Source organism: Protopterus annectens, chromosome 12.part0 (genome assembly GCF_019279795.1).
Source record: "Protopterus annectens isolate FY-2018-M chromosome 12.part0, PAN1.0, whole genome shotgun sequence".
Classification (NCBI taxonomy): Eukaryota; Metazoa; Chordata; order Ceratodontiformes; family Protopteridae; genus Protopterus; species Protopterus annectens.
In genome coordinates this window covers 835397525-835541703 of record NC_056746.1, presented here as the reverse complement: position 1 = coordinate 835541703, position 144179 = coordinate 835397525, and the positions used below count along the sequence as shown (strand labels likewise).

Genomic DNA, 144179 nt, shown 5'->3' with positions numbered 1-144179 from the left:
CAGGATAAAAATAACTCTTTCCTTCTTAGAAGAGTAAACTCTTGTTTACATAAAATATTTCACAGTAATTCTGTCAAGGTTAGAAACAGCATAATAGCAAAAAGTGTAGTTTCCACATGGTTAAGTTTAAGAGAAGTCTACAAAGACGTCTTGGAGAAATAAAGAATAATAGACCTGAGAATTCTTTGGCCACACTTCCATCAAATGCATTCTGAGAATGGAAGCAATCATAAAGCAAGAAGTCTAAACAAGAAACTCCACTCCCTAGAAGTTCTCCTCACCCTAGAGAATGCTGATGTTTGTACAGTCACTGAGACATGTTTTAAAGCCACGGAGAGCACCCTGGCAGTGCAAGGCTATAATGGCTTCCACACATTTAGACCAGCTAAACAGGCAGGGAATAAAGGTTGAAGTGTTTCGATTTACAACAAAAATAAGTCTACCTCAAGGCTGGTCAAACAGGGCAATGCACTTGGGCATCTCCACATTGAGCTCACCAAAAGCAAAATCCCATACCACTTCCTTGCAAGTTATAGGTTCCTCTCAATGACTCATGGAACCCATACAATGTATTTAAGCTTACTGAAAACAATCATCATCCAACCCAATATCATAGTCATGGATGACTTTAATTACTCCACTAGTAACTGGAAATCATATACAACACCAATTATGTAGGCACAAAGATCCCTGGACTTTGTAAACACAAACTCCCTAGACCAGATTGTCAATACTCTGACCAGGTCACAAACATACTGGATCTGGTCCTCATTAATATGGGAGAGTGCTGCACACCCCCTAGTGTAATGTAATACCTGGTAATATCAGACTATAAAACAGTCTCTTTTGAAGTAAAAATAAAACCCGGAAACCTGGAATGTTCAGCAACTGCTTTAAGGGCAACTTCCTATAACCAAGTGATAACCTGGCAAAATATCAAGCCCCCCCACCAAACCCTGAGAACACCGCTGTCTACATGGAACTGTCCTCAGAAACCCTATAGAAGCATATTAATGGCTGCATACAGGGATCCCACCAGGGATAATTACAGAACTAACTCAAATAACCAGCCATCCTAGTGGAATCACAACACCAATAGGCTATACAACAGAAGGAGGAAAATCATGGCAAGCACCCATGAGCATGTAGCACCCATTAGGATAACAGCTCTCATAAAACTAAACAAACAACTAAGAGTACAAATAAAGTCTACTAAAGGCAAATTTGAAGCAAATTTGGTCTCCCAGGCCAAGGACAACCACAAAGCATTCTTTAGCTATGGCTGCAACCTGACAGGCTCTGCACAGTCGTATACAGACCTCATTGTTATTGGAGCCACCTATACTGAGTCAGAAGATATAACAAACCTACTGGTGGACAAATTCAGCTCTAATGGTAATAATGAAATCATTCTATGTTGTGCAACTTATAAACAAAGATGGCATTTAGGTCCAAGAAGGTCATTGTTCCACTGTATTTAGCATTCATCAGATCTATCATCGAGTACAATGCCCCCTTTGGTATGTACCTAACCAGGCACATTCAACAACTGGAATGTCCCCAGAGGTTCCTTCAGTAAAAGAATACAAAGTGTAAATAATGCAGCCTGTGCAGACTGTCTCAAAGCCCTATCTCTGTATTCTGTCTCCTGCAGGCTGTTGAGGTGGGATCTATGCTGACATACAAGGCATTGTCTAACCCCACTCTGATGGACGTTCTTCATATCTGCAAAGCAAACAGCACAGAATTACCTGTACTATAGACCTAAGCCTTGTCTGTCATATAAATAGGACCTGGAGATATAAGTATGTATCCCAGAAACTACCCATTCTCTGGAACAGACTCCTATCCAAGTGAAGCAGAGTTACTCCTTAATTTAATTCAAGTATAACTTGGACAATTGGATGGGGAACAGGAAATGTATTCCTGATTTGGCACCTATGTCTCTAATAGACACAGGCAGCCTATAAATGGTTTATCTCTCAGGCCCCTGCCCTGCTTGTAAATGTTTCACATCCCAAGCCCCTGCTTATACTTGCCAAGGGTACTAGAACTTGTCAGAGATTTGGGATGCATGGCTAGGCTTAAAAAGCCCCAGTGGTTGTTAGCCTAGTACACACCTATGAACCTATGGACACACCTATGAACCTGACATTATGATACTACAAGCATCAGGAGGCACTGTTTCACTTAAATACCTTTTTTGTATAAATAATGTATTTTTATTTTGAGACATAATATATTGAATCCTTATAGGCAGATACTGAATGTAAACAGAGGAAATTACTGCTAACTCTTTTGTTTTTATTTATCATTTATTATGTTTTTATTGGCTGTTTTAAATTATGGTTCATATTATATGACTGAACGCTAGAAATAGCAAATGATCTATCATCGAACCCAAATACACAAAACCACAAAATTTCAAAGGAACAGATTAGCGAATTGTTTCTCAGGGAAAAATTCGCTGATCCAAAAAAAAAAAAAAAAGAATGTACAGGCAACATAAAGTGGGGGGATTCTCACCCACACCCCCCAATGTGGGGGGGGGTTGCCCCCCACACCCCCTACCTTATATATACCAATTCCGAGATCGCACCACAGTGAAGAAAACAGCAAAGTCCAGAGAACAGCCCAGCAAATTTTTTCCACATCGTTAAGTTTAAGAGAAGTCTACAAAGACGTCTTGGAGAAATAAAGAATAATAGACCTGAGAATTCTTTGGCCATGGAAAAAATTCACTGATCCGTTCTTTCAATATTCTGTGGTTTCGTGCATTTGGGTTCGACAAATGAGCGTTCCCTATTTCTAGCATTCGTTCATGTAATAGGAACCCTTTACATTATGTGTGTTCAGTTTACTTTCATAATTTTAAACGTTTGTTGTGAGTACTTACATACTTGAAAAACATGGTCAAAAGTTATGATAGTGACCGAGAAAAAGAACGAACGAAAAAAATGCAGGCAATTCGATTTCGAATTGTCGACATTTTTCAAATACACCACCACATCTGGTGGCATACAACACACGTTTTGCAGGGGTGCAAGCCCCCCTGCACCCCCCACACCCCCTACAACTTATATATACAAACTCTGACATTGCTCTACAGGTGGGAAAGGGTACAATTCCCATAGTGTGATGTCCATCCAACATGCCTAACTCACAACAGTAAATGCACACTACCATTTGCTGTTATGCATTCGCATGTTTTTTTTTCTCACATACAAACCTGCGCAGACTTACTTTTGACTATCTGTTGTCGCACACTGCAGCTGCAACATTGTGATGGTACAGTATATGCTCTCTCTCTTTATCCTTTGAAGGTTTTGCTGAAGCACTATATAGTGTGTATTATGGCTAGCACAATGAATTTGTTATTGTTTGGTTAGAAACTTCTTATTTATTTTATTATTTTATTGAGAAAATGTAAGCTTTTTTACTCATGTATCTTTTTAAGGCTTTAGCTTTGTTGCAGTGTATAACCTTTGGCCCATGGTCTGTACTATACTGTTTTTCATTTAGATATACACTGCTACTAACTGTTTAACATGAAATATTGCACACATTGTTATTTGCTACCTCCACTGCCAAAAAATACTTCAGGTATTTTTAGATTTCAAACTACTTCATGATAGTAGACCTCTTTCTATGTGTTCATCATTTATTTCACATATGAGGGGTATTCAGAAAGAATGATAACGTGTTCACACCATGATAAATATCACAATAGAAACTGTATGACATAGCCCAATGGGGATTAAATATGTATGCATGCCAACATTGCACAGACCTGGTGGGCTGCATAATGAAGCCATGTGTATTCATGAAAATGGCAGTCTCCAGACAATGGAGTAGACCATGCTATGTAGATTATGTGACCCAGGGTCATCAGCATGCAAGTGGTGTGTATAATGCAATATGTGTTTGTGCACACAAGTGCAATAAAATGCCACATATCTGCAACATGGGCAATGCTGAGAGCTCATACAAATGCTACACAGCATAGTGTCAAATATACTTATTTTATAAATGGGAAGGAATAGGGGTAATGGGGGAAAGCAAGCAGAAGAATACATAGAAGGGAAAAGTGGCATGAGGTGGGGAAAGGTGGGTATTTTTTTGTGGAACAGGTGCCTTTTTTTTCCTTTATAGAAGAAGGTAAATTAGGAAGAAAGCAGGGGGCAATGAGGATACGTAGGAATGTATAGGGATGACAGCAGAGACAGACAGACACACAAAGCTATAGGACAGACAAAGCCTAAAAGGGGAAGTGGAGATACAGAAAGGGGACCCTCAGTAGAGAGTTATAGACTGACAGACACTCAGACAAAGGGTGGACAACCAGTGATAAGGAGGATTGGTCAACAAACAAGAAAGGGTGACTGACACCATGATGAAGGATATGTTGGGGTAAGGATTGCCTGCCAAGCAATCCCAGTGGGGAACCTGCAGAAGTCAGTCACTTATGTGGTTGACATTATGGGCAGGCTGTACTACTGGGAGCCCGATGGTCAGGGCCAGACAGCTGTGTAGCTCTGATAGTCACATGAGGATGCACTCCAAGATGCCAGTGCACATTTTGAGCTGCTGGTCCAACTCAGTCCTTTTGAGCCACTGCATCTCCTGCTGGTGACCCAGGAGGGATCCTCTGTGTACTCTCCAATGAGTGGAGTTACACCAACCACTGAAGAAGCTGTATCAGGGGCCATAAATCAGCCCTCCAGGTCACTTTCTACAGGATGACCTTTGTAAGCATGCAAAGAGATTGCTCTGGGGACTGTTGGGAACCTAGTAGTTGATATGGTGGCCAGAGCAGGTTGTGGTGGTCCCTGTGTTACCTCTTCCTGTTCCTTGGCTGATACTGCAGAGCAAAATTAACATAAATGGAAAGAAGCAAAGCAACAAAGAAACATAAGCAGAAGACGATGAGAAATAGAATAGGACACAAACAGCAATGACCAGTGTGATGTGGTACACTTTATTATAACAGGCCCCAGAGGAAGGAAAACTCAGAGCAATGTTTATATAAATGCTGTGGAAATGCCTATGTTAAGACAGGAAGTGACACTGGGGAATATGACTGACTGTCCCCCTGTCACCAGGAAATACTGGCACAAGTCATGGATGGTAACCAGTGTTTGCGTAATGGAAAACAATTCAAATAAGAAATAATCAAACTGAATAAATGAAATGCTCATCCCTAAGGAAAACAAGTGTATGTGAAATTACCATACACAATGTGGTAAACATAGAAACGTGGTACATGTTGGCATAGTACCACAAACAACATAACTAAAACTAATAACATGAATAGTTAATTGTTAACTAATTACTGATGCAATAGTCTAAATGGAAAACAAGTCACATTGCAGTGGTATGCAGCTTCATTATAGTTGTGTTACACATACTATTCCAGGAATAACTGCCACAGCGAAAGACAGTGGCATGGGAACAAATGCATTACAAAATGGCACCTCAACAAGAGTGATAAATACCTACGCAGTGTTAATCATAAACTTATGAGGCAATGCACAATGAAATGTTGAACTAATACAAATGATAAAAACAGTCTAAATGCAGTGGTACACCCAGGGTCACTACAGTTGGCTTGCAGATGGGAATGTTAGGAATAGCTGACACAGATAAGGGCAGTAACACAGTTTACAAATGCATTTAAAGCTATATAGAATTCCTACAAATAGTGAAGTATTATGCATTGGTTAGTTTCTAAAAACAATGCAAACTGGGCAGTGCTTTTTCAAGCAGATGAAGCAGAGATACAGGCCTGGCTGCAATAAACCCTGACACCTGCAGAGTCTAGCCTGTCTTCAATGGCAGCCACATTGATTTTGTATCGACATCTCCTCTGCTACAAACACAAAAAACACATTAAGCATAGCATAACCATGGACATCTGAAACAGGTTATACCTATACAGTAAGGAATGTTGTAACATGAAACAATATAGATTAAACCTTGCTGTAATAGTCTAGGTGTCTCTCCCTAACCTCTTCTTCTCATTGATGGAGAAAGTCTGTGGAGCACCTCCCTAGATCACTATATTCCTGCATGGATTGCTCACCAGAACAGGTGATGTCCATGACCATCCACCCACCATCATGATAAGTGAATGCCAGACATCAGCCTTATACAGGGGACCATGTAGCTGCCTCCTACTAGGCACTTATTATGCTTCATTTGTAACAAGTGAAGAAAGATTTTAGTCTCCCTGTTGCATTGTGCAGGCAGGAAGGGCTTGCAGTGACCTGATGACAGAAGATGTCCCCTTACTTCTGCAAGACATGTTCACTCCAAGCAGCTCTGCCTCTCCTCCCAGTGCATGGAAAGTGGTCTCTCTGGTCTCCAAAGGGGGGATTAGACCACCCAATATTCTCCCCAAGTGTGGACAACCTTCTTCACCCTCAGAGAAAGGCAAGAGGCCATTCCCCTTCACTCTTCTACCTTCTCTGTCTGTCTGCCTGCCCCCTCCAGTGCCAGGCTGCTAACTGAACCCCAGTAACATGTATCACAGTTGGGGTACTCCCTCTGCACCATGGAGCCAGGCTAATGCATTTTCTTATTGTCCTGATCTGGAGAATATATTGATATATTACCTCATTAGCACACTTAGCATGGTAGAAACCCTTAGTAGTCTAGTAAACAACATGGTTGTCATGTTACAGAAATGGAAATTGTTCAGCAACTAGAGGATACTGCAGAAAAATGAAATACAGGAAAAGCAGACAGGAGTACTGGTAGTGAACACTGCAGTACTAGGGCAACTTGTATGGGTGCTAAACCCAGCTGTCACACTATACTGATAGCTGTATACTAAAATTGCAATGACCCAGGGAGGGATAAGCAAGTCTGTGTTGTTGTGGGGTGGCCAACACAGTTAGGGCACAGAGAACTGGTAGGATATAGTGCAATGCTGAAGGGAAGCTGCATTTAAACAGCAAGTCCACAGGGAACAGGCAGAACAAGCACTGTTCTTGTTGTGGATGGAATAGCCCTTCATGCCACAGTGTCCAAGTCTGACAGGTTGTAGTCCTATAATTTGGATGTATAGATGGGAAACTACAAATTCACCCCTGGTTTAACACCCATGTCCTTCATGGATAGGGGCAAAAAGTAAACACCCCAACACATATTTATTCTGCCTGCATCAAGGTTACTCATACACAAAACACAAAGGCCAAAAAACTACCATGGAATGTAAGGCAAGGCTAATAAAGATTCTCACAGATCAATAGCCTAGAAATTAACTATGAAATCTTTGAATAACAACATCCAATTTTCAGCTGTCTTCAGCCTTTGAAAATCATAGGCCAGGACTGTTTGCCTGAATTTCTGAAAAATAAATGCCGAAAATGAAATAGCTCTATAGTTGCTTGCTTGTTACTATGTGGTCCTTTGTCTCCACATTTCTTCTGATATTTCTGTATCCATTACTTCTTGTCATTTCATTATTAATCTATTATTATTATTATTCCACTCTTTAGTAGTCTTTTATATACTCTGCTTATTAAAGTGCTATTACTAGCCTTTCTTGTTCTTGCTCTTGCTTCTATTAGTAATCATATTAAATATGTTTTTTTTTTCTTTTATATCTCTTTTTCATTTCACTGTCATGGTTTTCAGTATTGCAAGTAACCCTCCATATTTTATGATATCTCTTTCACTGGGTATATGCTCCCGTTGAAACTCTTGCCAACTCCAGTTCTCATTTGTTCCCAGTAGTATATATTTTTTCCTTTTCATACCATTTTATTAGGGTTGTGTCAATTGCAAATTTCTGTCTTCCCAACCCAATTAACTACAGTTTAAATTCCCATCCTACCAATTCCTTCTTTTTCATAAGATTTCACACAATATTATATTTCATCCTCAACTGTTTGTTACTCTGTTCTGTAGCTAGTACAAGTGACTATAAATTCAATTTCTTAGTCCTTTGAATATCCTCTTCTTGTTCCAACATCATCTTCCATCTAGCATTGTATCCCTTGTTCTGGAGGTAATATATCAGTCTTATTATGGTAGCTTTGAAAATCCAATTTCCCTGCTGTTCTCATCACTCCTTGCTGATATTATACCACTTCCTCTAAGATGTTTTAATTCCCTTGTATTCATTTTTGGTGGGATATAAACATTTCCTATCATTACTCTTTCCCCCTTCAGTAACATCATTTTAATATATATTTTCCTTTTCTACCTATCTTCTCTTCTATAGCAATGGCTGTCTCCCTCGCTATGAAAGTAACCAACCCTCTTATCTTTCCCTCCCAGGCCTCTGAGTAATATCCTTCTCTAAAATCTCTATTTATTAGTTACCCATGTTCCTGCTTTCCTTGATGCATTTCTTGTAACATTATTTCCTGTGTCTCAAATTGTCTAATATAGGTCAGAATTTTATTTACCTTTTCAATTCTCAGTGAGGCCATTTATGTTCTAGCTTAGAAGTCTTTACTATTTCTCTTGTACTCTTTTCTTGCCCCTCTTGATTTATCATGTGTCCTGATAGCTTTTCATAGGTTTCCCATTCTTCAAATATGCATTATTTTCTTGCTTTTTTCTCGTTTCTTGCAGTTTTTAAAACTCTACTAACTAATAATGATATTAACTTTGTAAAAATTTATTTTAACTATATACATACAATTCTGAGTTTCCCCCATTTCTGTTCTTCCTTCAACTTTTGTGAGCCAATGCTCATTTATGGCATCTCCTGTCCTCCTCTCTGTTGTGGTCTTATTCATTGCTGCCCCCTCTCTTCCACTTTTTTATTACCCTCCTTCCTCATTCTCCTTTGATCTGCTGTCTGTTTTTTTATTTCTGTCTCTGGTTCTTATTTTTAGGCTGGTACTCATCATCATCCATTTGTCCCTCCCCATTCATCTTCCATGCTTATTTCTCTCTTTAACTTCTCCGTTTTGTAATGATACTTTGTGTGTCAGGCCTGGCAAGCCGGTACGTAAAAATAAACTGCCAATCATTAGCGGACCGGAGTTCTGCTGTGGCGACCCCTAACCGGGAAAAGCTGAAAGACACAAACAAACAAACAAACTTTGTATTTCACTCTTTGTTATCTTACTCCTTATAATCTGCATTGTATCTTTTCTGCAGTGTAGTACTCCCCAAATTCTGCCTTCTTCTTCTCTTTGCATTTCCTCTGTAGCTAGGATACATTGTATTCTGCTCACCTTTATTACCTTTTCTTTAGGCTTATAATCTATCTTTTCTTCTGATGTGATAAATTTCCCTCCCTAGTCTCTGCTTTAATAATCCTCTCGCTTTCCAGGCAACATATTATGTTACTGGCTTCTTTCTTATTCGTCTATTTTTGACTGTCCCTCTTCCCCACCAAGCGCTACCCCCCTCCTGCTTCTGCTTTAGGGTTGCCCTCCTTTTGTACTTTGATGTCCTAGATCCAGTCTGATGGCCCTTAATGAGGGTCCATGTACCTTTGAGTTTTGCCTGTCTAAAACCATAATTATTCCCCCTATTAATCTCTGTCACTCTTCATTTGTCTATTTATATTTTTATGTAGGAAATAAAACTAGGGAGAGAGAAAGAAGGCCCACTTGGGTTACTTTATCTTATCCTTCTGCTACTTCTTCAATATTTTCAATATATTTTGAGTACATTTTACAAAGCTATATTTTATTAATAACTCTTTAAACAGCCTACTGTAATCTCTTCTCTCTTTAAAAATTAACCTGTTGCATTTTTTATCTAATGTATAAAAATAGACATACCTAAAAGGCCTTTTGTTTTGTCTAAATTGACATATTGTTTCTATTTGCATTTGCAGGGAAGATGAGTCAATGAGGTACTCGTCTCTTGTAGGAATGTCCCTGCACTACCTGGTGGATGGTAGATGAGGAGACACCTATAACTTGCTCCTATAACAAAACATGTTCAAAGGAGATGGTCACTCTAGTGTATTCTTTGATCAACCTAACCTTGTTGTCACTACGTAAAGCAACCCCACCCTGGACCCTACCCCTTTAAGGACAGTTTATGATCGTGGAGAGTAGGTCCCTGCCATCTGCTCTTGATGATTCAAAGGGATCCCGGGAACTAAAAGGAGACAAGAACAGCTACAGTTGCCCTCTGAAAGTGAAATCAAACCCCACCGTCCAATGCAGGTTTGCATCCTGGGAAAGCCTTCCCCATACCAGCCCCAATGGCCACCTCAATAAAAACACCTACACAGTTGAAGAACTTTCACTGGTAGTCTTGGCAGAATAAAAGGGTGTAAAATCAGTAACAGAAAATGGCTATAACAATAGCCATGATGAAAAATAATGTATTAAAACCTTCAAGGTTAAGAACCTAAACATGTTAAGCAATAATAAATATTAAAATCTAAGAACAAATTAAAATAAACTGTAATGCAACAGAAAATTATATATTTTAAAAAACAGTGAAAAAAGTAGTTAAAAAGCAGAGAAATGCGAAATACACATTGTAATATACCAAACACCTAAATCAAGCTATTTCAATCCCTAAAAATTAATTTTAAAAAAATGAAGCAGTCCCTGATAAAGAAAATTAAAACAAGTTACAGTTTGGTTAAACAACTTCTATGCAAGAGAATCTGGAGGGGTCAGATAACTTATGAGCCATAGCATTAGCTAGGGCTCAGCTAATAAAACAGCTCAAAAACCTTACCAAAAACAATAAGTGATAAACACATGTATGCCAGCATTAGCTAGAACCCACAATGAAATCTGAGTATTGAAAATCTACATACAATGCCCAAAGACATTGATTGAATCTCCAAATGGATATAGAAACTGGTGTAAAACCCAAGACACTAGAAATCCAAATAGTCAATTACTAAAACATTAATGAAAAACTTGCTGAGTGAGAGTTAACTCTGATTCTTCCACAAGAAAATCCGTGTTCAGACTGTATTATTTAAAAGCCTTGCAGTTCCCCTCACAAAAGATCAGCATCACGCTAATACCTCAGAGTTCACTCTACTCCACTTTCATCAGCCAGTACTGCTCAATAATCACCTTCTAGTGCAAAAAAATAGGCAGGCAACACTCCATATTACAATCGGCAAAGCAGTTTGAAATTGTTTTTGAAGCTACTGCAACTTTAAACTGTATTGCGGCACATGATACAAAGATGCTACTTAGTATTCATAGTTTCAAGACAGACTTGCTACAGCAGTTAATTAATGAGACATATCCTGATGTTTCTTGACAATCTGAGATTATTTTAAAATATTGTAGTTTAAACGTTTTAAATGGTACTTGAACCAAAACACAAAACAAGGCCATGTAACCTAAATTTTTACTGCTGATGTTTCTGATAGGCAGCCAACAGTGTCACCATCTTTCATCTTGCATTTTTCATTCTTGCTTCCTAGACAAACTGCACTCATGTATTCAGGATGGCCAGATCAGTGCTGGTATTGTTCACTCTGGATTATTAGATAGGCCTCATTTCACACTGCATGCCCAGGGGTCAGCAAATTATGGGAAGAAATAAATATGTGAATCCTTTCCACTCAGTCTAAAAACTCTTCAGTCATGACCTCAATCATGCCTCTCAATTGTCCAGAATTTCACAGAATGTCCAGATTTTTGCTTCATATTTTTGGTCTACTCCTCATAAAATGTGTAATTTTCTGACAAGTCATGAATGATTACATTCACTAAATAATAACAGACATATCAGTTTCAGACTTCATATCCTTCTGACAAAATGCATGCTAATAACATTAGTTGTTATTCTAGCTACAGTACTTTCTAAATTAATAAGATATGTTATTTTTGGTTTTGTTCAGAGTTCTTGCACTAAGAGGTTAAGAGTATTGTCCTAATTTCCATTCAAAAAAAGAAAAGAAAAGGCCAAATGCTCGTGACACTGCTCAGTTAAGTAACAGGTATAATTGTTAAGTCTTACTCAGCTATTTCAAATACAACTTTCAGAAGAAATCCCTTCTTATATCTGTCTTTTCCACCTTCCTCATCTTTGTCCTCTCCACAACACCCTTACTTCAATACCTAATTACCATAAGGATTGTTTATATTAACCTTATTGTAAATATTGTAAAAATTGCACTTTCAAATTATTTCATATTTACTTGTAAAAATCAATAGGCTGTATAAAATGAGGAAGAAAATCATGGCAAAAATTAGGAGGTGCAGCACCCAGCAATATAAAAGCACTCTCATCAAACTAAACAAACAACTCAGAAGAGAAATAAAGTCTACCAAAGCCAAATTTGAGGTAAGATTGGCCTCACAGGCCAAGGACAACCACAAAGCATTCTTTAGCTGTGACTGCAACCTCAAAGGCAATACACAATTGTGTGCAGAGCTCATTGAAAATGGAGCCACCTTTACTGAGCCAACAAACCTCCTAGCTGATAAATTCAGCTCCAACTTTACCCCTCTCTTCCCCTCAACCTTCTTACAGGAAATATCATCAAATATAACTCCCCCCTACTATCACTAGGGAATGCTCACCCTAAGACCAAGAACACTGCATCAATGGGTCCAGACAATATCCTAGGATGCCTTCTAAATAGCATTAAACATGACCTATCAGGGCACTGGAATTACTATTTAACTGTAGGCTCCAAACAGGCTTCATGCCTCATGAATGGAGAAAGGCAACAGTCATCCCTCTGCACAAAGGTGGGTCATCTACAGACCCTGAAAACTACAGACCCATAAGTCTCACTAGTCTTATATGTAAAGCCATGGAAGGAATTATCATGAAGATGATCAATAGAGATATAGTAAACCTCCAGACACTGGGCCCAACCCAGTTTGGTTTCATCAAGGGCAAATCATGCCTACTCAACCTGCTGGACTTCTTTGAGAAGGTCACCAAAATAATGGATGAGGGCAAAATCATTCACACTGCCTACCTTGACCTGACAAAAGCATTTGACAATATACCCCACTCAGGCATTGTTGACAAACTCAAGAGGTTAGGTACAAACCCGTATGCCACCAGGTGGATAGCTAACTGCCTCACAGACAGGACCTGAGAAGTTAGAATTGGGAAGTCCACCTCTACAAAGAGGGCAGTCACAAGTGGAGTCCCTCAGGGATCAGTTCTTGGCCGGTCCTTTTTGGCATTTACTTCTCAGATGTCAAGGTCAATGTCAGTGGTCTCTGGCTGACTAAATTTGCAGATGATTGCAAATTAGGAGCTGTCATTGAATCTCTCACTGAGACAAATGTTCTCCATGAGGGGCTGACACAGACAAACAACTGGTATCAGAGCCATAGACTAAAACTAAATGCCAGGAAATGCATAATAGTATCCTTTGGGAAGTCATCCATCCCTGGTAACTATCATATTGACAACACACCCTTTAGAGCTGACCCAGCAGTCAGGGACTGAGGGACACACATAGATAGTAATCTAGCCTTTGACCATCATGTGTCTACAGTGGGGAGGAAATCATTCTATGTTGTGCAACTTATAAACAAAGGTATGGCATCTAAGTCCAAGGAAGCCATTGTTCCACTGCATTCGGTATTCATCAGACCTATCATTGAGTACAATTCCCCCTTTGGTATGTACCTAACCAGGCATATCCAACAACTGGAATGTCCACTGAGGTTCCTCACTAAAAGAATACAGGGCATAAGTAAAATGTCCTATGCAGACCGCCTCAAGGCCCTATCCCTGTATTCTGTCTCCTACAGGCTTTTGAGGGGACATCTATGCCTAGCATACAGAGCATTGCCAGACTCCACTCTGATGGACCTCCTGCATATCCACAAAAACAAACAGCACCAGAATTACTGTTTCTAAAAAACTTAAACCTTGCCTGTGATATAAACAGGACCTGCTGTAGAGATAGGTATGTATCCCAGAGACTACCCAGTCTATTGAACAGGCTCCTCATCTATGTGAAGCAGAGTTCCTCCCTAACCCAATTCAAGTGCAACTTGGACAATTGGACGGGAAACTGGAAATTCATCCTTGGTTTGGCACCTATGTCTCTAATGGACACAGATAACCTGTAAATGGTTCATCTCCCAGGTCCATGCTTACACTTATCAAAGGTATCAGAAGTTGTAAGAGATTTGGGATGCATGGCTAGGCTTAAAAAGGCCCTTGTGGTTGTTAGCCTTTTAAACACCTATGAACCTATGAACCTATCTAGAGCCAAAGTTTACATCACAGTTCAAAAAAATAACTTCCTTAGTTACACCAACTTGCTCACCCAGTATTTCTGATAGAATAGTCTGCAGGGAAATTTTAAAGTCTGCTAACTCATTACACTCCCAAAAAAGATGTTCCCAATTACCTTTTCCTTCCCCATCACATCTCCAACATTTGCAATCTAACTGAGGAAAAATTCTTTGGAGTCTGCTTGGGACGTAAAAATACCAATGTAAATACTTTCAAGCAAAGATCCTAAATCTTCCCGATTTTGTTGCATATGTGGGAGTCATACATATATCCTACCATTGTTTCTTTGTGAATTGCTTATCCAATCTCTTTTTCCAATCTGTTTTATCTCCTCTGATTGATATCTATAGTTATCATACAATATTTTATATGCCCTACTAATTATCCCCTTTTAACAGCAGCTTTTGTTCTAGATTCTAACAAAATCCCTCACAGTGCTGGTCATTCACTTAAGATCGCCCTATTCCTTTCTCTTTGCCTATTCTCTGATTTCAGTATTTGATAGGGAAGGCAATTTCTAGCCTGCAGTCCAAAGGAATTATTGTCCACTTCCCATTCCATTACCTTTCCTTTTCTAATTATTTGCTGCCACTACCTTGGTTCCTTTGCCAGTTTCCTCCAGTAAATTCCAGCCCCCTCTTGCATATTCTCTGTACCCCTAATTGTAGTAATTCCTACTGTTAGAATCTCTTTTCCAATGCCCATGTTAGTTTAGTTCTTAGAACACTTTCTGCTGCTTTATGAAGATAATAATCTGTATGGTTATTGTTCATAGGTAGGTATTAGGTTATCTGCCCGAAGGCATTTATAAGCCTAGCCGGAATGTGTTGGCTTTCGCCGCTCCCTTAGACTAGTTCCCTGTGCCTCTGTCCAGCAGAGCCATTGAAATTATCCCTGGAGTAAACTTTCTGTTTCCCAACCACTCGTCAAGGTTTCTCTTGAAGAGGGTTAGCGAGGAGCTCTGCCTAATGTAGATTGGAATCTTGTTCCAGAGCATGGGAAGTATCTGGGACAGGAATCTATCCCTCCAGCATGTCCAATTTATTGTTGTGGTGAGGTTTAGATCCCTGGAGCGTGTGGCTCGAGGAGATATGGTTTTCTTTAGGTGGAGCAGGTCCATCAATTCTGGGTTGGACATGGCCTTGTATGTCAGGCAGAGATCACCTCTGAGTAGGCGGTATGCAACTGAGTACAGCTGGAGTTTCTTCAGTCAAGCTGCATAGGGCATCTGCTTGAGGCCAGTGATCCTCTTGGTGGGGAAGTTCTGTGGACTTTCCAGGTGTTGCAGGTGTCTTGTAAGGTACATCCCATATGGGGCATTGTACTCTATGATGGGTCTGATGAGTGATGCATAGAGGGGCCCAATGACCTCTTTCGATCTGGATGCAAACCCTTTTGTGATTAGGTGGGCCACATAGAAGGATTTTCTAACCACTTTGGCAATGTGATTATCAAAGGAGAGGTTACTATCTACTTGGGTCCCCAGATCCCTTATTATGTCTTCCGTATTTAGGGGGCTACCACCTATGTGGCAGTTTGTGGGTACTTTGTTTTTTCCAAAGGGGATGGCTATGCACTTTTTGGCATTTAGCTTGAGACCATGGTTTTGACACCAGGTATCTGTCTCAGTGAGACCCTTTTGGAGGATGTCTGTGTCAGCTGGAGAGTCAGTTATAGCCCCTAGTTTGCAGTCGTCTATGAACTTTATGAGCCATAGTCCTCCTGTGCTTGCCTGTACCTCTGAGAAGTATATACCAAACAGGAGGGGTCCTAGGACTGAGCCTTGGAGAATGCCACTTGTAACTGGTTTAGAGTCAGACCTAGCTCCTGCAACTCTTACCATGTGGGTTCTGTCCGTGAGCCAGTTGGCAACCCATCTCGTGATGTAGGGGTTTATATTCAGGCTGGTGAGCTTGTCTATAATACCTGAGTGGGGAATGGTGTCGAAGGCCTTTGCGAGGTCTAGGTAGGCTGTGTGGACCACCTTTCCCTCATCTATAGCCTTGGTAGCTGTCTCAAAGAAGTCCATCAGGTTTAGGAGGCATGATCTGCCCTTAACAAAGCCAAACTGGGTTGGGGCCAGTGTTTGGAGGTTTCCAATGTCTCTGTTAATGAGATCCATGATGATGCACTCCATAGCTTTGCAGACCAAGCTAGTCAGGCTTACAGGGTGATAGTTCCTGGGGTCCATTGTGGCTCCGCCTTTGTGGAGCGGAATAACCATTGCTGTGCGCCACTCTGTGGGCATGTAGCCTGTGGAGAGGCTGAGTTTAAACAGTGTGTTTAGGTAAGGGGTTAGTTCATCTTTGAGCTCATGTAGGATGCAGCCTGGGACACTGTCCCGTCCTGTTGATGCTGTGTTTTTGGCTTTGGAGAGGGCTGTTTTAACCTGAGTGTCTGTGATTTCAGGGGCACTACATTCTTCTGGTATAGTTATGGGCTCTTTTGGGGGTGAGAGGGGGGTGAAGTTTGCACTGAACTTGTCTGCCAGGATGTTGGCTAAATCAGTCGGTTCAGTGTATTTTGTGCCATTCTGCACTAACTCTGAGCAGATCTGAGTATTGCCACTTAGATTCTTGACATAGCTAAAGAATACCTTGTGGTTATCTTTGGAGTCCATGGCAATTTTTCTTTTGAAGGTAGCCTTGGATGATTTTATGAGGGAATGTAGTTTCTTGCTGATACTGATCAGGGATGTCTTCCCTTCTTGGGATTTTACTCTTTTCTGTACTAGTTTCCTCCTTCTATTGTATAGCTTGTTTATGGCAGGGGTCCACCAGACTGGTTTCCTTTTCTTGGAGGAGTGAGTCTTGGTTTTGCTTGGGATAGCATGATCCATGCATTCTTGTAGGTGCCCATAGAGTGCATTAGTAAAGGATTTTGCAGCTTGGATAGCGTTATCCTTTAGCATGGGGGCTTTGAAACTTTCCACCTCGGTCTTAAGTAACATGAAGTTTGCTTTTGAAAATTTTTTCACAATGGTTTCTTTGACTGGGGGTGGTGGCGAAATGTGGATATCCAGAGTGATTAGTTTATGGTCAGATCTAACCAGCGAGGGGTTGACCTCTGGTGTGGAACACCGGTCGCCCATGTTGGTGATGACCAGGTCCAATATGTTGTCACCTCTGGTGGGGGTGTTAACCAATTGATCCAGGGCATTTCAGTTTATAAATTCTAGGAAATGTTGGGCCAGGGAGTTTGTACTTGAGTAGTTCTTCCAGTTAATGTTTGGATAATTGAAATCACCCAATATCAGGGTGTTTGGTAGGACCTTTATGCTTCCCAGTGTTTCCAGGAATGCGGAGTAGGGGTCCTAGGACATGGTGGGTGATCTGTAGCAAGCTATAATTTGAATACCAGTTTTGCCCATTGTTGGTTGCATGTGGATGATCTCAGAAGCATTGTGCTGTGCCACTAACCTGGAGGTGTGGGTATCCTTGATGAATATGGATACTCCCCCAGCGTTTGTATTTTGGTTTGGGTTTTGTGGCCGAAATGTATGGTATGAGTTGTAGCCTGTTAGTGCTGGGGTGCTCTCTGGAGCCTTAAACCAGGTTTCTGTTACTGCACATATATCGATTTTCTCCATACTGAGGAGTGCCTCGAATGTGTGCATTCTGAGGTTTAGACTTCTGGCATTCAGCAGCATTACCCTGAGTTTTTTGTTACTTGTGCTATTTATGGCGGTGGGTTTGTCTTTTGAGCCTTGCCTAAAAAAGGCACTATGGAGGTGGCAAGAGCCTTGGCCAGTATTCAAAAGCCTAAGGGTGACAGGTGCAAGCCATCTCTAGCAGGGGTGTAGCTAGGATTTTCAAATTTGTACTGACAGCTCTCAAACTGCTACCCCCCTCCCCAGCCAAGCTACAGCCTTTCTCGTAATTCACGGTTCGCTCTTTTAGTGTCGATGAAGAGGCATTCGCTGTAATGCCTCTTCAGTAATCTAATATAAATTCACTCAAACTCGGTTCCCTGAATTGAAAATTAATCTGAAATGTCAGTTCTTTGAAAAATGCAGCATGGTAGTTGGGGTAGAGACTTTATGCTTTTGTTTTCTGTAACCAAGGTACAGGTTTTGAGCTTGAGTAAATTACTAACCACCTGCTACCACTAACTAGGATGTTTCATTCACACACACACCCCTACCTACATCTTAGTGCAAGAAATATGGACAAATTCTAAAATAAACAAGGACAGATATTAAATAATGTTCTCGTGAACTTAGAAAGTTGCTAGAATAACAGGATTTGTGCTAGTTTGAATTTTTCTAAAGGACATGAAGTCTGAAGCTCAAATGGCTGTCATTATTTAGCAACTTCAGCCTTCAATGATTTTCTAGAAAATCACAAAATTTATGAGGAGCAGACAAAAAATATGGGGCAAAAATCTGGACATTCTGCAAAATGTGGACAGTTGAGAGGTATGATACCTACCACACACACACACACACACACACACACACACAAAACCTCTCAACCTCTTACAGCAACAAACTCATAAATAAAACTGAGGCAAAGGCCCAAAAATAAGGACATTTTTTTAAATATTGCTCTTATAAACTTAGAAAAATAATAGAATAGTAGTAGGTCTTGCATCAATACGAATTTTCTGAAAGGTATGAAATCTGAAACTGAAATGTCTGCATTATTTTCTAACTTCAGTCTTTAACAATTTGCCACTAATTTGCCAGAAAACTGCAATTTTATGAAAAACGGACCAAAAATGTGATGCAAAAATATAAAATTGCCAGACAATACAGCTGGGAACCTGTCAAAGGAGGGACACCATTTTAATATGAGTACAGTTAACTTAGAGCAGCTGACAAAATTAGAGAATCTACATGCATTTCTGAAATAAAAGTAATGTATAACTGATCATTACAGTTATTTATAAAAGTAAAGTAAACCCTCTATGTTTTCTTCCAAAATTGCTATTTTGTGGAGGGATCATTAGGGGAAGAGCAACATTTTGAGCCAAAATCAGGGACAGTTGAGGTTTGGCTACGCCTAATTCTATAAAGCAATTTATTTGCATGTACCTCTCAACCTGTTAATGCAATAAATCTGGACAAGGCCAAATATATTGAGGGAACATATAAACAGTACTAAAATTGCTCTTGTATAAACTGGGACAGTTGATAGAACAGGTCTTATTTTAGCATGCATTTTTCTGAAGGTTATAAAATCTGAAACTAGTGTGTCATTATTTAGTGACTTAATTCCTAAATAATTTGCCAGAAAACCACAAATTGAGGAACAAACCAAAAATAAGAAGCAAAAATCTATTCATTCTTTGAAAATCTGGACAGTTGGGAGGTATAGTTCAGCTGGGGCTGTCTATGTTTGCCGCCCTTCCCCCTCACAAAACCATGGTCGAATGGAGCCTCCCCCTGCAGCCATTCCAATGATCTATTACTTTGCTATTTCACTCCATTTACCATAAACACTAATGTACATACTGATTTACTTCTATGATGATTTGAACTTCATTTGAAAGTTTTATTTTGCATTTTACAGCACAAACACTAAGACATCTGCTAAACAAACTTGGCATTAAAACTTCTCTGCCCTTGAAACTCACATTCATTGAAACAACATTAAAACCCACATTCAAAGAAAAATACATTTTACCCGTGGCAGATAAAAATTAATTCTGGGCTGCTTTTTAAATCATAGGCCCCTTGCATATGAAACATACATGTGCTCTTTGATACACCTTCCTATTGCTTTGAACATTTTTCCAGTAAACAATGAAACAAAACTGCCCAATTCAGAACATTTCCATCATAAAAGTCTAGTCAAACTTTTACAGTCCACCATTATCAGTAAATAATATGCACAATCTCTGAAGTAGTAAAAAAAGTCATCTAAATAATTCCACGTTAAATAAATCTAAGTAATGAAGAGGTTGCTGCTAGCAATCACCTTTATATTTCATGACTTCACCGAAAAATAAAGTGTCTGATGCCCCTGAGGAATAAATTGCCTAAATTACATTAATAATAAGCTAGTAATATTGCATTAGGAAATGGATGGCAAACTGATAACAGGCTCATAGTTAGTGTTTTAACTTTCAGTACAGCAGCATTCACCCCTTATGGGAGTAGAACCAACAACCTTCTGCATTAAAAGCAAGTACACAACATTTTGTGCTACTAGCAATGTGAGCCGATTTAGCATAATCAGCACTAAACTTCTCTTCCCCTGCAGCTCTCAGCTCCTTGTAAAATCTACGCAATACTCAACTACATCTCAACTTCGCAGCACAAGAAGTCTGGAAAAAGCCAAATTTATTGGGGTGGGTCAAAAGGGCAAAAAAACAGGAACACATTAAACATTGCTTGTATAATCTTGGAAAGATGCTAGAATAAAATGCTGTGTTACCATCATACATTTTACTGTCAAGGTCACTGTGCAAAATAGTCAGAACAACATACCACTATGCCAAATCACCTGCTTTGTGAAAGAGAGGAAGACTGAAACTTAAATGGCTATCATTTAATGAATTCAGTTCTCACCATAGCTGTCAACCTCTTAGCACAAAACACCTGGACAAACTCAGTAATGAGGGAATACAGCCCTCAAACATATTCAGTGAATTCAGTTCTTGCCATAGCTGTCAACCTTAGCACAAAAAACCTGTACAAAGCCAATAACAGGGTATTACAGTCCCAAAAATAAGGACAAATTTCAAATAGTCATAAACTTAAAAAAATTGCTATAAAAAAGGTTGTGTTAGTATATATTTATTGCTAGAACAAAAAGTTGTTTTACTATGTCACAAACACAGGGATAAGATGCAGACTCCACACAGAAGGCACCCCAGCCAAGAATCAAACCAGAAAACCTATAGCTGTGAGGCAACAATACTGCCACTGCACCATCAAATATGTAAGGAAGTAAGCATTCAGAAACCTGAAGTCTGAAATTTAAATGTCTGTCAATTTGTTAATCAGGACAGTCTGACTTGGAACAAAAAAAAACTATTTTCAGCAGAGGCCCAGGAAAAAATAATGCAGACATGTCTTTGTATAACATGGGAGGACACAAAAGCAAACCCACACAAACACATGGAGAAGATACAGACCCCCTATAGCTGTGAGGCATCAATGCTACGTTGCTACCACTGCACCATCAAATTTCAAACATTGCAATATTTAAAAAACACATATAAGATACATATATTGATCAGATCAAATATGAGGCAAAAATCTGCAATTTTTTTTAAAATGGTGGTGGATAGGGAATTCAGGTCTTTAACACCTGCATACAAGGTACAGGGTTCAAGCCTGAGTATTCCCTACCACACCATCATGAGTAATCACCAGTACATCCCACCTGGGGCACACACACACACACACACACACACACACACACACACACACACACACACACACACACACACTTTTCATATTACTCACCAACCCTCAGTTCTTCTAACTAATGTCCTTGACCCGCTTGTACATCCAAATGTAATACTTGCATCCCGCTCGTACATCCACATGCTTGAATCCAACCTTCAGTTCTCAATAAAGTCCTTGAAGGTGAAGCTGCTTCGATCTCGTGTACATAACGCTTGAATCGTCCCGCTTGCAAACGGCCGGAAATACATGCGCAGTGAGCTGCTGACGTCATCGTGCAGAAAAGCGCGAAAAAGTGAAGCTTTAAAAAGCTACCCCCTTCTAAATAATTTGTACTGAAATCAGTACAGTGCGTATGCCTCCCGACGTCCCTGTCTCTAGCAAAGCAGTGTGGCTTGTCGAGCATGTCATCCCAGGCTGACAGACAGTGGATCCCCTTTGAATGGCACCAGAAACTTAGCTAATTGTTGAAATTGATAATGTTTTCTCTATACCATGGTATCATTCTTGGTGAGGGCAGGATGCTACTCAGGGTCAGGGTCATACCAGCCTGGGCTACATGATCAGAGAGCTCCTCCATGCCTCTTTTCATGTAGTCCAGGGTGGTACGGCTCAGGTCATTCACACCAACATGGACAATGACAGAGTCATATTTGTACTTGTACTGGAATTACCTGATTGCTTGTCTTATGTGGTGGATCCTGGCACCCGACAGGCAACTAACAGGAACCTTCTCCTTGTTCAGCCTAGTGAGTGGGACGTCAGTGTGCCTGCCTATAGAGTCACCTATTACTAGTGTGTTGGGTATGTTATTTTGCCTTAAGGGCTGTGATTGTGTGGCACACTGGTTTTGTGAAGTATGTGTTTCATGGTTTGTGTTGGGGGGGTGGAGGTTGCTTGGATGTCTGCTTTGGAGGTCTCTGTTGCTTTTGCAGATTTTTATTTAGAGCCTCCGAGTATGTTTTTGTGTATTTATGTGTTTTTTTGCCATTGCTGGTTTCATAGGTCTATGTGAGACTGGTGGTGTGATGCAAGTAATTCCCTTCTCCTCTTGACTGCCTGGTCCAGTCTTGGGTTGAGAGAGCTTAGCCTCCAGTTTGGCTGTATAATTGCATCTTTTGCATGTATTAGTGTTTGGTGGAAGGAGGAGAGGGTTGTCTGTGTACATGAGGCAGTTTGTAACATTGCCTCAAAATGCCCAGATTCACCAGTTGGACTGGAGAGTACACCTGAAGCTGCCCTTTGGACATGCCTAGATAGGTACAATGAACTGTTTTACTGATTGGCTGGTAAGGCCGAATAGAGAGCCTTGTCCTTCTCTACAGTATAGGGGGGTTTAGTGCTAAGACTTATTAGTGCTTGCTATGAGTTTTGGGCAAGTGCAGGGATGAGAAGTGAATGATTTGAGTGCTTAAGTTGAAAGTTTGTCCAGTTCCAAGGGAAAAATTGGAGAGTAGACTTTGTGGAGCCAGGAATAGTTATTCCCTAGCTAACCGGCGCTGCCCAGCATGCAAAACCTTGCAAATGTGGGTTTTATAGCAGGAAAATGAAAGAGATATAAATTAGCCCAAAATGGCCAATAAACTACTAATTACTGGGCTGAAACTACTCCTCCAGGGACAGATAGGCTGCTCAAAGCTCCCTCTCTCACAGTGAACAGAAAAACTTCCTTCTATCCAAGTAAGGTATGGGTAAACACAGAAACTTGTAACACAGCCCCAAATTCAGCACTAACCTGCTACTGGTGTAAACTAGCTTAGAAAGGTGGGAAAACAAGTATATGTTTTTAGTTTTTTTTTTTTTTCAGAAAATAAAGCAGATACAATAAAAAAAAACTTTAAATGCACAGAAATGGCTATCACATTTGAGTGTGTAGCCTACAACAGTTAAACAGGTAATTTAAACACAGAAACAACTTTGTTAAAGTGCAGGCAGTAAAATAAGTACAATATGTAGCTGAAACAAGCTATTTAAATCACAGAAACTCTAGAAATTCGGCGTTTTAGGTGAAATTAGCTAAAGGCAGCAAGAAAACGTAATCACTCCAAAGTCTCTCTTTTGTCTCTCTGCTGCTGTAGAACTCTGCAGGGCACCAGGCAGGAGCTTGTTGAGCTATATACTAGCACAAAACCTTGCAAATGTGGGTTTTATAGCAGGGAAATGAAAGAGATAGAAATTAACCCAAAATGGCCAATAAACTACTAATTTCTGGGCTGAAACCACTCCTCCAGGGACAGATAGGCTGCTCAAAGCTCCCTCTCTCACAGTGAACAGAGAAACTTCCTTCTATCCAAGTAAGGTATGGGCAAATACAGAAACCTGTAACACAGCCCTGAATTCAGCACTAATCTGAAAACTGGACTAAACTAGCTTAAAAAGTCAGGAAAACAAGTATATATATATATCTTTTTTATTCTCCATAAGGATCTGCATTCCAAATCATCCTCGTCTCTGCTTGTTTCTTGAGCTTCCCCATGTTTTATAATCATCTCTTTCCACTTTGAATTATAGCTTTCTGTATGTGCTATGTACAGGAGCCTTAATGGTATAGCTCTGAAATACTCCTTCAAATCAGGTAATCCCAAACTACTTTGTTCTATTGGAAGGATCAACGTATCCCACTTGACTCTTGCCCTCTTCCCCTCCCAGACAAAATCCTTCAACTCTTTATTAATTTCTCCTCTTCTTGTTCTGAGAGACTCTCCCTATTCTGCAATACTTTAACCTTTGTCAGTCCATGTAAATAACTTTTATTATTTCTTAACTGTATCTCTTTTTCTTTAATTTCTGCACTATTTTTAAACCCTACTTTCATTTTATCCCACTTACTAACTATATTTTCTGAAGGAATTTCTATTTTCCCTAATAATTTCTGAATAATTTCCATGACTGATTCCTTAAATTCCTCACTGTTTAATAGATGCGTGGGGAAGCACCAGTGTTTCATTATTAGTTCATTATCCTGCATTTTTTATTTTAGTTGTTATTGGTGCTTGATCTTGGGTGGCCACGGTGGTGCAGTGGTTAGCATTGCTGCCTCACAGCAAGAGGTTCTCTGGTTCGATCCTCGGCTGGGGTGCCTTCTGTGCGGAGTCTGCATGTCCTCCTGTGGTGCGTGGTTTCCTCCAGGTGCTCCGGTTTCCTCCCACATCCCAAAGACATGCTGCAGGTGGATTGGACACTCTAAATTGGCCCTAGGTGTGTGTGTGAGTGTGCCTTCTGTGGAAGGTTGGGTGCCGGGCTGGCAACTCGACACCGTAAAACTCCACTGCCATTCAATGTGCGGACAAGGTGATCCGCTGTGGCGACCCCTAACTGGGAAAAGCCGAAAGAAGAAGAAGATTGGTGCTTGATCTTAAAATAATTATTGAATGCATATCAAAATTTTCAATTAAATGCACAAGCTCCTGTGAAATATAATTTCGGTCTAACCTAGCCCAGTTTTTGCACCTTGGGGAATAATATTTAAATTCTCTCCAAAGATCCTACTGCAGAATTCAATTCTGTCGTACAAAATATTTTCAGAAATTTCTTTAAAAATCTACCCTCTTCTGTTATATTTTCCTTTCTAGGCCCCCAGATACATCTTCACTGTGCAAATCAAATTTTAGTCCCCACCTATAAGTAATATTCCCTGCTGACAGCTGATTATGTCTACTTGAATTTTCTTAAGTTCCTCTGTAGCAGTTTAAGGTGGAATTTAAATACATGCCAGCATAATCCCCCCTCCCTTGCCAGTAACCCTTTACTGCTACACATCTAGCATTATTATTTTTTTCCTCTTCTATCATTATTGGGTCTCGCTTAGCAATTAATATAGGTACTCCCCTTTTCATTTATCCCAGGTATTCTGCTGAATATCCATCCTGAAATCCTATCTTTATCAAATTCACATGCTCAGTTATTTCCAATTGTGTTTCCTGTAGCACAGCTATTTGTACTCTACATTTTTAATATAGTTCACTACTCTTTATTTTTTTGTATAGACCTGTGAGAACATTCACATTTACAGATAATATGGAAAGTGTTGTCATTATGATAAGAAGTTATTACTCCCACCTGTTATATATAACAGCTTTTTTAAAAATGTCTAGTTTCAGCTTTTGTGTTAAAAGCATATACTAATGCTTGGCAGGTTGAGCTTTTATACATTTGGTTTTTGTCATGTCCATTTGAACCTGTGTCACTTCTTACAAGACTTTTTGTTTTAATGAAAACCATCAACCAAAAATGAAAACACACCCACTGAATACCACCATAACCAATTAGCTTAATACAAGCACAGAAAACTGTGTATATATTCAAATAATAAAGTTTAACCCTCTTAATAGGAACAATTGTACTAAATTGACAGCTACACCAACCGGCTTGAGCTCACTTATAGTAAAGGTTATTCATGCTGAGACACATGGTACAACCTGTACTTTTGCTTAGACTAAGTGCTGTCTGTTTTCATCTTATCTTTATTCCTCTCCCAGTTGGAGAAAACAACTTGAATGCTTTCAGAAAACATTATCTTCTAGCCATTGAAAGTAAAAAGTATTCTGTTTTATTTCCCTGATCATTTTGATTCCATAGAAACATAAGAACCAAATAAGCAGTTGCCCTCAGCTACAAATTGCACTTTGAACATTTATTTGCTAAAGGAAACATTTTATTACATTTAGTGTTATTTTATTTACTTTCTTCCCCATAAAACCTGTTGCTAGATCAAGTCAAGGGCCTTAATCCAGTCATTCCCCAATCAAAAATAAGAAAAGAGCATACCAGTTTTACTTATATCATGTTCTTTTGTCCAGGCATTAATTTTTTAAAACTATGGAAGAAAAAAGAAAGAAGGGGAAGAAGGTCACCTATTTACTTTAGTATCTCTGTTACACTGAAAAAGCTTTACTTTATAACATGCAGTATACATGTCATGTTTTATAAAAATACTGCTAAGAACAAAATCTGTTTTACTTACAGTTACCTCATTCCTTCCTCTTCCCCTCTCCTTAATGTTCCTCCAAACATTAATGGCATGAAGTAGGTCATATGCTTTGGAGTCCCTTACAAGTTTAATACAGTCAAAAAGTCTAATATTTCCAGGTTTTCTTGTTCTGCCATATTTCACAAATGTGATTGATGCTTTGTAATCTCACACTTATTTATTAATTTCCAAATTGCTGGTTTTCTTCTCATTGATCTCCATCTCCTGACTCCATCCCCTGGTTCATTTCCAATGTACTCATAATTCTTCTAGTCAACTCCTGTGCTTTTTTCTGTCTTTCAAGCATTTTCTTTTGGAACACTGGAAAAAGTTTTATGGCTTTATTATCAGAAGGATAAGAAGCAGAATCCTATTCTGTTTGATAGCTCGTGTTTTGTTTGACAAACTTTTGTACATTCTGCATCAAAAGTGACTTTGACCCTCCAGGAAAAAAATACTCTTAAGACAGCTGGAAACAGCAACTTGACTCTCACACCTGCTTCTCGACATTCCCTGATTGCTATAATAAATGTACTCCTTTTCTGTCTGCTTTACAGTGAGTAATCATTTTCCACAAACACTCCACCTTTCCCAAGTTTTAGTACTTTGCCTTTCTGCCACAGTTTTGTCAAAATCAATTTTTTTTGGTAGTAGGATGGCATTTTTACTATGTGAGGTCTTGGCTGCTTTCTCATAGCCAGGTTTGGAGTATACACACTATATGCCCTTTCAATTAACACCTCCTGCTGTGGAATACCAGTCCAGTTGTTTATTTGTTCTTTCATAAACTTAATACAGTCTCTTCCTTCCAGTTTGTCTAGTACAGCATAAAATCTCAGACTCTCCCTATGTGCTCCATCCTCTAATTCTACCAGTTTCAAAACATCTGTTCTTGAGCAGTCTTATACTCAGACAGACTTTTCTACATTTCAGCCTCTGATTTTTGCAGTTTTGTCATCTGATATGAATATCTGTTTAAAGCTTCTTCCATTTTTTCCAGCCTTTTATTATTTGAATTGACATACTTTTTCAGCATTTAATTAAAGTAAATTAGCTGTGAGCACATTTGATGTATCTTTTCCTCTAGATTACTGGAAGCCATGTCTTGCTCCAAAGCTGGAACTTGAACTGTTTTTTGTTGAACAGCTATCGGATTTTTTTCCCTAGTTAGTGCTTTCTCTTCACCTTTTGTGATTGATTTTCTTTCAGGTTCCATAAATTTCTTCTTTGCTGTCATCCAGGTAGTGCACGTGCTAGACAGTACCTGAAATTTACCCAAATGCACTAGCTCTCTTTTCTGAGTTTCTGTTTTCACACTGGGAGAGCTGAAATTAAGCTGTCACGCAATGTGCAGCCATCTTGGAAGTGCTCTAGAACCATTTTTGGTAGGGGGCTCTTGGGTTGGTTTGTTGAAGCGAACAGACATGGATCATGAAGCTCTAATGTTATTCAAATACACAACTATTCTGTCTTGCATGAACCAATCAATTCACCTCAACAGTAAGATAGATTCTTCATATTTTCATTCTAGGTAGCACCATGAGAGAACACCACAATGAATGATGATCCTGATGGTTGACCTCGACCTTGAGATCACACCCAGCTTAAAGACTCTTAAAAATGTATGCAGAGAAGATCATATCTCAGAAATACAGTTGTATCAAAAGAAAACATATGGAAAGAAATGATGCAGTTGCTATAGCCCTAGAAGAATGTGGTCTTAGTACATTTGGTAGGATTTTGCCATATTTCCCATAACAAAATATGATGCAGCCTAATCTCCACTAGATAACACAACTGTGGACACTTTTAGACCTTCTCAGCCTGTAGCAAAGTATACAAGAATATGTTGCTCTGTCAAGGTAAAACCTGATGGTGCGTCTCAACACAGTGTATTAAATATTATCTTCTGTTAGAGGAATGCAGAAAAACACTGGTAAATAAATGGACTGGTTAGGATTAATTTTCATGTCTACTTAGAGCATGAAAGAAGAACTAGTGAATATGTGGGGGCTTGGAAGAAACTGCTTGAAGTTCTCATATTCTTCTGGCTCATGTTACAGATGGCATCAGTTTTATCAGCTTTGGCTTCTGGTATAAAGGATGACAGTGTTAGTTTCCTCAACACAAGACTTGAATCTCAAGGATGAACTAGTTCCTTAAACAGTGGTTTAAAAGGAATGACCTCTTAAGAAGGTTTTAATTAAGTTTAAAGAAGCCTGTGGAGAAGAGTGATGATCCTGCTAAAATATGGAAATGTCTACTAAATATTCTTTGACAATGAAATAGTTAAGAGTCCTGATTGAAAATATCAGCCAAACAATACAACATTATCAGAATGGATGCTGAAAATTGGTTAAAACTTTTCTTAGTGGCCCAAAGTGAAATTTCATCAATCTACTCTTCTAAACGTTCCTTGTAGAGAGATTTTGAATGGCTGTTAGGATGTGAACCACTCTGGGAGAGTAAACAGGCTCCCTGGTCATTAGTGTAACTGAGAACCCACGTGGTTTGCTTGAGGGGTGTAGGTCCAGGTGAGTCTTGTAGGATTGGTGGGACAAAAAAGACCCTTACAAAGCCTGCAGAGAAACTATACATGTTTGGGAATATAAGAAGCATAAGAATTACTTTTGCCTCATATTGTTTGGCTTTATCTAGAAATTTCATTATAAATGGAGGAGGTGCATAAAGAAGACCTAAAGGCCACTGCTTTGTCCTGGGAATTAGGGAGCAATACCTGCTGCTTCATTTTGCATTTAGCATTGGTCACGAATGCAAAAAAGCCACAGCAAGCCTTTCCCCAGCAACAGAAGATGGAATGTGCCACTGTGGGACTAAGGCACCACTCACGTGACATCAGGAATCAATGATGAGCTTGTTCCCCAAGAGTTGTTTTGGTTGGGAATGTGCATTGCATTGCTATTTGAAAGCAGTATGTCAACCTTGCTCTTTCCCATAACTTTATATGATTCATAACTGGACATAAGGGGTAGAAATGCCCCCCACCCCCACCCCCACCTTACTTGTTGCTAGGCAGTGAATGGTAATTGCACCCTAAGAAAGGAAATGCTGAATAACTAGAAATGTAAGAAGGACCACCTAAAACTCCATTACACTGAAATGCATAGAGGCCTGGTCTTGTAACCATTTTGGTTGGACCATGGGTTCTAAAGAAAACTCCAGCACCCAAGAGCAGAGGCATCCACTGTGATTGACACACATGGGGATGGGAAGATAAAGGAATTGTCTTGACACAGAGTGGAAGAAGCTAGGTGACACTAAACTCGAGAGATTCATGTGGGGTGAGACATCAGATCCATGTTCTCAAACCACTGAACCTTGAGTGTACATTGGAGAACCCTCATCTAAAATCTGGCAAAAGGGAACAGGAAGATTGTTACTGCCATGAGACAGAAAACAACTGTCACTGTGTCCTGGCTGGGATACTGCTGGGGAGTTTAGGCACTTTCTTTTGCAAGTCTTCTTTTGGAGGACACTCAGAAGATGGGAAATGTTGGATTATAGTTTCAAAATTCTGTCTGCTTGAAGAATGGCATTACAAGGGAAGGTGTCCAGGTGGTAACCAATAAAGATGTGCACTTGAAATTACTCCATCAGTGACTTCACAGTGTTCACTGACATTCCCAAGGACTGGAACAGCTGGAATAGATAGCCCCTTACTTTCACCACTCTTATTTGAGCATCTAGGAGCCAGATATCCAGATAAGAAAATACTCTCATCTCTGTTAGCTTGAGATGCAACAGATCAAACATCTTCTGGTTGTGGTAAGACAAAATACGGGAGTTCTGACCTGGTTATGATTGGCACCAACCTGAATTGCAGGAATGTCTTGGAGGCCTTGGTTATCTTTATATGCACATAGGCATCTGGAAAGTGCAGCGAACACATCCAGTCATTCTTTTTTAAACAAGGAAGTACTGGCTGCAATGTGACCACCTGGAATCTTATCTTTTTGACATAAGATCTAAACCACTTAGCTTCAGGATGAGCCTGAGATCATTCATCTTCTTGTGAACTAAAAAGAATCTTGAATAGACTCCAGAGTCTCCCTGGTCTGATTGAACTTCTTCTACATCTCTTTTTATCAATAGATTTTTGTACCTCTAGACTGGTTGGTTGCTGCCATTTCACAAGATGGAATATCTGGGAAGTGCCCTAAAGCAGGTTTTGGTGGAAGAATGAATAGATCCATTTAGCTTCTGGATGCTATTTCCTTCATTCATTTATACTGCATGATGGTCTGTCATGCAGGAAAGTGTAGGGAGAGTCAGTCCTTAACTGCCTCCACAGGAGGATAGTCAAGCAATTCCTCAGGGACTGTGCAGCTGGCTCCCAGAAGGAAGGCTGCAAAAGATGCAGATTTTGCAGAGCACCAGTGCCTCTAATGTGGTGTCTATTGTAAGAATCTCTACAGCCATACTGGCTTCTGTCAGAGTACTGCTTAAAGGGGACCATTTGACTCTTTTAAACCAGAAGTTCTGCACACTTGTGATTGTGAGAAAAGGTTCTCTAAAGTGTGTTGAAGTTAATGCCAATAATTGTGAGTGTCTTTCTTTCCTGATCACTTTTTTGAAGATTCCCTTTTACTTTGACCCTAAATAAGGAGGAACCTCCTTCCATAAAGGGCATTAATGAATCACACCTTCAAGTTTTCTACAAAGTTGCACTGCCTCAGTCAGACATGGCAGTAAATAAAATTTCCAAATTCATCTGCAGAGACTGCTCCATCTACTGTATTGTGCAACAGTTGCATGGAGAGGTTATTGATATTCTCTAAGAATGCCACCTGGGACTCTGTTACTGCTACTGTTACTATGAGGAACTAGATACACATATCAAATTTCAGCAACACTAGTAACATTGGTACCATTTGTTTTTGCCTTGTCCTACTTAGGCTTAACACTGGCAGAAGAATCCAAAGGTAACAATCCCTTTACAATTAGCTTATTTTTCTTTCCCAAAAGGTCCTGGAGACAAATTTCTTACATATCCCATACTGTAGTTACTGTCTAGATTATCTACTCTGTTCACACATAAAGCATAAGTCATTGGTTTTCTGAGGGGGGAAATGGTTTCCACATTTAGTGCACTAGCTAAATCCTAAAACTTTATCTTTATCCATGTTAAACAACTATTTGAAGGCAAAAAAATCAGTTTAATTGCTATCAAGCCCAAGAATGATCACCTATTACTCAGAGGAAACACAGGTACCCAGTACCCCCAATCACCTCTGATGGTCCCAGAAACAGAGATACCCAGTATCCTCAATCACCTCTGATGGTCCCGGAAACACAGATACCCAGTACTCTCAATTACCTCTGTTGGCCCCACTTCTTCTGAAGTTGATCAGCAAATGTCAGAAGAATATCATCTGTGGATTACTTAAGCGTTCCTGGGTCAGGTCATGTTATGGATGTGGTATGCTGAGGCATGAATTTCAGTCTTAACCTTCAATTTAAGTAACTTCACCTCACTGGAAATTGAAATTTCTGCTTGTGCTATTCCAGGTCAGAAGAACTTTTATAAATCAAAGTTATGCACTCACTATAATGATAGGCCCATCTGTGTCAACCAATAGGACTGGAACCTCAAGTGTTCACTCAGATCAATATATAAAACTGTCTCCAACTAACAGCTCTTTGCCTTTATCTACAATACTCTTCTCCATATCTCAGATGTGCAATTCAAAAGTGAAGTATGATACAAAGCATCATAAGCAATAATAAAAAACAATAATAATAACTCCCTTTAGGTCGCATCGGCCAAAAGTCAGAAGGAAGAAGGGTTGGTATGTTGGCAAGGATGGACCTGCTCATCTCTCAACATAGGAAGTTCAGAAGGTGACTATCTGTCATATCTGGCATGAGGAGGCTCAGCCTCATCAGCCAGTAGGACAAAGTCTCAGTCTTATCCCACCAGGTGGTCATCATGGGAACATACCTTGGACAAGTATTGCTCCAAAAAAGACAAAGATCTAGAGATCACATACAGCTTATAATGTCTTACAAAAGTTTTCAGAGAAGTCCATGTAGCAGCTGTACAAATATCATTTAATGAATTATTTTTGGAAAATCAGCAAAAAAACAAAAAACACAATCCAGGGTAAAGTATCACCTCCCAAAAAGTAATGTCTATGTCCAAGATAAAAGAGGTAGATACACCAAGACAATCGAAGTCAACCACAATTGTATATCACAGCAATACGAATTTATTGAACAAAGTAAGCGCTTTCACGTCTACCAGGACGCTTCATCAGACTTAATAATGGTGTATCTACCTCTTATTTCTGGAAAATGACTAAAAAGTAGCTACTGCTCTGGTTGAATGTACTACAGGCAGTGCAAACAATTATTTGCTGCATTTGTATAGCACAGTGTAATAAGTCTGAAAGCTACTTGGTCAAAATAATCTTGCATACTCTGTCACCCAGTGACAGGGGAAAAAAAAGAAGGCAAATAATTGTGACTCTATTCTGATAGCTCTAATTCTGTCCACATAGTATCTAAATTGTATGTGGACATCTATGCAGTGTAGCAGGCATTCACCTTTGTTGGTACATCTGGAAATTAGTAAATTAATTTAAGATTTGTTTCCATACCTTCCTCAGGCATAAAGGAAGGTTAGCTCACAATGACACTGTATGATTGTGAAAGACAAAGTAAGGAGTTTTCACATACAAGACCTCCAATTCAGGAATTCTTTTAGCAGAAGTAACGGAAGTGTCTTCCCACAAGAGATGCTTTAATTAGCTTTAGTGGCATGTACAAAGGGATATAGTATCAACTTTTCAAGCAAGAAATACAAATCTCATGAAGGCCTGCAGTCTTTGAAGGGTGGCCATTTCTCGAAAGTACTCCTTAGAAAGGCCTTTCAAACTTGTAAAGATTCATGAAGTAAGGTATTGGAGCCCTGGTGAAAACTGAAAGTGCCAAAAACATGCACTTAAGTAGAAGAATAACTTATGACCTGTATCAAAGTTTTGAGAAAGATCATCTAAAATGGCAGACACAGCAGTTGTAAAGAGATAGATCTAACACTTGAGCAGCTCAGCTGGAATTCAAACAAGTCTAAATAAATAGTTAAAAGTATGAAAGCAAAGTTTTGTTTTTAGAAATAGTTTTTAAAGAAACATAGTCTTGTCCTATTTTTCTCAGATATCAGCATGATGAGTAGAAAAAGAGATTCTGAGAGAAAGCTGGGCCTCACTGCACAAAGGGTAAAGGGTAGCAGCTGTTAGTTTGGGAACATTTTAAATGGTAAACTGACTGAACGTCTATGGTTTCCAGTCCAGTTATTTGTTGGTGAGGATGGAAATTTTCATGCCACATCTCAAAATGAGAAATTTGCTTAAGGCTGGTGTAAGTTGCTTAATATATTCTCCCTCTAGTGTGTCCTAGTATAATTATGAGAAGATATTAGTAATTACCAAGTATTATTATTTCAATTTGCATAACATCTCCTGTACCTGCATCCCCAGTTGATTGTGCAGATAACCCTTTAGTGCTTTTCGTCTGTAACAAAGGGTTATCTGCACAGCCAACTGGGGATGCCTCATTCTTTCTGCACCTGCTACTTTTCTCTGCTAGTTCTCCCTCTGATCTCTATGTCCTACATGTCTACACTTTCTTATATGAAATTAACTTCCCCTTCAGGAGCCATGACTTTTTCATGGTAGGTTTTTCCTGACAGTGATCTGCAATACACCCCAGTTCTTTCCTTTCCATCTATTTTCCTTTTATTACTCTTGTATCACTGGTAGACTCACCTTTCAGTTGCAAGGTTTGAAAGGATTGGGGTTTAGTCTACCTGATAATGCATTTTCTGTTTCCTTTGCAACACACATTCAGTCAATCTGTTGATACCTAAACATTTTCCATCTTTTGATCAAAGCAGAATGGTATACAATAGCCAGGAAAATAACAGTAAAGAACATTTTTATCTGATACAAACTTATAGAAAATTAAAATTCTTAATAAAAACATAAGAAACATAAATTGTATCAGCTATGCATGCAAAAGCAAATGCAAATGCAAACTATAATAAATCACCAGAGCTTTAATTTATTCATTCCTTACCACGGTTAGCTCCACACAATTAGCTGTGTGGCATACAGGGATAAAGCTGTTAGTACAACCCATGTGTTTTGGCTTCAGTTAGCAGTCCCAGCACTGGAGGAGCTAATGATGGGAGAGATAGGAGTGAAGAGACTATGTACACATCCCTCTCATGGGAGGAGATTAAGGATGTGTGCTGGGTAGCCATGTTGTCCTTGTATAACAGAGAACATTGCGGAGTACATACCAGGCAGTGGAGGTATAGGACTGCAGAAGAGATGTTCTAATATGGAGGTGGGGCACAGTCTCATGTTTCCCACTGTACATCCCTAAGAGAGTAAAACTGTAGATAAGCATGGCACAACAGAAGTGAGATCTCCGTCATAAGGCCCGTATTCCAGTAAGCAAATCTGGACCTAGCAAAAAGGGGATAAAGCTTGATATATCTCCCATCCAAAGTATGATAGCCTGACCCTCTCCCCTAGTGGCCACAGAAGATGAATGGGGCCAATTGGGTGTCAGAGGAGGACAGCTGATGGTCAGCACAGGCCAGACCCCATAAACAGGCAATACCACCTACAGAGTTTACTGGGCAAGTAGAAAATGGAAGTACCCTGCCAGGTCATTCTTTTTTATTACAAATGTGCTACCTGCACATCAACAGACAATTTAGAGTTGCCAATTCACCTACTGCATGTCTTTGGGGTGTAGGGAAATACCAGAATAACCAGAGAAAGCCCATAACACCAAAAGGGCATACAGACTCCGCGCAGAAGAAACTCCAGCTAAAAATGGAACTGTAGAACTAGCTGAGAGGCAATAAAGCTACTCATTGCACATCTCAAAACTTTGAAGTTCAAGGGATCCCTGAAAATGTATTCCATCACTCTAATTGGCAAGTCACTTCAGTTAAGTCTCATTACCAATAAAACAATCCGAACATAAAAAAAAAAAAAAAAATCACACTCCACAACACAAAGTTCACTCCTAATGCTCAAAGTTTAAATCCAAGGATTAATAGATGTTCTACTATCCACTAAAAATTCAGATCCACAGGCAGTCAGATCCCAGTACAATCATGTGAGTTAAGTGACTCAACTGAGTAATGTAATTAACATACAATGAAAAAAGCAATAATTTGATAAACATAGCAGCAGAATGTGACAATAGGAGGTACTGCTATCTATGTCAGGAGAAGTGGGGAAGTGGATGTATAACATATGCCAGCACAGCTAGCTGGAATTTAATAAAGAATTATATGTCATTTGTATATCAAACTGATTTGTATAGATGCTTGTGTTTAAAAAAATGTATTTGTAAAGTTGCTTGTGTTAAAATGTATCAACAATGAGCCCTGCTGGAAAAAAAAATAAATGTACGTGCATTACTGTAACTGAATTAAATGTATATGTTTTAACAGGGGAAACTGGAAGGGAAGAGGTGACTCACATCCAGCAGCAACAAACTTTGAAAAATAGTTCAAATTAAATTAGGCCATAATGATTGTATCTTCCAGTTCTGGTTGCAGCAGAGACAAAATGTCTTGGAAACTAAGCATTAGGAAGCCTTATTTATTGTCTCTAGCAGGGAAATAATTGCTATTCTAGGAGGTTAGAGGTTTGAAATTGTTTTATGACTTCTATGAGGAGCAGCAGGTCTGAGCAAAGCTCTATCTGTGTGCATGGTAACACATAGGTGCTAAATCCTGACAGCTTCTAGCAATGGGGCATTGCATGGGAACCATAAGTCAGATGACCAGATGTATGTGATGTCATTCTGTACAGAAATAATTTTTTAATATTAGAGGAGACTGAAGTCTGAGGAGCAGTCTGGTCTTGGAACCTGACAAAGGAGGAAGACCACTCACACACTTCATCTTACCTTGTGCTAGTAAATGACCAGGGACTAGTACTCTTTAGATTAGTCACATATCAGAAATACCACATAACTAAAGACCAGATGACTGAGACAATAACACCAAAACTTCAAATAAACAAATATCGACATAGCCGAAAAGTTTCCCAGGGTAAGTAACCACTGGGCCAACAAGGGGAGATTTACCCTCTTCCCCAATGTAGTGCGATCCTGGAGTTGGTATATTTAGTTGGGGGGGTGGGGGCGCAGCCCCCCACTTGGGTAGGTTGCAGATGGTGCGGTATGTTCTCCATGAGTTTTTGGCCCAGTAGTTACCTACCCTGGGAAACTATTCGGCTATATGGACTTTCGTTTATATGAAGTTTTGGCATTCTCATCTCGGTCATCTGATCTTTGGTTATGTGGTATTTTGAGTATGTGAAGAAGACCCATATATATATATATATATATATATATATATATATATATATATATATATATATATATATATATATATATATATATATATATATATATATATATATATATATATATACACACACACACACACACACACACACACACATATATATGTATTAAGATGTCTATATATATGTGTGTGTGTGTGTGTGTGTGTGTGTGTGTATATATATATATATATATATATATATATATATATGGGTACATATCACAAGATCGACAACTTAAAATGTCGAAAGTTACTTCACCGACAATTCAAATAACCGACATCGCAAATCACGGACGTTTACCAGGTAAGGGATGTAAATTCGCTACTCATGCCTACCATGGTTGCATGACACTGCCACACTTACTAAACCATGGTAGGCATGAGTAGCGAATTTACATCCCTTACCTGGTAAACGTCCGTGATTTGCGATGTCGGTTATTTGAATTGTCGGTGAAGTAACTGTCGACATTTTAAGTTGTCAATCTTGTGATACATATATATATATATATATATATATATATATATATATATATACATATATATAAAACATAAATATGGTCATGGCTTGACTAAATGGATCCAGGAATGAAAAACCAAATAAACTTATGTAACACAATTGCATCCAATGATCCAACCAACTGACAGGGAAGCCAAAAATAAAAGTTGAAACAAAAGCTTTTATTCGGTGAACGCTTTTGTGGTGTCAAAGCACCACTTCTTCAGAATACACTTAATGTCATTGTGCTGTTTTTTACTGATCTGATAAAGCCTCACCTACTTATTGGTAGGCAGGTGAAAGTGCTTTAGACTCCTCAGTATTTTATTTCACTTACTTGCATCAGTTTTATTAGCAGCCATGAAGTGATTTTTTTTCTCACAGACAGTTTTTCCCTTTTCCTTTATATCAGCATAGTTACCCTAACATTCTCTTCCAGTAAATTTTTATAATGAATCTCTGCAGGTTAAGGGCACCTAGGCTATGGTACATTCCTTTCCTGAATAAATGTACCACTTCCTATAATTTAGCTTTAGCATTGAGACTGAGTCTCTTTTCAAAAAAAAGTCACACATATGTATTTACCCTTCTACTATAGTCTGAGCTTGTATTAGTTTTAGAACCTGCAACATCTGCTCAGTTTTGATATATATATATATAAATATAGGTAGTAGACCTATCTTCATATCATACCTAAATCCCCCTAGTACTATAATAACAACCTATGAATTAATCTATACTTACCTCAGTTATAAGCAGATTACACCTTTTGCCATTATCTGGAGCATACTGGGATAGCAGTCAGTCATATTTAATCCTGTTCGGTCCACTGTCATAGAATGCTGTAAGTTATCTTAGACCTAGTACATGCTGACCTCTTGTGTGGCTCTTGGCGCACTACTTATAAATGAAATATCCCTAGATATATTCATTCTTTCATGGAAAGATTGGGACATTACCTGACATAAAGGATACAAGGTAGATGGAGCCAGTCTCTGGAACAGTTAGACAGTTTTCAGTGTGATGCTGAATACCTGCAATATGTTTACAACAAAATAACACTTAAGGGTTATAACTTGTCTGGTTGTCATGCATTTGTTGGTACTTACTGCCCATATTTAATGTGACAAATGACATCCACTTATTGCATCACAGATAAACTGATGTACTACTGGATGTGCATAGCCAGTGACAGTGAGTGTATAAAGTGTCTGTATCAATTAGACATTAGCTACATAGCATGGGAATACAGTGCATAAACCTAACCTATTAGTTACCAACAGGAGTAGATATGCAAAACAGGGATGAAAGATGAAATCTATACTCCTTTAGCTTGTCCAAACACTTTATAGCACACATTTATGACTATAGCACATATTTATGACCCCAGCTTGAGTGACTTGGCAGAGAACCATTTGTTAAGGCATGTATAAATAATGCTTGTCATGTATACTGGAGTTAGTTCTGAAGAAGCTCTGTTAAGGGTGAAAGCACTCATCTATTTAATTTTTTTTCAGTAAAGAAGTATCAAGTTGTAAACAATTTATAAGTGCTTGGTTAGTCTGAAGTCTCAGATGTGATTGTTACAGTTCATGGTTCTTTTCTCTTGGTTTTAAGGAGGCTCATCCAACAACTCCATTGCTCAAGAAGTACTAGGTTTCCCTGTGAATTAAATTTTATTATACATACACATACAGATAGATAGAGATATACATTTTATGATTATATTATAATTGATTGAAATAAAAAATCATTAAAACATCTATGCTCAATGCCAACATTTAGGACAATCAAATTACCAAATCCCCAAAACATATATATATATATTTTTTTTTTTTTGCGGAAGTGCATTTTTGCTAAAATGCACTTTCGCAAAAGTGAGTTCACTGTAGTACGTTTCAATTTAACGAACTTTCGATGTTCAGACTAGGACCTATATATATATATTAAAAATAATAGTGTATGTACTCCTGTTTGCTAGTTAGATGCATACACTTCTGTCTGCTAGAATGTATGTAGGATAATATAGCCAGGTGCATACATTTCTGTTTGCTAAAATACATATATTAAAGGGTTAAACTGTTAGCTAGAAATTAAATAAAAATGGCATTCATCTGTAATGTAACATGAATGTTCAGGGTCTGATATAGCTTGAAGAAGAATGCTGATAAGAATAACTCCTTAAAAGAGGCATTCAGTTGAGTGTAACAGTATCTGGTACAAGCTTCAAGGAAAATTACAGATAAGGAATTCCTGAGATGCAGGTGCAAGTATGAAAAACTTCCTACTGGGTTGGAGGCAAGGACAAATTACTGAACTGTCATATAACTCACCTTGAAACAAAACACAAAGTATCTTAACAACAGACTGTATGACATCAGAAAATACCAAAGTATCAGACTGCAAATTCCAAATGTATTAAACAACAACATGCTGTTCTCATGAACAAGATCCAGATGGTACAGAAGAGCATATATAAAGGACATTAAAAGTGTATGATGTTAGATCTGATTTCTTGTTAGATCTGAGCACTGGAGATTATCATCTGTATTATAAAGGAAAACAAATCTGAAACAGTAAATGCTGTACACTGTACAGTATTGTACGTGTCGTCTGTTATATAGACAAGTTATTTCAATAGCACTGCGCAAAGTTTAAAAGGTTAATAGTCTGCAAAGTTTATGTGTACTAATCAGACTTTGTTTTTACAAGGCACTAAAGCAGCAACTAATCAGACTTTGGTTTCAGCACACAGAAGCTGCTTAGACTTTTATTGTTACTAGGCACCAACACAGAGCTGCATTTGGCAGCTTCAGTAAATAATAAGACTGAGACTGTCATTTTAAATAACTTTTCAATTTAAACGAGACTGATGTTGTTATTGTCTATGAAACATGGTTAAAGAATAATAACTGGAACCAGTTCTGTTGGAGTATTCTAAGAAAAAAATCAGGTGGAGGCGTTATGCTAGGAATTAAAGATTGTCACGAGACCTGTGATTATTATATGTTCAGTGATAACACCAATACTATTGATTGTGTAACTGTGACAATGAAGACAACCCTGGAACACATAATTGTTGGAAGGTATAGATTTCCAAAGTCAGGTGCTGATGACCTAGAGGAAGTCATACATTTCCTGCATGGAACACAGAAGGGAAGAATAATAGTGGCTGGGGACTGAAACAGATTGAAATAATATTGATTCAACAACATAATTAAGGAAATTATTTAAAGCAAATGTTCATGAGCAGTAATTGCTTCATATTGTAAAAAAGCGTACCAGAGAATGGAACATACTCTACATTGTTTGTGTTTCTAAACAAATTATGGTTACTTCACATCATGTTTTACCACTGTTCATGTGAAATGATTTTGGAATTATGTTGCTAGATAATTCTTCCAACCTGAAATCTAAACCAATACAGTGAAGATTAATAACAGATTATATGGAAGAAAACAGTTACTATGTAAATCTAATTGGAGTGGTGTGTTCAGTGGAAAACTGCAGATGAATGTGGATAGTTTTGAAAGAGAAATTGAATGCAAAAAATAATAATAGGAAATGTTATCGATATATAAGCTATATTAGGAGTAAAGACATACAAATTGGTAAATTATGCCTAGATTCTAAAATTTATTCTCAGACACAACAGATTATAGATATATATATTGTTTCACTTCATAATCTCGAATTACTGAAAGCTCGAAATTCAGTAACTCGAAACCATGAAGCTGAAAACCAGAATGCCGAAAGTGCATAAGAGCGAATGTGAATATGTCGAATCCACGCTTATGCATTTCCGGTACATCGTGTGTAGTGTTATGGTGCATGAAATGGCAGGTAAGTGAGTGTTTGTGTGTGTTTTTGTACATTGTGTGTGTGGGTAAGGGTAGGGAGATGTAAGTGTGAGTGTGAGTGTTGGATTTGTTGGTGTTTGTGTATGTGTGATGTGTATTTGTGCGCGAGCGAGTGGAAGATGGCATGGTGTGAGTTTTTTTTTATGTTATGTGTGACCTCAGAGTTGGTATATATAAGTAGGGGGGTGTGGGGGAGTGTAGGGTTGTGTGGTTTGTGTGCTGTAGGTGGAATGGTGTGTATGTTAAGTGGTGTATGGTGTGTGTATGTTCATGATTGTGTGATTCAGGATTGTGGTTTTGGTGTTGTGAATGGTTCAACTTCATAGTCTCGGGTTACTGAATTTCAAGCTTTCAGTAATCAGTAATTCGAGATTATGAAGTGAAACTATATATATATATATATATATATATATATATATATATATATATATATATATACAAAATCTTATGCAAAGCAGTTTGGCTCCACAAAGGAGTGATAAATTATCCTAGTGGCATTCAGGTAACCTCAGATGCTGAAATCAAATTAGCTTATATTGAAAGAGAACTATGCAAATTGGATCCAAACAAAGCTCAGGGAGGAGATGGAATTAGTAATAATGACTTGAGCACAATTCAGCATGAAATTGCAGTACCATTAAATCCGTTATTTACTACTTTGTACACACCCAGAGTCTTACAGACCTATAAGTGCATGTCATGTTGTGGAAAAATAATGGAGAGGGTTATATTGGATAAATTATTGTCAGAAATGGAAAGGGTGGGACTTGAAACCATATATAAGCTGCATATGTTGAAATCAGATCTATTAACACCTGTAATATGATGTTCTATAACAATATAATAGGAGATATGAATGAAGAAATGTGCTTGATGTAGTTTATATAGATTTAACTTCAGCACTTGATAGGGTCATACACAACACACTAATCAATAAATTAGAACAACTAGATATTGAAGCACTTTTGATAAGATGGATAGCTGCACAGCTTACAAACAGGATATGGCAAGTATCTTACAGCAATTGGACAGGTGAAATTCATGGTTATATAGTCAAGATGTTCCACAGGGCTCTATCCTAAGATCATACTTGTTTCAGGTTATATCTTTCAGCTCTGTCTTCTTCATTTGACATGTTCTACAGTCTGTATGCAGATGACTTGAAAATGGGTAAGCTGATTACATGTGATACAGCTAGGACATGTCTACAAAAGAAGTTGAGTGAATTGAACATTCGGTCGCAGGAGAATAATATGTTGATAAAGACATCAAAAACTAAGCATATGAGATTCTGATTCAGGATCAGGAATGCTAGTCACAGTCTTTGGTTGCCAGAAATACCACATTTTTTAAGTCCCTGCTTCACTGTTTGAGTTGAACATTTCACACATATTACTATGGTGCTATACATTATGATTGTTTCAAGACTATTTAATACCACATTGGTGTTATGTTTGTTTAGCATCTCATTATTTAATCATTGTTAGGCTACAGTTCTTTCTTTTGGTGACAGGTAAACCATTATTACCACTGCTTTCAAGTGCATTTTTAATTTCTCATTTCCTCTGTAGGTTGTCATAGCTAGTGATTAATGATTGTATGTTTTTCCTATTTACCTTGTAGCCAATTAGTTATTTTTAAAGCTGTGACAAGGGTTGGGTAAAAAGGATATCTGCCCCTGGAGCAAGCTGTATGGAGACATGATCAGCACTGCAGACTGCAGAAGTACAAATCAGTCCCTACTGCAAGCAGTATAGGCAATCGTTTAAGCAGCTATATTTGTTTTTGTCCTCAACTCTAAGAGAACTTTTTTCTTTTTAATCCTCAACTTCAAATGGGGGAGGGTGCTAAATGTGGACATCACCAAGGGCACCAGCAACTGACCTAGCTGCACCTGGATTATTAGTATTATTATTACCAGTGCTATAAAGAGCATTTACAAATTGCTCTAAAGGTGTTGTGGCTCCTTTATAAAGAGTCTATGTTCTTCCTATTTATCTGTTGTTCAATATATGGCACATAAATTATATTTTTAAAAATGCAAATCTTTAACTGATTTATGTTATGTTAGTTCTATTATTTTATAGCTAGGGCACTTTATGCCACTGCCATTGTTTGGCATCTCTAATAAGCACTGTTTAGCTGCTTTTAACTAGTGACAGATGAACTATTGTTATTACCAATATTTTAAAATGTATTTATTACTTTCACTATAGGTTATCCTGGCTAGAATACTATGCTCATCTTCTTTATCCACTGATATAATCTATTATTATTGCTAATGTGCCTTTTCACCAGCATTTAATACAAGCTAACAGAGGCACTAAATACAGTTCTGCTATAAAACACAGACTTCCTGAAAGCCGACGAGTCAAAAGGATGAAAAGAATGCCAGAAATATAGAAGGGCAAGCCCCCCTCACACCCACAACTTAAATATACCAAGTCCACAGTCACACCAACTTGAAAAAGGAAGAAATTTTCCCAAACGAGTAAACCATTGCTGGAGCAAACATAGAAATTTCACTGAAAGTGATTTTCTATGAGAAAATACAATCGGTGTTATGGCTTTTGTCATTTTTTTCTGCGTGCTACTGATGCTTGAGCAATTTCTTATTTTGTTCCTCACCACCACTGTCCTTCATTGTATCAGCTTAGCACCATGGTACTTGTTCATGCTGGATCTACCATCTGCTTCACCCCTTCCTCTGCATTTAAGCCAGTGTTGCTGTTGCTGGGGTTGGTCACAGAACTAAGCATCCAGATATCTGCACATCTGTGCATCTGCCCAGGAACAGTTTTTTTTTTTTGACTTGTGATGACTTACTCATTTCTCCTGCCTCCCTTGTGGAACTAATGATTAAGCCTGGGGGCAGATGTCCAATGGAGACATGCGGCATACCACCCCACCTCAACAGCAACTCAACCAAGTCTCCACCCTATTCCCTCTCTAGGCAGACCTACCAATGTGTCTTCCATAATCTCCAAAAAGTATAGACATGGTAGGCATCCACAGGTACACCCACCCACCCTGGGATGGTAATGCCTATCCCTCCCTGCTACTCCATCAGTTGCTTAAACTGCTAATCAAAGCTGTATAGTTTGGATAGTAGTCAGGGCTTTATCCCTGTATGCCACCGGAGTGGCTACAATCAAGCAATTTCACCTCAAGCAAATGTAGGGAGTCCGTAAAATACACTGTATGAAGCTTAGTTCTGCCCAACTAAAATGTTAGCATCTAATCTGCAGGAAGGTAAATCATTGCTATATACATTCAACAAGCTATGGGTGGCAGGTATGCAATTAAGCAGCTGAAACTGCACTGACACCTACTGGTTTAAAATAGCTATCATCTTCTTGCTCAAAATACATCAGAACCAGGTGTGCACTTAACTAATGTTTCATTTTATACCACTCCTTGCTATATTAGTTGATGAGTATTCTACTATATTTTGGATGGTTGCCTAAAAACATAGTTTAAAGTTATGTACAAAGAAACTATACCAACACATACATCTAATACTATTTTTAATGAATCTATTGTTTAATTAAATAAGTTAATTGGTTCATAGATAAGTACTGTTAACTGCCCTTGTGGGCAATTTTAAGCTTAGTCAATTTCCCTTGTTGTGCTCAAAATAACCTATCCCATTTGGTTACAGATTTGCCTTACCCATCCTATGCTCAATATTTATATATTATTCTTAATGAGGATAACTGAGATCATACCATAGATAATTTGAGGGGACCCATGCATGGTATAAAGCATATAGGAGTTGCCTCTATCTGTTTGTAGTACATGGTGCAGTTCTGGGGAAAATGTTCTGTTTTCCATCCATAGATCTAAGTTGCATTTGAATATTGACAGTGATGAACTTTATGTGGATGGGGAGTCTGTTGCACAGCAGCGGTAACCGAGATATACCTGTCCTTCCAAGCCATTCTGTTGATGTTACAGAAGAGGTTTAGATCCCTAGACCAAGCATTTCTGATGATATGACTTGCTGATGTGCAATAAATCCATCAGTAATGGTTCAGAGGATGCCTTATATGCCAGACACAGGTCACCTCTTAGCAGTCTGGATACAGAGTATAGTAAGAGGGTTTTGAGTCATTCCATGTAGGACATGTTGTTTAGGCCTTGTATCTTTTTAATAAGGCACCTCTACAGGCATTTCAGTTGTTGCATGTTTTTGGACAGATACATGCCAAAGGGGGCATTATATACAATGACCTAATGACGGCTGAGTAAAGGGGTGACATCCCTGGATTTAGACACAATCCCTTTGTTTATAAGCTGCACATTGCAGAAGGATTTCTTACAACAATGGACACATGTTGGTTAAAAGTTAGGTCACTGTCCACATGGGTTTCCCAAATCTTAAACAAGTGGGTCAACCCTTAGGGGCATATTGTCAATCTGGTAGTTCCTTGGGGTAGATGACTTCCCAAAGGATACAATAATCCATTTTTTTGGCATTTAGTTTCAGTCCATGATTTTGGCACCAGTTATTTATTTGAGACAAACCTTCTTGCATGATGGTTGTCATTTGGGGATTCAGTGAATGCACCTAGCTTGCAGTCATTTGCAAACTTAGTCAGAGTCCTTTGTTATTGGCTTTTAGTTCAGAAAAGTAGATGCCAAACAGTAGAGGTCCCAGCACAGAGCCCAGTTAACTCCACTGGTGACTGGTCTCTACTTCCTCTATCTTGATTAACTGTGTACTATCTGTGAACCAGTTGGCAATCTAACAGGTGACACAGGGGTTTATTCCCAGTTTATTTATGTTTTCTACTATGCCTGTGTAGGGAACCGTGTCAAAGGGTTTGGCCAGGTTGAGATATATGGTGTGTATTGTTTTTGCCTTCATAGCTGTCAAAGCAAATAGGATGCAGGTGTGTGCTTAAAAATTGTTCACTTTTTAAAAACTTCTTACTTTAATTGTTGCTGATCAGTCTGCTATATTTTTAAATAGTTGCTCAAGTGCATAAGTGACAAGTGTTGACTATTCAACTAGTCCAACGTCTAACCCTATCAATACTGTTCTAATATGCCTATCATCTTCCTATATAAATCTATGTATGTGTGATTAATATAACTGTTATCTTTCCATGTAAAGAGCTTCACATTTTTATAGGTTTCATCCAACCCTACCACTACTATTTTAATATGCCTATTATCTCCCTATATAAATAGATGTGCATATGATAGATGACATTTGACTATACTGCTGTTGTTTTAATAGACCTATTAAATTACTGCTTCAATAGCTTTGCTTACTTATAGCTGGCATTCAGCCCTAGCACTACTGTTTTAATATGACCTATTATCTTCCTGTATAAATAGATGCATTTGTGATAGGTGAAATCCAACCATAACACTACTATTTTTAATAGACCTATTATTTTCCTGTATAGACAGCGGCCCATATGTATAGGTAACAGCCAACCTACCACTACTGTTTTAATATGCATCTTACCTTCTCGTGTAAATAGCTACACTTGTACAAGTGATAGCCAGCCTACCACTGCAGTATTAATATACCTTTTGTCTTCCTGTATAAATAGCTGTACACATGTAAGCCAGACCAACTTTTAAAATTCTGAGTGTTATTTTGGCTCTGTAGCTGAAAAGAGGGTTATTTCATCTTGTAAACTACAAATATTCAGAATCGTAATGCTATGTTTTGATATATTAGTGATTGAACCATGTAAATGAAAAGTGTAGAATTTTCAACTGTGGAACTCTAAGCTGTCATGAAGTTCCTATTCTTGCAGAAGAAAACTCCAATGGAAATCCAAGAATGTATGATGCATACATTGAATAACAAGTGCTCTTTTACTCAACTGTGAAGAAGTGGTATGCAGACTTTCAGCATGGAGATTTCAAGATTGAAGATGCAGCAAGGTCTGGGGGGCCTCAAACAGTGTCAACTCCTGAAATTATTGACCATGACCTGACTTTGGCAGATCAGCGAATATCGGCTAAAACAATTGCTGAGGCACTACAGATATCCAGGAATGTGTTGGTTTATAAGGCATGAGCAGCTGGGTATGCAGAAGCTGTCAGCCAAGTGGGTGCCCAAATGTGTGAATGCCAATGAGAAAAATGTCGAGTGGACACTTCCAAGTTGATTTTGTGGTATTTTTATTGAGCAGGTGCCAACTTTTTGGAATGACTAGTTAATGTTGATGAAACATGGTTACACCACTATGATCCCAAGACAAAACAACAGTCCATGCAATGGCAGCACTCAAGTTCACCAAGGCCAAAGAAGTTCAAGACACAAAAGTCAGCAGGAAAGGTCATGACCACAGTGTTTTGGGATCAGGAATGTGTTGTAATGACTGACGATCTTCTGAGGGGGCCAAACAGTTAATGCAGAATACTACTGTAACATGCTGTGCCCATTAAAGGAGGCATTGAAAGAAAAAAGGAGAGGGAAACTGTGGAAAGGAGTTCTCTTTTTGCAAGACAATATACCTTTCACAAGGCTGGCAAAACAATGAATGTTTTGACGAAAATGGGGTTTGAGTGCATAGATCATCCACCCTACTCACCAGATGGTGCTCCATCTATTTCCTGTTTCCAAACCTTAAAAAGAGTTTGAAAGGGCAGTAGTTTTTGAGTGATTCAGAGATGATTGCAGTTGAGGAGCAGTACTTCAGTGATCAGACATCAGACTTTTTCTGGCAGGGTTACAGAAATTTCAGACATGATGTGCCAAGTGTGTTGAACTTCAGGGTGAATATTTTGAATAATTTGTATGTTAAATGGCTCCACATCATTCCTTTCTAGGTTGGGCTTAGAACTTTTCAGCACTCCCCTGTAGGGGACAGTCAACCTACCTCTGCTGTTTTAATAGACTTGATATTTTAGTGTAAAAAGAACTGCACAAATGTCTAGGTGACAGCCAGCCAACCATTGTAGTTTTAATAAACATAATATCTTCCTGTATATATAGCTGCACATGTGTATTGGTAACAGTCTGCTTATTTCTACTGTTTTAATATACATAATATCCTCCTGTATAACTAGCTGCACATGTGTATAGGTGGCATTCAGCCATACACTGCTTTCTCAAGTATTACCATCTTGTATAAATAGGTTCACCAGTGCATAGGTTGCATCTAACCTACCATTACTGTTTTAATATATCTATCATTTTCCTGTATAAATAGCTAAATAAGTATATAGGTGGCATCCAACCATACCACTGTTTTTGTAATGGCTTTACTTTCAAAGCTCGAAATACTGAAATGTCGAATTTCAATACCTCGAGATGAAAAAATTGAAAGTGAAAATCACAAACCATGGAAATTATCTCAGGGCAAGTAAACACTTGTCCATCATGAGGAGAAATTCCCTTTTCCCCACTGTAGTGTGATCCCGGAGTTGGTATATATAGTTAGGGGGGTGTGGGGGTTGTAGTCCCCCCACCTAGGTGGGTTTATGATGGTACGGTATGTAGTTTTGGGCAAGTGTTTACTTGCCCTGGGACAATTTCCATGGTTCGTGATTTTCACTTTCGATATTTTCGTCTCGAGATACTGAAATTTGACATTTCAGTATTTCGAGCTTTGAAAGTGAATCCGTTATAATGTACCTGTTATCTTACTGTATAACTGTTTATACAGAGAGATAATATACCTCTTATCTTCCTGTATAAATACTTGCAGACATGATAAGTGACACCCATCCCCACCACTGCTGTTTTAATATGCCTTCTTACATAAATAACTGCACAAGTGCATAGGTGGCAGGTGTGCACATAACATTATTTCACCCCTTCTTACGATATTAGTTGCTGGAGTTAACAGGTGACAGCTGGGTACTCAGCAATTATACTTAATTCCATTCACTTTTATTATAACAGATATTTTTCAACACCACAGTCTGTGTTACCATTGACTACACTGTAACATATACTACCTTAATAAGCATGTTAAAAATAAAGTTAACACCACAACATATTTATATGCAAAGCCTTACATCTACCTACTTGTCTTACTGTTACTTATCTCACTTTGTAAGGTCACTGACAATTGGCACTTAAGAGTAACAATAGTTTCAAAAAAACACACTGCTATACATACGGTAATGTAGGGTGCAATTATTGAAAGTAACTGGACTTCTGTTTGTCATTTTCAACTTGCACCAAATTGTATTGGCAGTCAATGATAAAATTTGACCCTTTTTAACAATACATCATTTGCAAGCAAGGAGCTTACCAGGGCCTTATTAACGTCTAACTATCTGAACACCTAACTTATTTAACAAACACTCCATGTAAAATAAAATCTTAACCTTTCTGGACTTTGTTGTACACTTGGAAGGGATGCAGGTGTCTTTCCATTGTTCCTTGATACATTCCTTTCTTGTCTTTTCTAACCTCCTCTGAGTTATTCTTAAAATTATCATGTAATATTTCACATGCCCTGCTAATTAACCCTTTTTAACAGCTGATTTGTTTTTGACAACAGAAATTCTACCATTGATGTTTTTTTCACATAACACTTTCCTATCTTGTAATCTTTGCCTGTATTCTGTTATTAGTCCCTGATATGGAAGGCAGTCTCTAACTTGCATATCAAACTTGTTTGGCCTTATCTTCTTCAGTCATCTTTCCCTCCCCTGGTTATTTGCTACAAATTCCTTGGTTCCTTTGCTAATTTTCTCCAGTAAATTCCAGCTCCCTCTTGCCTGTTTTCTGTAGTCCTACTTGTAGTCAACCCCAACTGGTAAAATCTCCTTTCTCTATTCCAATGCTGGCTTAGTTCTGAAAATAAATGAATATAGTGATGTTACTCATATTGATCACTGCTGTAGTAGCCTTAGCTATATGAGTTACAGCCTGCCAAGGATATACTGGCCAGACAATCATCAGTCAATTTGAGATGAGATGACTAAAAAGACAGGCTTAGACATCAAGTCTTTCAGTGCTTTCCCACCATTAAAGAGAGTCCTTCCCTAAGAAGGCTTTTGAGGAGCAACGGTCAGCATGTGTTGTTCCTTTGTTGGGCAGATAAATTCCCACTGGGGAAAAACCTTCCACATTTAAAACAAGTTTGTTTTCTTATACTTTCTTGTTCAGAAAAGTTATTTTAAGCTAGGACTTTGTGTTCTGAAGGACTATCATGAGACATAACTGTACTTTTAAAACTGGAGTATATTTTTTTCCTCTAAGTTTTACAATTTGTTGAAAGTAGTTGAAAACCATCTTTTTCCTGTGGGCAATTTGTGTTTATTTTACTTTTGGGAGCAGACAAAGAATTGTTAAGGGCTTTTTACTGTGTCTTTATCTTTTATTTTTTCTAAACACTTTACATTTTAGTGGTTCTTGCTGCTTGTTTTATTTGGGAAAGAGGCACCATTTTGGGCTTGACCAGGAAATAGACTGTCAGCCCCATGGTCAGTCTTTCTTCCAGCCACAACAAGAAAAAGTAAAGCTAACAGCCTTTGTCATCAAATCAGGCTAGCAATTTGCCTCAGTTGTAGGTGGGTGACTGCTGTGGCCATGGCACATTTCTCAGACCACTCATCTTTTACCCTTGATCCCTCTTGTGCAGCTTCTACAGCCACAGTGGACCGGGAGTTAGCCACATCCTCTGTGGCTGATGGCTTCCCCGTTTAGTCAGAATGTTGTTTCTATCCATAGGGAAGCTGCTACTGCTATTAATAACACTGACTGTCTCATTTTACATGTCAAAAAGAAACAGAAAACTTGATGTGCATCTACTCCTCCTCCTCAAACTTTCTTAGACAGGAGTAGTTTACTGGGTCTAGCGCAGGGTTTAATTCAGGCTATTGATTCTTCTTATAAGGTGCTTACTAGTAAAAGAAAGAGGGATACCTCTTTTTCTGACGAGGTTCGAGATTCTGAATCTGGACAGGAAGATGAAAGGACAGATGCAGGATTTTCTCAGTTGTCTGATTCAAATTCAGAGGAGAGATCAGTTTCTGAATCTCCCTGTGAAAATGGGTGTAGGGGTTCTCTCTCTCTCTCTTTCTCTGAGATTATTTCCTGAATATGCCAGTATTTTCAATGGGAGAACACTGAGGTTTCTTAGACCTTTAGAAAATACTATGATCTGTTACAGAAGGAATTTCCAGCATCCCCGTCCATTCCCTCAGTTTTGTTAGCACTAGAGGATATGTGTGTCACTGCCAGCAGTTTTCCTAATACTCAACTTGCTGTTCCTAAAAAGGCATATAGAATATATAAAGTTTCTCAGGCTTTTAAGGTTTTATACAGTCTTCTCAAACCTGACACAGCAGATATAGCTTTAGTTAATCCGGGTCTATATTAGAAGATCGAACTTTCAAAAGTTCGAGTCTTTGAAAGCTGGAACATTTCAACGGAGATCGTCGTAGGGAATATTTCCCTTTACTTCACTGTAGTGCGATCTCGGAGTTGGTATATTTAAGTAGCGGGGGTGTGGTTGGTTGAGGGGGGCTTGCCCCCCTGCTCAGAGAGTTCAGGTAGTTTTTTTTTTCTTTTTGTTATTTTTATTATATGTTCAATGTTTTAAAACTTCATTCATATGGTGTCGATCATATGAGTGTCGAAGTTTTAAAATTTCAAGCATATAATATAGACGGGTTCCTATTAGATGACCGAAGACATATTCTTTCAAATGCGTCTTGGTCGAACTTGAAAAGACTTAAAGGCAAAATGATGAAGCGGCATATAAGTGAATTCTTTCCCTGGGAAAGAAATCACTTGGCCGCATCCGTTACTTTGCCATTTTCGTCACTGTAGTGTGATCCTGGAGTTTCCCGTGGAAAAATATCGCTGTTCTAAGCGTACAAGTTTGCAAGCTTTCGTTTACATGGGGTTGATAAATCATCATTCACTTTTCTAAGCATTCCATGATTTAATATAGACCCATATAGACCCATTAATCCTACTGTTGCTAGTCATTTTGTTAATTCCAATCCTGCTCTTTCTGACTAGGCTGGGAAGATTAGTGATAAGTATGGGGAAAGGTGTAGGCTTATGCAACTATGATTTTCAGAATTCTGAATTGCTGAGCTCAGATGTTAAAGTTTATTCTGATTAATTGTGAAATTATGAGGAATGTTTTGTTTGCAGTTTCTTCTTATGATTAAAAATCTGTTTTAAATAATTTAGTTTCTTCCATTCTACAAGTCAGTACTCATTGTTTACAGAGTGTGTGTATGACTCAGTTGATACTTCTTTCAGGATGATAGCTACTGCTTTGAGGAGGTTAGCCTGACTGAGTCCTCATTACTTTCCAGATGATTTGAAAAATGAGATTTTAAATTCTCGAGATGATAGAGATCTTTTGGTTCTCCTGCTGCAGGGGTTATCAAGAAGTGTGATGAAAGGGGTAAGTTGATACAGGGAATCTCAAGGATTTTTCAGCCCTCTTTTTCAAAATTTTCTCTAAGGGATTCTCCAACTTCTCATGCAGTTTTGGCAAAATAAATAAATAAACAAACAGTTCATTATTCACTCATAAAGCAAATGTCAGAGTGGAAAAGTTCAAATAGTGGATAAGGAGGAGGAGAGGAAGAGAAGGAAGAGTAAGAAAAAGTATTTGTTAGACAAAATAATTAGAGTAGAGATGGGTGGCAGAAGAAAAAAAATGAGTAAAAGCGACATTACAAGTAAGAGAAATGAAACCAAGGAAAAGAAGAGATAGCCTGGACAGCAAGATTTGCAGCTGCAGACTGACAAGTGGATTGGTAGCAGGTGTCATAAAACTGGGTTTGGAGAAAAGTTTGGTGACATTGAACAAACAGATTTGTCCACATTAAACATGTATCATTGTTTTGTGTGTGTGTGTGGTGTAAAAGAACTAAAGCCAACCTTTGGGCTCCTAAAAACACAGGTGGATAACTTCACGGCACCCCATGCAAATGGAGAATAGTGGCATGACCACCAAATCATACACCAATGCACTATACGAACACGTATACAAATGCATGGATCTCGCCATACCCAATAGAACCAAGATGCTCTCCTCCAAGAAAAGGAAGACAATCTGGTGGTCCCCTGCCATAAACAAACTATACAACAGAAGGAAGAATAAGGTAAAGTCCCAAGACTGGAAAAACTCCCTTATCAGCCTCAACAGAAAGTTGAGATCCTTCATCAAATCCTTTAAAGCTAGCTATGAAAACAGAATTGCAGCAGATAGTAAAGAGAATCAGAAGGCAGACAACAATATGCATCACACTTCTACATTTTACCTTTACACTATACATCAAACTTCAAACACACTACCTATCCATTTTTCTCTTCTAAAGTCCATGAGCTGTACTTTTCAAACACTACCCTCCTATTTAATTTCAGAGTAATTCCCATCCTACCCCATCCTCTTCTCCCTCACCCCCCACACCCATCCAAATATACCATTCATCACCACCTATAGTCACCCTCTTTAACAAACTATATTAGACTCATACTAGACAGGCTCTCACTGTCTCTTTCCGGGGACATCCACCCCAACCCTGGCTCTACCAACGTCACACCCAACTCTCATATCCATCAACCACATTCCCCCACCCCCAATAATTTTCATTTTATTACAATCAATGCCCAAAGCCTTAGAAATAAAATTCCCATCCTCCATGATTGGCTGTTGCATAACCAACCTGACATTGTTGCCATCACAGAGACCTGGCTTAATTCTAATATAAAAAAGACTGAAATTCTCCCACCAGGCTACCAAATGCTACGCTCTGACAGACCCAGCAAAAAAGGTGGCAGAGTAGCTATACTCTACTCCTCTTCCTACACTGTTACTCCCTACACCAATCCCATTCCTAAATTTGCCAATTCTGAACTATGTATTGCCCTCCTTAAACTCAACAAACACAAATCCATATGTATTGCCACCCTCTATATTCCTCCAGGCAACAAGATCCCTATACTTGAAGACATGCCCTCCTGGTTTTCAACTAACATCAAAAACGAAACAGTTATTTTAGGTGATGTAAACATAAACTGGGCCAAGATAAACTCTGAATCCCCCTCCCTAAATATCAACCTCTACAACTACACCCAATTAATAAACTCTTCTGCCAGGCCAAACAAAGGTGAAACCACTGGTACCATCATTGACTGGATGTTAGTGTCTCATCCTAACTTTATGTCAGATACTGGCACCTTTTCTGACTCTCTCAGCAACCACCTGCCTGCATTTGCTGACCATCACTCCTCTCCCACTCAAAAGCTAAACCACTATGTACAATCTCGGAACCTCTCCAGTTTCAACCCACAAATATTCATATACTCCCTAAAAGTAACAGATTGGTCACCCTTCAAAACCTTGCCTCTCGACAATGCCATTGATTACTTCAATAAAACCTTCCTGAACCTTCTTAACAACCTTGCTCTACTAAAAACTAAAAGAGTTAAAATTTTATCCTCTCCTTGGTTAACCAAAGAGACTAAACAAATCATGCACCTAAGAGACAAAAAGTGGAAACTTTACCATAAAAATAAATTACTCCATGTCCTAACAGAAGTCAAACAACTCCACAACATTGCAAAAAAGCTAATAATCAGGGATCAAAAAATCATACTACAATAAACTTCAATCAGAAAACTTATCCAACCCAAGAAAAATTTGGGACTCTGTCTCCTCCCTTCTCCACCCAGGCAATAAGGATAATCCATCCCCTAACCTACACCTTACTGATCTAGAAAATGCCTCTAACTTCAATACCTTCTTCATAGAATCCATAGCTAAACTCACCACCAGCTTCTCTCACCACTCTCAACCTCCTCCCCCAACCAACCCCTCTACATCTCCATACAATCCGACCACCCCTTCTCCTACTTTTAGCTTCTCTCCTGTCTCTATAAGCAAAATAAAGAAGCTCCTCCTTCATCTCAAACCATGCTCCCCTGCCCCAGATAACCTACCCACAACTTTCCTCAAATTGTCTGCAGGCAGCATTGCCCATACCATCTCTATCTTAATAGACCGATCCATACTAGAATCATACACCCCCTCATTATGGAGACACACCTTTATCATTCCACTCCATAAAGGAGGCACAAACACTGACACTTCTAATTTTCAGCCCATAGTCATCCTATCCTCACTGTCAAAAATCATGGAGAAATGTATTCAATCCCAAATGATGTCCTATATGACCCAAAACAACCTACTAACCCCTACACAACATGGTTTCTGTCCTGGGCATAGTACCATCACTGCCCTCCTCTCCTTTCTAGACTCCATAAACCTTGCTCGCGACTATGGCAAAATAGTTTCTACTCTGTTCCTTGACCTCTCCAAAGCTTTTGATACCATTTCTCACCCCTTACTATTATCCCAACTCTCCTCTCTAACCCCCCCCCACCATCACCTGATTCACCAGCTACCTCTCTGAAAGACAGCAAGCCATCAAATGGAAAAACTCACTCTCTTCCTTTCTACACACACCTTCTGGAGTTCTCCAGGATTCCATCCTGGGCCCCCTCCTCTTTAACATCTTCATTAACAACTTCCACCAGTCTCTCTCCAATGTCACATTAATTCAATATGCTGGCCATTATTTGTACAGCAGACACTCCCTCTGACCTACTTCTCAAAATTCAATTAGCCCTCTCTAATACCGAATCATGGATGCATAGCAATCACCTCACCTTAAATGCCAATAAAACAAAGTTAATGATCTCCTCCTCCAAAAACACCAGTATAGACAGAAACTCATACAGTGACTGCTCAGAGTAACAGCTCCACAGAAATAGTATCACATACCAAACTGCTTGGTATCATAATTGATGAAAAACTAAAATTTGACATCCATATCCAAACTAATATAAAAAAACTCACCAAAATCTAGGTCTCCAGTATAGACACAATCACTACCTTACCCCCTCCACCAGACACACCCTTGTCTCATAGGTTCATAGGTTCATAGGTTCATACTAGGTTATCTGCCCTAGGGCATTTATAAGCCTAGCCAGAGTGTGTTTGGCTTTCGCCACCCATTTTAAATGAATTTTGCTATGCCCTTTTTCGAGGTTAGTATACAAAGTGATACCCGGGGTAAACCTACGATCTCCCATCCACTCATCAAGATTCCTCTTGAAGAGAGTCAATGAGGGACTCTGCCTAACCTGGACTGGGATTTTATTCCAGAGTGAAGGGAGCCTCTGGGTTATGAATCTGTCCCGCCAGCATGTCCTATTTATTTCAGTGCTGAGGTTCAAGTCTCTCGAGTGCATAGCTCGATGGGATTTGGATTTTCTGAGGTGCAGCATGTCCATTAATTCTGGGTTGGACATGGCTTTATACGTCAGGCACAGATCGCCTCTGAGCAGGCGGTATGCCACTGAGTAGAGCTGGAGTTTCTTTAACCGGGCAGCATATGGCATCTGTTTGAGCCCTTTGGTCCTCTTGGTGAGGTACTTTTGGGGTCTTTCCAGTTGCTGCAGGTGTCTGGTAAGGTACATCCCAAAAGGGGCATTGTACTCAATTATGGGCCTGATGAGGGATGAGTAAAGAGGCACGATGACCTCCCTGATCTAGATGTGAATCCCTTCATGATTAGGTGGGCTATATAAAATGTTTTTCTAGCCACTTTGGCCACGTGGTTGTCAAATGAGAGATTGCTATCAACTTGGGTCCACAGGTCCCTAATTACTTCTTCTGTACTTAATGGATTACCACCTATGTGGTAATTTGTGGGCACTTTGTTTTGCCAAAGGGATGACTATACACTTTTTGGCATTTAGCTTGAGGCCATGGCTCTGGCACCAGTTGTCTGTTTCTATGAGGCCCTTTTGGAGGATGCTTGTGTCAGCTGGAGAGTCGATTATGGTGCCCAGTTTGCAGTTATCTGCGAACTTGGTCAGCCACAGTCCTTCCGTGTTGGCCTGTACCTCCGAGAAATATATACCAAACAAGAGAGGTCCCAGGACCGAGCCTTGTGGGATGCCACTTGTAACTGATTTGGAGTCTGACATGGCTCCAGCAATTCTAACCATGTGGGTTCTGTCCTTGAGCCAGTTTGTAACCCATCTAGTGACATAGGGGTTTATATTTAAGCTGGTGAGCTTATCTATAATGCCCGAGTGGGGTATTGTATCGAAGGCTTTTGCGAGGTCCAGGTAGGCTGTGTGGACCACCTTCCCCTCGTCAATGGCCTTGGTGACTGTTTCAAAGAAATCAACCAGGTTTAAGAGGCAGGATCTGCCCTTAACAAAGCCGAACTGGGTAGGATCCAGTGTCTGTAGGTCCCCAATATCTTTATTTATGAGGTCCATGATGATCCTTTCCATAGTTTGGCAGACCAAGCTAGTCAGGCTTATGGGGCAATAGTTTCCAGGATCCATTGGGGCACCACCTTTGTGGAGAGGGACCACTGTTGCTGTACGCCACTCTTTGGGTACATATCCTGTAGTAAGGCTGAGATTGAACAGTAGTTTTATGTTTGGGTTTAGCTCTTCTTGGAGTTCATGTAGGACGCAGCCTCAGACACCGTCTGGTCCCACTGATGCTGTGTTTTTTGCTTTGGAGAGGGCAGCTCTTACCTGAGCATCTGAGATGTCAGGGAGGCAGCACTCTGCTTGGATAGATATTTGCCCTTTTGGTGGGGAGGGGGGGAGAAGTTTGCACTGAACCTGTCAGCTAGGATGTTGGCAATGTCTGTGGGTACGGTGTATTTTTTGTCATTTTGGACCAATTCTGAGCATATCTGGGAATTCCTGCCCAGGTTCCTAACATAACTAAAGAAATCCTTGTGATTATCCTTAGTGTCCTGTGCAATTTTTCTCTCGAAGCTGGCCTTAGATGATTTTATGAGTACCCATAGTTTTTTGCTAATACTGATCAGAGATGCCTTCCCTTTTTGGGATTTTGCTCTATCATGTAGTAGCTTCCTCCTTCTATTGTATAGTTTGTTTATGGCTGGGGTCCACCAGACAGGACGTCTGCCTTTGGAGGATTGGGTCTTGGTTTTATTTGGGATTGCATGATCCATGCATTCCTGAAGGTGTTCATAGAATGTGTTTATAAATGATTCTGTGGTCTGGGCCGTATTTTCCACAGCCCCGGGGGCTTTGAAGGATTCCACCTCGGTTTTGAGGAATGTGAAATTTGCTTTAGAGAAGTTTTTCACTGTGGTTTTCAGGGCAGGGGGTGGAGTCAGAATGTGAATATCCAGTGAGATTAGTTTATGGTCTTATCTTACCAGTGAGGGATACACTTGTGGTCTGGAGCATAGAGTCCCCATGTTGGTGATGATCAGGTCCAGTATGTTTTCCCCTCTTGTGGGAGTGGTAACAAGTTTTTCCATAGCATTTGAGTTTATAAATTCTAGGAACCTTTGGGCTACGGTGTTGGAGCTAGAGTAATGCTCCCAGTCTATGTTTGGGTACTTGAAGTCACCCAATATAATGGTGTTTGGAGAGACCTTCATATTTTCCAGTGTTCTCAGGAAGGCCGAGTGTGGTTCCTGGGTTTGGGAGGGTGGTCTGTAGCAGGCTATAAACTGGAAGGCAGTTTTACCCACTGTTAGTTGCACATGGATAGTCTCTGATGCTTTGTGCTGTGCCACCAACTTGGAGGTGTGGGTATCTTTGACGAATATTGATACTCCCCCTCCTTTTGTGGTTCGGTCCAAGTTTTGGGGCCGAAAAGCATGGTATGAGGTATAACCTGATAGTGCTGGGGTGCTCTCAGGAGTCTTGAACCAGGTTTCTGTTACTGCACAGATATCGATGTTCTCCATGCTAAGGAGAGTTTTGAGTGCGTGCATCTTGAGGTTTAGACTTCTGGCATTGAGTAGCATTACTCTTAGTTTCTTATCCCTTGTGATACCTATGGAGATGGGTTTGTCTTTTGAGCCTTGCCTAAAAAAGGCACTATGGGGTAGCAAGAGCATTTGCCAATATCCGAAAGCCCAGGGGTGACAGGTGCAAGCCGTCCCTAGCGAAGCATCGTGGCTTGTCGAGCATGTCATCCCAGGCTGACAGGCATTGGATCCCCTTTGAATGACGCCAATACTTAAGCCAATTGTTGAAATTGATCATCTTGTCTTCATATTGTGGCATCATTCTTGGTGAGGGTAAGATGCTGCTCGAGGTCAGGGTCATACCGGCCTGGGCTACATGCTCAGAGAGCTCCTCTATGTCTCTTTTCATGTAGTCCAGGGAGGTACGTCTCAGGTCATTCACACCAGCATGGACAATGACTGAGTCATATTTGTACTTGCCTTGGAGTGACCTGAGTGCTTGTGTTATGTGGCGGATCCTAGCGGCCGACAGACAGCTCTCCGTGACCTTCTCCTTGTACAGCCTGGTGAGCGGGACGTCAGTGTGCCTGATGGTAGAGTCACCTATTACAAGTGTATCAGGTGTGTTGTTTAGCCTTAAGGGCTGTGACAGTTCGGCACACTGGCTTTGTGAGCTATGTGTTGCACGTGTTTTGTTTTGGGGTAGCGGTTGCTTGGGTGTCTGGTTTGGAGGTCTCTGCTGCTTAGGCAGATTTTTATTTAGAGCCTCCGAGTATGTTTTTGTGTGTTTATGTGTTTGGTTTGCTGTCGTGGTAGGTCTATGTGAGACTGGAATTGTAGTGAGTGTGGTTTCCTTCTCCTCCTGACTGGTTTCACCAGTACTGAGTTGAGAGAGCTTAGCCTCCAGTATGGCTATATGGTTGCATCTCTCACATGTGTTGGAATTTGTTGGGAGGAGGAGAGAGTTGTCTGTGTACATGAGGTAGTTGTAACATTGCCTCAAGATTCCCAGATTCACCAGCTGGACCAGAGAGGAGATTGACAACTGACCTTTGGACATGCTAGAATAGTATTGGGAATTCCTTTATAATTGAAAAAAAGGGCCAATGGGGAACGAGGTACTCAAGGGAGTTTGTGAGGGTGTAGTGCTTTTAATTTTTTAGTGCTGACTTATATAATTGCTTTAGTGAGCAAGTGCCAGGTAACTTAAATGCAATGTGTTACAGGTAACTTAAATGCAAAAACGACAAACAGTAACTTTCTTTCAAGTGAAACAAGGAAATAAGTACAGTAAGCAATGCAGATATCACTAGGGATCCACAGAAGTGCTGAAAAGCCGCGTTTTAGGGGGAATTAGTGTTTCAGGAAAATAACAAGCAAACAAACAACAAGCATACAAACAAAGCTAGATTCAGCAGGCCTGGATCTAGTCTATGCTACAGCAAACAAGGTGTACCAATTTCAGTAAGAAACAGTTAAAATATGCAGGCACTATAAGCCTTTAACCAGAAATTCCCAGCTCAGAAGGGCAGAGTCCAGCCTCTCCTCCCACAAGAGTGCAGACCACAAACCTTCTTAATGTAAAATAACTGGCCTGAAGCCCAAGTGCTTAAACCAGAACTAATACACTTTTAGAATAACAGACACTGAGCCCTCAATCAGCAGTTCCCAACTTAGAAGGATGTAAGCTACCTGTCCTGCCACCACAGTGCAGGCCACAAACTTTCCCAATGTAAAACAACTGGTCTGAAGCCCAAGTGCTTAATCCAAAAGACTTAGAATGATAGCTACACTTTAATCAAGTTACTACCAAGCAGTAATAAATACAATTGAATACTTTAAAGAATGTCTGGATTAGTGCTCAAGTTATACAAACAAAGCTAGATTCAGCAGGCCTGGATCTAGTCTATGCTACAGCAAACAAGGTGTACCAATTTCAGTAAGAAGCAGTTCAAATATGCAGGCACTATAAGCCTTTAACCAGAAATTCCCAGCTCAGAAGGGCAGAGTCCAGCCTCTCCTCCCACAACAGTGCAGACCACGAACCCTTTTAATGTAAAATAACTGGCCTGAAGCCCAAGTTCTCTACTTACCTTCTTCGCTATCTTATGTACAGTGCCCCCCTATTCACTAATCTTCAGCTAGGCTTACAGGCCAAGTTGGAAGCCTGTTAAAATAAAATCTCCAAATTTGTCACCAACTCCAGAAACTCCACTGTCTCTCTCTCTCTCTCTCTCTCTCTCCACTCCCTGAAATGGCTTGAACCTCCTAACTACCTCAGACTCCTTAGACTTACTGCTCACAAGCTCATATTCAAACCTTCTAGTTATCCTTCTCGGTCCACCTCTTTAACCCCCTACATTCCCAACCGCTCTCTAAGATCAGAAAACCACAATCTTCTAAACATATATAAGCCTTGTCGACCCCCTGACCACCTACTATTATCCTGCTCCCTAGCTAAACTCTGGAATTCTCTCCCCTTCAAAATACTCAGAGCCACTCAAACTTCAAAACTCTTCTCAAATCTCACCTTCTTTCAAAGTGGGAATGTTCCTGTATCTCTACCACATAAACTCTAACACCATCTCCCATGCACTATATACCTCAACTTTCTATCACTGTGCTCTCTTATTATTTGCCTCTACTTCCTCTCCTACCCTATACCTCATAAACTTCCCCTAACCTACTCCCTTTCTCCATTATATACCACATTTTACCTCTCCCACCTCACCCTTCCCTCTGTCCCTCTCCTCATATTTCTAACTTAAAAAAAAAAATAAAATGAATAAATAAATAAATAAAGCTTGTTTTTTTTTATCTGTACATAAATGTTTTACTTGCATGTTTTTTTTCATCTGAAATGCCTGTACTTTTAATATGTTTGGACTACATGAATCTCACTTTTGTAAATCATTACCTAAGATTTGAAATGTTATGTCTTTGTTTAAACAAATTATATATTATCTCTGTATTTTTCACTGTTCTACTACTTTATTTTCTTTTATATAACTATTGTAAAATTGTCTATATCCTGTGGAGCTTTTCTCCCTTGGTCTCCACTGAAAATGTACTCTTCCAAGCCCAGTTGACTATCCCGGTCATCAAATGGTAATAAATAAATAAATAAGGCCTTCTATAGTTATGTGAAGAATCTCCATGGCAATACCCAGATTTGCTCTGAGCTACTGCACAATGGTACCTCCTATACCCAGCCAACAGATATTGCCAATATACTGGCTGACAGATTCAGTGCCAACTTTACCCCCCCCCCACCAAAGGACCAATCACAATACCAGCAGATTTGTCCGGCACCAGTATTACTGCTGCACAGGTTAAAACAGCACTGTCCAAGGCCAAGAATACAGCTTCTATGGGACCTGACAATATCCCTGGCTGTGTTCTACATGAACTACAGAGTGAACTGGCACCACACCTGTGTGCCCTGTTCAATCACAGCCTCACCTCAGGCTTTGTCCCCACCAAATGGCGCACTGCTACACTCATCCTCCACAAGGGAGGAGCGACTACAAACCCTGGGAACTATCGCCCAATTAGCCTGACGAGCCTGATATGCAAAGCTATGGAATGCATCATCATGGACCTAATAAACAAAGATATAGGGAATCTCCAAACTCTGGATCCCACACAGTTTGGTTTTGTGAAGGGTAGATCATGCCTGCTCAACCTGGTCAACTTCTTTGAGTCAGTCACCAGAGCTATGGATGAAGGCAAGGTGGTTCATACAGCCTACCTTGATCTGGCCAAGGCCTTTGATACCATTCCCCACTTGGGAATCATAGAAAAACTCACTAAGCTAGGCATCAACCCCTATATCACTAAGTGGGTTGCAAACTGGCTCACAGATAGAACCCACAGTGTGAAAGTAGCTGACTCCAAGTCAGACTGCTGACCAGTCATGGGTGGAGTCCCACAGGGTTCGGTCCTGGGTCTTATTCTGTTTGATATCTACTTCTCTGAAGTCCAGGCCAACATGAAGGGTCTCTGGCTGACAAAGTTCACAAACAACTGCAAGTAGTGGAGCTATTATTAACTCCCCAAGTGATGTTGACATTCTGCAGAAAGGCCTCACTGAAACCAACGACTGGTGTCAGAACCATGGCCTTACTCTCCATGCCAAAAAAATATGTTGTCATCCCCTTTGGGAAAAACTCTGTTCCCATGAATTACCACATTGATGGTAGTCCACTGAACACAGAAGGCATTATAAGACATCTGGGAACACAGGTTGACAGCAACCTCTCTTTTGACCTCCACACTGCCACTGTGGTCAGAAAGTCCTTCTATGTGGCACATCTCATTATTCTTATTACACATCTCAGGAAGAAAGAAATCATTGTCTCCCTCTACACTTCACTCATTAGGCCAATCATAGGTTCATAGATTCATAGGTGGGTACTAGGCTATCGGCCCTAGGGCCCATACAAGCCTAGCCATAACAATTCCCTGGATATTTCTTCCCACAATATTTACTTCCCTGGACCCCTGTCTAGTAGGGTGACTGACATGATCCCTGGGGTGAATTTCTTATCTCCCATCCAATCGTCAACGTTCCTTTTGAAGAGGGCCAATGAGGTGCTCTGCTTGACATATATGGCAGTCTATTCCAGAGTATGGGAAGTCTCTGAGTCAAGAACCTATCCCTCCAGCATGTTTTGTTCATTGTAATGACAAGTTTTAGATCCCTGGAGCATCTGGCTCTGAGGGATTGGGATTTCTTTAAGTGGATCATGTCCAACAGCTCAGGATTTGGCATGGCCTTGTATGTTAAGCAGAGATCACCTCTGAGTAGATGATATGCCACAGAGTATAGCTGGAGTTTTTTTAGATGGTCAGCATAAGGCATCTGCTTTAGGCTTATGATTCTTTTAGTGGGGTATTTCTGTGGCCTTTCCAGCTGTTGTAGATGTCTTGTGAGGTACATACCAAATGGGGCATTGTACTCTATAATGCGTCTAATGAGGGATGAGTACAGTGGGACAATGACCTCCTTTTTTCTGGATGAAAAGCCCTTAGTGATGAGGTGTGCCACATAGAAGGATTTCCTGACTGTTGTGGTGATGTGGTTATCGAAGGTGAGACCACTGTCCACCTGTGTCCCTAAGTTTCTCATCACACTTTCAGTATTTAGTGTACTGCCACCTATGTGGTAATTCATGGGTACATGGTTTTTCCCAAAGGGGATAATTATACATTTCTTGGCATTAAGCTTGAGCCCATGGCTCTGGCACCAAGCATCTGTTTCTGTAAGGCCCTTTTGTAGAATATCCACATAATTTGGGGATTCAATAATGGCTCCCAGTTTGCAGTCATCTGCGAACATTGTTAGCTAGAGTCCCTTAGTGTTGGCCTGTACTTCAGAGTAGTAGATGCCAAACAAGAACGGTCCCAGGACTGTACCCGGAGGTACTCCACTTGTCACTTGTCTGGAGCTGGATTTAGAGTCAGCTACTTTTACAGTCTGGGTTTTGTCAGTAAGCCAGTTGACAACCTATCGAGTGACATAGGGATTTATGCCCAGCTTAGTAAATGAATCTATGATTCCAGAGTGGGGGATGGTGTCAAAGGCCTTGGCGAGGTCCAGATAGGCTGTGTGGACCGCCTTATCCTCGTCCAAAGCTCTGGAGACTGATTTGAAAAAGTCAATCAGGTTCAGGAGACAAGATCGGCCCTTCATGAATCTAAACTGGGTGGGGTCCAGCGTGTGAAGGTTGCCAATGTCTTTGTTTATAAGTTCCATGATAATGAGTTCCATGGTCTTGCAGATCAGGCTCGTCTGACTGATGGGACGGTAGTTCCCGGGATCCAAGGTGGATCCCCCCTTGTGGAGTGGGATAAATGTAGCTGTGCGCCAGCCAGTGGGCATGTAGCCTGAGGTGAGGCTATGATTAAACATGACACTTAGGTTAGGTGCCAGTTCATTTTGTAGTTCATGTAGTGCACAGCCCGGGATGTCATCTGGCCCCATGGATGCTGTATTCTTAGCTTTGGAGAGTGCGGTTTCCACCTGTGTGGCCGTGATTACTGGAATTTGGCAATCTTTTGGTATTGAGATGGGCCATTTAGGAGGTGAGAGGGGGTGAAGTTGGCACTAAATCGATCTGCCAGGATATTGGCAATATCCTTGGGATCAGTATATTTAATGGCATTCTGTTGTAGCTCAGAGCAGATCTGAGCACTGCCATTTAGATTCCTGACATAACTATAGAATGCCTTGTGTTGTCTTTGGAATCATTGGCAATTTTATTTTCATAACTAGCTTTGGAGGATTTTATGAGGGATCTCAGCTTCTTACTGAGGCTGGTAAGGGAGTTTTTTGCATCCTGTTATTTTCCTCTTTTCTGCAACAGTTTCTTCCTTCTGTTGTATAGTTTTTTGATGGCAGGGGACCACCAGATTGGCTTCCTTTTTTTGGAGGAGAGCATCTTGGTTCTATTTGGGATGGCATGATTCATGCATGAGTGGATGTGCTCGTACAGTGCCTTAGTGTAGGATTCAGCAGTCAAACTTTCAGTTGCCGTCTGCATGGGTGTCATGAGGTTTGTCACTTCTGACTTGAGTAGCATGAAGTTGGCTTTGGAGAAGTTTTTTATGGAGATTTCCTTACTGGGGGTGGGGGTGGGATGTGGATGTCAAGGGTGATTTGCTTATGGTCAGACCTGACCAATGAGGGGGTGACCACTGGTGTGGAGCATCTATCTCCCATGTTGGTAATGACCAGGTCTAGGATATTGGAGCCCCTGGTGGGACAATAGATTAGGTGATCCAGGGTGTTGGAATTTATGAATTCCAACAACCGTTGGGAAAACGTGTTGGTACCCGAGTAGTTTTCCCAGTTAATGGCAGGGTAGTTGAAATCATTCAGTATTAGGGTGTTTGGTTGTATCTTAATATTTTCCAGTATGTTTAGAAAGGTGTAGTGAGAATCGAGTACAATGCCCCATTTGGCATGTACCTCACTAGACACCTGCAACAACTGGAAGTACCTCACAAAGAGGATCCTAGGCCTTAAACACTTGTCCTATATGGACAGATTCAACTATTCTGTGTCTCATATCGCCTACTTAGAGGCGGTCTCTGCATGACTTACAAAGCCATGTCTCACCCAGCTCTGTTAGAAATGCTACATCTAAAGAAATCGCAGTCCCTCTGCACCACACCCTCCAGAGACCTCAACCTCATTACCACAATCAACAGAACATGCTGGAGGAACAGGCTCATAACCCAGAGACTGCACATGCTATGGAATAGACTTCCCATACATGTCAAGCAGAGCACCTCACTGGCCTTCTTCAAGAGAAATATTGATGAATGGATGGGAAATAGAAAATTCACCCTGGGGATCACTCTAGTGGCTCTACTTGATAGAGGCACTGGGAACTAATGTCGGGTGGCACGATGCCAGGGTAATGCTATGGGCTAGGCTTGTAAAGGCTCCAGGGCCATTAGCCTAGTACACACCTAAGAACCTATAAAGCAAATCTGCAGTGATAACTGCTTGCTGCCCTGCTGAGGGGGACACTTGTGTAAGTGCAGTAGCCTGGCTCCAGTAGGAAGGGACAGCAGCATACCTCTCAACATCTTAGAATAAGAAATTTGGACAAGGCCATAAATAATGGGGGACATAGGCCCAAAAATAGGGACAATTTTTAAATATTGCTCTTACAAACTTAGAAAGTTGATAAACAGGTTTTGCATTAGTGTGAATTTTCTTAATGATATTAAGTCTGAAAATCAAATGCCTGTCATTATTTTCTGGCTTCATTGTTCAATGATTTGCCAGTGATTTGACAGAAAACTGCAATTTTATGAAAAACAGACAAAAACTGAGACAAAAAATCTGGACTTTCTGTTGACAGGTATGGATGGGAGTCCTGAACTAACATCCATCAATCGTTTTCATTTGCCAAAGCCATTACAGCAGTGTTTGCAGAGAGGTGGGAAAAGCCTTAAATTTGACTGGTATGTTGTGTGGGTGAGGGTAGCTGTGTTTATGGAAAGTGGAGGTGTGCCTTCGTAAGTGTGGTGTGAATGGTATGCATTATGAAATTCAGAGATTAAGAGTAAAATTGTGCTCAGTGTAGTCCCTAGCAATTTCATCATTGTTTGATTCAGACATAATACATTCCCCTGTGTTTGTCAGTACTATGTTTGAGTGCATTGTTTTGGAGTATGCTATCACTGCTACAGCTGCTGCTACTCTTTTAATACAAGTATCTGCTTTGGAAGTTTTCTCCACGAGTCTGTTGCTGAGAGGATGAGAGACATGCTACAGGTATACAACAAAGACAAACTACATAAAGCAATAGTAAGAGAAAGTACCAGGTCACATCAGAGGCTTGGGAGGTCATTATTAAGAAATTGAGAACTGTTGTAAACTTTATCATTAAATACAAGTTCAGGTTATGCTATAAGACAATAACTATGTAACGATAAACGTCAGTTTTTTTTTTTTATTCCTGGGATATGCTGTTCAGAAGTGAAGAGACATATGAGGGAACAGTTTTAGTGGCACACCAGGCTGTGATTTGTTTGATGTCTATTGTCATGCAAAGCTGACTAAATAGTTGAATCTACCCAAGCTGGAAATGTGAGACTGTAGCCCACTGAAGGAGGGGAGATGGGAGGAGTAACTTGGCCAGGAATTGAAACTTGCAAAACTGCTCCTTGTGAAAAGCCTTTTTTATCTCAGTAATTTGGTGACACTTTTGCAAGCTTCTTTCCGAGAATGTGTTGTACATCAGTAGGAACAACATTTGTAAAACTCACTGGAGACCAGTCAATGATACATGAGCTGCAGACTTTCAAACTTGGCAGTTTTTTTCAGGTGTTCTATTCTAAGTGAATGGAAGTCTAGTCTGACAACAAACGGTAGCACTATTTATTCTCACAATCTATGCATTATGGGACAGATTTAGCTTTCCAAAGGAATCACTATGTCTGCACCCATGAGGGAAGACAAGAGTAAAAACAAAATAAGATTAGGAATGAGTACTTATTTTGCTGCAGGCAGCTTTGGGAGGTGCAGTAAATCATGGCAAGATAAAAAATATATGTTTTTTTCATCATTTGCCCATAGTGGTCCTTTAATTTCTCAGACTAGCCAGCTTGTACTAAAAAAAAAAAAAAAAAACTAAAAAACTAAAATACTAGTTTCCCAAAGTAATGTAAAATATACAAAATGTCACACTGAAATCAAAAGCCATTAAATAGTTAAAATATGAATATATATATATATATATATATATATATATATATATATATATATATATACATATATATATATATACATATATATATATATATATATATATATATATATATATATATATATATATATAAAATTAAAAAGTGTAACAAGATAATGAAGCTTATTTAGAACCTTATTGGGTCTACCACCTCAAATAACAAATTTCACAAAATGAATTGTGCCTTTAACTTTAGGACACAATTAATGGATGTCACCATATTAAGCCTGGGGGGGAGTGGCATTAACTGTCAGCTGCCACCTCAGCTCCTTGTATTCCAGCTATAAATCAGTAGGGCCACCCCTAGGTCTACTTGATCAATAGCAATAAACTTGGAATAATGAAGGGGGTTGTTGTTAATATGTTTAACTAATGCATTCTTTTTGTCCCCCCACTGAATGTCATAAACATGTTGGTATATCCCTTCCTTAAATGGTCTTTTAGTTTTTCCAATATAAAAACTTTCACAGCATTGGCACTTTGCAACATAAACAATAGCCTTGCTATAACAATAAAATCTTTCTATTAACTTGTTGACCCCAAAGTTTTAAATAAATACTTCTTTCATTTCCAAAACATGTCTACATTGGGAACAGTGCCTACATTTAACTACGACACCCTTGGGATTCACTAATAATGGTCTTTCCACAAGGGTTTTAAAACAAACATTGTTCTTATATACAATCGTGGGTTTGGCCCCTACTTTACTAAAGTGCTCTTGTTCAACCCCAAAATGACTCCAGTTCTTGTTGATGATATTATGAATTCCATCAAAATGCATATAATAAGTCAAAACTAAGGCTTTTTGAAAGTCCCTTTTGTTATCAAGGGTACCTGAACTATTATGGTTCTGGGTAACAATAACCCTGTCATCAGAACACAGTAGGGGAGAAAAACGTCCAACTTGCCTTTTCCTCACAACCTCAGTAAATATGTTGTTTAAAAATAAATTCTGGATACCTCCTTCTTTCCAATATCACCCCTAGGATGGAACATTCATCTTATATGGTATCATCATTACTAACCATTCTGGCCAGTCACACACACTTTGGTGAAGGGGATGCCAACTATCAAAATGGAGCAATGAATTAAAATAAGTTGGTCTTCTATACAATGTGGACTCAAATTTTCTCCTGATTCTATCTTTAATTAAAGACACATTAGGTAGTTTACCCTGTCAACCTGTGTCTCTGTTGTAAACTTCAAAAAGAGATTACTGCAATTCAAAAAATGAAAAAAGTGGTCCTATCTGTCCCTAGTATCAATCCAAAAAATAATAATATTGTCAAAGAAACATCCATAAAGATATCAGCAATTAACAAATTCAGATGTAAGGACCTTATCATGTTCCCATTGTGCCAGTACAACATTAGCAAAAAATAAAACAGGGGCAGATATGAAAACTATAGCTACCCCTTTCTCTGTCTAAAATTCTGGTTCTCAAAGACCAGAGAGTTGTTCTCCAACACAACTTCCATTAGAGTCCATAAAGTAAGAATCTTAGTCTGGCCAAACCCAGAGTTAGTGCACAAAAAATCATAAAACAACTCAAGGCCTTTCTTGTGTGGAATGACTGAAAATAAGTTCTGGACATCAATGGTGACAAATAATAAATTGTCCATATATAAATCATTAGTAACTTTGGATAAAAAAATCCCAGGCATCCTTATAGAGATATTTATGCTCTAATAGTACCCCTTTCAAAGGAAAATCCATATATTTAGCAAAAGGAAAGGTTTTGGATGCCTTAGTATCAACAATTGGTCTCAATGGTGGGTCTAAATTATTTTTATGAATTTTGGGGATACCAAAAGTGGCGGGGGCCCTGAGATAAGGAACTTTGAGGAAGTCCAAATCATTCTGGTTATTATAAACCAACTCATCCAGTATCAAATCAATACTTTTATACTCTATATTCCATTTCACTAATAGAAACTTCCTCATAGGCATCAGTATAAAGTAAAACAAACATTTTATTGATGTAATCATTCACTCCCATAATCACCAGGCCCCGACCCTTATCATGTTCCATGACTTTTATTCTTCTATCTGAAGTAATTTCTTTCAACAAGTTCTGTTTTACCAAGCTAAGGTTGGGGGAACAAGGGCAAATAGGAGACAGCAATTTTTGGATGATATATTCACACATTTTATCAAACAAACTAATAATAGGGTACAATGGTGGATTAAATGTGCTGGGTCTTCTACAAGAAGTAAAACAATTCAAATTCAAATTATGTTCATTAAAAAAAGAACCCAAAGTTTAACTTTCTAGTATATAGTTTCAGTTGTACCAATACAGCATCCAATTTGGCAGGTTTGGCTGGTGGAAAAGTAAGGCCTTTCTCAAATAGATCAGCCCAACTAGTAGTAACATTCAATTCACTCAAATTATAAAAGTGATTAATGTGATCATTATTTTTAACTTTGAGGTTGAGATGTTATTTGGGTATATGCCATAGGAAATATAAGGAAGATCCACTATTCTTTGCCTTGTAAATTTTATCAGTATTTTCCTTTTTACTCTGCACTATACCCTAATACGTGCTGATATGTAGAGGCTAACTATCATTCATGTTAACCTGCTTTTATATATATATATATATATATATATATATATATATATATATTTGTTATTTTGTATTATTATCTTTTTGATTTTCATTATTATCTTTGTACTAAGTTTACTTAAATGTATGTATTAACTGTGGAGCCTTTCCCCCAGGTCTCCACTGATAAAGGACTCTGTCCCAGCTGGACCAACCCAGTCAACAAATGTCAAAAAAATAAATAAATACATACAGTAGAAATGAGATAGGAGTCACTTGTTTGATGACTTTTTCCTATAAGGTAATCCTTTAATAATCAATGTAGATTATTATCTGGTATGAGATAATTATTAGAATATATATTATGTTTAGAGTTTATAAAAATATTTCCTGAAAACTCTTTCCATCTAGCTTTATAAGTGTTATTGATCCAAAGATATATTTTTTTAATAATTGATGATAATGAATATAATTCTAGATCTGGTAGTCCTATCCCTCCTGCTGACCAGTCTCTCACATGATGGTTTAAAGCAATTCTTCGTTTATTGGAATACCAGAGAAATCTCAAAATTAAAGTGTTAAATTATTTAATACAATTTTTCCTGGGGGATAATATTAGTTATTATATAATATATAAGATTTTTGGTAAGATAATCATTTTGATTATAGATAACCTCTCTACCATTGTGAAGAACATTTTATTCCATTCATCTATTAGATTATTTATATTGTTTATACTGTTACTATAATTATAATTTATTATAGCTTTAATCTTTAGTCTGTTATAATTGTTTTAAATAATGCATTGTCTTCTCTATGACAATATAGTTAATGAATTTATTTTTGATTCTATTCTTATTTGTATTTATAGGTAGCATGTTTGTTTTGTCATCATTAAACGTTAAACCAGATTTTCTTTGAAATACATCCATTGCTAAGAAAACTGCAGATAGAGAATTATCCTTGTCATTTATTGTTGGTAGGATGTCATCAGCAAACAGCTGAATTTTAGAGTTTAAATTATAATTTATGTTAATACCTTTTATATCTATATTTGATCTGAGAAAATTAGCACATGGTTCCATAATTAGGGTAAAAAGCAGAAGTAAAAGAGAACATCCTTGTTTGTTTCCTTTCAAAATCTGTATAGAATCAGAAGTAAACATACCTATTTTACCATATACAAAGCAATCATTATAAAGAAAATGAATAAGATGTGTGAAGTTACTTGAGAAATTATATTCTCCTAAAACCAACAAAAGATAGTTCCAGTTTACTGAGTCAAAAGCACTATTAATGTCAAGACTCATTAATGTTAAATTCTTTTTTGTTTTATTTGCATAGTCAATTATTGTGATTATACTTTTAATATTATCATAAGTATTTCTGTTTAAGATCAAGCCAGTTTGATCTTTGTCAGTCATGGAGGGTAGAATATATTTTAGTTTATTAGCATGAATTGCCATGAACAATTTATAATCTACATTTAAAAGTGAAATTGGCCTGTATGAAGAGCATTCAGTAGGATCTTTGTCCGTTTTTAAAATTGGAAATATAAGGGTATATTTCCAGGAAGGAGGAATGTTAGCTAGGTCCTTGACTATAGAAAAAAAAACTTGTGTAGTATGTCTAGGGCTTCTTTGGATAACAGCTTATAAAGTTCAGATATAATCCCATCATTACCTGGTGCTTTATTATGTTTCAGCTTAGAAATTTCAGTTTGAAGTTCAGACATAGAGATCAGTTTGTCGATTAATTTCATTTGATCATCAGATGGCTTAGTTTTTATGTTTTTTAATAAATATTTTAAGTATTCCTTCTGGATCTATTAATATATTATTTTGACTGATTTTTATTATACTAATATTTGAATTCTTTAAGAATATCTTCTATTTCTGTTACTTTTCTTTTCTTCCTATGTGAGTGGAATTCTTTTATGCGATTGCACTTACTGAGTAATGGTGTTTTTGTGATTACACATAGATTTTGGGTTAATAGAGAAGTTAATCATCTTAAACTTCTCAAGGTTGATTTTAGTTTTATGGTTTAAGATTTCCAAGTATTTGTTGTTTAACTTATTAATCTCTTCTGTATTATTATTTTTATTGGTCTGATTTTATAATTTTAGCTTATCAAGTTTTTCTTGTATTTCATGTAATTCTTTGTCCCATTGTTTTTTTTTTATTCGACAACCAATTAGTGACTCTACCAAAAAGATATGCTATTTGTACATCCGATAAATAAATTTCTGAAGTATCTTCTTAATTTCTATAAAGGAAAGGAGTTCTTTAATAAAGAGTTGTGGTTTCTGAGGCCCATGTTGGGTGAGTTTCTTTGTCTAGCAGTTACCTCAAAGGATTAAGGCCATGACCCGTTAACAAGCTGCTTCTGGTGGTACAGAGTTTGATTCCCTCAGCCTTCATTTTCCTACTATATAACCGTGAAAAGTCAGTTTACAAGATAAAGCTTTGGGTCATCCAGGAAATTGGGCTAGGCTCCTTAATGACTACTGGACTGCATGCCAAGAAACAATCTATGAACCTAAAAACAGTGATTTATGATGAAACAACAGGGGAGTCTACAGAAACAGACAGTTTTCTAGTCATAGTTTGGAAGTTAGGAAGGAAGAGAGTGATAATAATTTGGAAGGTTTTGTTTCACAATATTTAAAAAGGGTGGGGTGTACAAACATCTTGGAGAAAGCTGTGGTGACTGTATTACAAAGGAGGATAAAGAGTCTTCAACCAATCTTTATACAGGCCCCTTTCAATTTTACACAATGATTATGTCAATACTAGCTAAGAGAGTGCCAAATGTGTTGCCAGAATTGATAGATATGGATCAATATAGTTTTGTGGAGAGGAAGCAAATATTTGACAGCATTAATAGAACAATGATGATCCAGAGGGAAACAGTGTAAGAAAATATAACTATTGTTAGTGGGTCTTTGTAAAGAGAAAGTATTTAGTAGAGTCAATTATTTGTTTTTCTGAGTAGGGCAATAGAAGCATTTGTGTTCCCTGATAGAATAATGGGGTTAATAAAGAGGATATATGAAAGATCAGAAGCAAGCGTTAAGGTGGGAGGGTTTTATCCTCTTCTGACAAACTGTGTTTGTACAGAGGAACCAGGCAAATTCAAGGATATAACCGGTATGGTAATCAAGAAAAGTTAACTTTGTTGGCTGATGATATTATTTTATACTTGATAAAATCTTGAAAAGGACATTTTGGTGTGGAACATTCTGAGACAGTTTCAAGATTTCTGGAATATAAAATAAATGAGGGCAGAAGAAAGGTGACAGCCCCAAGCAGAATTCAAAGGCTATTTCACTGGGTAGATAGCAAATGATGGAGATGTGACAGAAACAGAGAGGAAAATGGGAACATGATTTTGTTAAATGTAACAAATTAGCCAACTTTAAAAAAAATTCTCTACTGAGTACTTTATCAGAAATGCTGTGTGAGCAAATGAGCATAATTAAGGAAATGTTTCTTTTGGGTTGGGAAATAGGTTCTGAATTGCCTAGAAATATTAAGGCCTTGCTAAAATTAATGCTATTGGCTGTGAAAAAGTAAATACTAGACAATGGAAATCAAAATCTAAATCCACTGTAATTGAAATATTGAACACTATAAAGGAGATAAAAGATCTGGTAGTGGAATCGTTAGAGAATGGAAGGAACAAATTACATAAAAATTAAATGGAATGTATTGGGAAATATATGCAGAATGATGTTCTAGATGAGAAGCAAGGTTTAAAGGAAGGCAGGAACTGAGCAATTTATCTAATGTTGGAGGGAGAATGAAAATGATTAAAAAGAAAACTTATATGTATACTGCTAGACAATAACAATGGAATATTACTATGGTTTGTTTTCTATTACTGTATCTGTACTCATGTCATTATTTAATAAGAAAAGGAGACAGCGTCCAAAGCAGTGATTAATGTACTTAAGCTAGTGTTTGCAAAATATGGAATACTATAACAGCTGATGTCAGATGATGGCTCACAATGTGTGTGCCAAGGGTTTAGAAACTTTCCACGCTAACAGTTAGTAACAGTTGTCACTGTTATGTAATAATGGTTTAATAGCTTCACCATATTGCATAAATCCATAATATAATGGATAAAGTGAAAACAGGTGTCAAACTATAAAAAGAAACTAAGGAAATGTGATGTATCAGATTAAATGGACATTCATCTAGCACTGCTGGACATCAGAAACACCCCACATCATAGGACTGTTTGCTTCACAACTACTGATAAGAAGAAAGCTGAACTTAAAACTCCCAATATCTTTCTTATTGATAGTTCTAGAGAGCATAATGTAGGTATCAGTTCTTCTAAAGAAGATGCATCTGAAGTAGAAACAGTTCTATGACAGAACAGCCAAAAGGTTTTCATTATTAAGGAAAGGGAATGTTTAGAATTTTGGTCACATTTCAAAGATTCAAGCAACTATCGTTCATCTTCAGAGAAATTATATGTTGAAAAAACATGAGGAATCAAAGATACTTATTAAAGATCCCAGAACAAAAGTATTTTTCAGAGCATGAGCTTGTTAGATCCAACCAAACATGAGGAATCAAAGATACTTATTAAAGATCCCAGAACAAAAGTATTTTTCAGAGCATGAGCTTGTTAGATCCAACCAAGCTAGCCTTAGACAGCTCATAAGCTGTGTTAATTGTGCCACTGATGCAGTTCTCAGCAAACATGAGATCTGCAATTACAGATTCCACTACAAAATCAACTGACAAACAATTTATGGAAGCCTTACCTTTTACTTCAGATGCTGCTACTGAAATTGGTGTGACAGAAAATTAGGACACTTATCCAGAAACCACTCAGATGTCAGGACTCCAGATAGGGTTCATACATAAAGTCAAACAGCATTTTCAGTTGGTTCTAATATATATTAGTCTCATAACTCTTTAGTTAAACTGTAATACTACTTTTAAGAATCAGGTGATAGTGTACATAATATAAAGACTACACTGTGGATATATTCTTTTATAATTCAGCAGGGATGTTGCTAGAAGCAATATGTAATGTGCATCATATGACAAGGTGGGGTACAGCACTTGTGGGTAAAAAGCCCCAATGGAGCAACATTTCTCTGTTCATGTGCCTCATGTACACAGAGGCCTAAAAACTCCATCCTAATGTACTAACTGTTAACAAATCTGTTTTTTTTTCTTTCTTTTTTGCATGAGTGAAAATGGACTTTTAATTGGCATGATGATGACATTGAGCTGATTGTGGATGATGTTACCTATACTGAGAATGAAGATATGGATAACCTACTGCTGATAAATTTAGCTGTAACTTTAACTGTCTCTCCCCTCTGTCTATCCCTTCAAGTATACCTGAAACTGGCTCACCTCCAGCTATTGCACAAGACCAAGGGCAGGATTCAGGAAGCCTCCGTGTAAGAGTTATAACTCTTACACGGAGGCTGCAGTTAAACAGTGTGATGTCAGCATGTCATGCATATGCATGAGGTGCATGAGGCATGCTGAATCACACTGTAACTCTTACACGGTCCATGTAAGACAGCAGGGGACATGTCTGTAGGCCAAGCCCTGCAAGCGGACATGCCCCCGGAAGTCTGTAATGGCAGAAAGTAAACAGCTACGAGAGAGGCCATGGAAATGTGAATAAACACACTACACAACACATGCCCCCACAGACCAGCAATGTCAACAGTGAACAGATGTTATAAAATGAAAACTGTTTTATTTTTTTTAAAACCCTGTAAATGTTTGCTACTGCGTGCGCTTGTGTGCGCGGGTGTTCTACTAGCGCAACTGCAGTTAGCAATCAGTGGGAAAGGATATAATAACTAAATATGCAAAGTAAGCCAAGAAGTAATAGCATACCGGTATAGTTGGCGGCTTAAGAGCAGGCAGGCAAGGTTCGAGCCCACACAACAACCTTTATTTTTTTTTTGTAAATAAGCAGTAAAAAGGCCCCTGACAGTATTGTGCAAATGTATTTCCTTTTGTAAAATGGAATGAAATGGAGCATATATGTCCAAGTAATACAATAATAAAAATATTTAGAAATGTACTGATAGCTAAACTGCAGTGAGACAGAGTGCTGGTAGCTGAGTAGTGTTTCACAGGCTGCAAATTGCTTGCCCGTAGCTAAGCTCTGGTTTAACAGGCTCAAACTGTGTGCAACTAGCTGTGCTCAGCTTAACATGCGTGTTACTAGCCAATTAAGGTTTAACCCAGCGCACACCGTTTGCGTGGAGGTGCGCGCCGCGCCCACAAGCTAACCACCGGTGCGCCTGCGTGAGCTCCGCGCAAACGAGCGCAGAGCTGGTTTTAAGTGCTTAAAAGTGCCTTTGGCATGTTTGATTGACAGGTCCTGAACTCATTACTAGACTGTCATAAAAATTAAAAATCAATGGTCAGATTCGAACCCAGGATACCATGCACTAGAGTCAAGGTACTAAACCACTAAGCCATGACAGCAGTACTTAGAAATGCAGAAATAGCATATATATAGGATGTCATCCAAAATGGAGCATGAGAAAGCAGTTTCTGTGAACTAGATACAATTCCAAAACGGCCAATCAGAGCAATGTGCGGGAAAATCAGCATATATATATATATAAGCCCCATAGGCGGGAATACACAGCATAAATGATTGTAGAATACACCTGCAGGCAGAATGAGTGGAGTAGGTGAGGGACGTTGCTTTCTAGCACAGCGGTGGGGCTTTGAGGAGTCCAGATACATGGTCTGGCTCCCAGTTCACCATCATGAGGCCCAACTCATGCAGGGCCAGGTCTCATGGGGAGCGTACAGGGCGGAGGCATGGGACCAGTTGGCTCATGATCTCACTAGTGCTACTGGGATTCCACGTACTGGTGAGCAGGTCCGTCACCACCATGCGGACCTGAAGCGACGTAAAGAAGACCAGTTGACCCAATGGATCCAGGAGGCCTGGGATATGCCCAACGCCCCACTACTGAGTAAGTTACATTTTACTTATGTATGTAAGGAATTCAGCTAGCTGATACCATGGAGATGTGTAGTCCAATATTACTCATTTTGTATTACAGCTGCAGGTGTCTGCTCTATGAATCGACAGGCATATGACCGCAGGCTGCGCCACCATGCAGGTTAGTAACCCCACCTAGTACTTGTAAATAAATATTATAGTGTAGCATGTAGCAGAACACTGCAGTGTATTGATTAAAAGTAATATAATGTGCAAGCAACAAGTGAAAGTCTGCAGGTATGGCTGCAACAAGTTCATCAGTATGCAAGTGTAACTGGAAATATAATTGATAGAAATAAATAGTGCTGTAATACAGATGTCCCACCATTAATTAAATGTAGTATAACCTGCAGTAGTCTCAAGAGTACAGCTTCAGAATCTGAGGTAATCACATGTGAGATATATCCCCTGTTGAAATGCTGAATCATGACAGAAGTGAGGCTGCTGGAAAGTGTTGGAATCACCACAGGTCTAATATGTGAACAAAGCCTAGAAGTACCAACCTGAACTGTGAACTTGCAGGATTTGTGAGAGTGACAGAGAGGGTCATGTATCAATGAATAAAGTAGTAATAACTCCTGAATATATAGGCTTCAGTGTGGTTCTACAGAACTAAATGCATGTGGGAATTAAAACTTAACATCCCAAACTGATTTCAGTGTGTCTGAATCTTGAATGTTCAGGCCAAAATCTGTATATGGTGATGACAGTCAACAATTTGCAGATAGAATGAATGATTGTCTGACATACTAAACATCCATAGTTGTCCCCTGCTCTGTCATCAAAGTGTACCAGGATGATGTATCTGATCAAATTCAAAATAACTAGGATAGTGATGTATCTGTAACAGGTCTAGCATGACAGTCAATTAAAAATCATTTTGAAACTATCACCCACAAGTTAATTGTGTTTCTATTACAAATGTATATCAATGTATAATTTATGAATGTGTCATCATTTTCTTTCTCCACCCCACCCTATAATTGCAAATTAAAACACTCACTAAATATTGGTATGTGAACATTTCATTAACCATGGACATTTGTCCTGTTTCAAAAATATATGCATGTCTTTTGTTGCATGTGTCCTGTTCATACCTGCAAACCTCATGGCCTGTTGCCATTAATCAACCCTGCATGTTGTTTGATTGTGTATTTCTGTTCAAATAATGCATGTGATATTGATACGCCCGTTGTTCAATGGTGTTAATATCTGGGTGTTTGTTTAATGGGAATACCAATGCATGCTGTTACAACTAATTTGAATGGAATAATATGCCACTAACCCAAACTAACATAACATACTCACAAACCTAGAACGCTTGGGAAGGCAGGTCCCAGCGGACCCACCTCTCCCACCTCAGCTGGCGACTGCACCTGGCACTAGTGCCCAGGCTGGACCCTCCTCCGGTGGCCCTGTGCCACCTTCGGGTGGAAGCGCTGCAGGGGATGGGGCCCGTCCCCCCTCTGCAAGCGTGGCCAGAGCTCGTCCACTCACCCTCCAAGGTGTCCAGTCTGTGGTGCGAAGGGAGATCCAAGACTCTGTTCTTGGGCCAGCTTGAGGCCCGGATGGCACAGCTTATGGGTATGCCCGTTGTCCCGCCTGCACAGCCCCCAGCACAGCCCCGTCCTGGGCTGTGAAGGAACAGTGGCAACTGCCTATGGGTGGGGATATCAGTTCCACTGTTGCCATCTGTGGGCTCATGTGCCCTGGATATCCCAACCTCCGTCCCCGTCAATTGTGTAACTCCCCCACATGTGTCATACATCGCCCCTGTATGTGTCTTGTCTGTCTTGTCTGTTAACCTACCCAACCTACCTCCCCAGCTATACCGACTACCTCACCTGACATACCACTCTCACCTGATAAAAAAAAAAAAAAGGGCACTCTGTACCCACAAAAAAATTACGCCCCATACATAGCTGCACACATGTCCGCTGGACATCGAAACTGTTAATTACAATTGGCTGTACAACAGGTATTAATGTTGTCCGGACACCTTTCTCAGGGGTGGAAGGTTCCAAATGTCACACCAAATTGCATACAAATGCATAGCTGTTGCTGAGAAAGACATGGGCAGCTATGGGCCTCACCTACATCCTTCCTGCAAATTCCAAGCTTGTTTCCCTACTGTTTTACCCTCTTTGTGACCCCTTTTTCACCACTTTCCTGTCACCCCTTTTTCTTTTCTTTCAAAGAAAATAGCGCGGGTGTGCGCTTGTGTGAGCGGAGTTCACCGCCAGTGCGCATGCATGAGCTCCACGCAAACGAGCGCAGACCTGGTTTTAAGTGCTTAAAAGTGCCTTTGGCACTTTTGATTGACAGGTCCTGTACTCATTTTGAAAGAAAAATAAATTCCCACTATAGTCTCGAACCCAGGACCTCTGTAACACTAGTCTGTATGACCTTCCAGTAAGCCATGACTCTCATACAAGAATATAGTGCTAAAATAAATATAACATGTAATAGTAGGAATTGATATAAAGGCAATATAGGATGTGTACTACCCAAAGCATGTCAGGTAGATGTTTAATGCCCGAATTACTGGATTCCCATACTAGTTTAGTGTTAACAGAAACAGCCCTGCTAATTGTTAGCTTGTACATAATGTAAGGTAATGTACATATATGAAAGTATGTATATGTACACATACATATATATATATATATATATATATATATATATATATATATATATATATATATATATATATATATATAAATATATATGAAATATAGTGGTAGGTGTCAGTATCCATACACACTCACTACAGGAAACAGTGAAGATAAATGCAGCAACCAGAATCTGCAACACAGCCTGACTCCTGTGAGACCTACTAACCCCTTTAACTGCTTAAAGGTGCCTCCAGCACTTTGATTGATAGGCCCTGTACTCAATTTGAAAGCAAAATAAAAGCATACTAGTAGGCCCTACCACAAGACCATTGTAACACTAGTCTGTATGACCTACCAGTAAGCCATGACTCTCATACAGGAATATAGTGCTAAAATAAGTAGAACATGTAATAGTAGGAATGAAGATAAAGGCAATATAGGATGTGTACTACCCAAAGCATGTCAGGCAGACTTTTACTGTCCCAATTACTGGATTCCCATACTAGTTTAGTGTTAACAGAAACAGCCCTGCTAATTGTTAGCTTGTACCCAATAATGTCAGCTAATGTACATATATGAAAGTATGTATATGTACACACACATATATATATATATATATATATATATATATATATATATATATATATATATATATATCAATACATATGAAATATAGTTGTAGGTGTCAGTATGCATACACACTCACTACAGGGAACAGGTGAGAGAAATGCAGCAACCTGAATTTACAACACAGCATGAAGCATGAGAGACGTACTAACCTTCACACTCACAGAACACTGTCGACAGCATGCCAGCATGGTCCACGCCCTTACAATCTGAAAGGGCAACGCCTATCTCACATACCCTTTTATAGCACTGTCCTGAAATCACAGTGAGACATGCAATCAGTACACAACTGGCTGCATGCAATTAGCAAATGCTGCCTTACAATTGGTGCACAGGCCATCACATGGACCTATGCAGATACCTACAAAAGCATCCAGTACTCACACTCCACACATGCAATACATTCATTGCACAAAACTGACAGAGAAAGAGAGAGACAGAGAGAGAAAAAAAAGAAATAAAGACAGCCAGCAACAAAACCAGCAGCAGCAGCAGTAAACAGCAAGTAGCACCACTGACACAGCAACAGCTGACACAAACACAGGTAATGCAAAGTAGCAGGTTAATACTGTGTTTACTGTGAAACCTCCAAATGTATCATAGTTCACTATCTATAGGTATGTCCATGAGATAGGTTGTGTGTATATAGTCCTGATATATGCCACCTGCTGGCAGTGGCCGTGGACGACAACAGGCCCACTCACGCACCTCAAGTGCCAGCACCAGCCCCAGCAATGCTGGATCAGTGCTGTCATCAGGACGCCCCAGGAGACCACGTGCACGTGGCTGTGGACAGTCCCAACAGGGAACTGTGTCCAGTCAACACACCCCCGCTTCCGATGACAGTACCCAGTCTGGGTTAGTACCGGATATGGTCCGTAGCACCCCTGCCAGGCACAGGTACCGTGTCTGTGCCCACAGACACTGATCTGGATGACCTGACAGGTGCAGTCTGTGGCTGTCCACAAAACCCTGCACATGGCAGCCATTATGTGGGACTGTGTGTGTGCTTACACACATGCAGAAATTTAACACCTAGGGCAAACACATACACACACACACTGCACCAACACTGGTCCACCCTGTACTGCTGCCCTCACAAACACACATACACACACATGTCAATTGGTGGTACCAGTGGCTGGCTTGGGCATACCTAACCCACACCCTGTGCATATGATGACACTGTGCCGCCTCCTGCATACTACAACATCAGTGCAGGAAAAGGTAAACATGTTGCTGATGCATAGGGTGACTACATAGATGTGTATAAGTAGTAACATGTTGGTAACTGTTCACTGTTCCACTATGATTGTGTGTATATCCCAGCATTCCTGCTGCAGTAACTGTATGAATGTCCTGAATTGTTATCTGCACCCATACTACTTACCAAAGTGTACCAACTGCACACCATCACATGCTGCCATTGACTATGGGAATGTGCATCATGTGCTGTATTGTAGATTCAGCTATATGTATCAGTTCTGTCACACATGCATTTACACACACCCTGCTACCCCCACACATGCACATGCTCACCTGCCATTTCCATTATTTATTACCCTACATGAGTAGCTGTCAATACATGACAGGTACACATTTGAAAAGTGCACTATGTGGATTACTACCGATTTCCTCTTCTCTACCTGTACTCACAGGGTGCAGGCAACCTCATTAGTTTAAAAGTGTAATGTGCATCAGGTACTGTGGTACCCTGATTGCCACATCAAACATGTTTTCCATACAGAAATGCACACACAGAAACATCCCACATCCACACACTTGCTACATTCAGGTTTCAAAACACTATCTAGGTATATTCTGGTACATGTGCATGTTACAGTAGCATGTAGCACTATACTGAGTACTGGCAGATGTCTGTTGTCATGTTGTTTGTATAGGGTGCTGTCAACATCACTGTTTGTTAAGGGAAATGTGCACCCTGCAGTGCATAGCCCCATTTGGCAAAAGCCACATCCCACCCCCAGCATTGTGCACACACACTAACACTAAAACACATTCTTTCCATTTGCAAGATTCAAACCCCTACCTAACTGTGTTATGACACTAGAGACAGACACATTAGCAGAGTGTGCTATTTGCATTAGTGGGAGAAATTCTTTCTAATGCTGTACTTAGAAGGTGCTGACATCATCTGTGTTTAGGAAGAGGGATGTGCACCCTGTAGTGTGTTCTCCCAGTTGGCAAAAGGCACTTTTCCCTCACAGCATTATGCACACACACAAACCCCACTCATACTAACACACATACATTCCCTTTGCAGGATTCAAACCCCTACCTAACTATGTTATGACACTGGAGAATGACGCATTAGCAGAGCGCGCTTTATGAATTACTGGAGAACTTTAATTCAGGTAATATAGTTATAGAGTGCTGACATCATCAGTGTTTCAAAAGGGGAATCTGCATCCTGTAGTGTACTGTCACAGTTGCTAATAGGGGCATTTCCCACACACACATCAATGTGTTTGAGGTTTGCATATGTGGGGGATCCAGTACTCCAGTGTGATTAGTATATGGTTAGATTGCAACAATGAGGGATATACTTCAAGTGGTGAGCATTTTGTACTCATGTTTGTGATGATCAGGTCTAGTATATTTTCCCCTCTTGTGGGAATGTTGACTACCTGTTCCATAGCTAAAGAGTTTCTGAACTATGGGAACCCTAGAGCTTGGGTATTGTGGCTTGAGTAATGTTCACAGTCTATGTTTGGGTAGCTGACACCACCCAGTATGATGGTGTTTGCAGAGAAATCTATACTCTCCTGTGTCGTCATGAAGGCTGTGTGGGATTCCTGAGTTTGAGAGGGTGATGTAAGAGCTCCTCTGTGTCTCTTTCCATGTGGTCCAGGGAGGTACGTCTCAGGTTGTTCACACCAGCATGGACAATGACTGCCTCATACTTGTACTTGCTGTGGAGTGACCTGAGTGCTTGTGTTATGTGGCACATTCTATCACCCGACAGGTAGCTAAATGTGACCCTCACCTTGCTCAGTCTGGAGGCGGGACGTCAGTGTGTCTGACTATGGCATCACCTATTATAGGTGTGTCACACATTGTGTTTGGCCTTATGGGCTGTGCCTGTTATGAACACTGACATTGTGAGGTCTGTGTTGCTTGAGATATGTGTTCATGTGGGATGCAGCATGTCTGGCCATGTCATTTCTGTCTGTGGTCTGGTAAGTATCACCTTTGGTGACATAGGTATTCATATGTCAGCTGGTGAGCATTTGCAGTGTTACCTACTGATAGTGGTACAGCTTGTTTGTTGTACAATGGACTACACGCAGCCCTGCTTACAGTAGCTATGTTTGCATGCATGTTTCCTTGCAGTTACCCTGGAATACTGATCCGACCTGCCATGCAGAGTTACACAGCTTCTGTGGACTCCTAGTGACATCTGCATAGCTTACTATATGTATGTTCATGTCTCACTTGACAGAATGTCACTGTTTCTCCTGTGCACATGTACGTTGCCTGTGACACTTTGCATATGACTTACCTGGCATCTGTCCACGTGAGCAGTCATATATGCCACTGCAGGACTCTAAACCTGATGATGCACACACTCAAAACATTCCTCAGCATGGAGAACATCACTATCTGTGCAGTAACAGATACCAGATTCAGGGCTACCAACAGCACTCCAGCACTACCAAGTTATACCTCATACCATGCTTTTCAGGCCCAAAACTTGCACAAAACCACAAAAGGGGGGGGGGTGTATTGATATTCATCCAAGATACCCACACCTCCAGGTTGGTGGCAAAGCACCAAACATCAGAGACTATCCATATGCAGGTAACAATGGGTAAAACTGCCTTCCAGGTTATAGCCTGCTACAGACCAACCTCACAAACACAAGAACCACACTTGGCCTTCCTGAAAACAGTTGGAAATATGTAGGTCTGTCCATACACCATTATACTGGGTGGGTTAAACTACCCAAACATAGACTGGGAGCATGACTGTAGCTCCAACACCCTAGCCCACAGATTACTGGAATTTATATATCAATATGCTATGGAACAACTTGTTACCACTCACACAAGAGGGGAAAACATACTGAACCTGATCATCACCAACATGGGGACTCTATGCTCCAGACCAGAAGTGTATCCCTCACTGGTAAGATCAGACCATAAACTAATCTCACTGGATATTCACATCCCAAGGACACCCCCTGCACAGAAGAATACAGTCAACAACTCATGTCAAGCATGTTCACACTCCTCATAAATGATGTGGAAACCTTCAAAGCCCCCAGGCCTGTAGAAAATATGGACCAGACTGCAGATACCTGTATAAAGGCATTCTATGGACACATTCAGGAATGCATGGATCATGCAATCCCAAATGAAAGCAAGACCCAATCCTCCAAAGGCAGACGTCCTGTGTGCTAGACACCAGCCATAAACAAACTATACAATAGAAGGATGAAGCTACTACATGATACAACAAACTCCCAAAATGTGAAGGCACCACTGATGAGTATTAGAAGACAACTACAGGCACTCATAAGATTGTCTAAGGCCATCTTTGAGAGAAGATTCCACAAGACACTGAGGATAATCACAAGGCTTTCTGTAGTTATGTTAGGAACCTGGGTGGTAATACCCAGATATGCTTAGAGGTAGTCCAAGATGTCACACGAAATACCAAACACACAGACATTGCCAACATCCTAGTGGACAGGTTCACTGCTACCTTCTCCCCCCCTCCACACCAAAAGGGCAAATATTTCTCCCAGCAGAGTGCTGCCCCCCCCCCCTGACATCTCAGATGCTCAGGTAAGAGCTGCCCTCTCCAAAGCAATAAACACTGCATCAATAGGACCAGACAGTGTCCCAGGCTGTGTCCTACATGAACCCCAAGAAGAGCTACACCCAGACATAACACTACTGTTCAATCCCAGCCTTACTACACGATATGTGGCCAAAGAGTGGCGTACAGCAACAGTGGTCCCTCTACATTCAGGTGGTGCCTTAACGGATCCTGGACACTATTTGCCCCATACGTCTGAATAGCTTGGTCTGCAAAGCTATGGCAAGGATCATCATGAACCTCATAAATATAGATATTGGGGACCTACACACGTCATCATACACAGTTTGGCTTTGTTAATGGCAGATCCTGCCTCTCAAACCTGTTTGATTTCTTTGAAACAGTCACCAAGGCCACTGTCAAGGGTAAGGTGGTCTACACAGCCTACCTGGACCTTGCATAAACCTTTGATACAATACCCCACTTGTGCATTCTAGGGAAGCTCACCAGTGTACATATTAACCCCTATGTCACTACAGATATTGCACAGTGGCTCAAGGGCAGAACACACATGGTTAGAATTGCTGGAGCCATGTCAGCCTCAAAACCAGTTACAAGTGGTGTCCCACAAGGCTCAGCCCTGGGATCTGACTTGTTCAGTATATATTTATCAGAGGTACAGGCCAACATGGAAGTACTGTGGCTGAGCAAGTTGCAGATGACTGCAAACCGGACGCCATAATCAACTCTCCAGCTAACACACGTATCCTCCAAAAGGGCCTCTTGGAAACACATGACTTGTGCCACAGCCATGGCCTCAAGCTGAATGCCAAAAAGTGTATAGTCACCCCCTTTGTCAAAAACAAAGTGACCACAAAGTACCACATGTGTGTTAATCCATTAAGTGCAGACGAAGGAATTATGGACCTTGGGGTACACAAGTTGATAGCATTCTCTCATTTGACAGCAACATGGCCAAAGTGGTTAGGAAAACATTTTATATAGGCCACATCATCATGAAGGGATTCACATGTAGATCAGGGGAGGACATTGTGCCTCTTTACTCATCCCTCATCATGCCCATAATTGACTACAATGTCCCTGTTGGCATGCACCTTACCAGACACCTGCAGCCACTGGAAAGACCACAAAAGTACCTCGACAAGAGGATCAAAGGGCTCAAACAAATGCCACATACTGACTGGTTAAAGAAACAGCAGCTCTACTCAGTGACATACTGCCTCTTCATAGGCAATCTGTGCCTGACATATAAAGCCATGTCAAACCCTGCCTTAATGGCCATGCTGCACCTCAGAATATCCAGATCCCATCAGGCTACACGCTGGAAAGACTTGAACCTCAGGAGTGATATACATAGGACATGCTGGAGGGACACATTCATAACTCAGAGGCTCCCTTCACTCTGGAATATTATCCCAATAGAGGTTAGTGACTATCTTCAAGAGGGATATTAATGACTGGATGTGACATTGTAGGTTTACCCTGGGTATCACTTATGTGTCACTGTTAGACAGAGGCACAGTATGCTAACCTTGGAAAAGGGCATAGCAAGATAGATTTACAATGCATGGTGAAAGCCACACACATTCTGGCTAGGTGTATAAATGCCCTAGGGCAGATAGCCTAGTATGAACCTATGGACCTATGTATCTTGTTCACCATTGGCCCTATGTGCTGTTAATCACCAATGCAATCTCAATACTATGGTAGCATATGCAAAGGTCAGTTGTCAGTCACCTCTATGGTACAGTTGTGGAATATGTGAGTCATGTAGTAATGTCACAGCTGCCACATGTACACAGTCAACCCTATCCCCTACCCATGGATGTACAACACATGTATGAGATGGAAACACATGGCCAAACTGTGGACTAAGCACTCTGAACCCAGTACTGGCATAACTTGTCAGGTGGCATGAAATACTACAGTGACTGCAATACCAGTCTGATGTGGACCTACACTGACAGCAATACAAGCACGGAAACACACCGGGCCATTCGTGGAGCCTAAGGATAGCATCCTGCCTGAGTGGCAGACACCTCTGCAGCTGGCACACAGGCATACATTAGGCCTGAACACAGCACGCATAACACATAGCACACAAATCCTGTGTGCCAAACAAGCACAGTCTGTACAGCTATACAACACTACTGCTGCAGTTGTGTTAGGTACTTTTATTGTCCAGTACAGTGAGGTCATGCTCACCAGGCTGGACAAGGTGAAGGTCACAGTGATATGCTCATGGGGCACTATGGTCCACCACATAACACAAGCATACAGGTCAGTCAGATGCATGGACACATATGACTCAGTCATTGTCCATGCCACTACAGCTGATGTGTGATGTCCCTCACTGGGATACATGATAGGGAACATGGAAGGGCTCACTGAGCAAGTGACACAGGCTGGTAGAACCCTGACCTTGGTTGGCATCAGACCCTCACCAGGAATGCTGACATATTACTGACTGCTAATGAATTACTGTAGCTACAACACCCTAGCTGAACGGTTCTTAGCATGCGGTCACTGCATTGCTATGGAACAACTTCTTACCACTCCCACAACAGGTGAAAACATGCAGCACCTGTTCATCAACAACATGTAGACTATATGCCCCAGACCAGGTGTGTATCCCTCACTACTAGGTTGATAGCATCTACATCTCACACTGTATATACACATCCCACATGCAGCACCTGCACAGAAGACCACAGTCATAATGTTACCCTGTGCAAATACCATGTATTCACATGTGGCAGGCATCACACATGGTAACTATTGAAGGTCACAGGTACATATGTGTATTTGGCACACACATACATCATGTGTGCATTGCCATAACTGGTTTAATCAATGTCATGCATTATTGTGAGAAACAACCCGCACACATGGGCATTCTGTGTGAGCAAAACACACGTGACATGTCTGGAATCAAAAGCCATAACTAATTGTGATATCATTTAGAAAGGGGTATGTGCATCCTGTAGTGTGTTTTCCCAGTTGCCAAAAGGGATGTTTCTTTCATACACACTTACCCCCCTTCACACACACTTGGCAGTTTCTGGATTCAAACCCCTACCTAACTATGTTATGACACTAGAAATGGACGCATTAACAGAGTGTGCGATTTGCATTACTGGGAGATTTCTTTTCCCCTGATATACTTATAGGATGCTGACATCATCGGTGTTTAGAAAGGGGAATGGGCATCCTGTGGTGTGTTTTCACAGTTGCCAAAAAGGATGTTCCTTTCATACACACACACTAACCCCCTTGACACACACTGGCCACTTGCTGGATTCAAACCCCTACCTAACTATGTTATGACACTAGAGACGGACGCATTAGCAGAGCGCACTATTTGGATTACTGAGGGATTCCTTTTCTCCTGATATACTTATAGGGTGCTGACATCATCAGTGTTTAGAAAGGGGAATGAGCATCCGGTGGTGTGTTTTCACAGTTGCCAAAAGGGATGTTCCTTACATACACACTTACCCCTCTTCACACACACTTGCTAGATTCAAACCCCTACCTAACTATGTTATGACACTAGAGATGGACACATTAGCAGAGTGCGCTATTCGGATTACTGGGGGATTCCTTTTCTCCTGATATACTTATAGGGTGCTGACATCATCAGTGTTTAGAAAGGGGAATGAGCATCCTGTGGTGTGTTTTCCCAGTTGCTAAGAGGAACATTTGAACTAAGTGTGTGAGCATGCCCAGTTCAGCCTTCCCATGGCATGTTGTGTGAAAGATGTCTCATTTATCAAAGTGTGTGAGCATGCCCAGTGTGAGCTTTCCATATGTTGAACTCTGCAGACCATCACATTTGTGGATGAGTGTGACCTTCAACAAATATCTCCAGTTTATGGTTGTGTGTTCTGTGCCATGTTGTGTAGTTACTGTCCAACTGCTTTTTGTGTGAACACAACAGGGATTATACTGTGCCTGCAGGTTTTGCATGGGATACTTTACATACAATTGTCAACATCCGTTTATACTGACCTAACACTGTAGTACTGTATAGTGTAGTGGTTCAGTACTTTCACTGTGGTGGACAGTATCCTGGGCTTTAGTCCTATCACTGCTTTACATTTCCATAGTGTGCACAACAGCCTGGTTAGGGTCCAGTTGTGCACATCTGCACAAAGGCGGTGCCTCTATGGACCCTGGTAATTACCGCCCCATAAGCTTAACAAGTCTAGTCTGCAAAGCTATGGAGACGATCATAATGGACCTCATAAACAAAGATATAGGGGACATGCAGACATTGGACCCGTCCCAGTTTGGCTTGGTCAAGGGCAGATCATGCCTTTTGAACTTGGTCGACTTCTTCAAAACAGTCACTAAGGCCATTGATGAGGGAAAGGCAGTCCATACAGTCTACCTTGACCTTGCAAAGGCTTTCAACACAATACCCCACTCGGGTATTGTAGAAAAACCTACCAACTTAAATGTGAACCCATATGTCACAAGATGGGTTGCAAACTGGCTTAAGGACAGGACCCACAGGGTTAGAGTTGCTGGCGCTATGTCAGACTCCAAGCCGGTCACAAGTGGTGTCCCACAGGGCTTGGTCCTTGGCCCCCTATTGTTTGTCATCTACTTCTCAGAAGTACAGGCCAACATGGGAGGACTTTGGCTGACAAAGTTTGCAGATGACTGCAAACTGGGCGCCATAGTGGACAGTGCATCAGACACGGATATCCTTCAGAAGGGACTCACGGAAACTGATAGCTGGTGCCAGAGCCATGGCCTGAAGTTAAATGCCAAAACATGTATAGTCATACCCTTCGGGAAGAGCAAGGTAACCCCAAGCTACCATATAGGTGGCAATCCTCTAAGCACAGAGGAGGTTATCATGGACCTGGGGACCCAGGTTGACAGTGGCCTTTCTTCTGACACGCACGTTGCTAAAGTGGTTAGAAAGACCTTCTACATTGCCCACCTGATCATGAAGGGATTCACATCCAGATCTAGTGAGGTCATTGTTCCCCTGTACTCTTCACTTATCAGACCAATGATCGAGTACAATGCCCCATTCGGGATGTATCTCACCCGACATCTGCAGCAATTGGAGAGACCCCAAAAGTCTCCCACCAAAAGGATAAAGGGACTCCAACATCTGTCATATGCTGCCAGATTGAAGACACTCCAGCTCTATTCAGTCACATACCGTCTGCTCAGAGGTGACGTGCCTGACATGCAAGGCCATGTCCAACCAGGAAGTAATGGACATGCTCCACCTCAAAATCTCCAAATCCACCAGAACCACTAGGGCAAGTGACTTAAACCTTAGCAGGGATATAAGTAGGACATGTTGGAGGGATAAATTTATCACTCAGAGACTCCCTATGCTGTGGAATACAATCCCGGTCCATGTGAGGCAGAGCACCTCGCTGGCTCTGTTCAAGAGGAATCTTGACCTGTGGATGGGAGATCATAGGTTTACCCCGGGGATCGTCTCTGTGTCACTGCTGGACAGAGGCACAACAAACTAATGGGCACAGTATTGTTTCCATATAAGGGGTGGCGTAAGCCACAAAACTCTGGGCTAGGCTTATAACTGCCTTAGGGCAGATAGCCTAGTATAAACCTATGAACATATGAACCTATCTGACCATGTTGCATTATGTTCAGATTTGAACTACTTACAACAGCCTCATCCAACATCAGTAGTGTATTCCACAACATAGGTGTACATTGGCAAACACTACCGATGTGCCCTAGGCCATTTCTAATGCTAGTCAGAGAGTGTGTTTGTCCTTCGACACATTGTAAGTGTAGTTTGCCATGACATATGTCTTGTTTAGTATACTGTGCCTCTGTCTACCTGTGACATAACATTGATACCCAGGGTAAACCTACCATCTCCCATCCACTCATTAAGATTCCTGTTGAGGAGAATCAACGAGTGACTCTATGGATAACCTGTACTGGTAGTTTACTCATGCGTGGGGGTGGCTTCTGTGTTATGGATAATGCAGTACAGACCAACGACAGAACTGACATGGTCAGACATGCTGCAGCCATGTCAGACTACAAACCACATATAACAGGTATCCCACAAAGCTTGGTCCTGGGACCTTCCCCGTCTGGTATATATGCCCCATAGGTAAATGGACATGTATCCAGTTAGACTAGCCCGGTCAACAAATGTAAAATAAAATAAATAAATAAATGAAAGCTTGTCCTATGTATGTCAGTGCTGGGGTTCAGGTCCCTCATGTGCATAGCTCACTGCCATTCAGATTGTACAAGGTGCAGCATGTTCATTGATTCCAGCTTGGACATGGCTTTCTACATCAGGCACAGCTTGCGTCTGGGTGGCCAGCATGGCAGTGTGTGGAGTTGCACTCTGTTTAATCAGGCAACACATTACATGTGTTCAAGCTCTTTGATACTCCTGGTGAGGTACTGTTGTGGACTTTACAGTTGATGGAGGTGTCTGCTGAGGTACACCCCACAGGGGCTGTTGTGGTCATTTGTAACGCTGATGAAGGATAACTGCAGAACCACAATGACCTCCCTTATCTAGATGTCATAACCTTCATGATTAGGTTGGTATATGGATTGTTTCTGTTAACACTACAGCCACATGTTTGTCCAATGCAGGATATCTATCACCTTGTGTACCCAGGTCTGTCATTACATGTTAAGTATGTAATGGGTTAACACCTATGTGGTAATTGTTGGTCACTTACTGTATATCCACAGAGGTTGACTATACAGTTTTCTCCATTTAACATGCTGACATGGCTATGGCACCGGTTGTCTGTTTCTATGTGGCCCTTTTGTGGGATGCTTGTGTCAGCTGGAGTGTCAGATATGTTAGGCGGTTTGTAGTCCTCTGCAAACATGTTCAGGCACAGTCCTTACATGTTGGCCTGTACCTATGGGGCATATATACCAGACGGGAAGGTCCCAGGACCAAGCTTTGTGGGATACCTGTTATATGTGGTTTGTAGTCTGACATGGCTGCAGCATGTCTGACCATGTCAGTTCTGTCGTTGGTCTGGTTTGCAACCCTCTAGTGACATTGGGGTGTATATATAAGCTGGTGAGCATATCTATATTGAACACATAGGGTATTGTATGGAAGGCTTTGCAAGGTCCAGCTACACTGTGTGGACCACATTGCCCTCATCAGTGACCTCAATTACTGTTTCAACTGAGTCACACATGTTTAGGGGGGGGTCTGCACTTCATAAACCCACACTGGGTAGGGTCGGGTGTCAATAGATCCCCAATATTGTTATGTCTGCGGTACATGCTGATCCTTTCCATAGCTGTGCAGACCAAGCTTCTCAGGATTCTGTGGTGGTTGTTTTAGTATCCATTCAGGCGACACCTTTCTTGAGAACAACCACTGTTGTTGTACACTGCTCTTTGGGTACATATCCTGTGGTAAGGCTGACATAATGTCAGGGAGGCAGCAGTCTGCTGGGAAAGATATTTTGCATTATGAGGGGGGGGGGGGTTGCACTGCACCTGTCAGGATGTATGTTGGCAATACGTGTGTGTGTTTGGTATGTTGTTTGTAATATTTGTGTGATCCAGAGCATATCCAGGAATTCACAACACACTTACTACCATCAGTTGCAGCAGCCTTGGGGTTATCCTTAGTGTCCTGTACAATTTGTATCATAATAGGTTCATAGGTTCATACTAGGCTATCCACCATAGGGCATTTGTAAGCTTAGCCACAGTGTGTGTGGCTTTTGCCACCCCTTGCTATGTGAATATTATGGCCATTTATGATTTACTTAGCTGTGCCTCTGTCTGGACATGACACAGTAAAGACCCCCAGTGTACATCTACAATTATCCATCCATTTTGCTAACTTCCTGTTGAAGAGTGTCAGCGAGGGGCTCTGCCTAACATGTAGTGGTATTCTGTTCCAGGGTGTGGAGAGACTCAGGGTTAGGTATCTGTCCCTCCAGCACATCCTATTTGATTATGTGTTAAGGTTGACATCTCTGACTCACACAGCTCCGATGGCTTTGAGTTTTCTGGGGTGGAGCATGTCCATTACTTCTGTGTTGGACATGGACTTGTACAACAGACATACAATGCCTCTGTGTAGGCAGTATGTGACTGCATTCAGCTGTGGTGTCTACAGCCAGGCAGCATATGAGATATATTTGAGACCCTTTCTGACTCTTGCTGAGGTACCTTTGAGGTCTTTCTAACTGCTGCAGGTGCCAGGTAATGTACATCCCAAATGAGGCATTGTATTACAATATGGTCTGATAGGGGAATAGTATAGGAGCACAATGACCTTTGTTGATGTAGATGTGAATCCTTTCATGATACAGTGTCCAATATAGACAGTCTTCCTAGACAAATTGGCGATGTGACTGTCACATAACAGGTGACTGTCCACTTGTGTCACTAGGTCCCTGATTACTCCTTCCACACATAATGGTTTACCACCTATGTGGTAATTTGTGTGTACCTTGTTTTGTATTTGGTGGTACATTCATACTGTCCACTGTCTTCAGGACAGTGGGGTGGGGTTCCTGTGTGTGAGAGTGTGGTCTGTAGCATGTTACAGACTGTACAGCAGTCTTGCCTATGGTTAGTTGCACATGGGTGGACTGCAATGACATAAGCATTGTCAGTTAACTGGACGTATGGGTGTCTGTGCTGAATATGGATACTCACCCTCCTTTTATGTTTTGTTACAGGTTTTGTGGCCATAACACATGATATGTGGTATTACCTGGTAGTGCTGGAGTGCTGTCACGAGGCTTGCAGCAGGTTTCTATCACTGGACAGACATCAATGTTCTCCATACTGGGGAGGGCCTCAGGAGCATGCATATTGAGGTTTACACATCTGGCATTGATCAGCATTAACCTTCTGTTTCTTTCCAGTTTTGTTTTCTATGGTGGTGGGTTGGTCTTTTCGGCCTTGCCTACGAAAGGATCTCTGTAGGTTGCAAAAGCCTTAGGCAATATCCAGACGCTCATGGGTAACAGGTGCAAGCCATCCCTGGAACAGCAGCATGTCTCACTATGGAGTCACCTATTACAACTGTATCAGGCATGTTGTTTCTCCTTCTGTCCTGTGACTGTTTGGCACACCAGCTTTGTGTACTATGTGTTACATGTGCTATGTCTGGAGGTTGTTTTATTGGGTGTCTGCTTTGGAGGCTTGTGTTGGTGTTGTGTGTTTGTAATTAGGGCCTCTGGGAATGTTTTTGTGTTTATGTGTTTGGTTTACAGTCGTTGTAGGTCTATGTGGGACTGGGTTTGTGGTGTATGTGGTTACCTTGTCCTCCTGACTAGTTTTGACAGTACTGATTTGGGGTGCTCAGGCTCTGGTTTGGCTACCTGGTTGCGTCTATCACATACATTTGTATTTATTGGGGTGAGTTGTTGTTGTGTGTGTACTTGGGACAGGTGTCACATTGCCACTGGATTCACAGATTCTACTTGTTTTGCCTGGCCTTAGTGGATTGTATGTGTGGACACATTTTATTGCCATACTAGTGATCACTGATTACTTCACCTTTTATGTTTGATCTATCATGTGGTAGCTTCCTCATTCTCTTCAATGGTTTAGTAATTGCTGGAGTCCAGCATGCCAGATGCCTGGGTGTATGGCATTGTGTCTTGTTGTTTGTGATTGCAGACTCCAAGCACTCTTGGCTGTGTTCATGGTATGCCTGTATAACATGTTCTGCAGTGTGTCCCATATTCTGGACCTGCACAGGGCTTTTCATGGATTCCACGTTGGTTTGTAGAGGTGCAAGCTATGCATTATACATGTGTTTCACTGTGGTAATCTGGCCAGGGACTGGGGTCGGGATGTGTAACTACAGTGTGATTACTCTATGGTCCGGTCTTACCAGTGAGGGATACACTTCTCATCTTGACATCCAGTACACATATTTCTGATTATCACATCCAGTATGCTTACCCCTCTTGTGGAAGTGTTACATTTTGCATGTCCATTTTGTTTGATGGATTCTGGGAAATTGTCTACACTTGTGTCAGTGCTAGTGTAATACAAAGTGTATAGTGACAAACATCTCAAAAGCTGACTTCACACTTCTTCGGACTGAGATGGTATCCGTTAAGCCCACTGGGCCAGTGGAAACCACAACACACAATGGTGACTCCTTCACAGACGCTTTCTACGGACATCTCCGAGAAAGCATGGACCATGCAATCACAAATAAAATCAAGACCCTCTCCACCAAGGGAAAGTGGCCTGTCTGGTGGACCCCAGCCATAAACAAACTGTATAACAGATGAAGGATACTAATGCAAGACAGAGCTACATCTCCTAAAGGGAAGGCAGCTATGATCAGCACTAGTAAAAAGCTACATTCTCTCAAAAAGACATCCAAGGTCAACTTGGAGACATAAATCACCAAAGACAATGAAGATAACCACACTGCCTTCTTCAGTTATGTCAGAAACCTGGGTGGGAACCCTCAGATATGCTCAGAGTTGGTACACAACAACATATATTTCAGTGACCTGACAGATATTGACAACATTCTGGCAGGCAGGTTCAGTGCAATTTCCCCCCTCCCTCACCCCCAAAAGAAGATAGTTATCACAGCTGAATGTAACCTCACTGTCATCTCGGATGTCCATGTGAGAGCCGCACTCAGCAAAGACAAGTACACAGCATCAATGGGACCTGATGGTATCCCCAGTTGCATGCTATGTGAACTCCAGAAGGAGCTAAACCCGTATATACAAATGCTATTTAACCTTAGCCTTGCTACAGGATATGTACCTGAACACTGGCATACAGCAACAGTGGTCCCACTCCACAAAGGAGATGCCTCCACAGACCATGGCAACTACCACCACACAAGCTTAACCAGCCTTGTCTGCAAAGCTATAGGAAGAGTCATTATGGAGCTCTTAAACAGAGACATTGGTGACCTACAGACCCTTGATCCCACCCAGTTCAGCTTTGTACAGGGCAGATCCTGCCTTTTGCACCTAGTTGACTATTTTGAAACTGTCAGTAGGGCCATTGATGAGGGCTACGTGGTCCACACAGCCTACCTACGCTTGGCTAAGGCCTTTGACACAATACCCCACTCAGGCATCATAGACAAGCTCAACAGCTGAAATATAACACCATATGTCACAGGATAGGTTGCAAAATGGCTAAGAAACAGGACCCATAAAGTTGACATTGCAGGTGCCTTGCCAGATTCAAAGCCAGTCACAAGTGGTGTCCCACAAGGATCTGTCCTGGGACCCCTCTTATTTGGCATTTACTTTTCAGATGTGAAAGCAAACATAGGAGGGTTGTGGCTGACAGAGTTTGCAGATGACTGCAACCTAGGCACCATAGTGAATACATCAGCCGGCACACACATCCTACAGAATGCCATCACAAAGACAGATAGCTGGTGCCGGAATCATGGCCTGAAACTGAATGCAACTGATGTGTAGTCATCCCCTTTGGGAGGAACAAAGTACCCACAAATCAATACATAGACAGCAACCCACTGACCACAGAAAACAAATCAGACACCTGGGGACACATGTAGATAGTGACGTCTCGTTTGACACCCATGTTGCCAAAGTGGTTAGAAAGACTTTCTATCTTGCCCACCTTATCATGAAGGGTTTTCCATCCAGATCAAAGGAGGTCATTGTACCACTATACTTCTCCCTTATCAGGCCCATGATTGAATACAAAGCCCCATTTGGTATGTACCTCACCCAGCACTTGCAACAGCTGGAGAGACCCCAAAAGTACCTTACCAAGAAGATCAGGGTCTACAACACATGTCATATGCTTCCAGACTAAAGGAAATCCAGCTTTATTCAGTAGCATACCGCATACTTACAGGTGACCTATGCCTGACATACAAGACCATGTCCAATCAGGATTTGGTGGACATGCTCCACTGCAAGCAATCCAAATCCACCAGAACCATGAGAGCTAAAGATTTGAACCTCAGCACATACATGTATAGGACATGCTGGAGGGACAGAGTCATAACTCAGAGGCTTCTCACACTCTAGCAGAGTATCCCAGTTCATGTTAGACAGAGTCCCTCACTGACTCTCTTCAAGAGAAATCTGGACAACTGGATGTGAGATTGTAGGTTTACCCCAGGGGTCCTCCCTGTGTCACTACTAGACAGAGGCACAGTCAAGTTATTCGATTACGTAAGGGGGTCATAATGTGTCACTACTAAGTCAGAGGCACAATATTCAGAATCTATTCTGTACACTTATTACCACTATAAGGGATGGCAATAGCCACATCACTATGGCTAGGCTTATAAATGCACTAGGGCAGATAGCCTAGTAGTAAACTATGAAACTATGAAACTATGGTGTATGTGTAGGTATTGTCAGTCAAGTAATATAATGTGGTTTGGGGGGCTTGATATCTTCCTGTATTCCAACATTTTCTGTCTATTCCTTCTAGCATGTCAAGGGATCAGTTGCTAGTGTCCTCTCCTGCTCAACTGGTGAACCTGGGAATATTGAGGCAATGTTACAATTGCCTCATGTACACAGACAACCCTCTCCTTCTCCCACAAAACACAAATACATGCGAGAGATGCAGCTATATAGCCAAACTGGAGGCTGAGCTCTCTCAACATAGGACTGGCAAGACCAGAGAGGAGGAGAAGGTAACCACACACACCACAAACCCAGTCTCACATAGCACTATCACAACTTCAAATCATACACATAAACACACAAAGACATACTCGAGGCTCTGATCAGAAATCTACCAAAACAGCAGAGGCCACCAAAGCAGACACCCAAACAACTGCCTCCACAGGGCACAGCACATGCAACACATAGACCACAGAGTCAGTGTGCCAAACAGTCACAGCCCTTAAGGCCAAACACAATGCCAGACACACTCGTCATAGGTGACTCCATAGTCAAACACACTGATGTCCCGCTCACCAGATTGAGTAAGGAGAAGGTCACAGTAAGCTGCCTATCGGGCGCTGGAATCCACCACATAATGCAAGCACTCAGGTCACTCAACTGCAAGTACAAGTATGACTCAGTCATTGTCCATGCTGGTGTGAGCGACCTGAGACGTACCTCCCTGGACTACATGAAAAGAGACATAGAGGAGCTCTGTGATTATGTAGCCCAGGCAGGTATGACCCTGACCTTGAGCAGTATCCTACCTTCACCAAGAATTATGCCACAATACAGAGACAAGATGATCAGCTGTAATAATTGGCTTAAACTATGGTGTCAGTCAAAGGGGATCCAATGTCTGTCTGCCTGGGATGACATGCTGGACAAGCCACGCTGATTTGCAAGGGACGGCTTGCACCTGTCACCCCTAGGCTTACGGATTTTGGCTAAGGCTCTTGCCACCCCCATTGTGCCTTTTTTAGGCAAGGCTCAGATTCTAAACCTACCACCCTAGAACACAAAAAAGGAAAAAAACTAAGGGTAATGCTGCTCAATGCCAGAAGTCTCAACCTCAAGATGCACGCACTCAAAGCCCTTCTCAGTATGGAGAACATCAATGTCTGTGCTGTGACTGAAACCTGGTTCGAGGCTCCTGACAGCACACCGGCACTATCAGGTGTTACCTCATATCATGCATTCCGGCCCCAAAATCCGGACAACACCAAGAAAGGAGGGTGGGTGTCCATATTCATCAAGGACACCCTCACCTCAAGGTTGGTGGCAACGCACGATGCATCGGAGACCATCCAGGTGCAATTAACCGTAGGCAAGACTGCTCTGCAGTTTGTAGCATGTTACAGGCCACCCTCTCAAACTCAGGAACCTCACACAGCTTTCCTGAAAACACTGGACGGGATAAATGTATCTCCAAACACCATCATACTGGGTGATTTCAACTATCCAAATATAGACTGGGATCACTACTCAAGCCCCTACACTCTAGCCCAAAGGTTCCTAGAGTTCATAAACTCAAATGCCATGGAACAACTAGTCACCATCCCCACAAGAGGAGACAACATACTAGATCTCATCATCACGAACATGGGGTCACAATGTTCAACACCAGAAGTATACCCATCATTGGTGAGATCAGATCATAAACTAATCTCACTGGAAGTCCACATCCCACCCCCACACCAGATAAAAAAGACCACAGTGAAGAACTTCTCAAAAGCCGACTTCACACTTCTAAAGACTGGTGTGGTCTCTTTCAAGGCCCCCAAGCCAGCGGAAACCATTACCCAAGCCACTGAATCACTTACAAATGCCTTCTACCAGCACCTCCAGGACTGCATGGATCAGGCAATCCCAAACAAAACAAAGACTCTTTGTACCAAAGGCAAACGTCCAGTCTGGTGGACCCCAGCCATAAACAAGCTCTACAACAAAAGGAAGGAGCTACTACAAGATAGAGCAAAATCCATAGAAGGGAAGACACCCCTGCTCATTATAAGTACAAAACTGAGATCTCTCATAAAATCATCCAAGGCAAATTTTGAGAGAAAAATCGCTAAGGACTCAAAAGACAATCATAAGGCCTTTTTTAGCTATGTTAGAAACCTGGGAGGAAACTCCCAGATATGCTCAGAATTAGTTCAAAATGATGTAAAAATCACTGAACCTACAGACATTGCCAACATACTGTCTGACAGGTTCAGTGCAGATTTCTCCCCCCCAAAAGGAGAGATATCTATACCAGAAGATTGTAGCCCCCCAAACATCTCAAATGCTCAGGTGAGAACTGCTCTATGCAAGGTGGAAAACACAGCATCCATGGGACCAGATGGTGTCCCCGGTTGTGTGCTCCACGAACTCAATGAGGAATTAAACCCGCAGTTAGGGCAGCTGTTTAATCTTAGCCTCACCTCAGGATACGTGCCAAGGAGTGGCGTACGGCAACGGTGGTCCCACTTCACAAAGGAGGTGCCTCCACCGACCCCGGAAACTACCGTCCCATCAGCTTGACAAGCCTGGTCTGCAAAGCTATGGAGAGGATCATAATGGAACTCATAAATGAAGACATAGGGGACTTGCAGACTTTGGATCCAACCCAGTTTGGCTTTGTCAAGGGCAGATCATGCCTTTTAAACTTGGTTGACTCTTTCGAAACAGTCACCAAGGCCATTGACGAGGGCAAGGCAGTCCACACAGCCTACCTTGACCTGGCAAAGGCTTTCGACACAATACCCCACTCGGGTATCATTGAAAAACTTACCAGCTTAAATGTAAACCCATACGTCACAAGATGGGTTGCAAACTGGCTAAGTGACAGAACCCACAGGGTCAGAGTTGCTGGCACCATGTCACACTCCAAGCCTGTCACAAGTGGTGTCCCACAGGGCTCAGTCCTGGGCCCACTTTTGTTCGGCATCTACTTTTCAGAAGTACAAGCAGACACAGGAGGATTATGGCTGACAACATTTGCAGATGACTGCAAACTGGGAACCATAGTTGAAAACCCATCTGACACAGACATCCTTCAGAAGGGTCTCATAGAAATGGATAACTGGTGCCAGAGCCATGGCCTAAAGTTAAATGCTAAACAATGCATAGTCATACCCTTCGGGAAAAACAAGGTTACCCCTAGTTACCATATAGGTGGCAATCCTCTAAGCACAGAAGAGGTTATCAGGGATCTGGGCACCCAGGTTGACAGTAACCTTTCGTTTGACACTCACGTTGCCAAAGTAGTTAGGAAGACCTTCTACATTGCCCACCTGATCATGCAGGGATTCACATCTAGATCAAGGGGGGTCATTGTTCCCCTGTACTCATCACTCATCAGACCAATGATTGAGTAGAATGCCCCATTCGGAATGTATCTGACCCGACACCTGCAGCAATTGGAAAGGCCCCAAATATTCCTCACCAGAAGGATAAAGGGTCTCAAAAATATGTCTTATGCTGCCCGCCTGAAGGAACTCCAGCTCTATTCAGTCGCTTACCATCTGCTCAGAGGTGACCTGTGCCTGACATACAAGGCCATGTCCAACCCGGAATTAATGAACATGCTTCACCTCAAAACCTCTAAATCCATCAGAACTACAAGGGCAAGAGACTTAAACCTCAACACGGCTATTAATAGGACATGCTGGAGGGACAGATTCATCACCCAGAGACTCCCTATGCTGTGGAACAACATCCCGGTACATGTGGGGCAGAGCACCTCGCTGGCTTTGTTCAAGAGAAATCTTGACCAATGGATGGGAGATCGCAGGTATACCCCAGGGATAACCTCAGTGTCACTGCTTGACAGAGGCACAGCAAAATAATGGGCATATTATCCTTCAAACTAAAGGGGTGGCGGAAGCCACAAAACTCTGGGCTAGGCTTATAAATGCCCTAGGGCAGATAGCCTAGTATGAACCTATGAACCTATGAACATAGGCCTGGTGCGGTTCCTGCTATTAGGACAGTGGTCTGCAGCAAGCTATATAGTAGTAGGCAGTTTTAGCCATTGGTATTTGAACATGGCTAATCCATGTTGCTTCTTGTTGTGGTACCAACATGAGGGTGTGGTTATCCATGACATTTATTGCTAGTCACCCTCGTTTTGTAGCTTGTTCCATGTTTTTGCAGCTGTACATCACTGTATGAGGTGTGACCTGGTAGTGTTAGGGTGCTGATGTGGGCTTTGACCCAGTTTTCTATTACAGCACTGATATCTACATTCTCTATACTGTGTGCGTTTACACTGCACGCATCTTGCTGTTTATACTTCTGGCATTGGGTAGCATTACATCTAGGTTCCTATCCCTTGTGGTACCTATGAAGGTGGGTTTGTGTTTTTGTGGTTTATGATTGCTGAGGTTAGTCAGGGTCCTCAGGTGTGCATATGGTACATGGTGTTACATTACTTAACACATGGCATTCATGCCTCAGGTGGTGCTGCAGGGCTGCCTCTGTCGGATGCACATACTACACTCCCTGTACATGTTTGGAAGCAGGTTGTGTCAGGTTAGGCATCCCTGTTACTATATGAGTGAGTCGGAGGGGGTATCAGTCCCAGTGTTCCTACTGAGCCAGTGTATGTGCTATGCGTTGCCTCTTGCCAGGGCATACTGGGCACGCCTCCTTCTGCCTACTGGGGCAAGGTCAGGTTGTTCCTCCTCCGAGTCACCCTCTGCCTGTGGTGGCCTTGGCAATGGTGGGGGTATGTTTGGCCCAGCCCTATGCTGGTCCTGCTGCAGCTGTTTCCACAGGATCATATTATGTAGCATAGCACATATCATGATCATTTGGGTACATGTAGTTGGTGTGTACTGCAAGGCTCCACCAGATGTGTCCAGACACCGGAACCGTGACTTGAGCAGCCCAAACACACGCTCTATGACATTACGTGTTTGTGCGTGTGCCTCATTATGGCGTTCCTGTTCAGGTGTGTGTGCATTTCTGATGGGTGTTATCAGCCACGGCTCAAGTGCATGACCTGCCTCCCCCACTAGGTGTCCGTGTGGGAAGTCCCCACTGGCAAATGATTGGTACAGCTGTGTCAGATGCCAGATGTGGGAATCGTGGTAGCTCCCAGGGCAGCCAGCACACACATTCATTATTAAGCCCTGGGCATCACACACGACCTGGCAGTTGATGGAGGGGAATCCCTTGCGGTTAATATAGGCTCTACCCTGCTCACCGGCTGGTGCTTTGATGCATATGTGCGTGCAGTCTATTGCACCCAGTACCTCAGGGTATCCCGCTATTTGCTGGAAGAGATGCATATTGCTGGCCAATACCTCACAGGCATTGGGGAAATATACATGATCACCGACATGTGCTGACATGGCATCCAGGAACTGGTGCAGTACCCTGGAGGCTGATGCCTGTGATATCCCCATCATATCACCAGTTGGTCTCTGGAAGGTACCTGTTGCTAGTATTCTTAGGCCAACACATACCTTGGTTTCCACTGGGATGGGTTCCCCTCTGTTGGTTCTGTGTGTGAGACGTGGCCTGCACAGCTCAACAATTTTCTGCAGAAGGTCTCTGTCCACTCTGTAGCGCTCTACTATCTCCAGCTCATGTAACCCATGGTAGGTGACCCTGGGCCTGTATACTCTCCTCCTTCTCCTCACTCTGGGTTGTCTGTCAGCATCTGCATTATCACCACCCTCAGCAATTTGCCTATGCCTGATTATAACAGCTATGGCAGCCCCTAGCATTTCTGCTCTGAGTTCAGCTTTTTTCAGTTTTCAATTCTGATAGCTTACTCCTTTCTTGCAGTATCTCTTGTGAGAAACAGCCTGCACTGCTGTTTGCAGTGTTTTAAGTACTGGGTTGGGCTTCTAGTCTGCCTGTGTAATTGCCTGCTTCTAATTGTTTCCACCAATTAACTCCAGCAGTATCCTCTGGCAGCTTCCCTGTAATCTGGTTGTTTCCTTTTTCCTTTCTGTTTCCTCAAGGGGAGCAATGTGCACACCAGCATAAGCACGCTCACAGTGACTTAAACGCGCGCACACATCCTTACACGGTTTGAACTAGGCTGATTCATGGTAAAACGCGTGCACACAGCCTTATACATCAGGCAACAGGCTTCCTGCTGTTTACATTGCCTTCCACATGTGTGCACGCCAAGAAACCGTTGTAAACGGTTTGCAACACGCTCCCACATGTTGAACCTGCCTTACACGCACGCACATGCGCGCACACGCACGCATGCACGTATATCAAGAAAGTTTGAGTGTAGGGATAGTGTGCACTCTCTATTTCTTGACTTTCCTAGTGTTCTGTTGGGACACACCTCTCTCCCTGATGTCTGTCTGTCATCTGTCACGTTACATTGCCCTCCAATCTGATACATTTATTTCTATCATTCCCCCCCGTGATGTCACCTACCTCTTACTCTGTTCCTCCCCCTTCTGTAACTCTTACACTACTCGGAAAGTGCTCATTACCTATGTGGCAGTGTGATTCAGTATTGTAACCCTCATTTACATAGGACTGCCTAGTAATGCTTAGTTACATTTCTTACACGGAGCTCCCCCCCCTTGGCAACCACTACATGGAGGCCATATTGTTTTTGGTCTGCTAGTCCCTGCATTGTCATTCCATGTAATACATTAAACCCACAATTGTGGGCTTATAAGCTTCGGTTTTCAGTTTTAGGCAGCGCACCCCATTTGCGCAGGTGTGCGCTGCAGTTACACATGAAAATCCCACGAAAAAAGAAAAGTTATTTAAAATAATTTTGCAACACTTTTTAATGCCAATTGCCACATATTTGGCCATTGGCATGCTAAATGAAACATATGCACCCTTTATTTGGAGCTGACATAGCTCAATTTTGCAGAAATGTACTCAGTTGTCAGCTGAGTACATTTCTGCAGCTAACACGTCCGTTACACGGACTGGTTTAGGCTTCTTGGATCACTCAAATACCTCATTTGCATATCTTTGAGCTGCAAATGAGGTATTGAGCATTTCCACGCCCAGTCCGTGTAAGAGACATGTTAGCTGTCTCTTACACGGAGGTTTGGGCTGTTCCTGGATCGGGAGGCTTACACGGATGCTTACACTACTCTTAAACTCCGTGTAAGCCTTCGTGAATCCTGCCTCAAGTCTTTAAAGTGCCATCAAAAGCTAAACATACTGCATTGATGGGTCCCGACAATATCCCTGGATACATCTTAAATATTTATTTATTTAACATTTGTTAACCAGGAAAGTCTGACTTGGAACGAGCCAGTTTTCAGCAGAGGCTCAGGGAGAAATGCTCCATATGCATGTCTTTGTAATAGGATGAATATGAAGCATGAATATGAAAATAACATGAAGCATGATTTAGCCACACCTCTAACAACACTATTCAATCTCAGCCTCCATACAGGCTTTGTACTAAGTGACTAGAGAACAGCTACAGTCATTCTCCTCCATAAGGGAGGTCTTTCTACATACCCAGGCAATCACAGATCCATAAGTCAGGCCAGCCTCATATGCAAAGCCATGGAAAGACTGAGCATGGAATTAATCAATCTGGACATAGGGAACCTTTTGAATTAGTCAATATCTGGTCATACTTAGTCAACCTGGTGGATTTTTTTGAAAAGGTCACCAAAACAATGGATACCACAACCTGGCCAAAGTTTTTGATACAATTCCCCTCTCAGGCATAGTAGAAAAGCTAAATAAACTGGGAATTAAACTCCTGTGTTACCTGCTAGATGGCCAACTGGCTCAAAAATAGGACATAGATAATCATAATAGGGGAAGTTACCTCCACAAAGAGACCAGTCACCAGTGGAGTTCCCCCCAGGGTTCTGAACTGGGGCCTCTTCTGTTTGGCAAGTACTTTTCTGAAGTTGAAGCCAATACCAAAAGGCTATGGCTAAGTTTGCAGATGATAGCAAGCTAGGAGCAGTCATTAAATCCCCAAATGAGTTAGCCATCATACAGGAAGGTTTGTCTCAAACAAAGTAACTGGTGACAAAATCATTGTCTGAAATTTAATGCATTATTGGATCCTTTGGGAAGTCTTCTATTCCAGGGAACTACCACACTGAGAATACACCCCTAATAGTTGACTCAGTTGTTCAAGATTTGGGAACTTATGCAGTCAGTAACTTAACTTTTGACCAAAATGTGTCTGTGGTAAGAACGTACATCTATAATGCACAGCTTATAAACAAAGGGATTGTGTCTAGATCTAAGGATGTCATTGTCCCCCTCCCCTTTATTCAGCCCTGAATAGGCCAGTCATTAAATATAATGTCCCTTTGTCATGTATCTGTCCAGACACATGCAACAACTTGAATGCCCACAGAGACACCTTTTACTAAAAGAATACAATGTCTAAACAACATATCCTACAGGGACCAACTCAAAGCCCTGTCAATATACTGGTTATCCTACAGACTGCTAAGATGTGACCTGTGTCTGACATACAATTTATTTTTATTTATTTTATTTATTTTATTTTACATTTGTTGACCGGGCTAGTCCAGCTGGATTAATGTCCATTTTCAGTGGAGGCCCGGGGAGAAAAGCTCCAGAGGGTTGAAACAGTTATAGGAAATACAATTGTATTATAGAAAGGGAAGAAATGTAAGTACAAATATTAAATATCTTAACTAATTAAGTGAGGTCATAGGTTAGAACTAGCCAAACAATATAATATCAAAACACAAAACATTTTTTTTTTTTTTTTTTTTTTTTTGAGTTAAGTAATATTTACAGCAAAGAGATAATAACTCAGTTGAAGTAAAAGATGAAAATGAAGTGGTTGAAAGGATTTATAAAAAATAGGAGGGTGTCTACAGGCTAGTCTGGGTTGGTACAAGAGCAAAGCCAGAATTTATTAAGGTGTATGGAAAGTTGTTTCTTAAATAGTTGAAGAGTAGGCAAAGAGGACAAAGTGGATGGAAGATTGTTCCATATTTTGCCTATTGAGTTGGAGAAAAGGGAATTGCCTGCTGAATTCATAATTTTGGTACTATTAACAAGTGACTTATCAGAGGAGCGTAGTTGTTTCAGGTTGATATAAGGAGTCAGGAGGTTGGAAAGAGCTGGTGTTTTAGAAGGTTGGTGTAGAATTTTGTAAGCTATTAAGAGTTGTTGAAAGATGAGCTTGTTAGGGAGTTCCAGCCAGTGTAGTTGCTTTAGGTTTATACAGTGATGTGTTCTGAATTGGGAGGAGGTGGCAATATTGTGGTAAGATGTAGTAAGTTTCTTAAGGTTACTTTTAGAAAGATTAGTGTAAATAGATGAAGCATACAGAAGGGTAGAGAGAAGGTGAGTTTGGGCTAAGGTTATCCTAGCTTCAGGTGTGAGGAAGGGCTTTATTCTGTACAGGGATCCAATCTTTTTATTAACAGCTTTTATTGTAGTGTTGATATGGCAATCATAGTTGAGATTATTATCGATAATAACACCAAGAAGTTTGGTTGAGGAGTCAGGAGAGATTATTGTGTTGTCAGTTGAAGTAATACAGAAGTTTGTCAAAGTAGATTTACGGGTAGGTATACAAGCCATCCTTCGTCCCAGTACTGATAAATTTACTGCACTTCAGCAAGTCAAACAGCATCAGAAATATTCAGTCTAAGGATCTAAACCTCTTCTGTAACATTAATGGAAAGTTTGGAGGGACAGGTATATTTTGCAACAGACTCCCCATCCACATAAAACAAAGTTTATCCTTGTCCATTTTCAAATGCAACAGATCTACGGATAGGAAATAGAAAATTTACCCCAGGGATGCCCCTGTACTGCTAATGGACAGAGGTAGCTCTTAAATGTTTTATCCTATGCATGGGGCCCCTCAAATTATCTATGGTATGATACCAGTTATTCTCTTTAGGGGTAATATATAATTATTGACCATGGAATGGATAAGGCTAATCTATAACCAAATGGGATAGGTTATTTCAATCACAAAAGGGGTACATTACTCTGTCTAGGGATCTAAACCTCTTTTGTAACATTAACAGAAAGTGTGGAGGGACAAGTATATTTTGCAAAGGATACAACTGCTATAGAACAGATTCCCCATCCACATAAAGTTCATCCTTGTCCATTTTCAAATGTAACTTAGATCTATGGATAGGAAATAGAACATTTACACCAGGGATGCCCCTGTACTACTAATGGACAGAGGCAGCTCTTAAATCCTTTATCCCATGCATGGGGCCCCTCAAATTATCTATGGTATGATGCCAGTTATTCTCTTTAGAGGTAATATATAATTATTGACCATGGAATGAGTAAGGGTAATCTATAACCAAATGGGATAGGCTATTTCAAGCAGAAAAGGAGTACATTACTCCGTCTAGGGATATAAATCTCTTCTGCAACATTAACAGAAAGTTTGGAGGGACAGGTATATTTTGTAAAGAATACAATTGATATGGAACAGACTCCCCATCCACATATCCACATAAAGTTCATCCTTGTTCATTTTCAAATATAACTTAGCTCTATGAATAAGAAACAAAAACTTTACCCCATGGATGCTCCTGTACTACTAATGGGCAGAGGCAGCTCTTAAATGCTTTATCTCATGCATGGGGCCCCTCAAACCTATGGTATGATACCAGTTATTCTCTTTAGGGGTAATATATAATTATTGACCATGGAATGGATAAGGGCAATCTATAACCAAATGGGATAGGTTATTTCAAGCAGAAAAGGAGAAATTAGCTAGTCTTAAAATGGCCTGCAAAGTGCAACTAGCCTAGTACTTACCTATGAATCTATGAGTTTTGAACAACATTTGTATAATGTACTATACAATTATAGCCATTTATTGGTTATAATTAATCAGTGAAATGAGTCAGAAATTTTCTTTTTTTTATTCATGGCCTTATATTTACACTCCCAACCTCATGTTAAGAGTAGGTACATCTCTTCAAGTACTGCTACACAGATACTGAAGGAGTTATGGGTCTTTTTTTAACTGTTGCCTCCCACAGCAATTAAAACAGGTTCTTAATCAAATCAGTAGATCTTTTTTATAAGCAAGCTATAATCTTTGTTGTAGGTATTAGTTTAGACAATTATAGACAGCTTCTGTTTTCTGAGAGTTGCTTGGCAAAAATGTACACTGAGTATGCCTAGCTACTCCCAAGCTACCACTTAGTCACAGTAGTCAGTCTTGTGTAATAATGGTTTAACAGCTTAGAATTGGAATTCAGTGTGGTGTTATAACATTCTAGAACTTATCTGAGTAGAAGTGCAGATGAGGTGAAGACAGCTGACATTTAGTGAGCTGGAGTGGTACATGTGGGTTTATTTTCACTGACACGGTCATTTTGATATAGCACGGGAAAATGCACAATTTTGAAAACAAAAATGATGACTATTTCAATGGAATCTCAAAGGAAGAATTTTTCTCATATCTTTGCTTAATACCACGTGTCTCAAAAGATCAGAAGAGGGAAAATTCAGTTACCACTTATCAAACTTGGCAGCGTACTGTTAATGGCAAAACCAGATATCGCCTACGACGAGTTAAGATATCAATCCATAATGAAAATAAACAAATTAAAAGTCTCTCATCCATAACTGAAGTTGCAAATCCTGGGAAAACCAGTAATTCTAGTAAGGATTAGACAGCATAATTTTTAAACATTTTTAAAAATAACACACTTTTTATATTTTAGTCTGGAGGGCACTCATTAGTAGTTTCTACAAATTGTTTGCATATTTCCTGCTCTTTTTTTCTTTATCGTTTGAGAAAACTTTTTCATCTTGGATGTTTCATTCTGCTAACATCTGACTGAATTCTTAGTCCCCTTCTTAATGTATTTTTACACAGAAGTGTCTGTAAGCGTAAAACTGTCTCCAGACTAGGGGGCAAACTTTTAATGTGTTTTTCATTTCTAGTACTTTTCATGTACATATTGTGAGGTTCTGTTGTACATTGTAACAAAAAAAAAAAAAAGACCCATCTTAAAAATATCATTTTTACAGTCAGTCAGCTGCAGGGCAGGAAGGTAGAGTAAGAGGTGGTCCATAGTCATTTATTATATATTTATTATATATTTATTTGTAGTCATTTATTGACCTCTGTCATATGGGTAAGCAAACAAAAAATCCAGTAAAAAAATTGGCATCACTAAAAAAGTGGAAGTTTCTGATGCCTGCATTGAGCAATGTTTTTGATAGCTCCTGTAATGTATATTACTCAGCATTTAAACAATATGTTGCCATGATATTAATAAGAAGTAATTCCCAATAGAGTGGACATTACAGGGAAATAAAAAAAGAAAACATTTTGGGTGTTATGAGACCCAAAGAAAGTGAGACTGCTGGAGTGTTATTGTATGTACTGTACACCACTTAGGCATCAAGAGGAACAGAGCGGCTCAAAGTCACTTATTTGTACCTTTATAGTGTGGAATTCAGCATTTTTAGTATTACAAAATGTGACAGATAAAATAGTGGATGTGGCTTAAAGATGCAGTATCTAAACTTTAAAGTCCAGTATGTGAAAACTAATGTGGGTGTGTGTGTATATATATATATATATATATATATATATATATATATATATATATATATATATATATATATATATATATATATATATATATATATACACACACACACACACACACACACACACACACACACATATATATATATATATATATATGTATATATATAAACACACACACACACACACACACACACACACACACACACACACACACACACACACACACAGTGTGATTTGCTCAGATTCTCACACCAGGAAAATGGAAGCTAAGAGGATCAAACCCTGGACTACAGGATGGAGCTCATTTACAACTTATAATCCCTATCTTCTATTTTGCCAACCGAACTAGCACAGGCCAAGTTCCACTATCTAGAGAACATCTATGAACATATGCATCTGGAGTTCAAGTTCTTATTCACATTTTATTTTCCAAAGATAAATACAAAGATGCTTGTGAAAGAAAACAAAGAAGGCATACCTCTTATAATAAGTGTTCAACAGTGGAAAGTGTTTCTGTTCAAAGCATTACCTCAAATCTTAAACCAGAGCCCATGAGATAAAGATTCATATGTATAAATTCCAAGGCAGCTGCCTGGACCCATTCCATTATTTGTGACAGTTAAGAAGTTAGTCTATAGCTGGATACCTCATCTACATGCTTATAATTACTAATTGTAGACTTTTCAAATTAGTTTAATTTCTGCTTTGTAATTGGTTTACAACTCTCTATTTCAGGTAAAAAGACATACAAATGTGAATTATGTGAATATGCATCAATACAGAAAGCATATCTAAAACGTCACGTATGGAGAGAGCATGCAGATAGACCAGAGGTGTACAGAGACAGAAGCCCTATAAATAGAACTAGAAGCTCTTCAGAAGGTAAAGTCTGTCTGCCTTCACAGCCTTGTGTGGTGAATGAGCATCGAGGTAATCATGCACAAGAGAATAACAGCAGATGTGTTTGCTTTGGTGATCCATCTAGAAATTCTAGCATAGGTAACTGCAAAAAACAGGAATCCAGGTACAGTGAGACCCTCACCAATAGAAACAAGTCAAACATATCACAACTTGATCAGCTAAGCTCAGGTTCTAGGACTGGCAGCTGCAAAAGACAAATCGACTTGGAGAAAACAAATGTGCTATGCAATAATCTTGCATCAAAAATAGCTACAGAAGGTATTGTACTGTTTTTCATTTGTTATGTCAGTGCTACCGAAACATACTGGTTAGATAAAAATCATATAATCATATAATACCACTATACCATATATACCACTCCAAAAATGTGCCAGCAGACATTCATGAAGCTGAGCTGTATTTAATTGTACGCATTTAAACTGTGTAGTTAGACAATATATTTTAATTATGAAAAGCACTTTCATAGAATAAATGTAACATGTAAATCAATTGCTATAACTGAGCAGTCTTCATGATTTACTTCAGTTAATTAATGCATCCATTTGTGATGCAGTGAGCTGTTAATATATTAGTAAGTAACACTAACTTGTGACTTAGTCACTTAGATTTTGTGATGTGGCAAAGACATCTGAGGTGCTTGGGGAAGGCAGAAGGGGTAATTGACTCTGGAGCTTTCTACTAGCGTGACTGTGTCAATGTAGCTGTAGTTTTTTGACTATCCCCTCTGCCAGTTGTCAGGGTTCATGTGGTGATACCAAGCCACTTAAAGGCAGAAAATCAGGACTACTAACAGACATTGTTTCCACATACATGTCTCACTGCTATACTGAAATTAGAAGAGACCGTGAATTTCACCAACAAAAAATACCTGGCACTTGGGCAAAAGAAGAGTGTACTTGGAAGCCCAAATTATTAATGCTAGTTTATGCATATTATTGGTGGGAGACCCCCACCAATGCATGCACACTGTTCCCCATCTGAGATACTGTGTCCATCCTGTATATAGAAAAATGTTATGATCCTTCATGAAGAGCACCTAAATGTAGTTTGCTAAGCTTCTAACAGTACATGATATTTAGTATTGTGCTATTTTATTAACTGTTTTTTTTTGTATGTTTGTGCTTTGCCATTTACTTCTTGGTTTGATGTTACTGTTTGCTATGATGTGTTACTTGGTCTCTTGTTACGTCTGAAATTTATGATGAAATAGGCAACAGAAATGATCTACAAATAAAGTTATTAACATAAACAAGATAAAAAAATAAAAGACAAATGACAAAAAAGCTATAAAACAAACAAAAGTAAAAAAAAAAATACTGATCAAATTGGTTATGTCTTGGGATCTACAGAGGATCTTACAGGCATAGTGAAATAAATAAAAATTAATGGAAATTTATATGCAGCATTTACATATACAGTCAACTACAGCCACGTTGGCAGATTTCAAAAACATTTTAAAGCTAAGAATAAAAAAAATAAATAAATAAGTCTTAGAAACTGGCATATTCTTTGCATTTGTGAATAGCTGTCTTGCTTCCCTCCACACGGAGCAACTAAATATTTTATGCATCTTTTTTTGTATATTTTCACACTATTGGAAATGCTTGTCGTTGCTCTGTTTTTGAGCCTTGTTTTGATTGTGAAAGCATTTGGAAATTGCATCCTTGTTTCTTGTTTTGCTAGAAAACATGCCTGTTTCATCTCATCCTTACAAGTACTTGCCACAAAATAGGACCAATCAAGACCATGTTAATAATGCACAGTGCAGCCCTCCAAATGAAGAAAATACAAGCTTTGATCTCTCTTTAAATCAGGTAATTATAAAACTATTATATGCTGATAAATTGCTATACATTTTGCCTTGCTTGTAGAAGACTTTTTAGACTGACAGAATGGTTTCTGTGCAATATTGCATATACTGATCCATGCCACATTTATGGTAGTTTTCATCCCTAAGTTAAAAATTCAAGTTGATGTGAGATTGTACAAACTAGGAAGCATTATACAAACATCACATAGCACTGCAGTTAACTTTGAAATAATGCACGTCATGGAGGGTTCCAGGCCTTAATTTGTATTGCATAAATTATAAAATACATGAGAAAGGCATACAAAAAACAAATGAAATCCATATGGTTCTGACTAAATCAGCTATTTTTCTAAAACATCTGACCCCACCAATACTGTGGTCATCAGAGGTCAAAATATTCTGTTTCCTACTTTAGCCACAGTGTCCTTCTCCTTATTTATTACATTTGTTCACATGGAATGTCCAGCTAGGAATACCTAGGGGAAAGCTCTTCCCGAGGGAACGAGAGATCTCTTCAGCACAACAGTGGTACTATTCACTTCTTTCTAATATGATTATCCAGGGGTAGTATACATTGCAAATATAATATGGCTCAAAATGAAGCCATGTTGTATTGACAGTCCAGAATGTGAGACTGAGCATCTAAAAGCAAGGCATGTTGAGCTGTTCAGTCTTTAGTTTCACCTAGAAGAGCACTGCCAGTCATTTGACCACAGCAGAAAAGTCCTTATACAGAAGAGGAGACTTACTATAGGATATTTCCAACTGGTATGAGACATAGTGCTTGTCCAGACAAAGCCTATGCTTCAGCACACAGGTTTGGTACAATCAGTGCTCATTCATCCCTATGAAGGAAGTAGAGCTCATAGTTGCATAAAGGTTAATGAGCCACCAAATGGACTGGAAATTCATGACATAAGGCAGCATGATTTACTAAAGCAGTTAGAGACGAGCTCCAGGCAAAAGCTAGCCCAGGTGGTTATGTGCAATGGTTTCTGAAAGGAATAAGATGCAGAACATAGCAACAGACTTTGTGGGTGGCATGTTTATAATAACTGCATTGCACCATTTCAAGACTGGGGAGCCTGTCAGAGAAGTTTCATTGCAAAAAGGAACCTTGCAGTGGTCACACAAACAGACTCGTACATCAAGAAAGAAAACAGATCCAGTACCAGGTTATGTCCAAGACAATCAGTTGCAAAGATAACTACCTGAGTAATTCTGAATCTCTTCATAATGCAGATGAATTACTTAAAATGGGTCATAGACTCTTTGTTACCCCAACTACTTAAACACCCTAATTAGCCAGTTGGGGCTAGTGAGTACTGAAATAATAAGGAAATCAGTTAACTCCTGAACAATTATCATGTAGACAGATGGGTGGTAGACAAGAACATATCTCTCGACTATCCAGATTTTTGCTGAATTTCCAGATTTTTGCTTTATATTTTTTGGTATGTTCCTCATAAAATTTGTGGTTTTCTGGTAAATCATTGAGAACTGAAAGCACTAAATAATGATAGACTATTGAGTTTCAGACTTCCTTTCTGTCAGAAAATACATGCTAACACAAAATCTGTTATTCTAACAACTTTCTAAATTTGTGAGAGCAGTATGTAAAATCTGTTCCTATTTTATGGCCTTTGTCCCCCATTATTTCTGGCTTTATCCAGATTTCTTATGTTAAGAGATTGAGAAGTATAGACAAGAGTTTAAAACGCTCCTGTACTATAACATAGTCAAACTGTTGTATAATCCACTTGAGGCCATTAACAGCTGCACAGAACAGTTATAAAACATTGATACCCAACCTCTTGTATTGTCAAAATGTGGATAATGAATAATGGAGAACCCAAGAAGTAAACCTGCTACTACAACTGGTTCAAAGTTGTCTTCAAGTTTGCTTCCTGTCATGAGTGCCAGGATGTGTGTTAGCAACAGGTCAGAGATAACTGCTGACTTACTCATGCCTGACCTGGCATTGGTTTACAGCACCCTGTATGGACCAAGGTGTGGACCAAGGTCGAAGAGGTCCTTGCTGTCTGTTCTGAGCTAGCCACCCATGACCCCTGAGTGAGTCCCCCAATCTTGAAATGATTCACTGCCTATGTGACAAAATTCATTTAAGAGGGTCTCGTCACAGAAAACTGATTAGGTAAATACTTATTTGTTTGCTTTGCATACATTACTAACATTTTTTTTCTCTTTTATTATTGAGACTATGACGTTGAATGCTAGCTATAGTGTGACAGAGTGCAGTAAAGTCTGACATAGTTTCACTGCATTTTTCTCTTTATTTTGCAGGTTTGGTTACAGATAAAGAAGTTGTTCTGGAGAGCTGTGGAAATTATTTATCATCAGTGACTGAAGAAAAAGGAGAAATGCCATGCTGTGCTCCACTGACAGAAAATGTTGGAATACACAGGTGACGTGATACTTTTTATTAGACTAGTAGGTTTTACAATGCAGCTACTTAAACATTCAGACTAGCAAGAGCTCTTCATCAGGCATTACATGAAGAAAGGATTTTGTTAATTTGAAACACTGAATAGTTGGACTGTAAAACCTAGGTTGGTACAACAAAAAGTATTACATCATGTTTGTGTTCCTGTGTTTTCTGGTCAGTAATAAAAAAAGCTTTTGAATAAAATTATATATTACATACAAAATAAATATGGTTTTATGTCAGACAATCTGTTCACATTTGTTGGAAATGGCAACAAAACTATATACAGACTTTTCTTTATTAAAATTTAAATTTAAATTAAATTTGGGAGTTAACTTTGAGCATTTCAGAGTAGTGTCCATGTGATTTTCTTCCAAAAAGCATACTGTATAATTCTGGCAAAAGTGATTATATATACCTTTCCCTGATCACATACACACTGGATGTTTTTTCCTTTCCTTAGTGTCAGCTGACAAGCTGCAAATATGCTGGCCTTCAAGAAGGTTGACTGCTATAACGCAATGTTGATAAATAAAAGTTGTAGTTCACGTGTTGACTGGTATAATCCAAATGGGCAGGACCCATTTCCATTGGAGACCTGAGGACAAGGACTCCATGGCAGTATACTAATCATATAAAAACAATACCTATATTACAGCATCTCAAGGATGAAAAGTATCCTACAGATATACATTTCAGTCATCTTAACAAATGGTCTGTTTCATACAGCAACTATAACAGTGACATACCGAAACAAAAATCTTCAGCATGATACATTGGCTATGGTGAAGATAAGAAACAAGAGGGAGTTTAAAATGAGTCTAATTATAAGGTGAAGCATATACTATGCACTTGGAAGGTCTTTGTAATGTGATATTTCTTTTTAGCATTTAGTTCCACAATCTCTTGTTAGCGTCCCCAGTGGATCATTGCAGGCCCAAACTTCCAAACAGAATATGTTTTATAGTCTGTATTTTTCAATTATTTTTGTTTATGAATTTGAATGGAAAATATTCTATTCAGTAGTAATACTCCAGAGTAGAGAGGTGAAGGCCATCATGTGCAAAGCACCCTGATTCTCACTTCCAGCTGAAATGCATTGATTCCCCTTTCTCTTTGATAGCATGTCATAAGTCACTGACTGAATGCCAAAATTTCTATTTTGACATTCAAATGCCATACAAGGAGATTGAAGGATTTTCACTGAGCAGAAGTGTTTTTCCAGCCTTGCTAGTATGTTCTTTAACTCCACCCAAGCCCTTGGCATATTCAGCAGGGAAGACTTTCTTTGTTCATTCCAATTTAAATAATGACAATGCCATAAGTATCCTTAACCCTTTTTAACCTAGTTGAGATATTCCTAATCATAGTCTCAGATAGTCCTAATAATGTCACAAACACCTTACAAACTCCAGAGTTTGTTTTAAATACAATGAAGCCACAAACAACTGTGATGTTTTGGTGGTTGTCAGATCACAGTGTCTGCCTTTTGGGCTTTTGAGTCTGACTTGAGTTCATTTTAACCCCAGGTATTTTATTTTATGGATTTGCCCAGCTGCCATTAGATAGTGACTGTATAATATACTGTACTCATGAATGAAGTTCTAGTTTTGTTCAGCTTATTGTTTCTTTAGATAAAAGTGAGGCTTTACAGAATATATGTTTCACAGCATGGTGTGTGCCTATGCTCTCGTGGTGGTGTGCTACTGAGAAGATGGCCTCAGTATTGTGCATATGCTTACACCTCTCACAAGTATAATGACATGTGAATATGTACTTATGCTGTCAGATGGTCTGTTTTAGTCTTCTGTTAACATACAATGTTCTACTTTATCAGCTTGTCTCCCTTAGAAGTCTACTATTATCTTGCTGCCTAAAACAGTGCTGTCCATTAATTAACTGAACACACAAGTTTAGTTTAGAATACATGTGGAATGCATTTTTTGAACATCCAGGCAACACCACAGATATACACACACACACACACACACACACACACACACACACACACACACACACACACACACACACACACACACACACACTCACAATTCATAATATAAACTACTGCAGAAAGCACACATCCATTGCCATAAGGGCAGGTACTACTACAAAAAAATCTGTCATCAAGAATGTGCAGTGCCAACACAGCAGTAAAAGTCACCCACAGAACAGATACTGCTGTAAATGTCCTCCCTCTTTCTGTAAAGTAAAAAAAAATAATGTTTAACATTTTGCACATAGATTCAAAAGTCATCATGCCATGCATCTTCTGCCTTTAGAACGCAAGGCTGGAAGTGCTTTCTTAGTTAAGCAGTCTGCCAGATGTTCATTTCAAGATGAATAGAGAATTTACAAATTCTCTAGGTCTGAATTTCCAGGTGAAGCCTTCTTCTGAGACAGGGTTTGTAGAGTTAATTGATTCAACCCAAGATAGTTATCTGTGTCACAGATTATTTATTCATTTCAGTTTGACAACCAAGTAAGTGGACTGGTCAACAGACCCTTTTCAGCCATAGCCCGGGCACCATGGTGCAAGAAATAAGCAGAAAAATATACACAGAATAAAAAATATAAAGAGCTGCAATAGTACAGCAATGAAACAGAGACAGTTGTATGTTAATTACAGTTATAAAGGCAGTGATATTTACAGTATGTACAATTAAGGTAGGCATTCAGCCACTGGTCATTTGTTAAAAGTTTACATGTACAAGAAAGATGTGACTATACTGTCAGCTGCAAGGACTAGTCACTGTCACAGATGCAAGAGCATTTGGTGTCCTTAAACAGTGAATTCCTTTGGTTTGCTTCTAAATAACTGAAATGTCTCTTGCTGCCTTACTGCAGGTAGCTAATTCCAAATAGCCGGGCCTAGCCTAAAGAAAGCTTGTTCGCCTGTGGAGGTTTTAAAAAAAGAAGTTATGTACTCACCATAACGTTCCACGTTTGTTGCCCAGTATCTCACCTTCAGTCTTGCTGGTTGGGTTCGGAGCTGAAATTCGGCTCCAACTTGGCTGTACACCAAAGCTCGAGACCTTCTATTGGCTCAAGGCTGAGTCCTATCCCATGGTGCTTAGCAGCTGTTCCCCAGATCTCATTTGAGGGAGAAAGGTTTCTATGATATATTCAATATACAAAAGGATAATATATGAAACATATTGTCATAAAATTAATAAGAAAGGGGAAGAAGGAAATCAGACCTTATCTGCCAATTTTTGAAAAATTTCCTTTAGATCCTCCAGGAGGGGGATGGCTGGGAGGAATGCAAGACTGAAGGAGAGATACTGGGAAACAAACATGGAATGTTATGGTGAGTACCTAACTTCTTTATGTTATGTTGTTCCATCTCAACTTCATTCTTGCTGGTTGGGACAGAGTCCTCAGCACCTTTGTCTTTGGTGGCTCAAGGGAATAAACTCTTCAGGACAGTGGAACCAAAGGATGCCCTGTTCGAGGAGGCCACATCTACTTTGTAATGAGTAATAAAGGTATGAGGGTTAACCCATGTAGCGGCAGCACAAATTGAATCCAATGGAAGTCTGGATTGAAAAGCAATGGCAGCAGATACCGCTCTAGTTGAATGCCCTTTGATTTTCTCTGGTGGTTCTTTATTGTGGGAATCATAGACATATGTGATGATCTCAGTAAGCCATTTGGACAAGGTAACTTTTGAGATTGCCAAACCTTTTTTATTTTCTGAATAGGAGACAAACAATTGGTCTGACTTTCTGAATTCTTTGGTCCTATGCAAGTAAAAATGCAAGCAACTGTCTATGCACATCCAGCTGGTGGAGTTTATACTCTGCCTTGTTGCCATAGTTAGGAAAAAACACTGGTAATTCTATATTTTGGTTTAAATTCACTTGAGAACAAACTTTCTGTAAGAAAGAAGGATTTGTTTTGAGGGAGACTCTATCTTTGTGGAAGATCAAATAAGGTGGACAGATAGACAAGGCTTGCAACTCTGATACTCTCCTGGCTGAAGTAATTGCTGTCAGGAAGAGTGTTTTCCAAGATAAAAATTTAAATGAACAAGATGATGCTGGTTCAAAAAGAGGCAGGATCAAAGATGATAATACTAGATTGAGGTCCCAAGGAGAAGGAGGTTCTTTAAAGGGTGGTCTCAACAGGAAAGTACCCTTGAGGAAAGCTTTGCATAGTCTATGGGACATTAGACTAGATCGCGATTCTCCCACATGATAATCAGAAGTAGCAGCTAACTGTACTCGAATAGTGGCTGCCGCTGCTCCTTGATTAAAGGTTTCTGTCAAAAATTCCAGAATTGCAGATATAGATGCTGTAAAGGGATCTATATGTTTTTTGTTAGCCAAACAAGAGAACCTCTTCCATTTGCTTGCATAAAGTTTCCTAGTCGTCTGCTTGTGCGAGGAGACTAGAATGTGATGAACTGCAGAGGATAATTCTGGAAGCCTGGCTAAGATCGGAAGTGGAGGAGCCAAGCTGTCAGCTTGAGGGTGTGGAGGGCAGGATGGAGCATTCCTGACTAATGCGTCAGAAGATACAGCACTGGGTCCAGGATCCATGGGTTCTCCTGAAGTTGAGGCCAAAGAAAGGGGAACCATATCTGATGAGGCCAGTATGGCGCAATGAGAATTAACCTGCGACTCAACAACTTTGCTTTCTGGATAACCTTTGGAATCAAGGGAAAAGGGGGAAAGGCATAGAGAAGTCCCAGGGGCCAATCGTGAACCAGTGCATCCCTCGGTGACTCTCCCAGAGGGGAAATTAGGGCAAAGTAGTTGCTGCATTTGGTATTGAAGGGAGTGGCACAAAGGTCACAGCAAGGCTGGCCCATTTGCGAAAAATTCGATTTGCAACTTCCTGAATGAGGGACCACTCGTGACGCATGAGAATCATTCTGCTTAGCCTGTCTGCTATAACACTGGATTTCCCTGGGATATGTGTTGCTGTCAGAAAGTGTTGAGAAAATATCACCCATTGCCAAACTGTCTGGGCCTCTCGACATAGTGGGTAGGATTTGGTTCCCCCCTGTTTGTTGATGTACCATACCACCAACATAATGTCTGTCTGAATTGCAATAGTCCCCTTGGGAAGAGAGTTCTGAAATGCTTGCAACACCAGAAGCACTGCCCTCATCTCTAGGATATTGATATGCAAATGGTACTCGTGATCTTTCCAAATCCCTTGGACCGTCTGTGCCAGATAATGCACCCCCCCATCTGGGACGCATCCCTGGTTACTGTCGCGACAGGTTGGGGAAGTACAAATGGTTTGCCCATTGTTACCTGAGTGGACTAAACCCATCAAAGTGGGTCCTTCTTGCAGGAATGCGTTATGAGGATCTCGTGAGACATGGGTAACTCCTGTATGGACCATTGAGTGAAGAGAAGCCACTGCAATATTCACATGTGAAGTCGTGCCATGGGTAGTAATGCTATCATCGCTGCCATAGAGCCTAGGAGTTTGAGGACAAATCTTGCCTGTACTCTTTTCTTGTTGAGTAAGATAAGCACTTGACTGCGTAACATCTGGATCCTTTCTTGAGGTAGCTTTGCCAAAATGTTGTTTGTATTTAAATCTGCACCAATTAATGTGATACACTGTGATGGCAACAAGGCAGATTTTTCTGCATTTATAGTAATGACTAGTTTTGAGAAGAGATAGATGGTGTAGTCTCTTGCTTTGATTAGTAGCTGCTTGGTGGTGGCAGTTAGGAGGCAGTCATCTAAGAATGGAAACACCTGGAATCCCTGACACCTCAGATGAGCTGTGATTACTGCCATGCATTTGGTAAACACCCTGGGGACTGTGGTGAGTCCAAAGGGCAGAGCTCTGAACTGGTAATGACTGGCTCCCAGCTGGAAGTGTAGAAATCTTCTGGCACACCTGTCCATCTTTATGTGGTAGCACTCATCCTGAAGATCTAACAAGCACATCCAATTATCTTTTCCCAGAAATGGGAGTATAGGCTTCAGTGTTACCATCCAGAACTTTGACTTTTTCACTGACTTGTTTAGTCTGCTGAGATTCAGTATGGGTCTCCAGTCCCCTGTCTTTTTTGGAACTAAAAAGAACCTTGAGTAAATTCTGGATCCTAATTGGTCTGTGGGGACTTCTTGGATGACTCTTTTTTCTAGCAACGTTTGGATTTCTAGTGTTGCTTGATCCTATTGACCGGGCGGAATGTCTGGGATAAACTTTGGCGGATGAGGTGGACAGTGAAAGGGAATGTTGTATCCCCTGGATATAATGGACTGTACCCATTTGTCTTGAGTCAAATTTAGCCAGGCTTCTGGGTACAGTGATAGTCTCCCCCCGACTGCCTCCAGAGGTGGACAGGCAGGCATCCTTTCAGGAGCACTGGAAAGGCCTACCAGAGAACGTATCTCTGTTGCCCTGGTTATGCGGACCCCATCTACCACATGGGCAGCGTCTTCCATTATTTCCCCCTCTGCCCCTGGGGGAAGGATCATCATGAGTCTCAGATAAGGCTCCTTTGGACTTACGGAACCAGATTTTTCCACTCTTTTGACCTTTAGGATAAGGTCTAATAGGGTGGAAAAATGGACTCCAATGGCAGACAGTCTTACCATCTTGTTGGCTCCTGGTGAGAGTTTCTTTCACTTTCGGCCCGAACAATGATGAGCCATTAAAGAGACTGTCAATAAAGGAAGATCGGAAGGGTTTGGCAAACTCGCAAAGGTGCATCCAAGAATGTCTACGAAGAGCTATTCCTGTGCCTGCTGCCCTGCTCGCTCCATTGGCTGCATAAGATATGAGGCACATGGAGGAGTTAGAGATGGAGGTTAAGGTTGCAAGCTGGGAATTAACCTTATCAGATAAGTCCTGGGCTGTAGCACCTTGTAGGATATCTCCTAGCTCTTTTAGGAGATCCCTCAAAGTCACATGAAATGCGACAAATAATTTAGAGACCACAAGGTAAAGGCCACAGAGGAAAACATATGCTTCCCATATCTGTCCATCGTACAAGAATCCTTGTTTGGTGGATGGACAGATACAGAAGTTTCAGCTAACTCCTTCTTTGTGGCCGCTGCCACTACCATTGCATCTACTGGAACCCCTTTTGTTAAATACTGCCTAACTTCTGGACTGTAATGAATTTATTAGGCCTCCTCGGAACAGAGTCCACTGAGTCTGGAGAGTCCCACACCTTTCAACTCACCAAAGCCAGGAGACACCCAACAGGTGGAGGGGTGAGAGCCAAATGCCTCCAGGTATACTGACTCATTTTCAGAAGGGGAAAGTGTCTTCCAGCCACCCTTCTGCTTAAGGATCTCCAGAATGTCCGAAAAGGAGACATCCTCAAAGGGTGACCATGGGGACCCTTCTGAATCCTCTAAGTCAGTATCAGAAGTGACAGACTCAGGGGAGTCTATGTGCTACCTCTTACACTGTCTCTTTCGAGGAACCTCCTCAGGGGGATGCTTTGGGGAGGTATCGGAAGAGAAGGATCCACCCATTGTGGCTTCCTGGGGCACTGGCTCTCTACTCTGTGGGTGATGGAGGGATAATGAAGAGGTGGACACCGGTCCCTTAGAGAGAAGAGAGGCTGGAGCCAAAGGTTGAGCAGACTCAGTGGAGAGCACACTCCACATCACCTTGAAGGCACCGCGGTCCTGGGCTTAGAGAGACTCCAGCCTCAAGAGGCTGGGAGATCTCCGCAGCACCGAGGAGGGTGGCTCCGAGGCTGGTGTGGGAGCTGAACTCACCTGAGTCAAGGTGTTGAGTGGGAGAGCCAGTTCTGACAAGGGTCCGACTCGACTCTCCCCCCCAGAGCTGACCAGGGAGTGTCGGCCCCCAGGTCCCTCAATGGACAAGAGCAACTAGAAAACCGGAGAAAACATCGGAGCTGAGATATCAGTAGTGATTACTGGCTCTGGCGGTTCCAGCACAATGACTTCCATACTCTCTGGCTCCAAACTTGTTCAAGTCGGAGGAGGAATAGGCTTAGTTGGGGGTGCTGTTGTTGGCTCCACGATCCGATGGGCTGGACTCGAGAGAATTTCTGCTAGGGCCCGGGTCTGAAGCAAGCTCTTCACTACCTGCTCCATGTCATCATCTGATAGCCTGGAGGACCAAGATGAATGGCTCAAAGATTTGTGGCTACCTGCCACCAACTGTAATAAAGGAGATAACAGCACTGATGAACAGGCTCCGCTGAAGCAGATGGAACCAAGGGAGAACTATGAATTTTGGGCCCGACAACTTTTGGAGCCGAGTAAGCAGCAACTTTGATGCTGCTTGTCGGCTCAGACGCCAGAGCCAATGAAACTGCCTTTTTTGAAGTATACGATTTAGTAGTCAATAATCCCCTTAAGATGAGATTATTCCTCCTCTCCTGTAAGACCTTGGTGCTAAAACTATGGCAGAATGGAGCAGGAATCTTGGAGATGGAGAGGTCCCAGACAGTACACACAACTAGTGTGCCCGTCAGTTATGGACATTTTTTGAGTGCAGGAATCGCACTTTTTAAATCCTGATTTGTGTTCCTTAGCTTGTTCTCTAGACATAACTAACTATAAGGGAAAAACAGTCTCTAAGTTTAACAAAAAATTATAAGCCTTAACACAATAATGGAAAGAGACAGATAGTAAGAGAGGAAGGTATATATCTATCTATATCTATATATATATATATATATATATATATATATATATATATATATTTTTTTTTTTTTTTTTTTAAGAGAAGAGGAAGAAAGGGAGGGGGAGAAGTCTCTAAGTTAAATGACTGTCTCCCCCACCAGAGGAGATGCCTCTAACTTAAACGGTGACTCCCAAAAGGGGAAGAGAAAGAAGAGGAGGGACAAGAATCCTCTAACTAAAATGGATTCTTAAAGAGACGACAAGGCCCAGAGAGAAAACAGCTGCAAAGGGAAAAATTACCAAGGTTAAAAGAGAAAAATTAGCACAAGGCTATTACAATAAAACTAGAAGGTTATAAGGGATAGTAATTATAAGGTTATAAGGGATAGTAATTAAGATAACTAGTATAAAGATATATAATATACAATTTTACAAGCCTGAGCTAATGAAGACAATCCTGAAGCTTCAAGCAGCAAATGAGATCTGGAGAACAGCCACTAAGCACCATGGGATAGGACTCAGCCTCGAGCCAGTAGAAGCTCTTGAGCTTTGGTATACGGCCGAGTCAGAGCCGAGTTTCAGCTCCAAACCCAACCAGCAAGAATGAAGGCGAGAAGGGACAACATAACATCAAGGTTTAATAAGGGCAATGCTGTCTTCTTGACTGTCTCTATGTGAATAATTAGGCTGCTTAATTTGTAATTTTGTTTTCTGGTGTGGGAGGACAATGTCCTATTTTAACAGATTGCAGATTTGACATCTAAAGTAGAACTGTGGCTCTCTCATTTACAGGTAGGCATTTACAACACTGTAGACATTGGCAGCTATGAATTTGGGGTTCTGCAAGAACAAATCTGCAGATTTTGTTTTATAACAGTTCCCATTTTACAACACCTGAAGGGTGTCACACTTTCAGTCAGCAGTTATGAATTCAGAATACACTGTAGGCAGAATGTGCATTGTCAAGGCTATCTGACATGGAAACAACATCTCCTGTGAGGGTACTGTGCTACATTCTTCTAATTCTTTTTGACTGACACAAACAGGCAAGAACTTTCCTTGTTCTGCCTTTAAAAGAATCTAATATCCTCCTTGACTGCCACCATTGGGTATGACTCCATGTAAGGCATCAATGAAGACAACTAGAGTCAAAGATTCATCATCCATCAATTAATGAAATTCTAAACCTACTTTTACAGCACAGATTTTTGCAACAGTCTTGACTGTTTTATGGATGGTCTGTGCAGAGGCACTTTCTATGCTAGATGTCAAACAAGCATCAAAGAAGACATTTGTTCTACTTTGCCCAGCATCCAAGAGTATTTGACCTATTCAGGACTTAAATGAGTCCATCTCAGTAAGGGTAAGGGTGTGTCCCACTGCAAATGATGCACTAACATAGTTTCAGCGATAATAGCTAAGTCCTGTATCGCATAGCAAATGTGGGCTTGCTCTTTATAGTCAACCTGAAGGGTATCTTTCAAAAGGAAATTAATGAAGGGGCAAAACTTTGTGAACCACCTCATACAAAGTCATTCACATGACAAGCATACACTTAGGGATGTCATTGTCCCCTTCTAGCCACTACAACACATCAGCATTTACCTGTGTGAGACTCCCTCCTGATTTAACAATGATGTATTTCACTTTGTTGTACTAGTGAAATAATGCATCTGCAAGACCATAAACACACCTTTTGATTTTTTCACATACACACCCATCCCAAATACCCTGCTTCAGGAACGGGACAGTCATAATCATAACAAGAGAGTTCCATTTTAAGTATAGACTCAGTGTCCATGAACTTTGCACTGCTTTTGACCAAATAAAGACAGAAAGAGATGAGGGGATTCTGATGCACATGGTAATGAATCTTTTAGGAGTTCTGTTCTGCAAAGTTAATCAAACAAACAACTACAAGATCTGCTTTGGATATTATTCCTTTCAGAGGTCCTTTGAGAATACACACCACCTAGTAGAAATGCATTTTTGACTAACATTATGAACGTCTTCAAAATCATCATTATCTTTCTAAATCAAACAAAATATACAAACTGAAAAAGTTAATGGAACACACCATCCTAAAAAGCACACTATATATAAGCACTGCATCATAAAATGACAATGTACAATAAATATTTAAATATGTTGAATATGTTAAAACAACAAATATGTGTAATTAAATACTAAAAACTAGATATAGTAGAAAATGTTAAGAGAAATAAATACACATTAACATAATAAATATTGAACATGAATTATTTAAAATATTAAAATGCATAATGGAGAAATATATATATATATATATATATATATATATATATATATATATATATATATATATATATATATATATATATATATATTATCTTTCCAATGCTTTAGTTTTAAAATTGGGCTAATGGAAATATGCTCATACATAGTGTGTTTTTTAGGATGGTGTGTTCCATAAACTTTTTCAGTTTGTATATTTTGTCTGCTTTTTAAATTCAGTGACTGTAAATATGGTGCTTTTAATGACATGATTAGTTTGTAACTGCGTGGAACTTCCTGTTTGAACTGTATAAAAAGGAAGTAACTATGTGGGGTAAATTGTCTGATGAAGTCTAGATCTTTCTGGACGAAAGCGCTCATCCTTGGATTTTTATGTTCTGAAGTTAATAAAGTGGATTCTGCATTCTACAACTGTGTGGTGATTTGCAGACTGCATTACTTTGAATGGGTTCAATCCAGCTACTTCTTCTGACTTTTAGCCAAAAGTTAGGTACTTCATCTGGGCCTGAGTTTTTCCAATTAGATGCTTTTCTTAACTTTGTTTCAATCTCTCTGCCTGTTACTTCATCCCATTTTATATCATGTACCTTTAAACTTCTTATTTTTTCTTTTACTTCTTCTATTCATTTAGCATCTTTGTTATGTTCCACAGGATCTTCATAGATACGTCTCCAAAATGTATCTGTTTCTTCTTTTTTTTGCTGTCTTTCAATTCCTTTTACTTTGTTTCCCAATTCTCTATAAAACATTTTAGGTCATCAATAAATTGCTTATTTTGTACTTTTCCCTTATATTTTTCTGCATATCTTCTAAGTCTTTTTCTGCCTGTGCTGAGATTTTTAATTTATTTGTGATAGTGCATGATAGATCCTGATCTGCTCTAATACTGCACATTGCTTTTATCACGTCTATCTTTCTTAGTATTTTTGTTAATCCGCTCCCTCTTCTATTTTTCTCTAACAGTGACACTTCTTGTCTTAATTGCTTTATAATTTTCTCTATTCGATACTTCCATGATGGTATTCAGTTTATCCCCTTCCTTTCCCACACTATCCTGTGTTCTTGTGGTAGAACTTTATCAGTTATTAATTTAGCTGCACAGTAATATATCCTGTTTACTTCTGTTATATCACATGGATCTCTATGGACAGTCCTAATTACTATGTTCATTTGTTTTATCAGACTTCTGACTTTTTGAGTTGTATTGACCTTCTGAAGTCTATTTCTTTCATTGATCATAATATGTCTATCTATGTCTGTTAAATCAAGCAACTGTTCTCTTAACTGATTTTCTTCTAAACAATGGTTCTTCTACAATGGTTCAGTACCTATCTCTTCAATAGGCAGCAAGTCACCAAATGGCAACAGTCTTACTCTCCCTTCCTCAGTACTTCAACAGGGGTACCCCAAGGCTCCATACTTGGTCCTGTCTTATTTAGCATCTTTATTAACAACTTTCACACCACTCTCCCACAGTGCTCAGTAATCCAGTATGCTGATGACTCTACAATAATATGCACTGCAAATTCCAGCTCTGAACTCCAGCTGATCACCCAGAATGCCCTCACCTCTACTGAATCTTGGATGTTTAACAATCATTTTGCCCTAAATCCAAAAAAAAAAAAAACTAAACTAGCAATTTTACCCCAAAGCAAACCACTCCCCATAGATAAAAACTCTTCAGTATATAAGCTCAAGACAATGCCACTACAGAAGTTGTCCCACACACTAAATTGCTAGGCATTATTATAGATGAAAACCTAAACTTTGACCTACACATAAACAGTAACTTAAAAAAAAAAACACACCAAAAGCTTGGTATGCTCTACAGGCACCAACACTTCCTTAGCCTCTCTACTAGACAAACCCTTGCAACTACCTTTTTATTATCCTCTCTCCTTTATGGTGCCCCTTTCCTCACTAATATCCAAAATTCTACAAAATCCAAACTTGATATTTGTTACAACAGAATAGCCAAATTTGCCATCAAGGCCAAATTCTCATCCTACCACTGTAACTCACTGAAACAATTAGGCTGGTTGGAACTCTCCCACCATCTCTCATTCACCCAGCTAACTACAGCACACAAAATAATCTACAGACCCACAGACTGTCCTGCTCTCTCAACTCTACTTGCCAAATACCAACCCAGCAGGCAACTAAGACCTGAAAATCATCTACTTCTAAAAAGTAGAAAAGCCTACCTTACTGGCTGGTCAACTGCTCTACTCCTTCACAGTCGCCAAACTATGGAACCCGCTTCCTCCTTCTATAAGAGACACAGGCAGCACCACCACCTTCAAACAAATACTGAAAAATCATCTCAACTCTTCCTGGCTATGTACCTGCTCTATAACCTAACCTCTTCCTTCTCCTTATATGATAACTAAACTCCGATGCTTTTTACTACTGGTGACTGATGATACTTTCGCCATATTTATTATTTTTTTCTTTCATCACTTGTTGATACTAATTTATCTCCATTTTTACCACTCTGAATTCATCTGGCAACCAATTAAATTCCTGCTTTTATGTATATATTCTGTATATGTTACTGTAATCAGACCAACTAAAGTCCTGACTTATGTATATATTCTGTATATATTACTGTAACCACTAGTTGTAATATGTTTCTACTTCTGTACCAATTAATGTTTAATTTTTTTTCTGCATCTATGTTCTTGTCGGAGCTTTTCTCCCTGGGCCTCCACCGAAAATGTACTCTTTTAGGCCCAGTGGACTTTCCCGGTAAACAAATGCAATAAATAAATAAACAAATAAATAAATAAACTGAGGGCACATTTTTTTGTTTTTCATTTCCTGCAGGCATTCTATAGAAAGTTCTGTAGCATCTTCCTGTGGCACATTCTCTTCAATTTTATCCTGTGCCATCCGTTGCTCTGTCATACGTAAACTCACTGGCCTATCACTCCTCAACATTGACTGCATCAGAGTTTCCACAGATTCTTGTTCCCTCCCTTGCTGTCCAGCTTCAAATGAATGTTTATACTGGTTTCCTGTGGAAGGCTCCAAAATATCTTCATATGGCACCTAACCAATTGTTTCCAGTTCCACTGGTTTCCCCTTATTTGCATATCTGTTGCTCTATCCTGTTGTGATGCTTTCTGAATTAGATTTTCTACACTGAATCCTTCACTTTGCAGGTACTCCATAACCTCCGTTTCTATTTAAATTATCCATTACTAATTTTCTTTTCTACTTTTTCTCTATGTCTTCTTCTTTTTTGTATTGTAAAGTTTTCCATGTCTGGATTATTTTGGCTGTATTTCTCTTCAAATATCTTTGGTGATGCACTTTTTGTATCGGTAAGTTTTGCTTTTTCCTTTGCATAAATATTACACTATATTAAATCTCTTTTTCTCTCCCATGTCCATATTTCTTCTTCAGATGTCTCAAGATCTTCCTGCTTCTCCTTACTTTGGGGACTCACTCTATCATGCAGCAAGTGTCTTACTGTACTCAGAGGCCAGAAGCATACCAACAAAATGCATAGGTTTAGCATTTATGGAGGATGACCAGGCAACAGAAGGACTTAAGGAGGTTAAACAACAACAACTGAATAAGCAGGGTGATGTGGGTGCAGCTGTAAAACTTTGTAAGCAATGATAACAAGAGAGAAAATGTCAGCAAAAGCCTTCCTTTGTTCCAAAGAAGATGCTAGAAAAATAACGGGCAGCACAAGAGATGACCAGGAGACTCACCAGAAATTGAGATCAAAACAGGTGCTGGTAGAGATCAAATGTAAAATATCTGGTAAGGACTGAGGCAGAAGTGAACTTGTAAATTAACTGGGGGGATATGCAATGTGTCAACCCCACTTTATGGAAAGTGGGTTTGAAATAAAGTAGATACTTTTGAATAATATGGCTGCATAACTACAGCTGTCTTGATAGTTTCAGTTGTGAGTGTTAAGGATTGTAATGTAAATCATTGAGTTAAAAATATTTTTTTACAATTTAAGGGTTACAAATTACACAAATCAGTTTATACAATGAATTTAGTTGTAGCTGCTGGATGGGAAGATTAGAAAAGTAGTCCTGAAGCAGTATTTAATTGAGAAGAGTGGAAAAGAGCTACGTCCTGCTATTCAGAATGAAGAAGAACTGAGGAAACAGTTTACAAGCTGTTGGTTAGGATGATAAAGAACTGTCTGTTTTCTATGTTTGCTTATTAATATAGGGGCTCTTCTAGAGTTAAACAGTTAAATGAAGTAAAAAATAGGTCTAGAGGGAGCAAGCATGCTAGATTATCAGTTTGCTCTTTTCTGTAACTGTTATTTTGAAATAAGAGTGAGTCCGGCACCAGATCCAGGAAATGAATCTATCCAATGAGGGTTGTCTGTACTAATATTTTAGTGAACTTATTGAGGATACATAGCCAAAGGATTGAGATAAGCCTTAAGGGTGCAATGTAATAGACTGGAGGGGAGGAGGCAATGTAAACCATTGAGGCAGCTGCAACACTATGATATGTAAAGTAAAAATAAGAACAGAGACATATAATACATAAGACGGTCAGGAAACAAAAATTAATGAGCTAGGAGAAAGCAATAGTTAGATAGGTAGGAAATCTGCAGGTTGTTTTCTCTGCTGGAAGAAGGGATAGAGGTTGAATAGATTAGATAGCAATTTTGTTTCTGCTAAAATGAATGCAGGTGAGACTATGTAAATTAGCAGACCAAACCTAAGGTTTGGGTTGGATAATTCCTATTTTGGTAGTTATCTGACTATATTTTGGACCTTGATGAGGGCAGAGTATTTTTAAAATATGTAGATATTTACTTGTTTCTATATATGTCTGTCTGAGGGATGTGTAACATGTGTCCAATAAAACGCTGCAGCATTTTTACATGGAGCACTGAAACACCATTCACAGAATGGGATGGAAATGCAATTGTCGGGGGATTATGCATCAAAAAAGGTCATGCAGTGAGAAGATTAAAGTGGAATATATATGAAAATGGCTGCATTTCATATAGTAACCTATGGTATGGAGAAAAGGCATCTTACATACAGAAGAGTAGGGTGTAAAAACAATGTTGCAGGAAACATATTTAGATAGGGCTGAACAGCTGAGCTCAGTAAATAATGAATTCAAGAGCAATTGCACAACTGAATACCAAGGCAGAGGAAGGGGGACAGAGGGTGATGATATGACTAGGGAGAGAGGTTCATTTACTAACGGAGGAGGGAAAAAATAAAAAGATGGGCATAGAAGGTTTGTGGCAGTGCAGGGCTATTGGTTTGGGAACAGAATTATCTTGGTGTGTATGTCCCACTCAAGACTCCAGATTTAGAACTGAGGAGGGAAAATAATACATTTTAAGCAAGGAATCCTAATTATAGGATGAGACTGGCATATGGTCTGTAGTAATGATGATGTGTCAGAGGGCCCAAGGAGGGTGACTATTACTAGATGGAGCAGATTCTTAAAGAAATATATGAAAGAGTTTCGGATTGAGGATGCAGTAGTTTTAGGAGCTCAAGTAGAATTTGCCTGTCATTCCCAAGAGTATAAGACTTGGGATAGATTGGATAGACACTACACAAAGCAAGGGCACGCTCATCTACTTGAGGGAATACAGGTACATCTGCTTACAATATCTAATCAGGGCTAAAGGTAAGGAGAAAAGCCATTGGCACATCCCTACTTATTTATTGTAAAGACAGACATTTAAGGAGTGGGTAGAAGATAATATTTGGGATGTAGTAGGGAAGATAGAAAATGGGCAGAAGAAAAAGCAGGTGCTTGTGAAACAGTCAAAACAGACTCTAGAGCTGTGGCTGAAATATAGGAAAGAGAAGTATGGAAAAATGGTAATAGAAAAGATTGTGAAGGGCTGACAAGGTTAAAGTGCTGCAGAATAGCTTGGAGAACCTCACTGATGAGGAAGGAGAACAACTGAGAGATGCCAGGGAGAGTATCAAATCATATTTGGATTATGCATGAGTACTAAAATGGTGCAGTCAGGAAATTATTCTGTGACAGCACCCCTAGAGCACAAAAAAATTGGGAAAGAGATAAAAGAAGCAGAAAGTACAGAAAGTAGTAGTAGTAATAATGTTAAGGCATCCTAAGCCCAAAAAATGATAAAAGGCCCTTAAGGAATTAGGGAAATATTTTGAGTATTTTATTAAATTCTTTACAAAATAGATGAATGGTGTGACCAAGATATTATTTTGCTGGAGAACTTTGTGGCAAACCTTGGCTTGCCAAAGATGTTAGAGTTAGAGGCTCAACAGCTAATTTTAAAAACAGTGAAGGAAGAAATAAAAATGGTGACAGACAGTAAGGTTACAGCTAAGTCACTAGGGTTGGAATGTATCTCCATAAACCAGGAATCTGGGGGGGGGGGACTAATAAGGATATGGAAGAAATAATTTAATAGTATGTTGAAAGGGGAGAAACTGGAATCCTGGAAGGAAAGCAGTGGCGGCAATTTTAGGGAAAATATGCTGCCTTGTATCAACCCATTTCAATATGAAATCATGACTGCAAAGGATATATGTTTATATTGGCAAAAAAAGTATTACCAAAACTGATAGAGCAACTGTCAGTGTAGATATGCAGAAGGGAGGTAGACATTTAACAACATTAATAGAATCTGATGATTCAAACTGATGCACAAGACAAAAAGAAAAAACATACTATTGCTACTAGGAAGCCTGGATGAACAGGAAACTTTGGAAAGATTAAGTTGGGAATTTATATGTAGGGTAACGGCTGAATTTGCATTTCCTATTGAAATAGCTGATTGAATAAGGATAATATATACATGGTCAGATGCAAGGGCAAAAATGGAAGGGGGGAGGATTTTGTCTGATAAATTGCATTTGTTTATAACAGTAAGGCAGGGATGTCCTCTTTCTCATTGTTGTTCACAATATATAGAAGCATTAGGAATGAAAATAAGAAGTGCAAACATTCTAGGGTATAAGTGCAAGAGGAAATGTGAAATAACAGCACTGTGTGCAGACAACATAATAATAGTAATATATTTGACAATCCAGACCAAGATGTCCCAGTGTTCCTGAAAACTTTGAGACAGCTCTGAATGTTTTCAAGTTATAAAATAAATGTAGGCAAAATAAAGGTCATACCTGTATACTATGTGCCCATGTATGAATTAGCTCAGAGATTCCAGTACCTTTAGGGCCATGAAAAAATAAAGTACCCCAGGAGTATAGCTTAGGAAAGACTATTTACTAGTGGCAAAAGAGATGTGTGAGGAGAAAAGGCAGAAGATAATCCCAAAGGTAAATTAGTAGAAGTTGTAGGTTATGGGTCTAGATAGTAAAACACAGGCAGTGAAAATGTTTTTGGTCCTCCTGATTCTATATGTTGGCCAAGAATATTTATGCTGTCAGATGACAAATTATGACAAAGTGAATAAGGAAATTAATAACTTTCTTTGGGGAAGAAAAGAAGGCTAGGGTTAACTGAAATAAGATCATCATGATGGAGCATAGGGTCATATTGTTGTCAGAGCTAAACAAACACTTTAAGGCAAGACAATTATGGCTATTACATGTAATACAAGTAGAGGTATATAAAGCAAAACAGAAAGACATGGTGATGGGGTAAACAGGTACTACCACACATACTGAGAGGCTGTTCAACACTGTCATCTTACTGAAAGCAGGTAATGGGGGAGAACAAAAATAACCCCACAGAATATTATGTATATAAAATGGCAGACAGTATACTGATAATAATGATAGCCTGTGAGATGAATGAATAAAGAGATTTTGCTGAGAGTGTTCTGAAATAAAGGGATAAAGTGTAGGCAAGAAAGCAGGAAGTAAGTGAAGGAAATTAGCCAAAAAAAAGTTATTAAGAGCAAATTACCCAGTTGGAAAACTAAGAGAATGACACTCAGAAAAATAACTGTTTGCATTACATAATAGGGACAGGGTCCCTTATCAGGGGAAAACAACAGAATATACTTATAGGAGAAAGAAATAGGAGTGATAAATGAGTGGTCACCCCAGTGAAATATCTGGTGGACAAATTACAAATCAGTGGAGGAAAGTGTGCAAGGCTTCACTGTAGTACAAAATGCATTGCACAGATACTGGATGAATGAGTCATACTTATTAAAGAGATGATGCTGATATGTTGGAGAAGGGGAGCTGGAATATCAAAACATAAAACGCCTTATTAACTTCATTTTAGCAGATAAAAAGGAATAACTAAAAAGTGGAAATTGGGGATTAGACCAAGTCAGGAAGATGTGCTAGGGTATTATAAAGGAAATAGAGCAGTGGGGGAAGAAATTAAAATATTACAAAAATAAAAGAGTACTAATTAGTATGTAGGTTTATTGGTTGGAAAAAGTAAATAGTTTAACATTTTAAAAAGTTTATGAAAAAAGGGAAATAAACATAAAATTAATACGTAATTAATAAGTATATGACTGTAATAGGAGGATGATGATTCATTTGGAAATGTTTACTAAATTAAGAGTTCAATAAAGCTATGCTAAAAACAGTAACAGGAACTTCCTCTTAAAAACAACAATTTGACAGGAAATTTTTTTTTATATTTTTCTCAAAATATGTTGATCCTATAGTGATGGTTCTTCTATAATACTCCATAATAGATCAATTTTAATAAAACATTCCTGTCAAACTTTAATTCTAACTGTAAGGCAATTTTTCTTTGCTGCATTCACTCTGCCATCTTGGTCATAGCCCATCCCTTCTTATAAGAGTTCTGATTTTCAGTCTATTCAGAGAGTGGTCTTCAGATAAACACTCTAATCAGAGTATTGAAAGAAAAAATGTAACTGACAGACTGAGAAATTCAAATCCATATAATACCATCTTTTAATCAGGTTAATATCAACGAAACACTGACAGCATAAATCAAAGATAGAAATCAAAATACTGTTAATTCTTCTTGAAATAAAAAATTAAGAAAGACCATGAGCTAATGTGTTAAGTTCTAAATGGAAAAATGCACGTTTTGTAGTAAATAAAGCTTTTGCGGCAAATCTTCATTCCATTCTAAGTATGAAACAAATGTACCCTCTAATGCTGTCAAGCATTAAAATCCAGTAATTTCAGTCAAATAGATAATAAAGCCATTACCTTTCTACTGCAACATAAACCAGTATTTATTTTTAATCCCTTTGTTGTAGTTGAACAGATTAGTCTCACTGGGCATGTGTTTCAGAGGAAGCTCAAGGTGACACTTATAAACAGGAGGAAATTCGGCCAATTATATTTTGCAATATGTAAGTCCAAAGGTGAGATGGAAATTGCACTGAATTTTAAGATGTAAATTATGTGAATTCTAATAAAAACGTAATAGCCATTTTGATAAGCCTCTTATAGGTTCATAGGTTCATAGGTTCATACTAGGCTATCTGCCCGAGGGCATTTACAAGCCTAGCCCATCGTTTTGTGGCTTACGCCACCCCTTTAGTATGGGGAACTATACCCATTATTTTGCTGTGCCTCTGTCGAGCAGTGACACTGAGGTAATCCCTGAGGTATATCTGCGATCTCCCATCCATTGGTCAAGATTTCTCTTGAACAAGGCCAGCGAGGTGCTCTGCCTCACATGTACCGGGATTTTGTTCCACAGCATAGGGAGTCTTTGGGTGATGAATCTATCCCTCCAGCACGTCCTATTAATAGCCGTGTCGAGGTTTAAGTCTCCGCCCTTGTGGCTCTGATGGATTTAGATTTTCTGAGGTGAAGCATATTCATCAAATCTGGGTTTGACATGGCCTTGTATGTTAGGCAAAGGTCACCTCTGAGCAAGCGGTAAGCGACTGAATAGAGCTGGAGTTCTTTCAGTCGGGCAGCATAGGACAGATTTTTGAGACCCTTTATCCTTTTGGTGAGGAACTTTTGTGGCCTCTCCAGCTGCTGCAAGTGTCGGGTCAGATACATTCGAATGGGGCATTGTACTCAATCATTGGTCTGATGAGTGATGAGTAAAGGGAGACTATGACCTCCCTTGATCTAGATGAGAATCCCTTCATGATAAGGTGGGCAATGTAGAAGGTCTTCCTAACTACTTTAGCTACATGGGTGTCGAATGACAGACTACTATCAACCTGGGTCCCCAGGTCCCTGATAACTTCTTCTGTGCTGAGTGGATTGCCACCTATTTGGTAGCTAGGGGTAACCTTGTTTTTCCCGAAGGGTATGACTATGCATTTTTTGGCATTTAACTTTAGGCCGTGGCTCTGGCACCAGTTATCCGTTTCTGTGAGACCCTTCTGAAGGATATCTGTGTCAGATGTGTTTTCTACTATGGCCCAGTTTGCAGTCATCTGCAAACTTTGTCAGCCATAACCCTCCTGTGTTTGCTTGTACTTGGAAAAGTAGATGCCAAACAAGAGTGGGCCCAGGACTGAGCCCTGTGGGACACCACTTGTGACAGGCTTTGAGTCTGACATGGCGCCAGCAACTCTGACCCTGTGGGTTCTGTCACTCAGCCAGTTTGCAACCCATCTTGTGATGTATGGGTTAACATTTAAGCTGATGAGTTTTTCAATGATACCCGAGTGGGGTATTGTATCGAAGGCCTTAGCCAGATCGAGGTAGGCTGTATGGACTGCCTTTCCCTCATCAATGGCTTTGGTGACTGTTTGAAAAAGTCAACCAAGTTTAAAAGGCATGATCTGCCTTTGACAAAGCCAAACTGGGTTGGATCCAAAGTCTGCAAATTCCCTATGTCTTTATTTATGAGGTCCATTATGATCCTCTCCATGGCTTTGCAGATAAGGCTTGTCAAGCTAATGGGCCAGTAATTTCCAGGGTCGGTGGAGGCACCACCTTTGTGAAGTGGGACCACAGTTGCAGTGCGCCACTCCTGGGTGCGTATCCAGAGGTAAGACTTTGATTAAACAGCTGTCCTAGCTGTGGGTTTAATTCCTCATTGAGTTCATGGAGCACACAGCCGGGGACACCATCAGGTCCCATGGATGCTGTGTCTTTTTGCTTTGGAGAGAGCAGTTCTCACTTGGGTGCTGGAGATGTTTGGGGCGCTGCAATCGTTTGGTATAGATATCTCTCCTTTTGGGGGGGAGAAGTTTGCACTGAACCTGTCAGCCAATATGTTGGCAATGTCTGTAGGATCAGTAATCTTCACATCATTTTGAACTAGTTCTGAGCATATCTGGGAGTTTCCTCCTAGGTTTCTAACATAGCTAAAGAAGGCCTTATGATTGTCTTTTGAGTCTTTAGCTATTTTTCTCTCGAAATTTGCTTTGGATGATTTTATGAGAGCTCTTAGTTTTTTACTTATAGTGATCAAGGGTGTCTTACCTTTTAAGGATTTTGCTCTATCTTGTAGTAGCTTCCTCCTTTTGTTGTAGAGTTTGTTTATGGCTGGGGTCCACCAGACTGGACGCTTGCCTTTGGTACAAAGAGTCTTTGTTTTGCTTGGGATTGCCTTATCCATGCAGTCCTGCAGGTGCTGGTAGAAGGCATTTGTAAGTGATTCAGCGGCTTGAGTACTGTTTTCCGCCGGCTCGGGGAAGGAGACCACACTAGTCTTTAGAAGTGTGAAGTCGGCTTTTGAGAAGTTCTTTACTGTGGTCTTTTTATTTCAGGTGGGGGTGGGATGAGGACCTCCAGCGAGATTAGTTTGTGATCTGATCTCACCAGTGAGGGGTATACTTCGGTGTTGAACATTGTGCTCCCATGTTCGTGATGATGAGATCAAGTATGTTATCTCCTCTTGTGGGGATGGTGACTAGTTGTTCCATGGCATTTGAGTTTATGAATTCCAGGAACTTTTGGGCTAGGGTGTTTGGGCTTGAGTAGTGTTCCCAGTCTATATTAGGGTAATTGAAGTCACCTAGTATGATGGTGTTTGGTGATACATTTATCCTCTAGTGTTTTCAGGAAGGCCATGTGAGGTTCCTGAGTTTGTGAGGGTGGCCTGTAACATGCTACAATTTGCAGAGCAGTCTTGCCTACGGTTAATTGCACCTGGATGGTCTCCGATGCATCGTGCGTTGCCACCAGTCTTGAGGTGTGGGTGTCCTTGATGAATATGGATACCCCTCCTTTCTTGGTATTGTCCGGATTTTGGGGCCGGAACGCATGATATGAGGTAAAACCTGATAGCGCTGGGGTGCTCTCAGGAGCCTTGAACCAGGTTTCTGTCACAGCACAGACATCGATGTTCTCCATACTGAGAAGGGCCTCGAGTGCGTGCATTTTGAGATTTAGACTTCTGGCATTGAGCAGCATTACCCTTAGTTTTTTCCTTTTTGTGTTCTAGGGTGGTAGGTTTAGAATTTGAGCCTTGCCTAAAAAGGCACTATGGGGGTGGCAAGAGCCTTTGCCAATATCCGGAATCCCAGGGTGACAGGTGCAAGCCATCCCTTGAAGCAGCGTGTGTTGTCCAGCATGTCATCCCAGGCAGACAGATACTGGATCCCCTTTGAATGACACCAGTGTTTAAGCCAATTGTTAAAGCTGATCATCTTATCTCTGTATTGTGGCATCATTCTTGGTGAAGGTAGGATACTGCTCAAGGTCAGGGTCATACCTGCCTGGGCTACATAATCAGAGAGCTCCTCAATGTCTCTTTTCATGTAGTCCAAGGAGGTACGTCTCAGGTCGTTTACACCAGCGTGGACAATGACTGAGTCATATTTGTACCTGCTGTTGAGAGACCTGAGTGCTTGCGTTATGTGGCGGATTCTAGCCCACAGGCAGCTTACTGTGACCTTCTCCTTACTCAGTCTGGTGAGCGGGACGTCAGTGTGTCTGACTATGGAGTCACCAATGACTAGTGTGTCTGGCATTGTGTTTGGCCTTAAGGGCTGTGACTGTTTGACACTCTGACTGTGAGGTCTATGTGTTGCAGGTGTTGTGTTCTGAGGTGGTGGTTGTTTGGGTGTCTGCTTTGGTGGCCTCTGCTGTTTTGGTAGATTTTTGATCAGAGCCTCCGAGTATGTCTTTGTGTGTTTATGTGTATGATTTGAGGTTGTAATGGTACTATGTGAGACTGGGTCTATAGTGTGTGTGGTAACCTTCTCCTCCTGACTGGTCTTGCCAGTCCTATGTTGAGAGAGCTCAGCCTCCAGTTTGGCCGTATAGTTGCATCTCTCGCATGTATTTGTGTTTTGTGGGAGGAGGAGAGGGTTGTCTGTGTACATGAGGCAATTGTAACATTGCCTCAATATTCCCAGGTTCACCAGCTGAGCAGGAGAGGACACTAGCAACTGATCCCTCGACATGCTAGAAGGATAGACAAAAAACTTTAATAAAGATTCTGGGGGACGTGGGTGACCGAGAAATGGGGGGGTTGCCTTTTTGGGGTACTATCTATGACAAGAGTGCCGTATCAAGGTAATAAGTACTGTAGGAGCAAGTGCTAGGTTTAACAGATAGAGAATAGTCTACTTGGAGTCAAGTAGAGATGATCTTTTTAGTTATAGGATGGGCTGATTTGATCAGTAGTATAGTTCGAGGAAGGTAGTTTTAAGGGAAAATTTGAAGAGTGGACTTTAGGTAGCCCGAATAGTTTAAACCTGCTTAACCGGCGCTGCCCTAGTGTGCAACAGCTGCCCTAGTGTGCAACAGTGGCAGCTCCGTGCTAAATCGCGCTAATTCGCGCCAAAGCGTGCTTTATAGCAGGGGGCTGGAAAAGACAGGAAATGACCCAAAATGGCCAATAAACTACAAGTTACTGCTTTAAACCACTCCTCTGAGGACAAACAGGCAGCTCAGTACTCCCTACTCCCACTAGTGAGTAAAGAAACTACCCCTTGACCAAACAAGGAAAATGGAGAAAACAGGAACCAAGACAAAGCCCAGGGATCAGCAAAATCTGATCACTGGAACAAACTATTAGAAAAGTATGGAAAACAAGAGTATTTTTTTTGTTTTTTTTCAAGTTTTTTTCAGAAAGGCAGAAAATACAATAAATGCCTTATATGTATATGTATGTCATATATTTAATGTATGTCTTGGGATCATTTACCAGAGTTACAATCAGTTGAAGTAGATTTAATTTAGGCTTAATGCCCTCCTTTGTTCATCTCATCTGAAGGATGGAGAGCATTTCTCTAAATCCTCTTTTTTTTAATAAAGAACTTATTGGAGTGAACCAACCTTCCACTTAACATTGTGCTGTTGGAACTGGTTAGGACATTTCTGAAGCAGGGTAATTACAGATTTTACAGACAAAGAGTGACCACAGGATTATAATGTCTGTTATTATTCTTTAAATTGGTCTGTAATTGTACAATAAAAATGGATAAATTCTGAACCAGAACCCTGTTGGACCACTTTCTCTGCATCCTGAATTACATATTATCTGTTTTAATACACCATATTCTCTGTTTTATTTAGTTCTTAACCTATAAAAACAATTTTGATTTCATCTTAGTAAGTGACTCATCCAGGATGTGGTAATCCAGTTGTCAAAGACCTTGCTATAATTTATGTACACTACATCAGCATGCAGTTCCTGCTATGATGTTTTTATATTACTTAAGAAATCATGCATTTCTGTTACGGGTGGTCTGTTCCTAGTACAGGCATATTTGTAGATACCCTTCACTCCCCTCTCGTCTGTATCCTTTTTTTATAAAAACATATAATCTTCCAGTAATTACCTACTATGATCAACAAGCTGATTGGCCTCTCATTTTTATCTCTATTTTCTAGACCACTTTCTCTTTTTAGTTGAACAACCAAAGCATACTTCCAATTATCTGTATTGTAATTCTTACATGGTTAATGTACTCGTGGTTCTAAGTTTTCATCTCTTTTGGGTTTTCATCTCCTGAATGTTGTCTATATGTAAACCTTTCACTCTTGTGCTCTACTGTATTTGTACAAATACTGCTATCCTCTACCTTCACATTATATGCATTCTGTAATATTTTCTTTTCAAGATTACCTGAACAAGAAAATAATCCTGAAAAAAACTACCTAGTAAATGATGTAACTTCTCCACAATTATGCCACTAAAGTTTATATAAAAGATGTTCTTGCTGTTCAAACGTTCTCAGAACTATCTCATGTCTTTTAGCCTACTTGTCAGCTCTGATATACATTTCCAGAAACTTCTGCTGAAGTCATCTGATACTCAGTCATGCTAATCACTAAGCAATTAGTCCATGTTTCTTGGATTTAGTCATTTTGGTTTGTCATTCACACAAGTTACTGCTCCCTTGATAGCAGCATTAATCCTGCAAGGATGATATTGACAATCAGGTTCCATTGGTCACTGTTCTAGTCCTTCGCAGACAAATAAGTCAAGCATCCCTGCCAAAATAACTCTCCAAATGCAGTAAAGGGTCTGCTACTCAGTTAACCATGTTCCAAACCATCTGTTATTTTAGGGCAGGATCAAAGCGCATGCTCCAGTACCTGTGCTCTGTCACTAACTGTCTGATGAATGTAAGGGTATAATAGATATTATACACATACACTAAATGTTTAGGGATTGTAATTTCAGACAGGCTCTAGGGGTTACACGGAACATGTCAGACCATTTGGCTTCCAAGCCTGCACCTAACTCAGTTTTGGACTTCTTGGGAGTTAAATGTGTGACCTCTTGGAGAAAATATTGAGATATAGATAGCATTACAGGCTGTAACATACTACAGCCTAATTCTCAGTTTCCTTGTTCCTGCTTTCATTTAGTTCATCATCATGCTGGATTACATGGATTTGGTTGTACCAGTAAGAAGGATATGTCTGCGATAATAGATATGAACATGTTCTAGCATGGCTGCACTGTATCTATACACATGAATACTTGCTCATTCACCAGGTCCTTTACTTGCAGATCTCACAGTAGTGGACACCATTCAAGGGACTCTGAGTCTGTTATAGCCATAAATGTAAGGTTTGTAATTAGCAACTAAATCTGACCCTTGTTCAAAAAGCACCCTATTTTTTTAGACTAGCCCAGATCTCATTTCCACTATAAAGAAAGACCCCTTCATCCATGCAATAGTTCTCTAGCCTCAAGATAGGGTTGTGTATCATGACATCAACATCTCACGTTCAACTCTTATCCATTGTGGTTCATTGGTGGCTCGAGCAAGGATCTGCTGGCAGTTTAGCATAGATGATTAAGGCTATTAGCTACTAATGAGCTGCATACTGCAGTTTTGATTTTGGCTCCCTCAGTCTCCTTTTGCCTACTGTGTAACTCTGTGCAAGTCATTCAACCAGACAACACTCCTGGGCCACCACTGAAAAAAGATCTTAACATAGTTAACCCAGTTAGCAAAATATATAAAAAAAATGACATCACAAGAAAGGTTATATTACAGCTTAGCAGTTTTATGTCTGAATTGAAAACACTCATACCACCCATTTCATCTGGCAGTTCAGGTCACTGTATGCCACTCTGAGCTGGGATTCTGCCAAGGCAAACTTTACTGTTGCCTTAGTCAATGGGAAGAACTACCCTAACTTTTTAAACTCATAGCATGTAGTCTTATGGAGTATGCAAGTCTAAGTAGAACATTCTTTTTGAGAATATCTACCAGGGTTTCCCATCTGTCTAAACCCCCAGCATTTTCTGCCTTAATATTTCAAGAGTCTTCCACTCACTGTTGCAGAATCCATGCTGAGATATGTCCACATAAGTACTTTAACCACCATGTTCCCCTTTGAGGCTAAGGTATTCCTCGTCACTCTAACTGCCCATGCAGGAAAAATGCACAGGTTTTCCTCTGTTTAGCCTACAGATGGAATAAGATGCATACTTCTATATGACCTTTAGTACTCTTGTGATGGAATGGTTGGGAAAGTTAAATGTTAGTAAAATATAATGACAGTTTGTGTGTCCCACCCAGCAATGGATAGTGCCCATCCTATCATCGTATTTAACCCCCCCTCACACTCAGCAAGGTTTCCATAGCTAGAATTAATAAAAAGACAAGGGGGAACCCTTGTTTCATCTCCATATGAGTGATAGGGAGCCCTTGTATCATCTCCATATGACATGGACATTTTATAGAGAGCATTTATTAGCTTGAAACTAAATAGTGGGTACAGAAAACAAATATCTTATTAAATTCCAAAATAAGAGTGAGAATTCCATCGCCTCTAAGATTACCTAGTGAAATACTCAGCTAAAAATGCTTTGTTTACAACAAATGCCATTAATGCCCATGGCTGTCCATGCTTTCTGCATTGATTAAATTATATATATAGCCCAAGGTTCCTATCTTTCACAAACCCTGCCCATTGACTTCTTAGCAGTATTTCCCAGACACTGTTATATCTGGCATGCTAACACTGTACCCAGATTGATAAATTGATAGATTCACAGATATTTCAAGGCCACTAAATCCCACACTTCCTTTCGCCAGCAGGGTCATGCCAGTCAATCCTGGAATAAATTTGTGGATACCCATTCAGTCATCTAGTTTATG

At 40.2% G+C, this 144179-nt stretch overlaps 1 protein-coding gene across 1 annotated transcript; it reads left to right on the top strand.

Moving 5' to 3' along the window:
• The first annotated feature begins 41142 nt into the window (after nucleotides 1–41142).
• Nucleotides 41143–116134, top strand: LOC122816219. Its single transcript, XM_044088966.1, has 4 exons — nucleotides 41143–41239; nucleotides 111475–111918; nucleotides 113344–113474; nucleotides 115775–116134. The coding sequence occupies exons 1-4, from the start codon at nucleotides 41143–41145 to the stop codon at nucleotides 115832–115834; spliced, it is 732 nt and encodes a 243-aa protein (XP_043944901.1). The 3' UTR covers nucleotides 115835–116134.
• The last annotated feature ends 28045 nt before the right edge of the window (nucleotides 116135–144179 follow it).

What these genes read in the sequence shown, in the direction of transcription:
- LOC122816219 (XM_044088966.1), top strand. Translation starts at nt 41,143, where the DNA reads ATGCCGAAAGTGCATAAGAGCGAATGTGAATATGTCGAATCCACGCTT. An exon ending in TATGGTGCATGAAATGGCAG is followed by an intron (nt 41,240 to 111,474) that starts GTAAGTGAGTGT and finishes TCTCTATTTCAG; the next exon opens with GTAAAAAGACATACAAATGT. An exon ending in ATCAAAAATAGCTACAGAAG is followed by an intron (nt 111,919 to 113,343) that starts GTATTGTACTGT and finishes TTGTTTTGCTAG; the next exon opens with AAAACATGCCTGTTTCATCT.